Source organism: Amphiura filiformis, chromosome 9, assembly GCF_039555335.1.
Source record: "Amphiura filiformis chromosome 9, Afil_fr2py, whole genome shotgun sequence".
Lineage (NCBI taxonomy): Eukaryota > Metazoa > Echinodermata > Ophiuroidea > Amphilepidida > Amphiuridae > Amphiura > Amphiura filiformis.
In genome coordinates this window covers 52,490,584-52,612,479 of record NC_092636.1, presented here as the reverse complement: position 1 = coordinate 52,612,479, position 121,896 = coordinate 52,490,584, and the positions used below count along the sequence as shown (strand labels likewise).

Here is a 121,896-nt window from a genome sequence, read left to right as displayed (position 1 = left end):
TGCTCGACTGTCTTTATTGTTATAACTTACAATTAACACAAATGTATATATTGTTTGTTGTCTCAAAAATAAAGTTATTTTACAATAATTGAACAGTATCCATAAATTGAAGCTTAGGTAATGAAAAGGGCAAACCTGTTCTCTATGTGCGACCAATCCAGATTTTGTGTTTTGGTGATATAAACACCTCAAAAGAAATAAGTCCCCCTCTGAACATGTCGTCATAACATCGTAAGGTTTCATTTTGTACCAACAAAACTAACTTTGAAATAATTATATGACTGTTTACTAACTGCTGTGTGAAAATGAGAGATTTCCATGACTTCAGGGCTGAATGAGCCTAAATTGAAGGCAAAAACTGCCCTTTTCAAAAGTCACAAAGTAGGCCTATGCTTGTCACAAAAGTTGATTCATGGCTTGTTACTAATGGAAAACCCCATGTGTTTGAGTGCAGTTTAAAATCCTCACCAAGTGAACATTTACTGTAATGTGTATCGATTCTTGATCATTCAGCCATGCAAATCCCCTTGGTGCAGAGTTCAGCACAGTGAGTTGTAAGATGATCAGTTCCATTCCTTGTCCCAATACGCCTTGCAGTTAACAAGCATAGGCCTACTTTGTGACTTTTGGAAAGGGCACTTTTTGTCTTCAATTTAGGCTCATTCAGCCCTGAAGTCATGGAAATCTCTCATTTTCACACAGCACTTAGTAAACAGTCATATAATTATTTCAAAGTTAGTTTTGTTGGTACAAAACGAAACCCTACGATGTTATGACGACATGTTCAGAGGGGGACTTATTTCTTTTGAGGTGTTTATATCTTTTTTACTGTAATTAAGCATGTAAAATCAGCCATATCAGCAAAGAAGATTGCTTTTGGGCTAGGTTTTACAATAAAGTGTGCTACCTATGAGCTGCGTTTTATTCTTGGTATGTACCATTTTGATATAAAATTGGATCGATTGAGCCCATATTTATTGGTTGAGCTATGAGTTTTAAAAATATTGGATGAGGCGTGAGTCGAGTCCAATATTTTAAAACTCATAGCGAACCAATAAATATTGGTGTAAAGCATCCAATTTTATCATTATATTTTGGATCCAATATTTTCACACACTTGGATTCATCAAAACCTAATAATCAAAATAATTGGAGGGTATATGACCGGATTGGCAGGCATACCAGATTCTAAAGTTGCGCCTGATTTTGATTGAAAAACACAAGCGAAGTGAGTGTAAACAAATTGCCATCTAATTTTCTTTAATATGATTTTTTTTATGGTCATTGCCTGGACCTACTAGAAAATCTGCCCATAGAACAGGGTTGTTAGTTTTGACTTAGCAACAATTCATATATATATAAAAATATTATTACATAAACATCTTCACATTAAAGCAAAAATATAATCTTATTTGAATAAACAATATATAAAATTTTTCGCAAAATATAGTTTAATTTTCTTTATGCGAGGTGTTTCATTATAATTTGGTTCACCTCAAGTTCTGTAGTGACGTCAATTCTTTTTCGCAAGCATGCCGACAAACCGCCCTTGTACACATGTTCAACTTTACGTGCACGATTCGGTACTGCAGCGAGCTAAATACGTACGTACATCACTACCAAACTTGAGGTGAACCAAATTATACCTCTTGAGTCAGTGATACTTGAGATGGCTCCCTGGGAGATAGGTAGCTTCAGCCACTAAACATAAAAATTGTATGTGAAAGTAAATTTTACTTATTCAATGAAGATAAAAATTATCATCTACCTCCCCAGTCAGTACTTCTTGAGATGGTTTCCTGAGAGTTAAGTAGCTGCAGGAGTCATATCAAGAGTCCCATAAAACTTGGCATTTACCTTCCAAGTTGATGATTCTCTGGAAGTTAAGTAGTAGCCCCAGAATATCAAGAAGATTTTTCTGGTCCATTCATCACATTACCCAACCATTGATAGATTTGCCAAGTCATGTCAACATTAATGCAATTGCTAGTCAGGATTGATAAACTGAGATACATTTGGATAACATTTCTGGGATGATTCAACTCCAAGAGCAGATAGTACCTCTCCTGTAGATAGATGGTATAAAAAACATACAACAAAACTTCAGCTTTTCAATGAATAGTCTAGTAGTTTTGGTTAAGAGTGACCAAAATGTAATTTCACACCAAACTATCAACAATTGACACAGTTCAAAATAAACTAAATGAAAAAGCTAACACATTTGTAAAGCTATTTCAATAATCATTTGTATTGACACACTACTTCATCATTCTAGACACATGAGCGACTGATTTTCACTTACTCGGGTTGCACAACTTCAGCATTTTCAGTAGTCGACACCCTGTGACTAGTCGACTATTGATGACTATTTAATTTGGAGGTCAAAATTTGAGCAAAACTTTGGAAGTCACTTTCATGCCCAAACTGCTTTATATGACCCTCTAAATGACAAATTAATTTGATGGTTTTTACCCAACTCTAAATGCTCCATGGGAGAGTGAAAGTTTGAATTTAATCTTAAGTTAACACCCAAACAAGTCATCGCCGGGAATTGAGTAGGAATTCATACATCAGAAGCCAGTATTCTTAACACTGAGCCACGCCCTCCAACAACTACATACCTTCTCTGATAATGTCATGTTATCATGGTAACAGTGACCACTTGTATGTGAGAGTAATGGGATGGACAGTTGAAATATAGTTGGTCAGTTGACCTATAGTTGGTCAGTTGAACTATAGTTGGTCAGTTGACCTATAGTTGGTCAGTTGACCTATAGTTGGTCATTTGAACAGAGAACAAAATTGAGTCTTCATCATAATATGTTTAATAACCACATACCTTCTGTGATGACCCCTAGTATTTGAGAGGCTATGTTGCTGGGAGCAGCAGGTTGCCCAGGAAACAAGATGGGGGTTTGGGCATAGCTCATAATAGCAATCTGTATATGGTTTACATCAGCCAGGTTTAGTACCTCAAGATGTTCTCCACCTATAGCAAATAAACCAAAACAAAACAAAAACAAATTAGAGGAAAGACCAACATATTTTGTTGAAATGTTGTTGAGTAGAGTATGAGAATGAGTTAATTGGTTTTAGAAAAAAAATGCCTTTTGTGTCCGGCAAAGCATTTGTGCCACATTGAGGAGTCAGTGACACAAAGACGTAACTCCACTTCTCCATTCTGAGAAAAATGAGTTTAGAGATAATGATCCACATTGACTTAATGTAGTTCAGTCTATGTTTCACTAGCCATTGATTCCAATGGGGTGCTAAAAGGAGTTACTTCTATGTGCTTATTCGAAAGTGCTCATGTTTCTGAAAATTTTGATATCAAAATCTCATTTTTGCAAAAAAAATGGAGTTACGTCTTTGTGTCCCTGACCCCTCCACATGCCCATAGTCAAAGATCACATACACAATTGGTACTTTATTTGACTGAAGTCATTTTGAGAGATACTACTTAGTAACTATTATTTTACTCATAACATTCGACATATGCCATGCAAAATCCAAGATTGAGAACAATAAGCCTATAAACACCAAAATCACAATGTTACAAAAAAAAACATTACAAACATGCCAATCACTGGCAAAATAATTACAAAAACAAAGGAAGAAAACATGAAGGAACTGGCTGAAGGAGGTGGGATTTGACAGCCAACTGGAAGGCCTGAGGGGAAGGGGATTTGATCAAAGCTGCTGGTAAATAATTCCACAATAGGGCAAACAAAAGGGGTTTGATACATTACATCAAATATAGCAACTTGATTATTAAGGTCATCCCCCATCATGAAAGATGCATTTAAGCAAAATCAATTTGAGTGAATGAATTCATGACTGTAGAATCAACTCTTCCAAGCCATTGAACATATTGCAGTCTTACCTGTTATAGGTTGAGTGAGGATATGTTCAAACATCTGTATTCCCTTAAATTTATACACCATAACTCTATCCATTCGATCTAAGACAAGGAGGTAGTGTTGATCCGTGATGACAAATTGACCCAGAGATCTCGCTCCATAGGAGGGTATGTCTAGTCTCCATTGCAGACACGGTGATCCATCTGGGATATATCTATGGGATACAGAGATGTGAGAACAAAATTGTATTTCAAGGCAAATGGAAAAATATTTACAAAATCTGAACAAAACAACTCTCAGCCCTCATATGTTCACAGGGTCAATGCAAATAATATGGGGTTTCCATTAACCATACAGCAGAAGGTAGGCATGTTGCCCATGCGGGTGCGTTAGCAAACACAGAAATGGTGCAAATAGCATGAGAGTACACAAAAGAGATTTCTCGTGTAAGTGCTGATAAGTTGTGTGCTCTGTGTATGCTTAGATGATCGATGTCACCAGGTCCAAACAATGTACTGACGACTTAGGGTGCATCAAACGCCCCTCATGTCACAGAATTTGTTGTCGCTAGTCTTAAAATGTGCCAATGATCATAAAAGTAAGCTGTGCAAAATTTGAAGTGAATCTACAAATTGTCTAGTGGGGCCTCCAAGAGCCTAAAGTTATTGCATTGGATCTATGTATTAGAGTTCGTTGACTACTGTGTAATTTCAATTAGAAGCCACTGCGAAGTTTTAAAATATCCGCTACATGTAAACCGTTTGGTCTCACAAGCCGAAATTACACGAGCTGATAGTACGGGGGGCACTCACATACTGAAACAGTCTGTATGCATGCGTGACCAACAAAACAAGTAAAAAGGGGTGTTTTTAGGCAAGGCAAGTTACACATGTGATGCATTTAGGGTCTAAAAACACTGATTTTCAAGAATAAGTGTAGTTTTCTGAAACTGAACAACTTGTTTAGGGTTCCTTTTCACATTTTTGGTAAATTATGAGATCAAAAAGGGTACATTTGTTGCATTTTTACTAGCCAAAAACTCATTAGGGGGTAAATTCTATATTAGATTACCTTATTAAGGGGCTAAATTTGCTGGTAGGGTAAAACTCGTTTTGGGGGTGTTTAAAAAAAATATGGTCACGCATGTGTACACTATCATATTTGGTCTTCTTTCTTTCAAAATGGGAATGAGGTTGCTGATCAGACTATTATCCTTTAAAAAAACAAATGAATATTGCCTGTGTAAATTAATACAATGTATTTCCTGTCTAGTATTGAATAAAGTATAAGGTATAGACAAAGCCAATGCAAGTGATGGTCAGAATTCATTAGGCCATCACTGAGGTCCATCCCCACCAAATTGGTGTTACATGTACAACTGCCCAATTGGGTTGATAAAAGCCATATAAAATTGATCTTACATTGTACTGCATTGTAAACTTTCATCATTCTTTTGTCTACATGTAAAAAAATAACATGTAGGTGATAGAATGCAGTTTAAAATCCCTGCCAAGACTGCATTATTTCACATTTCAGGTGGGAAGGACCGGTCAATGTCTGCCATGTACTTGTCTACATGGAGATCATGCATTTGATGTTGTTATCCACAATCATAGCCAAATGCTCCATTCTGTTCAAGAAGCATACCAATCTATAATAATATATACACCAGTGTATTGAGTACAATACTATCTACTGTTGAGACTCTACTGGGTTGAATTCTTTGCTTGAAGTTCATCGATAAAAGCATGCAGGACTTCTATTATTGCTGATAATAGACTTTATAGAAATTACAGTTATTTGTGTTTTCTGTTAGAAAAACTGTTTTGACCAGGTTTTTAATAACAATGTACGCATGACTTACTCATAGACTTGTACAGGTACATCAAAATCCTGATTGAAGTAGTTGCCCTTGAACTCACTGGTGAATATCACATATGTACTCTTCTTAATCTCGATGACTAAAACATCTTTTGCTGCATATGTGGTGACTTGTGCAATTCTGGCAAAATTGCCAGATTCTGTTAATTTCCAGACGGTAGACTTTGTTGAGAATGAGTTCTTTTTAGAGTCTACCTGATTGGCCAAAACTAGATGGAGTACATTGTTGACAATGAAATGCTTCACCTGGAATTAATCATAAATTATAATGAACACTGTAAACAAGTGGGTTCTTCACATAGAGGATGGGTTTTTCAAATGGTGGATGAACATCTATTATAAATTTGGCAGTTTGGTGAATTGGTAATGCTAAAAACTTTGACGGTCTATATTATTTTGGGAAAAGGTGTTTGCGATGCAAAGAATAGGGTTGTCTGCATCCCAATAAAACATCAAATTTTGTTTTGGACCCATCCTGAGCCCCCAAGAGGTAGACCACTTTTAAACACATTTTTACATTTTTTGTGTTGTCCTGGTTATAGCCAGCAACCATGGACACCAACAGTTACAGATGTGTCTACAGTCTCACTGTGTGTGTATCCCAAATATAATGTAGGTCCACGTTTGCAGGTAATTATATACGCACCCCCCCCCCAACACACCCCCACACCCCCCACACACACCCACAGACATTGTACTGTATTGGAATGCTAGATGATCTGTCCACCCCACACAAAAACAATGCATGCTTACTTTCACACCACCAACTGATGGTACCGCCTTCCAAAAGGTAAATCCCACGGTAGAATTGCCACAGTAGATGTACACATTGAGTCGACTGTTGTAGGAGGCATCTATCACATTAGTTATAGCTATACACTGATCTCCTGTCTGTGGATTCACAAACACCTCCACATCACTTGGGTAAATGCATGGTAGATGTTGGAAGACATACCAATCTGAGGAGACACTGTCCTTCACAAGAATTGATGTAAGGGCACTGCCAGGGTAAACTTTAGGGAGGGAAGCTTTAAAAACAAAAATGAAAGTTACACATTAATCATTACATGGAATGGACAGGTTTATATGATATTTTATAATCAAATGCAATTTGTAGGTTTTTGCAGTTGATCAGGCCTATAGACCACTTGACCTCACTGTTTATCAACAAAGGCGAGGGACTCGTCTATCGATATGCTTGAACAAACCGCTACACTGTTCAATGGCTTTCTTGTACTATATGGCGGGCGATTTAAAATGCATGTGCCCTTGGCAAACTATGATGCGTACGCACACTGCAGGTCAAAGAACAATGGAAATTGCCATAATTTGCGCGCATACTGCCGGGCAATGATGTCACATGCCAAGTGGTCTATATTTTAATTGTTAATGTCATATGTATTTTGTTAATTATTTTGATATTTGTACGAGAGCCCATCTTAGAACAGCCTTATAAGCAGAAGCAGGTTACTCTGGGTAAATACAGTAAAGAAATATATCAAATGGAATTGAGACCTATATGTATGTTCTGCCATAGTGATTAACTTGTGGTGTCATCGGTTTGATTATACAAGTTCAAAAAGATTCAAGCCAGGTATACCAACTTGATGCGGGGAACAAGACAAAGACAAGATAAAAACTAATGCAGTATGTAAACCATGGTGGTGTACACTGACACTGCACTATAGTAAAAATTCAAAATTACTTGTCTACTATCCCTGTGGTTTTGGATTTTTTACTAGCGCAGTGTCAGTGTCACCACCATGGTTTACATACTGCATTAGTTTTTATCTTGTCTTTGTCAAGTTGGTATACCTGGCTCGAATCTTTCTAAATTTATATATGCTAGATATCCTCCTGTATCATCCTTTGATCTTTGGTGTGTTTTGTACCTTGTCTGTTGGAGACACCATAAATTACCCACTTTGTACACAAATTCAATTTTTATCACTCAGTATATGTATTGGGTAAATAAGTATCCAAAAATATGGAGAAGATGCAGCTGAGACCCATCACTATGTTCTACGATCCCCTTAAGCCCATGTCATGCAAACAAATGCAGCCAGTGATGGCTAGCGATTGTCACTAGAAAAGTTGCCTTGAAGTCCATTGGTTGCATTTGACACTAGGGCTTCCTAGCGACCTCTGAAGGAATACGTCGTAAAAAACGCTATGCTCAGGTTTGACTTGTCTGATACACGGTACAGCCATTTTATATAATAATAATAATAATAATTATTTAATCTTATATAGCGTTACAAACAAATCTCAATGCGCTTTACAAAGCATACATAAAAGCATAAACACATGGCAACAATATTTAAATATACAGCATTAAGATACTGAACTAACATTTTAAAATTAATAAAGAAATAAGTTGATGTATATTGCACAGTTACGTCAGAGGCGAGCAAAGGAGGACAGTAGCATGTGAAATATACAACAAAAAACATGCAATCCAAAGCCAAAAGAACACAAGGTGCATATTTCACACAAGGAGCAAAACAAAAAAGGCACACGCAGAAGCAGCAAAAATGAAAATGTGAAATAGGCACAAGTGCAAGAGGCAAGGAATTGGAAAACATACAATGCATATTGCACAGAAATGGAATGCTTTAAAGCACTAAGAACAAAACAACAAACGTGGAATATGCATAGTAGGCTTTGACAGAGGAAATTCATAAATTTAACCTATACAAAAACAACAAATCAACTGAATCATTAAAATTAATTACTTGCATGCAAAATTTACATAGTAAAAACTGGTTTTCATATCGCTTTACAAAAACAAACATAAGAGCATAAACACATGGCAGCAATATCTAATATACATAATTAAATATAAACCAGCTTTATAAAAATGACTGAGGTAAAAAGTTGATGTATATTGCACAGTTATAAAGATGTGTGAAAGTCCACATCAGCGGCCGAGCAAAATAAGGACATATTAACATGTGAAATATACAGCAATAAAAATACAAAAACAATTATTTAGGTCCATGCCGTGCAGTGTGTCGCATGTGATCTTTAATGGATCACAAAGTGAGCAAAAAACATAAACGACACACAATGCAGCACAGGATTGCACAAAATGATTCTAAGCGGAAATTACACTCTGGTTGTTGTTTTTTGTTTTTTTCTTTTGATTAATACAACAAAATGGCAAACAAAATAATTGACAACATTAATACACAATTTATACTGTTCATATACAAAGTCAATATATTTGTTGTGACAAATTCAAATGATAGAAGATCAGATAACAACAATAATAATGAGAGCCCTGGACTGAGGGGAGAGGTTCCAGAACTTCACCCTGCAGTCAATATTTCATGCATAAAAAAATATGAGCAAATATTTTCACCGCGAAGATGGTATGGCAACCTGCGAAATAACAAACAAAACTAGTAGAGTGACCGGCACAGCGAATACGCGATGTAAGATGTATAAGGAGCTCAGAAACTGAGGGGAGAGGTTCCAGAACATCACCCTGCAGTCAAATATTTATAGCATCAAAACATAACATTCACACATTAAAATAATATATTGCTCTACAAAAATATTCATCTCGATGAAACATGTATAAAAACAGCCATGAAAAGACTGAGGGGAGAGGTTCCAGAACATCACCCTGCAGTCAAATTAATGAAATTGCATAATATCATAAAACACACTATTAGATGATGAAACAATATATTGCACTGCGAAAAATTGCAATCATGCAGCAATGTGACCGGCACAGCGGTATCTTGAAGAAAATCGCGGCATCGTCATGGATAACAACAAAACACCATTGCTCAAGAGCAGGACCGAGGGAGAGGTTCCAGAACTTCACCCTGCAGTCAAATAAATGAAATAGCATAATATCACAAAACACACTAATAGATGATGAAACAATATATTACACATCGAAGAATACAAAATGCAATCATGCAGAAACGTGACCGGCACAGCGGTATCTTAAAGAAACACACATGAGCGATGATAATATGATAATATAGGACTTAGGGAGAGGTTCCAGAACATCACCCTATATGCAATTTCACAGAATTGCAATAGCATAATAAAAACATATTTCATAAATATAATGATGTAAGATGGCGTAGCAGATGAAAAACAGCACAATTCTAAACTGATTGATTGAAATGTTGGATGAAAAGATGCGTTTTCAGCTGCGATTTAAACATACTGGTAGAAGATGCTCACTTGAATGTGAATTGGAAGAGTATTCCACAAAGCAGCAGCTGCATAGGCAAGTGATCTTTTACCGTAGAATTTCGTAGCATAAGACGGTATACTCAAGCGAAACTCTGAGGATGATCTCAACGCTCTGGTTGGTACATACAGCTCAACAAGATCAGAAATATATTCAGGTGCCATACCATTCAGGGCTTTATATGCAAGAAGCAGGATCTTATAACTAGCTCTCTGTTTAATTGGCAACCAATGTAGCTGTTTTAGCGAAGGTGTTATATGATCACGTCGCGAAACGCGAAGAACAAGACGAGCTGCTGTGTTCTGTACCATCTGTACTTTGTGTATGTCACGATCTGGTAATCCAAACAAAAGGGAATTACAGGAATCAAGCCTTGATGTCACGAAGGCATGTACTAACTTAACGGTGGCATCCTCTGTCAGGTAGCTGCGTATTTGTCCGATCTTTCTTATACCGACTAAAGCTCCTTTGCACACGTTATTTACATGATCACTCATACAAAGATTGGGATCCATGATAACGCCGAGATTTCTTGAGCTGGTCGACGGATGAATCGTAGCATCGCCGATCTTGATGGACGGCTTCCAAGGTGATTTGTTAAACTTGGAAGAACAATAAATGAGCTCCGCCTTGCTATCATTCAAGACAAGCTTATTCCATCGGCACCATGCTCGAATATCAGCGATACAGGCCTCGATTTTCTTGATGGCTTGAACGCGATCTTTAGGCGGGAATGTCAGATATAACTGTGTATCATCAGCGTAGATTATAGTCTTGATGCCATGAGACTCGATGATATCCTGTAGTGGTGCACTGAAGATGGTGAAAGCCAGTGGGCCTGCTACAGATCCCTGTGGAACGCCGCATTCTAAGACAACAGGATCAGATGACACATTTTGTATGACGACAGACTGGGTTCTGCCGCTGAGGTATGATGCAAACCACTGCAGTGCTTTTTCTTTGACGCCGTAGCGAGTAGCAAGCCTGTCGAGCAGCTGATTGTGGTCAATGAGATCAAAAGCAGCGCTGAAGTCGAGCAATACTAGCAGAGCTTCCTCCTGTTTGTCAAGTGCAGCTAAGATGTCATTTTGCACTTTCACAATAGCTGTCTCCACACTGTGAAATGGTCTATATGCAGATTGTGCTGAAGCGTGAAGATGATTGTCGCTAAGATATGTTTGTAATTGTTGCACAGCGCATCGCTCGATTACCTTTCCCATAAATGCAAGGTTTGAAATCGGGCGGTAGTTAGAGAGGTTGTTGATGTCCAGATTTGATTTCTTCAACAGGGGTATAATACGAGCGTGCTTTAGCGATACAGGAAACATTCCAGATGTCAAAGACGTGTTGACTATCTCAGTTATCAGCGGTAATAGCTCATCAAGGCACGATTTGAAGGTGCTAACTGGAAGTGCATCTGATGGACAAGACGTAATAGAAGCAGATTTGATCGCTTTCAAAACCTCGTCCTCTGAGATACGAGTAAATTCACTAAAGGACGTTGCACACGTCTTGTTTGCCTGCACATGTGTTGAAGACTCGATGGTGTTCAATCTATTCTGCAGCTTCTTGATCTTGTCGCTGAAGAATGTGGCAAACAAATTGGCCACGTCTTTTGGATTCTCGTAATCTGGGAGTGTACGAGATGCCTTTAGCGATGTAAGTTTATCAATCACACGAAACAGATCGCGTTGGTTAGCATCCCCGATCTCATTACTGTGAAAATCAGTCTTAGACTTTGTCAAAAGTTGTTTGTATTCTGCACACTGCTCCTTATATAATTCTTTGTCAACAGTAAGACCACTTTTCAACCACTTACGCTCTTGACGCCTTTTTTTCTGTTTGGCTACTCTGAGAGATTCAGTGTACCAAGGTGCATGTGGACGCAACACAATCGTTCTTTCCTTTTCTGGAGCATGCTTGTTAAGGACACCAGACAGCTTGTCGTGATAATCAGTGACCATTGAATCAAGATCATCAACAGAGATAGAGTCCACAGAAGATTGAATATCTTTCCTGAAATCAGCGTCATTGATTTTGTGTAGAGAGCGAGATGTAATAAGCTTCCTACTTAGTCCAGGACGAGTGATATTAACAACGGACTTCACGGCAAAGTGGTCAGATGGTAAGCCTCTGTATAGTCACAGATCTAACAAGGTCGTCGTCATTTCTGGTGATCAAAAGGTCCAGAGTATGACCATCGATGTGGGTAGGTTCCTTTACATGTTGTTGAAGGTTACCAAGTTCAAGCATTTGAAGAAAACGTAATGCTTCGCGGTCATCCACGACATCAACGTGGAAATTGAAATCCCCGGCCAGCAAAAGGTGATCAGTAGCTGTTGCGCACAGGGACTCGAGGAGGTCGAAAACTCTTCAAAGAACAAAGATGATGTATTTTTGCTCTCAGAATCTGTTTGCGGTCGGTAAATTACCAGAAGTTGGAAACCGGTGGAGCCAGAAGAGATACGCATGTCCATATACTCAAATGATTTGAAGTCGTGGGTGTTATTAAAATTGACTTTCAAACCATCACGGACAATGACACCTACTCCGCCACCTCTATAATGCTTACGGTAGATGTGATGGAACTCGTAATTAGGCAGAGTATTTTTGATATCTGCAAGGGCACGGTTGTCTTTATCAGTGCCCGTCAACCAAGTCTCAGTAATTGCCAAAATATCAACTTGATTTGAAATAACGTAATCACACAATGATGCAGATTTATTTTTGGCTTTGACAGACCTAGCGCTCCATGTTGCGAATCTTATGCCAGGTGAATTATGGGTATTCTGCTCAATACATCGCGGAACATTTACAAGATTTCGAGTGTTAACGCCAGACACTGTTTTTGGTGCAGTGCATTTCGGGATTCTGTTAGTTATGGTAGTGGCTATCGATCTTTTCTTATGACGACCACTTCTGCATCCACGGGCAAGAAATTTCAATTGTGAAAGTTTCACTGATGCGTTCACTGATGCGTTCACATAGTGGTTGTTAGCGACACCTTTCCATGCGGAAAGAAATGAGCGCTGATTGAGCATATAGGAAAGGTCTCATAATTGCAGCAATTATATGTGACGTCTTCTAAACATGGGCAACCACTGTGTATACCTGCACATTCTACACAGTGAGTGATAGCAAGGAGACATTCCACAATTATAATCTACTTGAAATGGGAGAAAGTAAGACCTCAAACACTTTTAACCATATACAGCCTGAATATGATCATGAAATTTCTGCTTATAGGAATTTATAGTGATAGTGACCAACAAAGGTATAATCCTTTTTTGAAACCTCAAATCTAGAATAAGCATTGGACCACTTCCTCAGCTTGGAACAATTTGTTGATAAGGCATGTGACATTTGTTTGTTTGTTGTTTAAATGGCAGCTCCGTGTGGAGATACGCTTGGGTCCTGATGGGACCAGACTCAAACAAAAAGCTCAAGCCAGACTAAAAAGCCTATATAAGTGTTTCATTGTGGTGTAATTTTTTTAAACTGGACAGTATAGGTTATGGAAATATATATTGCTAAAGCCATGATTGGGTATTTATTATGTGTGCAGTTAAAATGTGTACCTTGTGGGTGTGCGTCTCTAGCGAGCTGCCACTTATTGGTAAAACAGGAATATCCGCTGTCATCAGTGAGACTGCTGACCACCATAAATAGTCTGCCATCGTCTATGAATGTATCAACTGCTGTGGCCATGATTGGCTCCAATGTCTACATATAAACAAAGGGAAAAAATCTGTGAGTGCACTTACCAACATGGTTAGGTTGGATGAAAAAACAATCCAAGAGTGCATGTGCAAAATAGTATGTGGTAATTTAAGTTTTCTTGATTGCCAAGTTGCTTCATGCAGATGCATTTATATAACTAATACTAGGTATGTCACAGTGGCTGCACAATAATTCTGCTACACTGTGCATGCAAGCATAACAGTGAATTGAAAAGGCGCGCTTCAAAGTTGACCAATTTTAGAAAACATCTATGTCAAAAAATGAATTTCTCAATATGCTTCATTTATCCAAATTGTTTGAATTTTTAATATATGGTGTGTGAAGACTTTCCGAGGCTACCATCGGGTCCGCAAAAATTAAATATTGTTTTGTTTAAGAGCTACTGCCTGTTTTTATGGATTTTTGAAGATCGCTCATAAATCAGTAAATATAGGCCTATTGAAGTAAAGGAACTACCACCATTTAGCTGAAATACTAATCTTTCTTAGCATGTAAATTAATTCCGTACGACAACAAATGAAACACTTCCCTAAAACCAGTTGAAGCAAAACATTAATCAATGTTTTTTTAGGGAGTAATTTTCCAAACCACAATAGCTCTAAGCCATTGTGTGTGTCCAAGGCCATACTATTTTTGTATACGCGGTACAGTAAAATTGCTGTTCACTTTACCGATTGTCCTCCTTGGTAATCCAGATGACAAAATGTTAATTTAAAGTCTCATTGCAACTGAATTTTAATTTTTACTTTTCGGACTTGGCTTTGAGTAATGGTGACACATACCATGTTTACCGTAAAAATGAAAATTATATTCTAGACACCGTCAAAATGTCAAACTTTTTATTTTTTTTGTATTGTTTTTAAATAATTCCGTTTTTTAAAGTTGCAAATCTTTTAAAAACTAGATTGTCTCAGCAGCAGGGGACATTAGGCTGTCATGTGCATCTAGGTGTAGAGGCTTATCCTCTTATTCCTACTTGAGCATTCTCAAGTACACTTAAAGTGTTTTGGTCTCCTGGTCAAGTCAGTTTTAATTTAGGGGTTGTTGTTATGTTGTTATAGCAACAAGCTCAGTTTTTCTGTCCAGTCAGCTGTCACTTTAGTGGTGTGCAGCCATTCAGGTCTCCCGTCTTATTTTTTAATTCCGTTGTTATGTCCATAGTTCTCCTAGTGATGCACTTGCAATTGTTCCTTCGATCTTGATGGACCAAAAAATCCCACCCACCCTCCCAAAAGCTGGAAGGGTGATTCAGTAACTAAATATGGTTAAAGATACTCCAATAAAATGGTATGTCCAAATATGCTGCTTTATGCTTAAAAATAGAGGCTTTGTATGGAATTTCTTGAAATCTTGAAGAATATCATTAGTAGATTGTCTCCACTTTCTACTGCGCTTTGTGAATGCTTTGTATGGAGTTTCTTCAAAACCTGAAGAATCTCGTCTGTAGATTGTCTTCACTTTCTACTGCGTTTTATGGTGTTTGAATGTGTTACGGAGTTTCTTCGAAACCTGAAGAATCTCGTCTGTAGATTGTCTCCACTTTCTACTGCGTTTTATGGTGTTTGAATGTGTTATGGAGTTTCTTCAAAACCTGAGGAATCTCGTCGGTAGATTGTCTCCACTTTCTACTGCGTTTTATGGTGTTTGGATGTGTTAAGGATTTTCTTCAAAACCTGAAGAATCTCGTCTGTAGATTGTCTCCACTTTCTACTACGCTTTATGGTGTTTGAATGTGTTACGGAGTTTCTTGAAACCTGAAGAATCTCGTCAGTAGATTGTCTCCACTTTCTACTGCGCTTAATGGTGCCTGGATGTGTTAAGGATTTTCTTCAAAACCTGAAGAATCTCGTCTGTAGATTGTCTCCACTTTCTACTGCGTTTTATGGTGTTTGAATGTGTTACGGAGTTTCTTCAAACCTGAAGAATCTCGCTGTAGATTGTCTCCACTTTCTACCGCGCTTAATGGTGCCTGGATGTGTTAAGGATTTTCTTCAAAACCTGAAGAATCTCGTCTGTAGATTGTCTCCACTTTCTACTGCGTTTTATGGTGTTTGAATGTGTTACGGAGTTTCTTCGAATCCTGAAGAATCTTGTCGGTAGATTGTCTCCACTTTCTACTGCGTTTTATGGTGTTTGAATGTGTTATGGAGTTTCTTCAAAACCTGAAGAATCTTGTCGGTAGATTGTCTCCACTTTCTACTGCGTTTTATGGTGCTTGGATGTGTTAAGGATTTTCTTCAAAACCTGAAGAATCTCGTCTGTAGATTGTCTCCACTTTCTACTGCGTTTTATGGTGTTTGAATGTGTTACGGAGTTTCTTCGAAACCTGAAGAATCTCGTCAGTAGATTGTCTCCACTTTCTACTGCGTTTAATGGTGCCTGGATGTGTTAAGGATTTTCTTCAAAACCTGAAGAATCTCGTCTGTAGATTGTCTCCACTTTCTACTGCGTTTTATGGTGTTTGAATGTGTTACCGAGTTTCTTCGAAACCTGAAGAATCTCGTCGGTAGATTGTCTCCACTTTCTACTGCGTTTTAAGGTGTTTGAATGTGTTACGGAGTTTCTTCAAACCTGAAGAATCTCGTCAGTAGATTGTCTCCACTTTCTACCGCGTTTAATGGTGCCTGGATGTGTTAAGGATTTTCTTCAAAACCTGAAGAATCTCGTCTGTAGATTGTCTCCACTTTCTACTGCGTTTTATGGTGTTTGAATGTGTTACGGAGTTTCTTCCAAACCTGAAGAATCTCGTCGGTAGATTGTCTCCACTTTCTACTGCGTTTTATGGTGTTTGAATGTGTTACGGAGTTTCTTCAAACCTGAAGAATCTCGTCAGTAGATTGTCTCCACTTTCTACTGCGTTTTATAGTGGGCTATTGGTTGCCTTCATGCTTTCCTCCCTTTCTGCTGCGTTTTTATACCAGGGTTATAAATGCTTTGTTGCTTATTTGGAGTATCTTTATTTATTTGGTTGTCAATACCAGTGGATTATATATCAGTAAATGGTTTAAGCATTGATGCCGTATCTTGCTGAATACAAAATGTTCGTTTGCTAGTGTTGGCATTGTTTATTCTTTTGGAGATTTCTAATTATTTAATTGCGGTTAAAAATGCTGTTTTCCAATCCAATCCTCTGTTTGATCCAAAGATGTATCTGTTTAAGATATGCTTAAGATTTGCTTAAGATGAAATTTGGTTAAATGTGATTCAGAAGTCAACTTTTGTTTGTCCAGCCTGTATGGTTGGCTTGTACACATTTTCCAATAATTTGTGTATTTATTGATTTATATGAAGATGATAAATAATTCCAAATGCTTGCTGCAATTAATCATCTCAATGTATATAATTTGTTTAATTGATATGAAATCTGTTATTATCTCAATATAGTCTTAATTTCTATGAGATTGTGAAATTATTATAAATAAGCTTATGTGTATTAAATGGTCCTCATGATCGTGGGGGCAATGCGGAGTCTATTCTTTGCGTTGTTGTGCTTTCCTGCTGTCTCGAGACAATTAACTGCAGTTCATTTATTCAACCTCATAACAGGATCATACTTTAAAAAATTATGATGAATGAACAGACGTTCATTAAATATTGAAAAAAACCTAAAATTACTCATGCCTAATTTGCATAATAATAGCATAAATACATAATTAGCTGTAATTACCTAATTTGCATAATTAATTACTTTTTTGTGTATTTTTTGTTATCAATTGAAAGAACGTTGTATACATATGTGTGCAAAAAAAAACCGCACCTTTATATCATGTACGGTTTTCTATTGGCATCAATTTTGCATATTAATTATCTGAACTTAGTCATTTTTTGAGATTTAATTTGTCTGCAGATTGGCGAAATTGCTAAAATAGTATATTTGGTTAATTTATTATGATTATTCAATAATAGATTTTTTAATTTTGTTTTCTGTAAAGAAGTCAGGAAAGATAGGCATTTAACATGTGATATTTAAATTAACGCTGCTATTTCAAGCAAGCGTCCAAATATACCTTCAAAATCTCGAAATGTGCCAATTTTGTCATTACAGCCATTTGTGGCAGGATTTCATTCCATCTACGAGCATCTTTAAATTGACACTACATCACAATGCATTGACCGATTTCAATTCTGTTTTTTGATTTTTGATGCTTTAATAAAGCTCAATAATGTAGGAACATTAAATAACGTGTTTCTGCTGCGATTATTTTTGAGGTGATATGCCTACTAATACAATGATTCTTTTGACTGGCCTAATTACTATTGATTATTTTTGCCTTTTTTAGTGTCAACTGCAAAAAGATTATTGCAAGTGTATAGCATTCAGTGACTGCCTTTACTTGCCAGATGTGGGTGCTACTTCTAAAATATATATAGTTAAGATATTTTTTAATTTTACTGGCGATTTATAATTATGAAATTAGTTCATTTAAAAAATATATTATGCATTATATAATATGTATACTATAAAACAAACATTGAATGTTTTATTTGTTCAATATGGAAAGAACTTTTCATCACAGTGTCCATCACTTCTTCCTTGTTGTTTAGTCAAGACTCCTCTGAATTAACTTGTTGTAGGAAGTTCATCACTCCTGCATAATTAATCAGTTTTTACCTTGCCAGAACTATATATGCCGGGTACCAATATTTGCACTACCGATTCAGAGGGATGGAAATAACCAGGGTAGTCAGGGGTTAATATCTCTAATCTGACAATAATTAACATGGCAAAATATAATACAATACTAAATACCCTTTTCCAAACTTACGGTTTCCAATTCATAATTCTGTGCAGTTTCATTCCATTTGTATATTCTGGAGTCTACACATCCATCTAATGATTCCTCGGTTTCCTTGGCTTCAATCAGGTAATTTGATCCATTATATTCAACACCATGCCACTGACCATGGCCAATGGTCACTACATCCTGGACATGTGCGATATGGTCCAGAAACACTTCCACATCTGTGAACGGGGCAAAGGAAGAAAGGTAATAATATTCATAAAAAAATAAATGTTGGTATTTATACAGCACCTTTCACATGTGCACATGTACCAAAGCGCTTTACATTTATTCCACTGTCGTTAGAATATGTCAGCTGCCATACAATGCCCAAGGCATGTTCATACCTTTGGGCGGCGCTCAATGGACAATTTTCATAACAGCTCCCCATTTCACCCCTGGGTTGCGAGAGACAAGTAAGGTAAAGCGCCTTGCTAAAGAGCACAACACGATGGCACCGCTGGGGTTCAAACTCGCAATCCACCTATGGCAAGGCAGAGCCTATACCGCTGCTCCACCGTGCCTCCTCATAGAAAGCACCCTGTGAGACACCTTGAATTTTCTCATCTAATTATGATGGGGTTTTCACCGAAATAAAGCTCTGAGAATAAAATTGAAAAGTGAAATTTGATTCTGATTGACATAAGACTTATTTATATATTCTGATTGACATCAGACTTATTTAGCTTGATCAAATCACAAATGGACTATTCCAGTTGAGATTCATACATCATGGTCCCAAGCCATGACCTTAACCTTCCACACAGGGGCTGCATGCATATTCCATAAAGGTAACCCCAAATAAAATGCACACTCCCTGTGTGGAAGATTAAGGTTATATCTTCCACAGGGGGTGTATGGATTTCAACTGGAATAGCCCAATATCATCATAATAACTTACTTTCCTGAACCTTCACCAGGTTACCAATAAGCTCATATCTTTGCTCAAAACTGGCGTTGAGTACGTCAAATTTTGGGTATGTGTAAATCTGCATGTAGAGCTCAGGTATGCATACTCCATTTAGTAGCCCAAAAGTGATCAAGTTACCAAAGATGGCTTTTTGTAACAAAGTGTAGGTCCCTGTTATGATTTGAGGTCTGGACATCAATAGCTGCAGGAAAAACATAAAATAATTGTGATCAAAGTTAGAATTGATGCCAAAAAATACAAAGTGATGCTGTTCCTTTTTTTATTTCTAAATGATAAATATTGTATTGTTACCAGTTTCCAATTAAAGAAAGAAAATATTGAATATCTGATTAAATGTTACCATCTTCTTATTCCATGTTAATAATGACTAAACAAGGCAAGAGTAATATGGGTCGTTGGTTGTAATAGACTGAGTGAAAAAAGCACAATACTAATATCATTCTGAGTACAAAGTGATATCAGCTAAATATCACTTTAGGCTTGTTTCAACCTGCTCCAGTGTCAAAGCTAGGATATTTTTATGGGGGAGGCAAGTTGGGCAGATGAGCAACTTATTTTGATGTCAATTGGTTAGTACAACGTTACCCCAACCAAGATTTGCCCCGGTCGTAAAATTATGTTATTACAATGTTAACCAACCAATTGACGTCAAAAAAACTTGCATATATCCTACAACCATTATACAACATTCCGACGTTGTATTGAAATCTTTTTTCAGATGTGTCCACTGGGGAAACAGCTCTACAATTGGATGGAGGGACAGGAGCCTAAATGACAAATTTTCATCAGGGGGATTCCCTTTTCTCCCCTCCCCCAAATTATGCCACTGACTCTTCAATGTTGGCACAGAACCTTTATACGTACCGTGTCAGTTAGTAGTGTCACCACATCTATGCCATTGATATATCCAACTAGGTCGAGATCTCGCTGACTAATTACATCACTTAAGAAAGTTTTATGGCCTGTCACTGTCTGGTTCTTAATGGTTGCTAAGATGCCTCCAAGATTTAGGGAAATATCATCAATTAGGCCATTAACACTAAATAATAAACAAAATGTTGAAATAAATTACTGAATGTCAAAAATGTATTCAATGTCAGACTGAAAAATTTCTTTTGCACAAAACCAGAATTTTACTCACGATTTACGATTTCGTCTATCATGGTTGATAGACATCTTCAGAATGATGATGGTTGATCCACACTTCCAGTTTGCCAGATCTCGACTGTAGATGATGTATTTTCATCAGACAGGAGGGGTTCGTATATGTGATTTGACATCTACAGTCGGGATCCAGCAAGAAGTGAGGATCAACCGTCATCATTGTGAAGATGTCTATCAACCATGATGGACAAAACCATCAATTGTGTGTAAAATTCTGGTTTGAGCAAAAGAAATTTATGCAGTCTTTTTACTTTAATGTATACTTTGATATATTCAATGTTGTTTCTTTTGATCAGTTTAACACATCAATTACCAATTTTAGGATTTAGATCCAGATGGACCAAAAAATCAACCAAAGATGACCTGAAAATTATCTTGTTTTATGCACTCAACTGTATTATACTTTAAACATGACAGTGCACCCTCCAGGCTGGGAGTTATCCTAATGACAAGCACAAAATGACTAAAACAAGGTGTTGTGTGGATTAATTTTGCTAATATTTCAACATAACTGTCAAATAATGAGAAAATATACCATCTGAAAGCATCAATCTCAAAAATGAAAATATTTTTGGCACCTAATTTTGTCCTTTTTAGTGATTTTAAGGAACTGAGCTTTTTCAGATCCCTTCAACAACATAGTCCCTCATCTAAATTTCATTCATCACCCAGCTCTAATTACCGTAACCACCCGGGTATAAGCCCACCTTCGGCTATAAGCCCACCCCCTATTTTTTAAAACATTCTGGTAACAAGGGTGCACTCAGGTATAAGCCCAGTACTAAATTTTGGCCAAGTTCTTAAATCAAATCAATGCTTTGCTCTCATATTTAAGAACAAATATTTAAAAAATATCAGTTGAAAATTAACATTCCACACTTATAATTTTAAGAAATTGACATAGATGATAGAAATTACTGGTACATTGGGCATATACAAATGGGGGATGATTGTTCTTATTTTTAAATTCAAGCATTAGCCTTTCCCGGTTATAAGCCCACCCCCATTTTTGAAGTGAAATTTGCCATCTAGGGGGTGGGCTTATACCCGAGTGGTTACGGTAGTAGGGTATAACTTTATGCCCCTGCACCAACACAAAATATATTAATACTCACATAAGATCTTGTTCCAAGTATATTTCTGTAATTGAAACTGAACTGTTTATAACCAAGTCATTTATGATAAATGCTGCATATTTCTTCCACTCTGAGAGATCCACACCATCAACAAGTATATCATCTCCCATGAGTATATTTTCATCCGCTACCATAAGACCTCCTATGAATCTCTTACTTCCCGTCACTGTACTGGCCTTATCTGTTCTCATCATGTTACCAGATATATCAATGTTATCCAAAAGACCATCGACCTGAACACCACCTGAAAGTAGAACAATGAGTAAATGAGTACACAAACGGTTAATATTTTTTACCCTCAGGCAATTTGTCTAAACATGGACCCCTGTACAGGATTTTTCTGTAAAAAATACCAAACCCAATAAAAAATTTATTGGGCAGCATATCCTACTGCACTTCAACATGGAAGTAACCCCCTCAATGAGCCAAAGCAGTCAGTCCATCATTACTTACCCTGAAGTGATATTTGAAGCAAACATTTTCATTCCATTCACAGTCTGACCAATTACACCACTCATAAGTGCTCCAGTCACAACAAAATCTTCTAGATTCATACCATTAATGAAGCCTACTCAGACAGGCAACAGAGGACAGAGTATACTTACCCTCAATGGTGAGATTTGTACCAAACGTCTTCACTCCATTTACAGTCTGACCAATTACACCACTCATAAGTGCTCCAGCAACAAAATCTTCCAGATCTATATCATTGATGAAGCCTGCATCATCTAGTGTTATGTCATCTCCATCTAAGGAACCACTGCTTGCAATTTGTACTGTACCTGTGAATGTTGCAAAAATATGCAAGTCAAAAGTTGATTAACAAGATAATGGGCTTACTATATAGTCCTATGGATAGCAAACTATGCAGGTGCATGAATATTTAATAATAATATTAAATAGATGATTGAAAATGCAATCTTACCTTCAAATGTCTTGGATGCATTGATAGTTTGATCTCTAGTTAGACTGAGATAGGTCTGATTAAGCTGAATCAGGTCTACACTATCTAGAGTTCCATTGTAGTAAACAACCTATAAATATAAGAAAAAAACAACGTTCAGAATGTTGATTTAAAGTTTGGTCTGGTAACACCTCCCCACCCCAACCCACCCCACCCCATCCCAAAGTTTTATAACATATACACCTTTTAATGTGTTGATTTTGACACTTGTTTACTAAGCTCTTATGCATGAATTTGATAGTATACAGTGGAAATCTGTTAACACAAATTTCCTGATAACACAAAATGCTTGTCAACTTCCAAGTATACATTTTGTACATATGAAGATTTGATAATATAAAATCCTGTTCATACAAACTAAAATCCAAGGCCCTGATAATTTTGTGTTAACAAGGTTTTACTGTATTCAATTCCAAATAAAATCTGGCAAAAAAAATAGCAAAAAATTCTGTTAAAACAAAATTGGCCCTATAAGCTACATATCTTGGGCTTAAAAAAACAGGTCTGTTTCCTTGTTTCCTGTATGCATTTTGTAATTTACCACTTTTCATTTTATTTGAGAAATCCAGAAAAAAGTCTTTAAAATATGTTTGAGTGGTACTATTTATAAATCTGTATGTATTGTGGGATTGGGACATTGAGTATTTGACTGTATTTCTGTGATAGCCATAAACTTACATCAAGGACATGGACATTTTCCATACTGAAATGTACCATGGCTCGTTGCTCTGAGATATCCTTAGTACGCATGACATTGACATCTGTGTTAGTTAGGTTGACTCCATCTACAAGACCATCAACATGGAGATCCTGTTGGAGAACCATTTCATCTGTAACAAATGTATAATTAGAGAAGAATTTACTATATCTGTGTTCATATTAAATGGCCAAAAAATATCTCCAATTACATCAACATACTACAATTAAAAGAATTTTTTTTAAATCATCCTTGACATAGGATTTGAACACAGGACTTGGTCTGTAATCTAGTACTCCTATCAACTAAATTATCAAAGACAATTATGGCACCAAAGTGTCCTGGTAAACATACTAAAAATTAGCCTGATTTGATCAGCATGTAGCAGCCTATATTATATGCACCTGTAGGCTGTAGGCTGGCTTAGTTGTCTAATAGCGTGTTTCTATTGGGACCATTTACCGGTAAAAAGACGGTAAAGGGATTAATTCTGCTCAATATAAACTGACCTTCCCGCTATTTACCGGTAAACAGAGGCGAGTTTTTACGGTAACATTTTCCTTCTTGAGGAAGGAAAATAGCGGGACGCTTACCGTGAACGTCAATAGAAACTCACTCCGTTCGATTGAATGCGCATACAGGGAAGAAAACGGAAGTTGAGTCGCGAAATTGACCTCTGCATCATCAATGAGCTAGCTTGTTATGTATTATACCATTCCGTTCGCAAAAATTCTGGGAACAATAATTACTCAATGACCAGGCTTTTGTCTCCTTTTGGAATTACCGGACTGATTATGTGCCCGCTTACCTACAAACGTCTTATGCCCAGTTATTGTTTGATTCATGTCCTGATACACAGTTGTATTTGCTAAATCACCAATGTCCACTCTACATACTGTTCCTGGATCTAGGTTTGTCATCAAGGTCACTGAGCGAGTAAAAGTTTTCATGCCGGTTATTACTTGATCCTGTGAAAGAAGCAATAGAGTGGGATGATGTGTGGCAAGCAATTTGTTCTTGTACGGAGCATCAAATAGACACAATAATTTCCCATATCATACCTTTGCTTCAACTGAAAACTCATATTTGCTGTAATTATATCAAAGCTGAAAATGGAAACATAAGAAAAATCAATTTGGCTCAGTTCGTTCTGTTTTCCAAATTTTGTCCTGGAGATTATTCCTTGTATTTTTTTCTTTTGCTGGCCTACTTTTGTGTTTTGCATTAGACCTAAAAAAATTGTTTGATTGGCGTGACATGAAAAAAAATTAGGGTAGGACGGTCGGCATTTTTTTTTTCCCAAAATTTTAAGCTGAAAATCACGAACTTTTCTTTTTTTTTTTAAATTTTAATCTTTTTATATTTTTTTAAATTCATTTTTTGCAAAAAAATAAGAAAAAAAGTCTAGGGTCGGGCCTATTTTTTGGGTCGGGCCTATTTTTAGGGTCGGTCGGGTTACACCAATCAAACAATTTTTTTAGGCCTTAGCTAAATATAGGTTGATATAACACTTACTGGTATGTTAGTATGAATTGCTTCTGCACCCACATCAATGTAGTCAACCAAACCATCAACATCAACATTGCCTTCAGAGGTCACATTGTCAAAATTAATCTCAACTGAAATATAAAAAAAAGTTGGCATTAATTTATCTAAATCTAGATTCCATGTTGCTTTATACATTTTTTTTTTAAATGCTAACTTTCATTTCAATGGATATTTATTCAAAGCCTTTTAATAACACTTAAAAGTCAGGTTATATAAAGTCATGTAAAATATTTTGGGCATACATTTTTGTAAAATAGTTTTTCAACATATAGAATGTTTTGCATCAAGTTTTCAAAAATGTTTTTATACCCATTATGTTAACCGACATTTAAACTTTTTCTGTAAAAAGTTTTGTGTTTGTTGGGTCAATGACGACAAATTTGATATGTGGGAGAGGGAGCGGTTCCGCATCATAGGAAGAATATTCAGGGAGTACTTTTGTTTCCAGCGGACATTTGTGAGTGGACGCGGCGAATCAGCCGTAAACTCGGCAAATTGTATTCTGAGGTAAAGTGTAAAATGTATGTGAAGGTCGTATTCATAGGTGTATCAATTCGTTATAAGTATCTTATCAAACACTGTTTAAATCAATCAATAATACTACTGCTGAAGAGGATAATAAGCTTCTACCTATTTCTATAGAATAGTTCTTGTCTTTGTTTGCTTTGGCTAAATCCTGTTCAAGTGGTAGATAACAAAGCATTGTATTTTGTCTAGGTATGTATAATCAACAATGAACAATGAGAGGATATTTCTGAACCTCGTTGACTTGGGGATGATTTGAAATGACCACCAATTATGACTGTTGGATATTTATTACCAGAAATGTAGAAAAAGAGACACATGTAGAACCGATAAAAATTACAATTTTGTCGAAGGAATAGAGTTCAACAAATCATAACCCCGCTTTTGGATATCGTTTGAAGTCAAATGATATACCATTTTAAAGCTTATGGTATATATTTTCTAAACACGAAATAAAACAAAATTGACCGGGGCCGACTTTACGGCTGATTCGCCGCGTCCAGTCACATTTTATAATCAAAAGGACATATTTTATCATTTAAAGTACAAGATCTTATTACTATTAGTTAACTATTGCATGACACAGCCCTATGTTTGAAATTTTGTATGAAAAACAAAACTCATTTTTGTAAAAAAAAGGTGTTTACATTAGGATTTACACAGTACCTACGGAGAGAGTGGTCATTGAGGGTGTATTTTTTCATTGTAGTGAAAAAGGTTTTTTCCTTAAAATTTGCACAATATATGCTTCAATCATTGGAGTATGTCATGCAACAGCTCAATAACAAGATGTCCTATGTACCTCAATGCTTAAACATAGGTGTTAGAAAGAGAAACTTGAGATAATTAACAATATGTGAATTCTGGGGCGTAGCAAGAACCTCGGGGACCCCATGGACAAGGAGCACTGTTGCCCCTTTTATCGTCCATTTTCAGTTTTGCTTGGGGCCCTCAACTCTTGAGTCCTTGGACTTAGTCCACCTGCTTGCTATACCCCTGTATGTGATATTGAGCAAGAGTTGAGGTTTTTCAACATGATAACTTTTGTTGTTTTGTATAAAACCTATACATATCAGCATTCCAATCAACTTGTTTTTCCCTACATTTCCCCTTTATTTAACATTTCAGTTCTTGAGCAGAAAACATAGCAATACAACTGTACATACCATCAACTACGCTATCAGTGATTAGCACCATATGAGCAACTTCATACTCAAACCGGTATCCAGCGATATTGCCATTTACAGTCAGATTGCCATTCATGTCAACATTAGAGAGGAAAGTGTAATTGCCTGTGATAGTTTGGTCCATATTTTGCTGCAGTGACCTGGTGTATAAAGAGTTGGTGTCCACGTTACATACAGTACCTATCAAAACACAAACACAGAACAATTGTATATTGCATGGTTATCAATGGTAAGGGGCTTTGCAATCATTATTTGTACCACTTCTCAAAATTGTCTGCCAAACAGTGGCTCCCCCTTTTGGAGTGCCAAAATGTCTTTAGCCCCCTTGATGATCAAAAAAATCTTGACCCCTTCCTTTACACATGAATTGCCTTATCATGTGGTGCAAGCACAGCAAGTAGGAAATGTTTGCATCCCTTTGCATACTTTGAACATTTTCCCATTTTTGTACTCCTATTAGACCATAATATCGAAAAGGTGCTCAAACTGTGCCAAAAATGTTTAGTCCCCCTAAGTCTTACCACAAAAATCTACCCCTATATTTGACACACTGGGGTACACATAATTGTTCTCCCACTCTAAGAATATTTTTGTGAGTGTTGAAACAGTGTCCTAAGCAGAGAGATGGCGGAGAATGCCACCTCCCACACTTTGGTCAGTCGGGGAAATTTTCAGTCGGCTGGACTGTCTGTTGAGGAGAAAGTATAGGAAAATGATCAGTTGGGTAAAATAGGAAACTGGTTTTTCATTTAGATCCATAAAAATAGTGACAGCAGTCCCGGATAGGTTATTTGAAGAGATGAGACTTTTTTTTTTCATTTTCAGCCTATTTTACAAGTTGACCTGAAATGACCATTGACATCAGTATGTGACCTTGGATAACAACAATACATGAAGGCACCCATAATGCAGCTGTAACCCAATGTTGATATTAAATTGTATCCATTCAGCCCATATTTATTGGTCGAGCTATGAGTTTTAAAATATTGGATGAGGCATGGTCAAGTCCAATATTTTAAAACTCATAGCGAGACCATGAAATACTGGGTGTAAAGCATCCAATTTTATTATTATTATATGTTTTGGATCCAATATTTCAAGTTCACACATTTGGGATTCATCAAAACATAATAATGGTTGCAATAGGATTTGAACTGTTTATATAAATGAAACCATATTTTAACCAAAAGCCTTAAATAATGGTTGACATACCCCCCCCCCCCCCCGACACACCCACCCGACATCCCCACTGATACATGACTCATGATGCCATAAGGTCTTTTCCTTTGGACAACCTAAAAACACCCAAAAATGTTGCTAAACTTCCTATATAAAAGCTACAAAAATAGGAGAATGGGACAATAAGGGCATAAACATTCTCATAAACTTCTCAAAATAGCCAACTTTTAAGGCTTGAAAAGCTAAACAGCATAAGCTTCAAGGGGCATCCAATCCCCAGCAGAAGAGAGGAGAGAGCCCCTGCACCCAGGGAGCTTTTGTATGTATAGGGCTAAGTCATGCCTGTGTCGCCCTGAACAAGCCTACATTGTGGATGGCCTCCTTTTTCAACTTTTCCAATCTGACCCCGGGGGTCTGACAAACTGAGGAATAATTACACTTCAAAATCATGTTATGATTTTCTCAATCAAATTTATTCCATATACAACTTTCTTTTTACTTCAACAATGGAATGTCAGATTACAAAGTCTGTGTAAGTCCTTTCCTTATATTACCATTTATTGCTATGATACATTTGATCTTTACATGACTAAGCTTGTGAAGAGTTCCTACATAGTACATACCATACCAAATTAGAGAATACAAACAATATGTGACACAATCTGGTCCATGGGGGCCAAAAGAGGTATTTGTGAAAATTGAGTTACTATAATTGTTACCTTATATAAACATTAGGCTATCAAATAGGCCTACTGAAAACACCAAAGGTCTAGCATACCTGGTTCTAAAGCTATGAAGTTTTGTGATGTCTATTTTTTTATGTATTTTGTTTTTTTACTCCATATTTTTACCTTTATCTCAGTTTCAAAATTGCCGCCTTTGGACCCCATGGACCAGATCGTGTCACATATGCATTTTTGCTTTTACTATATCCTCTACCACATGATAGATGAAAGAACCGTCCATTATTCTGATTATTGGATGTCAGTCCAACTGCAATCAAAAGACCTGCCAATTATCTGTCACATGGTATTGGAATAGTAAAAACAAAATTTTACATTGTTTATTTTCATTCTTAGTCAGACAATATTATTTTTAACGAAATACCAGTAATTCATTTGGCAAAAATTAAGTTACTGTCATGAAAACTGTCCTTACTGAAATTAATTGTTTACCATTTTGCGCATACTCTTATTTTGTTCATGTATTTATGTGAATTGAAGAGAAGACTTAAAGCTGCTTTAAAGCAATGCACTGCCGTCGATGCAGGAAAGTAAGAATAGGCCTTTAAAATTATTATCAAAATCACTATTATCTGATAAGTGTACTTTAGTCAAGGTTAAGTGAGCAGCCTGAGTGATTAACCAATAGTCAAGGTTAAGTGTGCAGCATGAAATGTTTGTGTGAATGAATCAAAAAGTTTGTGAATGCAGTTGATTCGTGAAATTTTCATGCATGCAAATATTTTTTTCATCCCATAGACCTTTCAGGGATGGGGTATGAATGTTTGGACAGTGTTTATTGTGGGACATTAGAGCACATCAGACATATCAAATTGCATTCTGAATACGAAGAATGTCCTTCTGATATCAAATGATTTTGATTTTTTGAAATTCGCAATGTAATACACATTTTATGGCAAATGATTAAAAATTGATATTTTTGATATTTAACAGTACTCGAAGTAAACTTCATAAATCTGATGATTTATACTTAAAGTATATGTAGGTGGGATGAAAAGCCAATGATCAATTGAAAATTTTGACCTTTCGTATTGAAGATGTGGATTTTTGTTCCCAAAACACAAAAAAAATTTAGGTCTTTTTTTAGGTCAAAATTTTCAATTGATCATCGGCTTTTCCTCCCAGCTACATACACTCTAAGAATTAAATATATCATTAGATTTATACAATTTACTTCAAGGACTGTTATATATCAAAAATGTGAAAAATATCAAATGTTAATAATTTGTCATAAAATTTGTATTATATCGTGATTTTCAAAAAATGAAAATTATTTGATATCAGAAAGACATTCTTCATATTCAGAATGCAATTCGACATGTCTGATGTGCTCTCATGTCCCACAAAAAATACAGTCAAAATGCTCAAAACGCTCATTCCAAATCCCTTAAGGAAATGTACCAATTTGTGAAAATTTCATGTGGCAGAAATGATTTCTCTCCAAAATGCAAAATTTGGAAAAATATCATATCATGCTTTACAGTACACAGAGCTGCAAATTGACTGTCCATGTAATTTTCCAATAGAGCATTAAAGTTTGGCCCAGTTGTCTGACTTTTACAATGAGGCATTCTCAGCCAGGTAAAAGGAATTTTTATAACCATTTAACACATGGCCTATAACCATAGACAACTCCATAAGCCATTTGTACACAATGAAAGGAAGTGAAGTGCATATCCAGAGCGAACAATACTGCAATATGGAATGTTAACATATCACTCATACATAAATTCTAAACTGTTCATTGCTTGATTGCCATTTATCATTTTTACCATCAGCCTCTCCATGTTTTTACCATCACAGTGTTAGATGTGTGCGCCAGGCCATGCGATGACTCTTTAATAGTTAAGGGCTGGACCCCAAAATGTGAAGTGTATCGTGGCAAAACATGGTGCTATATCAATGAAAAAATTTCCTACCTAATTAGTATTTTTTAAGTAACAGAATTTACGTAAGAGTGATATAAAACAAATATTAGCTGTCATAAATTCACTCGGTGAATTATGTACTTTAAATGCAACAATCCATCTTTCACCTTGTGAATATGACAATCCAGCATTGCAAAACGATATGGAGAAAACCCAGCATTATTATATTACAATAGATACAATAGAGTCCCTGATCATCACTGATTTCTGCCTTTGGCGAATAATAGCCTATTATTAGAATGTTTGAATCTCGCAGGCGTATAGGCATAGGTCTATACAACAGGAAATGAGAAGAAAATTGAAATTTAGCAAAACAAATGTTCTAGCCCCTGACACACGGCCATAACACGTTCCGAGAATTCTATAAATATACTCAGGTCAAGGAGTTTATGTAGATCGATGTTTAGAGCACGCAACTGTTATCAAATATTCAAAAAGTTAAAAAATCGAAAAATAAAAATAAAACTGATTATTTAATACTGAAAACAAAATACTCTTTAATTTCATATTCAAAATTTTCAAAAGTACTCAAATTGCTTTTTCAAAATCTGGAAAAAATGCAGGCCTAATAATTTATGTAATAATTGCTTAATCGCCCCGATCCGAATAGGAAAAAAGTTGACAGTATTCTCCAATTAAATATACAAACCCCCCCCCCAAAAAAGGAACATTTTTTGTATGAATTTGACCAGTTCTATATGATTCAATAACACAAGTTGGGAAAATGTAAAAAAGAAGAAGAAGAAAAAACAAATCATTTGAGAAGGCTTGGGTGGGGTTCGAACCTGGGATATACGCATTATATGAAAAAAATACGTTAATGCGCGCTAACCGATTGCGCCAAGCAGCCAAAGATAACTAATTGAGGTAAAACAACAAACTTAATGAAAAAGAAGTCGAACGTTTATAAAACTAATTGATATCTCTCATCTGTGTTTTATTTGCATGATTAACAACAGAAATCAAACTTTATCCATATTTAAGCAAACAAAATACAAAACAAGGCAATTCAAAATCCCACTTTTTTAAGGGGGGTGCGGAAACACATGCCGCCTTGATGCGTTCAGAAATACATTTGTTATTGAAACAATGCGCCAAGTTTATGCACGATATATCATGTCCGACTGCCTTAGAATATTTCAACTTTTATATATTTTCCTAAAATGATGTAATACAAATATTTGTGTGGAAATACACGAATATTATGCTCATATTTAAGCTTTTAAGAACTATAATGATGTTGCACTTCCGGTCCGTTGGAAGTGATTTGCCTCCATGTGATTTGAAACGACATCAGAGGGTGTCTGACTTGATTTAAATTAATTTGTCTGGTGTGATTTTCTATTTTTTAAAGCAAGTTTCTTGGGGGGGGGTGAATAACTTTAACTCAAGAGACAATTTTGTTAGTGTCTATTTTCTGTGATTCTTCAAAATTTATTAATCATCACAGCAACATACGGAGGGAATTTAACTTCAATAGGCCTATATCAACAAGGGAACAAAGGCCTATATCAAAATAATGACTATTGGACCCCTATCTACATGTGGGTCACTCATTAGAGATAAATAACACTTGGCTTTTTCCAAAATGATTTTCTAATGAGCGTGAAAGATTCCTGATGCATGGGGCTGCATAACTTTTTCTCTATTACAAAGCTAGCATCAAACCCCATCAAATGTGACCGTCCACCACAAACTGCTCATAAAGTCGGCAAATTGTATTCTGAGTTACGATGCAAGTTGGTGCGACATGTTTCTCATTTTGCTTGTGTCAGTCAAACACCTTTTAAACATTAATCCTGAGGTATCAAACTCAAGCTAAGGAAATGCTAAACACAACATTACTATAAATTTCAATGTTCTTAATCAGTTATGGTCAGATTTATGACCATTCAAACCTAAGTATGGACTTTAGTAGCATCTGTGTTGTTAGTAGACTTCATAACTAATTACTTAAGGAATTTGATAGCAATGTTTGCACAGTATTTTTGTGGGATCTGAGAGAATATCAGGCATACCAAATTGCATTCTGAATACGAGGAATGTCCTTCTGATATCAAATAATTTAGATTTTTTTTTTTTTTTAATTTGTGATATAATAAAATTTTACGGCAAATTATTAAAAATTGATAATTTTTATATTTTTGATATTTCACAGTCCTCAAGGTAAATTTTTTAAATCTAACACACACTTAAAGTACATATCATTAGACTTATCAAGTTTACTCCAAGGACTGTTACATGTCAAAAATATAAATTTTTAAGAATTTGTCATAAAATTTGTATTATATCACAAATTTCAAAAATTCAAAATTATTTGATTTCAGGACATTCCTTGTATTCAAAATGCAAATTTGAAGTGTCTGATGTGCTCTCATGTCCCACAAAAAATACTGTGCAAACATTGCTATCCAATCTCTTAAACCTATGATCTCAATACAAAATTAAGACATACCTTGAAAGATGTGCGAAGGAGTCAATTTACATCAGAGTCAACAAACCATCACTCAACCATGACAGGGGCCAACATAAGTTGCCAAGAATATACGATACAAATTTTGGGGTAAAGTGTCCAAAAGGATACTTGGGATGCCTGTTACCTTAAATTTGAAGTTATGTCTTATTTTGTGGGAAGATCATTAATAATTAAGTGTGGGCTCTGTGTTTGTGCAATGGGCTATTCCAGGAATTTTCCACACATCCCCCAAAGATGACAAAGTTAAATTTAAAACAAAATGTGGGATTTCCCATGATTGATTTTGCAAAATTATATGTGATATCCAGAGCCACCCATAACATAACAATGGGATTTCCCAGCCAAATATTTACAGTGTACATTTGGGAATTGGGATTTACATGCATTTACACCAAAAAGTGATCGGAATTCCCAATTTTTTACATTCCGATGAGCATCTGGACGGGAAATGGGATGTTTTTTCGACATTTCATGATAGGAATTCCCAAACAATATTGAGGGGGAAAGCTGTGGGAAATCCCAATGTCATCTTTGGGGATGTGTGGAAAATTTCTGGAATCGCCCAATGTTTAGAGTCAACACTGCAGTTCAAATCCCCATGCTTTCACTCATATTACTCACAGTGTTACTGTGTAGTAAAAATAGCAGCAATTTAAAGATTTAAACAAAATATTAAAGGGTTAAACTGAAACTCTTTAGAATAATAACTATGTTGACAATATAAATATGTAAACCAACAATTAAATATGTGATGAATATATCAGACATACACTGTTATTGTATGGATTTAAATGCATAAGATAATTTCCAGAAGGCAACTCTAATATATAACCACTGTGTATTTCTTTAGTAATTCTTGTAATGCTTATTACACCCTAGTAAATATTTTGATGACACACTCATCATTGTCGGCCACATACAACTCCATACCATCTTTTGACAGTGCAATACCTGCAGGGTTAATGACCTCTGTAGTAATACATCCCAGGTAATCACCCTCAGATGTGTATCTGTATACACCTGTAGGATCACCCTGCCAAGTGTTTAACACAAATATCTCACCTTGTCTACAGCACACATCACCAGGTCTCCATACTTTGACCTCTGCTGGAGGCTGGATGACTCTGATATTGGCACCAGAGTAATCCATGAGAACCACAGATGTACCTTGTTTTAATGTAGGGTCACAGTAGGAGGTGACTATCTCATCATTGGACGTGATTGCAAGACAGAATGGTGTGGATTCTGTGGCAAACTTTGATATGAGTGAGCCATCAGCATGATGGATGGATATGGTGTTTTCTATCTGCCCTACTATGATTCTACCCTTTGAATCTATAGCTACTGAATTGACCTTTGATGGCTTATTGTTTATATCTTTTACAGGGGTAGTGAAGAGCTGATTTCCCTGCATGTCATTACACTGAATAGAGGTTTTACCTCGTGGCTTGAATACACACCTATTGTCAAGTGAAATGGCTACATCTACTGCACCATTGGAATCATGCACAGTGCTCTTTACTTGACCTTGTTTGGTATATACTTTGATTCCTTTTTTCCCAGCAACACACTACAACATTGCCATTCTCATCAGTTACAATACCTTGAAGATTGTTTAATCCCTCTGTAACAAATGTTCTAATCAAATTCCACCTTTTGCTTGCACCCATACTCTGCAAAATTTGACCAATGGGTGGAACCTCCATTTTGGCAGGCTCAAACCTAAGGCAACTGAGCTTCATATCACTAGCTACTGGCTGTGACTGATTGAGAACGGCAAGTGTTGTAGACAAAGTTGGGTATTTATGTGTGATCAGGTATTCTGATGTGGAGCTCTGTACCTTGGATACCTGATCACATGCGGACTCTATCTGATCTAACTCTTGCTTAAGTGCCTTCAATTTACCATCAATAACTCTTTCTTTTTCCATTTCTAGACTGTTTAATTTGTCCTTTTTTTCTTTGAAAGCCTGCTTTACTTTCTGAATATAATCTGTCTCTAATCTGTCAAGCTCACCCCTTGCAAGTTTCTTAGATTGTTTCAAGTTCTTTTGTAATGCCTTGGTTTTATCTATAGCATCTTGGAATTTGACTTTGGTTTCATTGTATTTCTTTGCTTTATCTTGAAGTAGTGACCTTTGCTTCTCAACTGCTTCCTTCAAACTGATGCGATGATGCTCATGAGAACATGTCTTCAGCCCCACGCAGTCTGTACAGACCCCTCTCTCTTCTGTCTCACAGTAGTACCTTACCTGCTCACCATGTACCTTACAGAATCTACCTTCATCAGTCACTTCTCCAGACTGGTACTCTTCAATGGTGACGACTTTGTGGTCTTTGATGAGGGCATCATGATTTCTCAGGCATAGGTGACAAAAGGACTTTTTACAATCAATGCAGTGCTTATCGGCTTTCTTTTCACACAGATGGCAGTTGACAGTTTTTCCCTGGGAATAAAGATGTGAAAACAAGAGCTGAATTAGTCTTTGATTATTTGCTTGGTTATATATTTGCAATAATGATTTATTGAAAAGCAAAAAAAAAAAAAAGAGGAAATTTTGATTGACAATAGGCACCAATTCAGCTATATACTTGTAGGGAGCACGGTGGCCGTGCGGAACAGGCTACGACTCATAATCGGAAGGCTGCGGGTTTGAGACCCGGTGACGCCATCGTGTTTTGCCCTTGAGTAAGGCACTTTATCTCGATTACTCCTCTCCACCCAGGTGTGAAATGGGGAGCTGTTATGAATACTGTCCATTGAGCGCCGCCCAAAGGTACGTATGAGCAAGCCTTGGGCATTGCATGGCAGCTGACATATTCTAACGACGGCGGAATAAATGTAAAGCGCTTTGGTACATGTTCACATGTGAAAGGCGCTGAATAAATACCAACATCTATTTTATACTTCATTTCACCTTCAGTGCTTTTATGCGGTTGTGACACAAGCTTGTCCACAAACCACCTTGTATATGTGCTTATACTATGCAGGATTAGATTAACATGTGCGATTAAATATTGTGATCTACAAAATAGGCACCTAAATCACTATACCAAGCTCAACTTGAAAGAAAGTATAGGCCCTACAGCCTTTACTAAATCACTTTAAGCTTATGCAGGGTTTTGGTCAGAATTTTGGTTAAAATGTATGCCCGGGAATGTATGTGGATAGTCCTCAAAGATAGTTGTCCTCAAAATTTTTTTCAACTAAAAAATATTGTAGTTGGTATGTAGTAGCTTAGATTTGCGTGTTTGATACACAAAATTTTAATTATCCTTGACCTGTCTTGATTTGTTTTATAGAGTCTCCAAAATTGAGGGTTTTTTTTTAATCAAAACACTTGTTCGTGCTCTTTTTTCCCAAAAAAAAATTGCCCCTAAAAATTACATTGGGGATAATTGCTTTCTCCATGTTTGCATTATGCTACAAACTGATCAAAGAAATAGTGATGCCATTTATCAGAACCAAATACAGTACCTATTAAATTTTAGAAGGCCATTTTTATGGAACATTGTTTGCTCTAAAATGGCTGGAGGGGAATAACCATTTATTTTCAGTCATGGATCATACTGATAAATTTCGTAAGGGAGGGGGAGGGATTAAAAACTTACTGAATCCCTTGCGTTTTCGTATCGGAACAATAGACTTACAGAAACTGAAAAGATAAAAAGACCCTTAATATTTTTTAATAGGTAGCATGTGGGCTTACATGTTTGCCATTTTTTGCCTGACCAGGAGCCAGAATAAGTAATGTCATATCTTTAATTGTACTTTGCCAATAAGCATATGATCTAAACAATGACACTACAAATAATGGGCTTTTAAAAGAATTCAGAAATTGCCTCTATTTCAAAATAATACTGTTATATTTAATAACAGATGACATAAAACTGACAAAATTGCTATGTAACATTATGACTTTTGCCACATGAGGAACCAGAGTTTCAACTCAATTAGGATTTACACAGGCATCAATCAAATACAGTGTCAGATGCCTGTGCCTGTAATATTTTGAAAGAATTAGTCATCAAAAATTATTATAAATTGTGCCTGCTTAATTTAGTCGAGTAAGCTCAATCGATAAGGTGTTCGACTATGGTGCGAGAGATTGCAGGTTCGAACCCTGGTGGTGGCTTATTACGCTAATGTGGAAAACATGAGTTTGTTTGAAATTCCCCTGAACAAGGAACTTGCTGCTAATTGTCTCGTTGTAACCCATACAAAACTTGGGGAGCTGATCCTGGTTATGAAGGTCAATTGTGGAATGTCTAGGGTGTGCGCTCTTGAAGCTTTAATGCCTCCGAGTTGTTGTTAAATGATTTATGGAATGATATGCGGGTGTAGTGGTCAGCGACAACCTGTAAAGTGTGCTGAGGCATGTGGATCAATGTCTAGGCATTGTGCCTATGTGTAGCACACTATAAATCACTGCACTTTTTTTTTTTTTTAATGAAAGCATTGATCATTCCAATTACTGAATACAACTAATATGGTGTTTTAATTTACATTCTATTACCCCCACGACCCATTATTCAAAATCGCGCACCGTGATTTGTTGAAACGTATCACGTGAGAGCCCATTATTCTGCAATAATGGGTCCAGCGCCGTAACACATTCTACGCACAGCATCATTACGCAAGTTACGCGTGCAATATTTCAGCGATACGCACTTTCACTTACACGTACACGCTCCACCTTGAAGTAAACAACTTTAAATATTTGAGCCAAAAAATTATATTTTCTCTTTAAATCGCAATATAATATTTTCTGGTAATAGAATAGAAATCGACGGTCAAGCATTTTATTATATCCTGAGTGCAATAGTGACAAAAGGGTGTCAAATCTTACACGATAACGCATAAAAGTCAAATCACCATTATTATAAAGTCATAAAATCTAACTGGAAAATATTTAATAGAATATAAATAACACGGTTTCTTTGATTATAAATAACACGGTTTCTTTGATAGGAAGATCCACCACTTATGAGGTTACGATTTAACAGTCAAATTATTACGGGGTTTTGCACTCACAAGGACCTTTCTCCGTTCACCGAAAACAGCCACTCTAAAACACACTATACTTAACACTTCATTAAGAAATACTAAAGGAAGTCACATATCCTCGGCAGTAAAAACGTTTAAATGATGGGTTCGGCTGCGCCTCGCCCATTATTTACGTTTTTACTGCCTCGGACACATTATTTGGGTGTAAAGGATAATGCTGCACCCTTTATTTCTTAAATAGACTGATGTTATAAATACCTTCTTTTCCAAGTCAACAGTCTCCATCAAGTTCTTAATCAAAAAGTGAGCAGGAAATCCTCGTATTCCTTCCTTGGGTTTTGGGAAAGACTGCTGGCAGGTTGGGCAGACCACTTTGGATTTGTCTGGGCTGGATTTAAACCACTGATCCAAGCACTTGAAGCAAAAACTGTGAAGGCAAGGCAGGCCTATCGGATCTCTCAACTCGCCAAAACATATACAGCATGAAAAATTCTCCTCAATTTTCTGAATGAGAGCAGTAGCCATGTTGAGTTATAGTTTGATGGTAGAAAAAGGGCGTATTCTTTGTTACATTGCTATTGGCAGTGTGGCGGTATCATGTGATAACAGTATCTAGGGTAGACAGGGTGTGTTATAAGTTTGCTAAAATGTTTACTGTAAAATCAATATTCATGTACTATCATATCTTGAGTTTTAGTTTGATGGTAGAAAAGGGGCGTATATCTTTGTAACATTGAGACCAGTAGCCATGTTGGGTTATAGTACGATGATAGAAAAGGGGCGTATTCTTTGTTACATTGCTGTCGGCAGTGTAGCGGTATCATCTGATAAGGATATGACAGGGTGTGTAATAAGTTCACTAAAATGTTTACTATTAAATAAATATTCATGTACCATCATGTGGAAAAAATGTTAATCATTTGGCTGAATTGTAAAGTGGCACATGGTGAAGAATTAGTTAAGTGATAATACTGTACATATTCACCATGAACCGAGAACATCAGTATCCCCCTTGATTTTACACTAAAAACCGAGGACACAGAAATTTGAAAATTAATCTTCACACAATGGACTTTTTAAATTGTATGGTCTTATATGCATATTTAAGTCTGTCTCCCTCTATTTGAGCAGGGTCTAAAAACCAAGGATGTCCTCAGTTTTAAACAACAAGGACATCCTCTGTTTTTGTATGTTACTTAGGTTTTATTCATGAGTGTGTCCACAGTTTACGGTGAAAATCATACCCATGTGCACACATCTCATGCACAGTGCATACCGGCACACCACAAACAGACCAAAAAAATTATCACTATTGATAACACAGAATTTTTTATTTTATTTTCAAAGATAAATATTTATCATTATGAAAGGCAAATAATATGTGAGCAAAGGTTGTCATTTGTGCTAGCAAACAATGATATGAATAATATGATGACGGTCATGATAACACCTTTGTTGATGACTCACCTGGGAATAATTTAAATGAACAAATATTATGAAGTTGAATATTATGATGAAGCATTAGCATAAAAATTTAATTTGAATATACCAATTTTTCAAGTGTAACAAAGCTGGACCATGGAATGTCTGGACATAATGACCTTCAGCTACTGCTTATATATTTCCCCATTCCAAGTACCATTACCATAGTTATTCATGTTGGAAGGGTTAGTGCAAGGTCCCATCTGCAATTGCTGCCATGTGTCATATTTTTAGATTGTGTATATTATGGAATGCAGAAATTGTCAAATATCTATAGGGCAGCTATTATAGATATGAATGAATGAATAAATGAATCATCAATCAATCAATCAATCAATCAATCAATCAATCAATTAACCAATCAATCAATCAAGTAACCAATGATGAAAGAATAAATAAGTAAATGAAATTTAGAATAAAAATAGTTTGTTGCCAGAAAGCATTTAAATGTCAGGTTATATAAAGGATAAATAAATACTCAACACTTATAATGCGCCTTTACCAGAGGAAGCGGAAAAAACATTTTCATAATTCAAAAACAAATTTTGAAAACTTACTGTAAAATAATGTTATTTAAGTGCTGACAAAATATTTGGCAGCAAAAGTTTGCAACAATGTTTTTCAATAACATTTTGACAGCTTTTTAAAAATGTTTGTTGCAGTGAATTTTCACACAAAACATTTTCATGACCTTTATAAAACCCAACATTCAATGTTATAAAAACATTTTTACCAAAACCAACCCAAAATATTAAAACGTTTTAAAAACATTTATTATTTTTTCAATAGCTGGCTACTTTTAATGTAAAAAGTGCAACAAAAAACAACACTTTAACAGTGATAGCTAACACTTACCAGTAACCTCCATTTCTTGCAAATTAGTTTGGATATCAAATGTTTTATTTGCCGTGATGATATGGTCACCAGTCTTATACACCCCATCAGCTGCCATATGGGTAATATCAACTCCATCAACCAAACCATCTGTCGTTATATCATCTCCAAATGTTAACCCATTTTGGAAGGTCTTTGTACCAGTCAAAACCTGATTACCTGTGAAAGAGGTTCAATATAAAAGATTAGTATATAAATACATAACACAGCATCATAGATTTATACTATGCATTTACATCAATTCATTTCACTGAGGCCCAAGACGCACCTTATCACTTGGCATTATCCAGAGGTGCAGCTCTATACATGTACAGATGCAGTATTACGCCTACGCAGCTAAACATATCTCGGGTCTAAAAATGTACTGGGGTGATAAGTGTCATACCCGAAGGATGAACATGTTGGATTACAATTAAAAACAGTGGTACTGTTCACACAAATAAGAATTATGAACACAAGACAACAGTAATTTAAATCTTTAAATGATTATTTCATTTAAAATGTTCTTAGATTAGTATATCTTCTGTTGTTCTTTTATATTAACACAATTGCATTTACATTATAACATTTTAAACTACATACATACAACTTCTTTCAATAATCTGACTTAATTGATTAGATCCAATCATAAAATCAAACAATTTAAACAAAGTATTATTGTTCAAATAATCAAAAGTTAAAGTGGGTAAGAGGCGATTATTCCTTCTACTTACTCTCAACTCACAAGCAACCATATAATAGGTAAGGTGTAAGGAATCAATCAGCTCTTTTTACCCTAATTGTATTTTACAACAACTGATAAATGCTTAACTGAAAACAAATTGATTTTCTTCAGATAATTCAATAATTGCAACTTATCTGAATGGGTAACATTGACTGATTCACAAAGCAATTTATTTTTTTTTTAAATGATAGCCGAAAATATCAAATAATACAATGACCTATTTTTGAAGTAATTCACTCAAAATTAAAATTTAGTTGAAGTATTGTGATCAATACATCAAATCTTCAATCAATGTTGTGTAATTCAAAATCAAATATTTAATATCCACACATATAACAATTTAAAATAAATTAAAGGTATTTGACAATGATTAACCAAATACAAATGTTTCGTTTTGATGAGTAACTTTTTCGTGTATTTCACTCTTAAATATATAACATACACGAATAACAATAATTCACATAAAAAAAAAAAATTAATATCTTTGACAATGATGTACAAAATTCAACTGCTTCGTTTGATGAGTACCTGAGTTGAGTTGAATATTGGAGTTCTCAGTTCATTTCAGTTCAAGTCCATTATTTAGTAATAAAATTTAATACCGACATTTTTATACGTCATATTTAGTTGGAACCATTGATGTTAGCCGTCCTGGAATTGGTTGATGGTGTGCTGACCCCGAATCTCTACAGATTAGTTTTTCTTAGCTAGGGTGGCCAAACCGTCACTTTAAATGGTACAGCTGATTAATTCACAGGGATTTGGTTGGTAGCAGTAGCGATTTGGTTCATGGTTGGATGTATCGGTCGAGAATTCATCCGTCAGTTTTGGTGACTTCCAATTCAGTTGCAGATCGCATTTCAAACTCACACACCTGTGTGACTCCAACAGCTCTATCTTCACAACTCCATAGTGTGATGATAATAATTATGCCAACTTATATGGCAACTCTGCCTGGGTACAATAAAACAATTGCAAAGCCTATCTTTGGCTTGGATAGGTCTTATACTGGTATAAAACAAGAACAATCAATTTTGTTCTCACAAAATATACTGGTGATGCGATCAATTTTGCAACACACACACACACACACAATATTTTGTGTGTTCACTTGACCAAGTCTTGTCTGGAAGTGAGGACTCCCTCTTCACAATGTATGCTTGCCTACAATTAGTTTAACCTTATGCATATTTGATAGTGTTCTATTGTATTATAATAATACTATTATTACACTTGACATAAAATAACAATAGATGAACAGAATAAGACTGATCCATTTTAATAAACAGGTAAATCACAGGCCTATCAACTGGCAACTCTCAGCTGGTTGACCAAATCATGCACTAAGCTAAAGTTTTCCAAAATCACAAAAAAAAAATGAAAGTTTAATTTTGGTATCTGTACTGACAATAAGAAATAAATATAAGGTGCTTTCTCATACTTACTTTTGACTTGGGAGATGAAGCTATCAATCAGAACACTCACCTTTAATGTATTTATTAATATCTTCTTATTTCACATGACCTATCTAATTTTAAGGACAGGCTTTATTATGTGACAAGTATCGTCTGCCTTCGCGACTGCCTGCTTACCGTGATTACTTTTGATAGCAGAAGTAAATGAACCTGCAACAATCTATGGCAATTTGCCCATGGATGACACCAAAATGACCTTGACATTTTGTCTCCCTACTGTAGTCACTCCCACCAACTTTCATGAACCTGCAACAATCTATGGCAATTTATACCCGGATTACCCCAAAATGATCTTTACATTTCTTGTTTCTCTACGGTATTCCTTCAACTCAACCTTCATGAACTTACAACAATCTACGGCGATTTGACCCCGGGGACCCAAAAATGACCTTAACATTTTTTGCCTTGCTACGACGCTCCTTCCCACCAAATTTCATGAACCAGCAACAATCTATGTCGATTTGACCCCAAATGACCCCAAAGACCTTTGTTACGGTGGTCTTTCCCACCAAATTTCACGAACCTGCAACAATCTACAGCAATTTGACCCTGGATGACACCAAAATTACCTCAACCTTTTTTGTCTTGCTAACGTGGTCGTACCCAACAACTTTCATGAACCGGCAACAATCTATAGTGATTTGACCCCTTGATGACCACAAAATAATCTTGACATTTTTCATTCCCACCAAATTTCATGAACCTGTAACAATCTATGGCAATTTGACCCCGATGACCCCTGCCAATTATGATCAGCAGGGCATGTCAGACATTTAAAGAGTTTCAGTTTTGATTATTTTCATCCCAATTTTCAGATAATCTACTTTTTTATGTAAGTTATGAAAGTTTTGGCCAAAATGAAAAGGTGATGCGGGCGGGTTACGGGAAACTAGGGATCAACTTTCATTAGCCTTAAAAAGGAATCTTACCATGGTGATTGTCACAGCCAATGACTTCAAAACGTAGTGCTGTCCAACCCTCCCATTGTGTAGGACAAATACGCAAGATTCTGGTGATAATTAACTCGTGGAACCTGATGTCAACAACCGAATTACGATCACTGTTGGCAACAAATGTCTGCAATAGAAATTGGACATTTAGGCAAGATAAATAAACATTCAGTTCAATTAAATTGGTCTATACAGTCTGACAACTACCATATCCCACAAATATTTGGAAAATGTATCAATATACATTTGCAAGCATTTCAAAGTATAATCATGACATGTTTGAAGAAGCTACCATTTACAAAACCAAAGTTAAAAGAGTGGAGGTAGAACATATTGAATGACCCTCTTACATCATAGTTCCCTTTTACAAATTTGGTGGGGACAATTATCACCCTTGTCATGTTTCTCCAAAATCCTGGTATGATTTCAACAGATCAATTGAATTTGTTGATAACAATATTTAAATGAAAAACAGGGGTTTTTTTTTCTTTCTTCCTGTCATGTCCATAGGAATGGTATAATGGCAGTTTCTGAACTGGACAATGGATTGATTCGTAATTCTTAACATGTTAAATGCCATTACATAACACAAGCCAGCAGGGCATACACAGATCTACGAGCACGAATATGCACTTTGGCATTCACGTAAGTATAAAAATGAAAGTACATGAAGGCCATACCTTAGCTGTGGCACCATCCATAATGTATGTCAATGAATCGTTTATTTCACCATACTGTATCTGCAGCATCTCCACCCATTCAAAATAGTGACCTGCTGTCGCACTACCTTGTGTTTGTAACCCCGTTATGGCCACTTCATGTCGGAAATCAACTTGAATCCATGGATCAGTTGGGTTACCAACAGCTGCTACCCAGTTATTCATAGGATTGTGGAGTCTAGCTTTTTCAGGTTTAAAGCCAACAAAATAATCGGAGGCTGTTATTTGTTCATCTGCAATGTGTCCACTCTGCATCCCGAGCGGACCAACACAGTCCATATCTGTAATGATGGTTGAAAAGTATCAAGTTTAGACATTTTTGTATAAAAATAACAATGTCCTTTATATAGTGCCCAGACAGAATTACCACAGTGGTTTACAAAATTACAAACATCAAATCCCTAAGAAGTGGGTATTTAGGACAACTTTTAAATTAAGAGAAGTGGCATGACAAAATGTACAATAGCAAATTGTTCCAAAGTTGTGGTCCAGAAGCTTAAAACCCTGTATCAGATGAACACAAATGTGTGGCATGACAATGGAGAAATTTTTTGAGTCAAAGCTGGAATGGAGACTGCTGCATAATGGCATAAGTTTGGTGAGAAGTTGATGGCACAGCAGAGGGACATGATTTTGCAGCCTAATTGTTTTAAGAGTTGTGTGAAGATGATTGATTTCTTTGACAGGAGATACTGGTAAGAGAGCGATTTCATAGTCCAGACGGAAACTAAAGCAGGGATGGCATGCTGACAAGTTGATTAAGCAACTTTGCTTATATTCAAGCTATTCCAGTTGAAATCCATACACCCCCTATTCGTGCGTGCATCCCACATGGTGTGATGACGAAATCGCCCTAAGTGATATACAGCCATGGTTTCGCTGGCCAGCAAAGCCCAACACCCGTGGCAAAGTGTCGCTGAACCAGTGCTTGGCATGCGAGGGGTCTCTGGTTCGAATCCCACCCAGATCAAACAACTTCTTTCTTTGTTTTCTCTCTTTATTCCTTCCTTCTTTCACTTCCCGTCAGCGCCGTTCCGACCATTAGGCCAGGTAAGGCGGTCGCCTAGGGCGCCAAACGCAGAAGGGCGTAAAAAAGGCGAAAAAAACGGAATGCAGAAAGGGAAGAAAAAATGAGGCGGATAAAAATGGAGGGAAAAATAAAAAGGGGCGAAAAGAGAAACAGAAAACAGGGCGGAAAAGGGGGACCTGAGAAAAAGAAAAGAAACAGGACATTTTTCTGACCTTTCCCGTATCTGTTGCCAGTGGTGAACATAGCTTTTCTAAGCTAAAGCTGATTAAGACTTATTTGCGGTCAACGATGACCCAAGAAAGATTTTAAACCAATAATTCATACAATAACAGTGAAAAAAGTTGCTTCAATTGGCCCGTCAATTCGCGCAACTTTATGTTTACATGTAAAGCAATACCGGGTAATTTATACAATAAAGGTCAAAACCAAAACTTGTTAACGAATGGCTTCAATTGGGCCGTCATTTCCTAAATTTTCGGCTTTTTCAAACTAAAGTTTTACACGATAATAGTGCAAAAATAGTCCACCAAATGGCTTCAATTAGGTCTTCATCTTGCAAAAGTTTTTCACTTCTGAAACATCCCCTCATACACCCCCCTGCGCCATGCAAGCGCTGACGCGATGGCCGCTCACGACCATTTCTTACATTTTTTATATGCTTTAATTGGTAGGGCAGCAGGGAGAGGCTTTGCTTAGGGTGGCAAAATCCCTAGGAACAGCCCTGCTTCCCGTTGCCAAAAAGCCCTTAGGCAGTTAGGGTTAACTGAATTATGTTATTTTTGGTAGTTTTGATAGCATTCAAATAACATCTGTTCAATTGTGCTCTCTTCAGTTGACAACACTTGATTGAATAGGGCTTCCTTCAGTAACCATTCACAATAGCATTACCTAAATCAAAAGCACTAAACATCAGTGTTAATTTTCAATAGATAACACTGTAATGAGATCACTTGAACATTAGGCTACCGGCAGTAGGCCTAAACAGTACTTAAATTACATCTTTATAATAATTATATCTTTAGTAGACAGCACTTCAAGGGTTTTTTTAAACTTAGCCACACTTTGTGAGAATTTAAATCAATTTTGGCAAAACCAGGCAATAATCCTGGGAGAATAGACTGATTGACCAAGCATACAGTTGACAACCCAAGTAGATGACATCACTTTTCAGTCATGTCTCGCAAAATTTGGTAATCAAATTGATAAGCGTTCTGCTACATTATATAACCCATGTCCAAACCAAGATATTGGGCTATTCCAGTTGAAATCCATACACCCCCTATGGAAGACACAGGGAGCATAGATTTCATATAATGTTAATTCAATTTGACAATCACACTTCCTGTGTGGGAAGATTAATGTCATGTCTTCCATAAGGGGGTGTATGGATTTCAACTGGAATGTCCCATTGTTAGAAAGTTTGCACAATGTTTAAAACTCACTCACCTATTAGAGTATCATTGATAATATCAGACATTGTGAGTTCATTGATGTAATCTTGGATAAGTAAATTGCCATCAACAACCAATGTATCAACCACCAGGTCATTGTCAAAGGTCGTCTCTCCAAATATCTCTTGATTTCCAGTCATTTTCACAATATTGCTCACATTCACACCTGGAAATTTGATGACATTAGAAATTGTTTACATGAAAAAAATAGTATTCATGTAATTTGAAAACTTGGTCAAATTTAATTATTCTTTACCAAAAATGACTGTCAGGAAGGTTTTCTGTCAAAAGAATGAGGTAAAATGTGAGCCATCACATCAAAAGGGACCTCTTCACAGCACTGGGCATTTTGAGATACAGGCCATTGAAGTTAACATATGTATACTCAAAATCATGTCCGATGTTGATTTTTCAATTTCTACATAAACATAAACTTTGAAGTGGATATTTTAAGAAAATCAATATGAAATACCCAGAATATTAATCAAATTTGCACAAATGTAAGAATAAATTACCCATGTCAATTCATTTCTTATGTAAACCTTTATTTTAAAACCGTTTTTTCTCAAAAACATGATTTTCAAGTTTGGACATGTTTCTATTTGATTTTTTGATAATATTTCAAGAATGGCACATCCGATACCCATAAAAATTTTAAAGCTAAGATAATCAGCTTTCATCTTGTATGAATAACTCAATTTTTATTTTCCATTTTGATGTGATGGCTCACAAATGAAATAACAACCAAGATCTAATCACCTTAATCTCTCATGAAATTGGCTCAAGAGGAGTAAGATTTGAATCTAGGGAATTTATCAAAACATCAATGCCTCAATACTGCTAGATTCCTTGAGGGCTAGTTTAGAGACACAGGAGTTCTGACCCAATGCTTCTCAGAAGTGTTGGCCCTTTCAATAGGGTAATTGTAAATGACCCCATCAATCCCTCAATTAATGTTGAATCCTGCAATGTTGTTTATGTGCACCTAGTAGTACCAACATAAACTGGTGGGGAAGGGACAGGGTTGGGAGGTTAGCAAAGGGTTAAACTTGACACCAAAGAAAGTGGAATTTCAGTGCATTAAAAATAACAGAAATATGGCCATGTAAAATAGTGCATCTTTTCCGTCTCAAGATATGCTAATGAACATTATCTGCTCAAGGAGCTGGTTGCTGATAATGATTAATGTATAAATTGTTGAACATGAAACTCACCATCGACTAATCCATCCACATTCAAATTGGCTGATATGGTTACGTCGTTAAGAAAAGTGAAATTTCCTGGCAGTTGCCTAGGGGACACATCAGTTGTATTTATAGCATCACGATAGAAATCTTGTAAGGAAATGCCATTCACATGACCCGTGACATCAAAATAGTCCTCTGACACTACATCAGTGGTGAAAACTTTGTTGCCTTGAATATCTTCAGCTGGACCCTGGGATACTAGGTCAAACAGGGTCAGATCTCCAAACTTATGGTTACCATTGGTAACTACTGCTTGTTCAAACTATTCACACACAAGGAGAAAATGAACAATTAGTGAATACAAACAATATTCGCTGTCGAAGTGATAATGTAACAGGATTAATTACCAGAGCAATAGATTAATACAATTTTTGAATAGATCGCCTTGCACTACAACGTTCACGCGGTACCTATGCATTGAACCACAGATGTCAAAGAAATGCTAATCACTCACACCTGTACGATTAGTATCTTTGAAATTCAACTTTGTTGCTGGAAAACGCAGATGTCCTGTTGTTGCTGCCAAAGCATGACATTGTCTACCACAAAACATCAGGGGAACCTCATCTACAAACACCTTCAAGAAACTCTTAAAAACACACTTGTTTTGATCTTTGTTTGTTATTGCTTATGGGTTATGTTATTTTTGCAAACAAAATGTTGCTTTGGCGACTTAAGTTCTAAGAAACTTTTGCATGTATGTATAAGTATGTATTAGGATACAATGCCACATCGGACAACATGCCAGAAGCTATTAATAAAATAGGATGGCACAAGTAATTTGAGGTCATTTGGAGAAAGACTATTCCCTATATTGCATATTGCTCTGAGGTCACATTAGTATGCCTCCAGACTGTTTCTGTACATGCTTTGCAGACTGATTTTCAGTATGTGCTTGTTTGCTATTTGCATGTAATGGGCTATTCTTAAAATGATAAATGACAGTATATAAATGTGCTAATTTCTATTGGGTGCATATGAATTTACTCACTGTAACTGGTCCATCAAATACTAGTTCATTATCAGCTTGTAGAAGTCCATCACTTAATTTGATTGCTCTGATATCTAGCTCTGTGAGGTTAACATCCTGGATTAGAAAGTACACCACAATGTTATCCTGGAAGATGATAGAGGTACTAAAGACTTTCTTGCCTGTAAACGATAATTGGTTTTAAAAAAAACGATGGGTTAATGATATGCATATATTATATTGCCCTATCATTTGATCAGCCCGTAATTGGATTTAAAAAAAATTCTAGTTTTATTACCAAACCGCTCACCAGTTAATCCAACAATTAAAGGCCTATTCAGTGATTTTCTCATCCGGAGGATCGTACAAAATCATCAAAATTAAGATTTCAGACCTTTGTTAGTGTCATTGATGTGCTAATAGTGGTTAAACACAAGACATTTGACATGAATCTGTAATTTAGTTACTTATCATGGAAAACAGTGGCATGATCGATTACTTACATAGAGAAATTAACTACATGTATTTGAAAGGGGCTTCACTTTTGTCAATACTGCTGTTTTCCTTGCTTTTTGCCCAATTTTTCATTTCAAAAATACCCAATAACAATTTTAATGACTTATCCTTCAGGAAATTTATACACAATTGTTTACACTTTTGCTGAATCACTGTATAAACCTTTAATTCTTCAACCTACCTGATATAGTTTGGCTGCCTGTATCATACACAGTATCGGCAGCTAAGGCTGGTACATCAATTCCATCAATAAGACCTGTGACATCACTAACTCCATCCAACCAGATATCATCCATAAAGATGGAGTGACCAAATACAACTTGGTTGCCAGAAGTGAGGAGGATATCAAGACCTGCACCATCTATCAAACATGACAAAAGAAAACATTCATTGGGAGCACATACGCAAATTTGTTTTCTAAGAAAAAAGTCTTCAAGATCACTTTTTAAGACAAATTTGAAGAGTACTATAAATGGCTGTTTTTCATCACAATTGTTGTATACATTAAGTTTTAGTAAACATTTTTTATGAAATACTCTTCTTATGGCAGCCAACTTAATTCATCAAAATCTCAAAATACATTTGCCTCATCTGACTATAGCATTACATGCACTTTTGCCTGTGACTTGTAAAAAAACAAATTTTATATTGCAAGAGGAAAGATTTGTTTTTGGTGACCTCAGAATTAGTTTTAAATCATCACAAACCTTGGCAAGATATCCCATCGATTTCATCAGAGCACCAGATGGTTGTAAAAGTGGCATTGTTATTAAACTCCAATGTCCCATACAATGTCACTGTGTCATCCTCATTGATATGGACTACATCATCGGGTACATTCAAGCCATCAATTGATCCATCTACTTTTAAATCCCCTAATATAAAGAGGTCCTGACTGAAATTCAGCATTCCTGTGAAGAAATACAGAATCAAAATTTAGAGTGCTCCAGGAGCATATCCACATAGTGATGTATACTTCTTTTATGTACTTATAGAAAAGTAAACAATGTTCAAAAAATGACATAACATAATTATATTGATTTGAGTATGCTAACCATATAAAAGTGACACAGAAAGTGGTTCATTTTGACACTAGATATGGGATCTCACTAGGATTTTAACCCCAATATGCTTCTACACTCAAAGAATGACCTTTACGCATACTAGGATCTCATTATACATGTCAATCTTTGGATGTCCTTTTTGGTGATTTTGGTATATCGGTGGGTGGGATTTCAGTGGAGACCAATTGGGCAAAAGTGCCCTTAAAAGCACCCAATTTGGGGAAATTTAGGTGCATTATGGATGGATTGCAAAACAGCCAAAAGAAAAAAATTCTTAGAACTCCCCCTCTCCCTGAGTCATTATTTATCAACTGAATGTAATCCTTCAAAACCTACCTGTTATTTCCTGCTCCATTGATATTCTCACACTAGTTTCATTTAATGATACAATATCAACACCATCTATGAGATAATCATTACTGATCATGCCAGCGTCCATGGTAACAGGGCCAAGGAAAGTTTTATTCCCTGTAGTAAAGACAACATCAAAATCAAGTATTGTTTAAATATAAGTTAAATCTAAATAGGTAAGCAAGTAGGTATAAAAGCAGTTAGCCCAAGCTTAAGCATCACGGAACCCACTTGTTGAGGTGCACACTAGCTGCACACATGAAGCGCTTGTAAGCATAGTGCCTAATAGGCAATCAAAATACACATAACTGAATTTTGTCCATTTTAGAATAACAAGAGTTTTCATGATGGTAATTGAATTTTTACCTAAACAAAATCAGTCTTTATTAGTTATTAAAATAATAAAGACGAATTTCATAGTTCTAGTCCAATAAAACAGCACTTACTGTGGACGTTTCGGAATCTGTCAGATTCCTTTATCAACACTGATGTTGTTGTGACGACCTTCTGTGTACAACTCGTTGTTGCTTAGCAACTTGGTTGCCAGTTGGTTTCTTCAGGAGATCGTCAAATACGTGAGTTAGGTTGTATTGCCCCTCGCCTCTGTTCATGGTGGTGCCCTGTTGTCTGATTTTCACTGCCTCTTTGATCCATCGTTTGTATCTGTCTGCCTCTTTGCCTAAAATCTTAGCCTCCTCCCAGTCAATGATGTGGTCTTTCTCGAGAACATGATCTGTGATGGCCGATTTATTGGTAGCTGATTGAGATGCTTTTCTGTTTGCTCTCGTACGAACGTTAACACACGCCTTGTCTGCCTCTGCCCTATGTTCTTCCAGTCGCTTACCAAATTTCCTCCCCGTCTCACTGACATAAGTTTCATTACAATTCTTGCAAGGGATGGAATAAACAACCTCTGTGGTGTTGAGCGGGTCCCTTTTATCTTTAGGGTGCACGAGCATGTTTCTTAAGGTGCAATGGGGCTTCATGGCAGCAGAGATATTGTAACTCTTTAACGTTCTCGCGACACGTTCCGACACATTCTCTACGTAGGGGATAACGACAAGTCCTTTTGACTTGGTGGTTTCATCCTTCTTAATTGCCTTCTTCTTCTGCTTTGGTGTATCCATCTGTTGTTTGACTTTCTCAAAACTCCAAGAAGGATAGCCGCAGTTACAAAGTGCATTTTTGATAGTGATTTCCTCTTCTTCCTTGTCTTTATCTTCGGTTATGATCTTATTTTTTCTATCCAGGAGCGTACGAACAACACCCAATTTCTGGTGTAGCGAAATTTGACGATCTCCTGAAGAAACCAACTGGCAACCAAGTTGCTAAGCAACAACGAGTTGTACACAGAAGGTCGTCACAACAACATCAGTGTTGATAAAGGAATCTGACAGATTCCGAAACGTCCACAGTAAGTGCTGTTTTATTGGACTAGAACTATGAAATTCGTCTTTATTTTCAATAACAGTCCTGAAGAACATGTTCAGTAATATTAAAATAATATTAACTGACAAAGGATCATCAATCAGTACACTGTTTTCCCATGAAACCCAAGATAGAGTGTTCAAAACACAAGACCATTATTAGTTACCTGATTAGAACTGTCTGTGAGGTCTTTATCATCCATTGCATCTGCACTGTAGCTCAAAATTAATGCAGTAACAATGAGAGCATTCTGTTAATGATTTGGTGGGAATTGAACTGGGACCTCTTGCATCAGAGCCAGTATACTGAATACTCAATTATTTTCACATGACAAATTGATAAAGTACCTGTAATAGTTTGAACTCCAGTTGTTAGCACTACACTATCTGCTAGGTCAGATAAATCAATACCATCTACCAAGCCATCAATATTCACATCAGCCTCATAGTCAAGTTGAACACTAAATGTCAGATCCCCAGTAAAAGTTTGGTCTCCATATGATAACATGATGGTTTCAGGTGAAATATTGATGCTGTCTATAGTGCCTTCCACATCAAGGTTACCTAGCAAGATGGATACTTTAATTACCTCATTTGCATTATTGTTTGATGATAACTTAATAACTGAACTGCCTTTGTCAACTGTGGTATTAATCAATATTGAGTCCAACATGCAAATTCTTCAAGCACAGATGTACACAATCACCCCTACATGAAATGTACCTTCTGTGTTGTGTTCATTGTGCAATGCTATAATAAACATGACCAAAAAAAATGATTTTCAAACAGTTAAGTTTTCTGTTTACTTTGCTCTTCCAAAACAATACAGTAAGTGCTCTGTGTAAGCTTCAACCCCCCCCACACACACACACACATTAAGGAAATCGGCAGTCCAGGTTTTCTACATGCATGCACAAGCCGTAGACACATTCTGTTTCTTCCAACCCAAATATTACTTAATCTGAACATGGTGGCATCATGGAAAGAAGTTCACAACCAGGATAGAGACTCCAGGTTTCTGAACATGGTGCAATGTAATTCAACATGGCCAAATCTTATATATAATAACAAATTTAGGGTATCAAATAAAATCTTACTACCTGTGATATTAATGGAATCCTGCAAGATTTCTGGACAGTGATTGGATGATTACTGGGCAATGTGACAAGATGATTTTTATCAGTTTCTTCATCCTACTTCCCTAACACATACAAATTACCAAGCATGTTGACTTACATGTGGGTCAGTCCATGTCAAAACAGACTGAGTGTACACCCACCCTCTTGGATTATGCTCTCCTTTGGCTCAGGGTACCTTTCATGGACCCCTAGGTGAGGTCACAAGAAAAAAATTCAAATTCAATTTAGTTTCGAATGGCGGGCCATCTAAGTTTGGCGACCTTGACCAAAATTGGGAATTTAAGGTGTCCAAATGACAAAGCGCTCTCTTTGAGAGGCATTTTCTTCTTAATTAAATCAGTTGTGACCCTCTTTTGAATGTGGTCACTCACTGGCTGTGTCTGAAATGCCTAATGCCAAAAAAGATTGATTTCAGAATTTTGTTGGGATTTCAGAGGGGGTCAAAATCAGCACTTCATACTGTTCAATCAAATTATCTTTGATTTTGAAGGACCCATGATAATGCCACAGGCACTTATAGGTCCTAATTATGTTCAGAATGGATTAACCATGTGCCAATGTCTATGAGCAATTAAAAAAAAGAGACATTTCTAGACCCCCTACAGAATTTTAGGCCCCCCTAAAGTGGTTCAGCCACAAATGGCGCTTAAAATCGGCAAATTTTGACACCTAATAACTTTAGGTGTACACCAGATATGAATTTCTAGTCTTTTGCATCTGAAAGAATGTAGTCTAATGTTACTAGGAACATAAGATTTGTTTTGTATTTTTTGTGTTTTGATACTTTCAAAAAGGTCATTGACCTATGAACATTTTTCATCATAGCGCCCTCCTGAAAGGTCTGACACATAACAAACTATACATTTTTTTAATCCTCATGACCATACTAGTAATTTGATATATTACTTGACATAATTGGGAGCATTCTGAAAATTTGACCCCCATAACCTGTACTTTGCATGTGCATTGTTGCCAGGAAGTGCATTTTTGCCCCCCTTAAAAATCCATACAGAGGATTAGAAAGTAGTTTTTCTTATTACTTGACTCAAGAGCAACTTGAAATATCAGGATAAATAATACAAATGGCTATAAAGTGATCAAAAATATAAAAAATATCATACTAAAATTGGCATTTTGTACATGATCCTGTATGCATGGTATGTTAGGCAAAAATGACTATTTTTGAAAGCGTCAACTTAATACTAAAACACAAAAAATACAAAACAAATCTTATGTTCCTAGTAACATTAAACTACATTCTTTCAGATGCAAAAGACTAGAAATTCATATCTGGTGTACACCTAAAGTTATTAGGGGTCAAAATTAGCCGACTTTAAGTGCCATTTGTGGCTGAACCACTTTAGGGGTGGCCTAAAATTCTGTAGGGGTCTAGAAATTTCTCTTTTTTTTAATTGCTCATAGACATTGGCATATGGTTAATCCATTCTGAACATAATTAGGACCTATAAGTGCACTGTGACATTATCATGGGTCCTTCAAAATCAAAATAATTTGATTGAACAGTACGAAGTGCTGATTTTGACCCCCTCTGAAATCCCAACGAACTTCAGAAATCTATCTTTTTTGGCATTAGGTATTTCAGACACAGCCAGTGAGTGACCACATTCAAAAAGAGGATCACAACTGATTCAATTAAGAAGAAAGTGCCCCTCAAAGAGAGCACTTTGTCATTTGGACCCTTAAATTCACAATTTTGGTCGAGGTCGCCAAACTTTGATTGCCCGCCATTCATAAACGAAATGGAATTTGAATTTTTTCTTGTGACCTCACCTAGGGATCCATGAAAGGTACCCCTGAGCCAAAGGAGAGCAAAATCCAAGAGGGTGGGTGTACACTCAATCTGTTTCGACATGGACTGACCCATGTGATATCAATGGAATCCTGGAATGATTTCTGGGCAGTGATTGTATGATTTCTGAACAGTGTGACAGGATGACTTGTATCAATCCAATTATCCAACTCCCCTGACACATACATATTACAGAGAATGTTGACCTACCTTAATACCAATGAATTCCTGGAACAATTTCTGGGCACTGATTGTATGATTTCTGGACAGTGTGACAAGAGGACTTGTATCAATCCCATTATCCAACTCCCATGACACATACAAATTACTGAGCATGCTGACTTACCTGTGATATCAATGGATTCCTGGAAGGATTTCTGGGTAGTGAATGTGTGATTTCTGGACAGTGTGACAAGATGACTTGTATCAATCCCATTATCCAACTCCCCTGACACATACAAATTACTGAGAATGTTGACTTACCTGTGATATCAATGTATTCCTGGAAGGATTTCTGGGCAGTGATTGTATGATTTCTGGACAATGTGACAAGATGACTTGTATCAATCCCATAATCCAAGTCCCCTGACACATACAAATTACTGAGAATGTTGACTTGATCAGCAAATGTGATAGGTGCTGTAAATGTCTGGAAATTAACAAGAAACAGATTATGTTTTCTAACATTGGTGGTATTGACTCAAGCCCCCTATTTTTAATGTTTGCAATACCGGACAAAATAACCATTACTGTGATACTTAAATCATCATTACCCAGTATAATTTTTTGAGTGCCAGGGCAGGCTACCATTATCTCATCTGTTAGAGTCTACATGTAGCCCACCCAATAATAGTCCCACCCAACTCTATACACTCACACAAGTCATACCTACCTGGGTCCTGTCAGTCCTGGCCGTGTTATTATCCAAATCTTCCACACTGATATTACCACTAATAAAACCAGACTCTACCGTTAGTGATTCTACTGTCAAATCCCCTGTCACTGAAACAGATCGGAATTCTTTATCCCCTGATTAAATGTATGCAAAAGAAATCAAGAAAACATCACATATCATATATTTTCAAAATAGTTTCTCTCATGGAATTTATTGACGAACAAAATGAAATCGACAACACAAATATAACAATCTGATTAATATAAAACATTAGCAGACACCTCTGAAGCCAATATCATTCCAAGCAATTGTGTTGCAAGGAGCAAAATGCTTGTTGTGACTGCTTAATATGATATGAGAATTTGCACAGCTTTAAAGAATTTAGCAGTAAGCATACGGTGAGATAATAAGATCAAAGTTTCCTATTTAAGCTTGTTTGTCATTTGGTTGAGCAGTTGGGCAAAATATCTTGGACTATGAGAAATCCCTTGTCATCCTTTACATTATTTTGTGTCTCCCCACATACTGGTTCCCTGGTTACACTACTGTTTCAACAACTCTTCCTATACCTTTGTACAGGAGCCAAGCATTGTTAATCCATGATGAATCCAGAGTCTACTAAAATATACGCGAACGCAAGGTTACGTGTACGCGTTACGCATGAGTGAGTAAAAATCGTCATGCCTGGAACGTATGCGTAAACATGAACTCTCTATATGTTGGCGGTAGCAGTTGAATATTACCGCTTTGTTTCTTAGTTTTATTGCTGATATCAACAGAGAAATACCGCGATCTTCTTGTAAGGCTGAGTGGGAATGGACATTCCGAATGAAAGAATCATGTGAATTAGATATCTTTAGCTTGTTTCGTTGTTGAAAGGGATTCAATCATGTTTCACCGTTGTTCATCACTGATTAACAACTCACGTCCGGCGCATCTGCGTGTTAAACCACTCAGACAACGCGGACGCATCGTTGTTAATTGGTGACGAACAACGGTGAAACATGATTGAATCCCTAGTTAATAAATCCATGTACATTTAGTACAACACTTGTATTTACCTGTTATGTTCTGATCACCAAATAACTTCATAGTATGATTCCATTTGTCCTCAAGATCATTTAATTCCTTGGTATTGTTATCATAAAAAGACCTGATGTCAGCCAGCTGAGCCAACCCTGCTTCATCCAGTACTAGTCCCTTCCTAACATACACTGTACAAAAAAACAAAAACAAAGTATCTTGTGCATGAGACATGCAATGCAATCTATTAAAACCAATTTTTATATTTTCATCAAAATATGCAAGTTAAGTAATTGGAGTCATGTACTGGGTGAGAAAGAAAATCATGGTTTGTAGTAATTACACATTAATAAACAGCAATGTGTTCAACTACATAGGCAAAATATCTAATTCTCGATCATGAGAGCCAACTTACGTACACACAGTAGTAGTGTGTCAAGTGTATAACGCAAAGCCACATGCTTACGGCACAAGCACAACTTTTGAGAATTGATCAATCATGGCCTTTGGTCGCGCAATTGTGTTGTTCCACAAAAAGTATGCTGACGCAACAGCATGCAGAAGATATATCCTCTCATGATCAAGAATTAGATATTTTGCCTATAATATACATCAATATTAATAAGATCATAATAGGATTAGAAATTGTCAGTAGCATAGCAAGCTTTTCAAGACCAGGGGATACAAAATTGCAAATGTACCAACAAATGTAAGTTATTGGTGAGGCAATTCAAGTTGAGCTGGCTGTTCCTTTAATGGACTTACCTTTATCAACCACTATATCTTCAACAGTGACATTTGTTGCAAGTGTTATGTTCCCTGTTATGATCTGTGGTTCTTCTGAGTTGATATACACCAGGTTACTGGTCTCAATGGACTCACCTTTATCAACCACTATATCTTCAACAGTGACATTTGTTGCAAGTGTTATGTTCCCTGTTATAATCTGTGGTTCTTCTGAGTTGATATACACCAGGTTACTAGTCTCATTCCTCATTACTTGTTGCCGTGTATTCAAATGGACTCACCTTTATCAACCACTATATCTTCAACAGTGACATTTGTTGCAAGTGTTATGTTCCCTGTTATAATCTGTGGTTCTTCTGAGTTGATATACACCAGGTTACTGGTCTCATTCCTCATTACTTGTTGCCGTGTATTCAAATGGACTCACCTTTATCAACCATTCTTATTCAATGGGTGCGTCTTGTAAAGAATTCACGTAATTTGATTGGTTTTCAGGTGTATAATATCTCACAATAGTTGATAGTGATATTAGTCAGGGCGTAGCCGCACGCATACGCACGGCGGCACGCTTGTTGCTCCTCAATGATCGCGCGATAATGCGTTAGCGTAATACACGTCGCGAGAACTAAGAACGCGATTCGCGGCTTAGATGTTCGTGATGGTTTCGTTCATTTAAAACAACAGGGATGTCCTTACAAAAGTAACTTTATTTTTTTCTGAAAAAAGGCAGTTTTTCTCGCAAAAATTACATTAAAACTGAATAAGAATGAGAATAAATGATAGGATTTTGTCTTTTGCCTATCCAATATCGTGTCATAATGGATGGGCTGGCCAATATTTTATCCTCATTACTTGTTTCTGTGTATTCAAATGGACTCACCTTTATCAACCACTATATCTTCAACGGTGACATTTATTGCAAGTGTTATGTTCCCTGTTATGATCTGTGGTTCATCTGAGTTGATATACACCAGGTTACTAGTCTCATTCCTCATTACTTGTTGCCGTGTATTCAAATGGACTCACCTTTATCAACCACTATATCTTCAACAGTGACATTTGTTGCAAGTGTTATGTTCCCTGTTATAATCTGTGGTTCATCTGAGTTGATATACACCAGGTTACTAGTCTCATTCCTCATTACTTGTTGCTGTGTATTCAAATGGACTCACCTTTATCAACCACTATATCTTCAACGGTGACATTTGTTGCAAGTGTTATGTTCCCTGTTATGATCTGTGGTTCTTCTGAGTTGATATACACCAGGTTACTAGTCTCATTCCTCATTACTTGTTTCTGTGTATTCAAATGGACTCACCTTTATCAACCACTATATCTTCAACAGTGACATTTGTTGCAAGTGTTATGTTCCCTGTTATAATCTGTGGTTCTTCTGAGTTGATATACACCAGGTTACTGGTCTCATTCCTCATTACTTGTTTCCGTGTATTCAAATGGACTCACCTTTATCAACCACTATATCTTCAACAGTGACATTTATTGCAAGTGTTATGTTCCCTGTTATGATCTGTGGTTCTTCTGAGTTGATATACACCAGGTTACTAGTCTCATTCCTCATTACTTGTTTCTGTGTATTCAAATGGACTTACCTTTATCAACCACTATATCTTCAACGGTGACATTTGTTGCAAGTGTTATGTTCCCTGTTATAATCTGTGGTTCTTCTGAGTTGATGTACACCAGGTTACTAGTCTCATTCCTCATTACTTGTTGCCGTGTATTCAAATGGACTCACCTTTATCAACCACTATATCTTCAACAGTGACATTTGTTGTAAGTGTTATGTTCCCTGTTATAATCTGTGGTTCTTCTGAGTTGATATACACCAGGTTACTGGTCTCATTCCTCATTACTTGTTTCCGTGTATTCAAATGGACTCACCTTTATCAACCACTATATCTTCAACAGTGACATTTATTGCAAGTGTTATGTTCCCTGTTATGATCTGTGGTTCTTCTGAGTTGATATACACCAGGTTACTAGTCTCATTCCTCATTACTTGTTTCTGTGTATTCAAATGGACTTACCTTTATCAACCACTATATCTTCAACGGTGACATTTGTTGCAAGTGTTATGTTCCCTGTTATAATCTGTGGTTCTTCTGAGTTGATATACACCAGGTTACTGGTCTCATTCCTCATTACTTGTTGCTGTGTATTCAAATGGACTCACCTTTATCAACCACTATATCTTCAACAGTGACATTTGTTGCAAGTGTTATGTTCCCTGTTATGATCTGTGGTTCTTCTGAGTTGATGTACACCAGGTTACTAGTCTCATTCCTCATTACTTGTTTCTGTGTATTCAAATGGACTTACCTTTATCAACCACTATATCTTCAACGGTGACATTTGTTGCAAGTGTTATGTTCCCTGTTATAATCTGTGGTTCATCTGAGTTGATATACACCAGGTTACTGGTCTCATTCCTCATTACTTGTTTCTGTGTATTCAAATGGACTTACCTTTATCAACCACTATATCTTCAACAGTGACATTTGTTTTAAGTGTTATGTTCCCTGTTATGATCTGTGGTTCTTCTGAGTTGATATACACCAGGTTACTGGTCTCATTCCTCATTACTTGTTTCTGTGTATTCAAATGGACTTACCTTTATCAACCACTATATCTTCAACGGTGACATTTGTTGCAAGTGTTATGTTCCCTGTTATGATCTGTGGTTCTTCTGAGTTGATATACACCAGGTTACTGGTCTCATTCCTCATTACTTGTTTCTGTGTATTCAAATGGACTCACCTTTATCAACCACTATATCTTCAACAGTGACATTTGTTGCAAGTGTTATGTTCCCTGTTATGATCTGTGGTTCTTCTGAGTTGATATACACCAGGTTACTAGTCTCATTCCTCATTACTTGTTGCCGTGTATTCAAATGGACTCACCTTTATCAACCACTATATCTTCAACAGTGACATTTATTGCAAGTGTTATGTTCCCTGTTATGATCTGTGGTTCTTCTGAGTTGATATACACCAGGTTACTAGTCTCATTCCTCATTACTTGTTTCTGTGTATTCAAATGGACTCACCTTTATCAACCACTATATCTTCAACAGTGACATTTGTTGCAAGTGTTATGTTCCCTGTTATGATCTGTGGTTCATCTGAGTTGATATACACCAGGTTACTAGTCTCATTCCTCATTACTTGTTTCTGTGTATTCAAATGGACTCACCTTTATCAACCACTATATCTTCAACAGTGACATTTGTTGCAAGTGTTATGTTCCCTGTTATGATCTGTGGTTCATCTGAGTTGATATACACCAGGTTACTAGTCTCATTCCTCATTACTTGTTGCCGTGTATTCAAATGGACTCACCTTTATCAACCACTATATCTTCAACAGTGACATTTATTGCAAGTGTTATGTTCCCTGTTATGATCTGTGGTTCTTCTGAGTTGATATACACCAGGTTACTAGTCTCATTCCTCATTACTTGTTTCTGTGTATTCAAATGGACTTACCTTTATCAACCACTATATCTTCAACAGTGACATTTGTTGCAAGTGTTATGTTCCCTGTTATGATCTGTGGTTCTTCTGAGTTGATATACACCAGGTTACTGGTCTCAATGGACTCACCTTTATCAACCACTATATCTTCAACAGTGACATTTGTTGTAAGTGTTATGTTCCCTGTTATAATAACGATTCGGAATGTGCCCATCATGAAGAATCCGATTTATCCCTGCAGAGAAATGCTAGCGTCCAATGTTGACCTCGTGTTAAAGGTCACGGCTCGTAGAGGTCATCAATTTTGTTTTGATGGCTGGCCTGTAGCAACCTTTGTTTGGATCGCGTTTTTTCGGCCAATCAGAGCGGGCCATTTTGTTTGTTTCGTTGCTCAGGTCGAAAAAGGGGAATCACATCACTATCAGCCTTCATTGGGTTCGGTCAGAAGATTTTTAATACGTTCACGATTTAATTTTCGCGGGGTTTTTTCCCCGAGAAAAAGCAGCTATCTTTGATTGATATACATGCAGATTTCATCTTTTGATTTCATCATTTGATTTCATCGTTAATTTCCAAGTCGGCGTGATAAATAGACGAGTTATTCTAGACCTGAAAAATTGTGGTCGTGAATTTTATTATCAACAATTATTGGAAATTGATATTTCGGGGTTTTTCTCTGCGATTCATGTGAGTAGAAAGTAACTTTTCTTTCATCCGAACTACAACAGGATTAAAATCTTTGACTGATATATATGCAGATTTCTTCAATTGACTTCATCCCGACATTTCGGGGTCTTTCTGCGATTCGTGTGTGAGTAGGAAGTAACTTTCTTTCATCCGATCTACAACGGGACTAAAATATTCAAATATTTATTGTCAGCGGCCTGCGGAAAATTGGACTTTACAATTATAATATTTCGTCGTGATTTTGCTAGAACAGAGCAAGATGGGGAAACGTAGTAATAATAAAAAGAACCAGAAACAAACTCCAAAGTCAGTGCAAGTTGGTCGAAGCGTCAGACAATTTATCTGCGGATCGACAGACTAGAGCTCAATCAAGAGCGATTAATCAGTTGCTGAATGTCAATAATAACAGTGCGCTGAATGTCAATAATGGAGCTAGTACCAGTAGTGGCAGTGCAGAGGTCACACATGCACAGAGCAGTGTACGGCAAGTGAGCCAACTTGACCAAGGACAGCTTCAGGTACATGTACCACAACAAAGTGATCAGCGTGATCGTGTGATTCATGAGAGACAGGATAATGTTCAACAGTTACAACCGCCAGTGGCGCAAGCGGATGCACAAGAACAGTTACCAGTATTGCATCAACAACAACAACATGATGACGGAGTGCTTTGGGTACAACAAGACCATGTACAACCACAACGGGTACAAGTTTACGAGCAGCAAGGCCAAGGTCAACAGATACCGGTGATACAGCCCGCTAGACAACAACAGGGTGTAGCAGATCAATTGCTTACAGGTAATTTTCGGGGTACCCGTGTTGTAAATCAATTAAATGGGTCAATGATTGAGATTAGTCGTTGCAAATCCTATTGATTCGATCAATAGTTCTCATGCTCATCAAGGCCCTCGTGGAAGTGATGTCTGAAATGCTAATCAGGCAATGGCAGTAGCTTCTAATCCTAGCAATACGTTCGCCAATAATTTGGTTACTGCTAGTGCTAGTAATGGAAATGCAAATAATGTTGTTTATGATGCAAATGTCATTAGACCTATTGTAGCAAATAGTACTTTGGCTAGTAATATTTCAACTGGAGCTAGCATTGCTAATGGTATTTCAAATAGTAATAGTAGTAATAATATCATTCAAAATTTAAGTTCTAGCAATGTAGATATGAACATGACATTAAATGATCAGATGCAATACGGGTTCAACCCATTGGTGTCAGTTTGCAGTCCCTTAGGCACCGGCATTCCCCAATCAATGCGGTCAAAAATAATTAATGGGGAATATGTGAATTTGGCACTGCTTTTGGAAAAAGCGACCCCAACAGACAAGTTGAAGAAGATCACGCACTATCCTTGTCTATTAAGGATGGGGAAAATAGTTTGGAAGAATGATAAACCAAAGAAATTTATCACGTCAATTCATGGATGGACAAACGCCTTCCTCATTTTAGTGCTATTTATTTGGAGCCCATCCGAACCGTGTGCAAGAAATTCTGAAATATACACACTTAATTAGGACAGCTGCTTCTCGGTTTGGGGGGGGTGGGGGTGGCAAAGCTATGACCAGCAATTCAGAATGAGACAACAAGGTCAGCCTCAAAGGTCATGGGCGGCCATAGGCGCAGAGTTATGGGCAATCTATGTCGCTGTACCTGCAGGTAATACCTATGATAGCTTTCATTCTGGCTCTTATTCTGGGTCATACACCAGCCCCAGAGGCTTCAATAATCGTCCTTTTTAAGTGGGAGGGGGACATTTTCGAGGTATTACCCGACAACAATTTCAAGGCAGAAATTTATCCGGTACAAGTCCAACACAAAGTTCAGGTCAAAGGGGCGGGAGAGGAACAAATCGGGCAGTGTGTTTTGACTTCAATGGGCGAGGATGTTTTCGACAGTTCTGCTCATATCCCCACAAATGCTCGCAATGTGGAAACCAAGGCCATACGGCACTCAGTTGTAGAAAGGGGGGAAAACAAAGTGTTGAACACAAATAAAGTCAGTAACAGAGTTTCAAAATGTGTAGCAGGTGCTGCTAGTTGCATTTGTTGTAAATACCCATCCCCAATTAAAGTGGAAAATCTTATTCCGTTGCTAAGCGAATATCCAGATTCAGGGTCAGCAAAAATCCTTAAAGAAGGGTTTTTAGTTGGGTTTAAATTGCATTATGTAGGCAAACGGGTAGCAAGGGAAGCGCAAAACTTACCGTCAGTTAGACAGTTTCCAAGTAGGGCGGTTGAAAAATTAAATAAAGAAATTAGCGCTAGCCGAATTGCAGGCCCATTTGCTGTTAAACCCATTAAAGATTTGATAGTTTCACCGATTGGGCTAGTGCCCAAGTCAGAACCCGGAAGTTTTAGACTTATCCAGCATTTATCATTTCCAGAAGGTGGGTCTATTAACGATGGAATTGAACCTGAATTCTGTAAAGTGAAATACGCATCTTTCGATGATGCAGTCCGGTTAGTTGTTAGTGTAGGGAAAGGCGCTCCTCTTGGCGCAGATATCAAGTCAGCCTTCAGGCTTTTGCCAATACACCCAGATGATTTCCAATTATTAGGCATGAAGGTTTTAGGCAAATATTATGTAGATAAAGCTTTGCCAATGGGGCGTCGTGTTCACCGTCCCTCTTTGAAAGATTTTCAACCTTCATCGAATGGGTTGTAAAAAGGGCGGCCGGACAGACAGAGTAACGCACTACATGGACGATTTCTTTTTTACGGGGGTCAAGGTCAAAGGTCATAGGTCATGTAGTCGCCTCGTTAAGTGTTTTGAGGATATTTGTGAAAATCTGGGTGTGCCTTTGGCCCCAGAAAAATCTGTAGGCCCGGAAACAAGAATGACTTATTTGGGTCTAGAAATTAATTCAGTGAAGCAAGTCATTTCAATTCCTCAGGACAAATTAGAGAGTATCTTAGTTAAAGTCATAAAGACATTGAATTCATCAACAGTTTCCTTGAAAGATTTGCAATCCGTAATCGGATCACTTTCATTTGTGTGTAAGGCGGTAGCCCCGGAAGGGCCTTTTTAGCAGATTAATAGACCTTACTTGTGGGAAGAAAAAGTCTCAAAAAATTCTGTTATCTGAAGGAGCGAAAAAAGACCTACAAATGTGGATTCTATTTTAGAACACTTCAATGGAACCACTATAATCCCTGATCAGATGTGGTCAAGTGAAGACGCATTGCAGCTTTTCACAGATGCAAGCGCACAATTAGGATTTGGAGGATTTTTAAAGGCCAGTGGTTTCAAGGCAAGTGGCCTGTGCAAGTTCAGAATCATTCTATTGCTTGGTTTGAGTTCTTCCCGATTGTGGTAGCGATAGTTTTATGGGGTGACCAGTTAATAGGGAAGAGAATTTTGCTCAGGTGTAATAATCAATCAGTCGTTGCAATTATCAACAAACAAACTTCAAATGCTCGAAAATAATGAATCTAATGCGTTTTTCATTCTGCAGTGTCTTAAGTTGAATATTGCATTTTCAGCTAATCATATACCAGGTAGTGAAAATGAAATTGCTGATGCCCTTTCCGATTCCAGGTCGATCGGTTCGGAAATTGGCACCGAAGCAGAAACAGAAGGCAGAGTAGTGCCCCAATTTCTCTGGAAGATCTAGCTAACGAAAGCCAGAGATTGTTGAAAGCTTCATTGGCAGCAACAACGTGGTCATCATATAAGCGCAAGTGTAGAGATGTTTTTAAAATTTAGGGATCAGTATGGGTTGTGTCAAAATTGGCCAGCTCCCCAAAATCACATAGTCAAATTCATTGCATTTTTATCTTTAGAAGGAAAAGCTCCGTCATCAATTAATGCACAAATTTCGCCTTGGCTTTTGTCCACAAAATTAATGGTTGGCCAGACCCAACAAATAGCTTCATTATAAAAAAGTTGAAAGAGGGGTGTAGGAGATTGGATCCTCGGTGCGATTCAAGGCTTCCAATTACTCCAGTTTTACTGGAAGATTTGATCAGAAAGTTACCGTGCATTTGCAATTCGCAATATGAAGTTCTTTTGTTCAGGTCGGCATTTCTTGTAGCCTTCTTTGGGCTCTTAAGAATTGGGGAATTTACAGCCATAAAGAAAACTGGCGACACATCAAGAATTTTAGCTGCAGAGGATGTTTCTATTTCAAAGTCACAGGAAATTCTAGAATTAAGAATTAGAGTGTCAAAGACAGACCAAAGGGAGTGTCATCAAGAGTGAAAATTGAAAGTTCATCCTTAAGTCAAATGTGCCCAGTAAAAGCGGTGAAAGAATTTTTAAGGATAAGGCCTAACCGCCAAGGCCCCTTTTTATGCATTGGGCAGGTGATCCCTTGACGTCATATCAGTTTGTGAGTATACTAAAAAGGCCATTAAACTCGTAGGACTGTCACCTAGTCATTTTACTGCCCATAGCTTTAGAATTGGGGCAGCTACGGCAGCATCATTGGGCGGGGCTTCAGATGAACAGATAAAAGAAATGGGTAGATGGAAATCAGGAGCTTTTCAATCATATATTAGACCACAAGCCTTAGTGAATGCAACTAGGATCTTCCTTTGAAAATCAATAACAATTGCAAATTAAGTACTTCACCTGATCGTGATGAGAAAAATTTCTCAAGCTTTTGTTTTAATTTCATTTCAGGTATATACATGTATCACTTGTTTTGAACGAGAAAATCTCTCAATAGAAAGGAGCAGCATATGTCGTCAATCATCTAAGATTCAATTGAAATTATACATGTAGAGTAAATGTATTAAGGACCTAATTGTGAAACAAAAGTGTTTATTTCAGGTAATTCACTTGGATAATGGAAGAGAAGCTCTCTCAACAATTGGAAGCAGTAATAATGTATTTTAACTTTAAGGAGTAGGGGCGCTAGCCTCATTGCCAGTTCGAATTTACTAAAAAATTTTTGTTCTCTCCCATTACAGACCGACATGCATGTACTTGGATAGTCGGGGATAGCATTGTGAACAGGGCGGGGAGAACAAAAGCTCAGTTGCATGGTGGAGGCTTGTGTATTTGGCGTGGTAAACCTGGTGGAAAGTTTTTGATCTCAAAGACAGAATTTGTGTTCTTATTAACAAGCTAGCCTTTCCATCTACAATCATTATACACATAGGAACTAATGATATTTTTTTCGCTTCCATTGGGGAAATCAGGGCCATGATTGAAGAAAATTTGGTGGCCATTAGGGAGCTCCTTCCTTACACTAGGATTATATGGTCCGATATTTTGTTTCGTTTGGGATACTCAATGGAAAGATCGAAAGGGGCAGGGGTTCGTTGCACGAAAAACTTGAATAAATGGGCACACAAGATGTGCAAGGAGAAGTTAGGCGGCAATGCAAATATCATTCGTTACAACAACGTTCTCCACCCAGGTTTGAACATGGCCGACGAGCACGGGCCCATTTTCGAGTTTGACTGCACCCACCCCAACCCGAGGGGACTGTTGATCATGCGACAGCAGATGGCTAATGCCTTAGGTTATTTCAACAGTCACCCACAGAAGTTTGCATATCCACCAGGTTCAGATGAATGGGAATAATTAAAAGAATAATGTGGAAAAAAAAAAAAAAAAAAAAAAAAGGGGGCGGGTTAGCATGTTCCCGGCATGTTCATACCAAGAACATGTTGGGAGTGCTAATTTTGTCTTATATATTAAGTTATGTCAAAATAATTATATATGTACATGTAATATTATGTTATTTACAGTACGAAAATGAAAGAATAATATAATAATTAAAATATCCTTTCAATTTTAAACTATTTTTCTAGGAACTTCTCCTGCAAGCTCGGGAATCTCTCACGGGCTCCAGCCAATTGCATCAAATATTAAATCTTATAATTAATAATGCTGAAGGCTTCAGCTAATAAATTTTGCTTTGCTTCCAAAGTATCTCACTTTCAGCTATTTGAGGTAATTTCACAATCAGCTTTTTGCTTATGCTTATATAGTTTCCGCTTTCAGCGATTGGCGTAATTCACACCAGCTTGTTTACATTGGCTACAAAGTACTTCACTTCCAGCTTTTTGGGGTAATTCACAATCCAGCTTTTCTGCTTTTGCTTTTAAAGTTTCTTGCTTTCAGTATTTGGCGTAAATCACACCAGCTTTTGGGGTAATTCACAATCCAGCTTTTCTGCTTTTGCATAAATATTATGATTGCTTTGCTGAAGCCTTTAGTTTCCTATAATTGATAATACATTACATTTTATAAAAATCAATTGTGTATTTCATCATAGATGATCAAAATTATGATTATCTATGATTTCATTAATGCTTGCAAATAAATCTCGACCGTATCCAATGGCTGAGAGTGTGGCAAAAAATTGGTTGGTTGATGTGCTTCCTTGTGTTTCTCTGTCTTGGGGTAATAACGATTGGAATGTGCCCATCATGAAGAATCCGATTTATCCCTGCAGAGAAATGCTAGCGTCCAATGTTGACCTCGTGTTAAAGGTCACGGCTCGTAGAGGTCATCAATTTTGTTTTGATGGCTGGCCTGTAGCAACCTTTGTTTGGATCGCGTTTTTTCGGCCAATCAGAGCGGGCCATTTTGTTTGTTTCGTTGCTCAGGTCGCAAAAGGGGAATCACATCACTATCAGCCTTCATTGGGTTCGGTCAGAAGATTTTTAACCCACCCACCATCCCCAATAAATGGGTGCATGTTAGCGTGTTTGCTCAATACTCATCGTTGCACATGCATTGAAAATCTCATGTTCAGATGGTGGAGTGCTAATTTTGTCTTATATATTAAGTTATGTCAAAATAATTATATATGTACATGTAATATTATGTTATTTACAGTACGAAAATGAAAGAATAATATAATAATTAAAATATCCTTTCAATTTTAAACTATTTTTCTAGGAACTTCTCCTGCAAGCTCGAATCTCTCACGGGCTCCAGCCAATTGCATCAAATATTAAATCTTATAATTAATAATGCTGAAGGCTTCAGCTAATAAATTTTGCTTTGCTTCCAAAGTATCTCACTTTCAGCTATTTGAGGTAATTTCACAATCAGCTTTTTGCTTATGCTTATATAGTTTCCGCTTTCAGCGATTAGGCGTAATTCACACCAGCTTGTTTACATTGGCTACAAAGTACTTCACTTCCAGCTTTTTGGGGTAATTCACAATCCAGCTTTTCTGCTTTTGCTTTTAAAGTTTCTTGCTTTCAGTATTTGGCGTAAATCACACCAGCTTTTTGGGGTAATTCACAATCCAGCTTTTCTGCTTTTGCATAAATATTATGATTGCTTTGCTGAAGCCTTTAGTTTCCTATAATTGATAATACATTACATTTTATAAAAATCAATTGTGTATTTCATCATAGATGATCAAAATTATGATTATCTATGATTTCATTAATGCTTGCAAATAAATCTCGACCGTATCCAATGGCTGAGAGTGTGGCAAAAAATTGGTTGGTTGATGTGCTTCCTTGTGTTTCTCTGTCTTGGGGTAATCTGTGGTTCTTCTGAGTTGATATACACCAGGTTACTGGTCTCATTCCTCATTACTTGTTTCTGTGTATTCAAATGGACTTACCTTTATCAACCACTATATCTTCAACGGTGACATTTGTTGCAAGTGTTATGTTCCCTGTTATAATCTGTGGTTCTTCTGAGTTGATATACACCAGGTTACTGGTCTCATTCCTCATTACTTGTTTCTGTGTATTCAAATGGACTCACCTTTATCAACCACTATATCTTCAACAGTGACATTTGTTGCAAGTGTTATGTTCCCTGTTATGATCTGTGGTTCTTCTGAGTTGATATACACCAGGTTACTAGTCTCATTCCTCATTACTTGTTTCTGTGTATTCAAATGGACTCACCTTTATCAACCACTATATCTTCAACAGTGACATTTGTTGCAAGTGTTATGTTCCCTGTTATGATCTGTGGTTCTTCTGAGTTGATATACACCAGGTTACTGGTCTCATTCCTCATTACTTGTTTCTGTGTATTCAAATGGACTCACCTTTATCAACCACTATATCTTCAACAGTGACATTTGTTGCAAGTGTTATGTTCCCTGTTATAATCTGTGGTTCTTCTGAGTTGATATACACCAGGTTACTAGTCTCATTCCTCATTACTTGTTTCTGTGTATTCAAATGGACTCACCTTTATCAACCACTATATCTTCAACAGTGACATTTGTTGCAAGTGTTATGTTCCCTGTTATAATCTGTGGTTCTTCTGAGTTGATATACACCAGGTTACTAGTCTCATTCCTCATTACTTGTTTCTGTGTATTCAAATGGACTCACCTTTATCAACCACTATATCTTCAACAGTGACATTTGTTGCAAGTGTTATGTTCCCTGTTATGATCTGTGGTTCTTCTGAGTTGATATACACCAGGTTACTAGTCTCATTCCTCATTACTTGTTTCTGTGTATTCAAATGGACTCACCTTTATCAACCACTATATCTTCAACAGTGACATTTGTTGCAAGTGTTATGTTCCCTGTTATGATCTGTGGTTCTTCTGAGTTGATATACACCAGGTTACTGGTCTCATTCCTCATTACTTGTTTCTGTGTATTCAAATGGACTCACCTTTATCAACCACTATATCTTCAACAGTGACATTTGTTGCAAGTGTTATGTTCCCTGTTATAATCTGTGGTTCATCTGAGTTGATATACACCAGGTTACTGGTCTCATTCCTCATTACTTGTTTCTGTGTATTCAAATGGACTCACCTTTATCAACCACTATATCTTCAACAGTGACATTTGTTGCAAGTGTTATGTTCCCTGTTATAATCTGTGGTTCATCTGAGTTGATATACACCAGGTTACTGGTCTCATTCCTCATTACTTGTTTCTGTGTATTCAAATGGACTCACCTTTATCAACCACTATATCTTCAACAGTGACATTTGTTGCAAGTGTTATGTTCCCTGTTATGATCTGTGGTTCTTCTGAGTTGATATACACCAGGTTACTAGTCTCATTCCTCATTACTTGTTTCTGTGTATTCAAATGGACTCACCTTTATCAACCACTATATCTTCAACAGTGACATTTGTTGCAAGTGTTATGTTCCCTGTTATGATCTGTGGTTCTTCTGAGTTGATATACACCAGGTTACTAGTCTCATTCCTCATTACTTGTTTCTGTGTATTCAAATGGACTCACCTTTATCAACCACTATATCTTCAACAGTGACATTTGTTGCAAGTGTTATGTTCCCTGTTATGATCTGTGGTTCTTCTGAGTTGATATACACCAGGTTACTGGTCTCATTCCTCATTACTTGTTTCTGTGTATTCAAATGGACTTACCTTTATCAACCACTATATCTTCAACGGTGACATTTGTTGCAAGTGTTATGTTCCCTGTTATAATCTGTGGTTCTTCTGAGTTGATATACACCAGGTTACTGGTCTCATTCCTCATTACTTGTTTCTGTGTATTCAAATGGACTCACCTTTATCAACCACTATATCTTCAACAGCGACATTTGTTGCAAGTGTTATGTTCCCTGTTATGATCTGTGGTTCTTCTGAGTTGATATACACCAGGTTACTAGTCTCATTCCTCATTACTTGTTTCTGTGTATTCAAATGGACTCACCTTTATCAACCACTATATCTTCAACAGTGACATTTGTTGCAAGTGTTATGTTCCCTGTTATGATCTGTGGTTCATCTGAGTTGATATACACCAGGTTACTGGTCTCATTCCTCATTACTTGTTTCTGTGTATTCAAATGGACTCACCTTTATCAACCACTATATCTTCAACAGTGACATTTGTTGCAAGTGTTATGTTCCCTGTTATGATCTGTGGTTCTTCTGAGTTGATATACACCAGGTTACTAGTCTCATTCCTCATTACTTGTTTCTGTGTATTCAAATGGACTTACCTTTATCAACCACTATATCTTCAACAGTGACATTTGTTGCAAGTGTTATGTTCCCTGTTATGATCTGTGGTTCTTCTGAGTTGATATACACCAGGTTACTAGTCTCATTCCTTATTACTTCTTGGTCATGGGTCAAGTTTGCCAATCGCTCCATATTGGTGTTACACATTGCTGCTACCTCTTGATGCCTTTTTTCTAATGGGTTATGCTCTGTGAAGGTTAACTCAATTAGGTTGTTTCTGTATTGGTACAAACAAATCACATGTAATATATCGACAAATACATTATCAAAATTTAGTCCTTATGAATGGGCTTGTGTGATGACAGTTGCATTGTTTTTGATACATACTCTGTCACCCCCATAGACATATCACCTAGACTTATGAGTGCCTATCCTAACCATGGCAGTAGGTGAAGCCACGTATCCGATTTTGGTCTGGTGGTCGGAGTTACTAGAAATAACGTGTTCATGTCTGGAGAGAAAGACACGCTCGTTTGCATAATTGCTGCGCTATTATCACCCTCGTCAAATGCAAAATGTTGCGCAGACGTGAACATGTCTACTTGTTTGCGTCCTTGCCAAAATTTGTGCTATATGCAAAGATATGAAGCGGAGGCGAAAGAACATTGCGATTTCAATGTTGCTATGCAGTGTTGACTTCACTACGTGCACCAAAGTTGGTTGTCTTGGTTTTCATTTGTCTGGGGTCACCCCCTACACAGCGTCATCATCCCTATATCTTTGTGTCAAAAATTGCTGTGATAGTACAACGAATCCTCTCATTTTTCAAAAGTTACGCATGGCGATTTTGTTCGAGATAGGCCGAGCGACTCAGGCTAAGCATACCATTTACACGATATGAGATACCACAGAGCCTGCCGCAGAGTTTCTATTCTACGATTTGCGCATGATCAGTACCACATATGGTGTTGCTATTACAAGAAAATTTGATTTGTTTTCAGGTAAGACCCAGGTTTTGTTTCCAATACACTAACTCAAAATGCAATACACTAATTAGCGGGGACTGCTGTTTGCTGTGGATATATTTTACTGCATTTTATAAGTAACAATTTTGAAATCAAAAGCAAAAATTGTGATATATTCAACTGTTTGAGAAATGAATTATATAAAGGAACCTGTGTAAGATCCAGGTGCTGTATCTATAATACAATGTACATTATCGACACACTATACCACTTTCTTTATCTGCGTCAATAATAGAATATTGATTTCAATCAAATTAAATACATCTCTCAATTTTGAGTTTGTACTCCACCACTGAGCGATCTAGCGATCGATTTCTAGCCAATCAGATAGGACTCCTTTTCTTGCGTTTGGTGAAATACCAATCGCCCGTCGCTCACCAACGGAGTATTAAGTTTATATTTATAATACTTGGTGTCGACACTGTGCCCTACCCACCCTCATATTCCTACCTATCACTGGATCCTTCAGCGACACCAAGTAAATATTTATCATCCCACAGCATAGAGACAAATCCAAAGCTGGGGCCGCCCAGGGAATACTGGTGATCTGTTTGTTTAAACCACCATCCATCATATCCATAGAAATGCACTCCATATGCAGTGGCAAGCACCAACAACAGTAGATCATTATCCTCATCTGTGACTGCATGCCAACGCACTGCTCCGATTGTGTCAATGCATTGGAATGGTACAAATCTACCATCAAAGTACTTGTAAATCATTGATGTGTATTGTTCATCTACAAGTAAATGACATAAAACAAAACAGACTAAATATGACACATGTGAATGTTTACAAGTAGAATCTTTCATACTTCAACAAATAATAGGTCAGGGATGGCTTCAAAACTCAACCATCGGTCGAGCGCTGGTGCCCAGGCAGACCTGGTTTCACTTGTTAAAACAATAGAATGCAGTTGAACAGATAGTTCTGCCAGGGTGCCAGCCATCGACCAGCAGGTGAGTTTTTAAGTCCTCCCTAAATAAACTTCTCATCAGGGCTGCTGGATATTGTGACAATACTATTTTAAACCCTGATGTGGCAGTGATGTCAACGAGTTGATGCAGCTGTTTCGCGAGCGCATCTATGCAGTATCTTTACATGCGCGTGTGTGTACATCAGCGCTTTGGGGGAATGCTAGCAGTTTGAAACTACACCCAATGAAATGTGCACTGATGTCACTGCCACATCAGGGTGGAAAATGTTTTGATTTGGTTATATTTGTGACCAATATCTTTCTGATTATATTCTTATGGTGACCAAATTTTCCCAGTATGAATTAGGGCCTATTCTATATTCTACATTGCTTATTTGATGCAACACATATTGGTTATAGTTCTAATGAATGTTTGTTGATCAAATTGGTACTTGATGTCATGTATTTGGTGGCGATATTATTCAACATAAAATATTCAATGGCAAATATCTTGCAACATTCATTAGAAGATAAAAATGGTTTAAAATAAATATTTTCTGAAGTATTCAACATTGAATAAAAGTCTGAACAAGGCCTTGTATCTATTAAAAATACTATTTGACAAAGTTAAATTTATATCGTACATGTATTAGACATTGGTAAGGCTATATGGACATAAAATTTTTAAACTTACCATTGTTGGGATTGTTTACAACCGCTAAAAAATGCTCTCGATGACGACTCGTCCCAGAACCAAAGTACTCCCAATCCTTTGCTCCTTTGGTTTCTATAAACTGAAAATGTGTCAAATCATGTAGATGGTTGTTGTAGATGAGGATTTCTGAATTAATGTTGACATTACTGCTGATATCTGCATAGTTGGCAATAGCTAGATATTGACGATTGTGAAGTTCAAAGGCAAGGATATCTGTTACGCCGTGGGTGGGAAATGAGGCAAACTGATCAAAATGTCCACCTGTTAAAGTGAAGCAATTGCAGAACAGGAAAATAGTTTCATTACAATTGTTATTTGCATATTTTGTGATGGTTTGGATAATTACTATTTTGAGCTCTCAGGGTAAATAAATAACCCCAGAGTTGAAACTCAAATGTAATGGTGGTACTGGTATGTGTGGCAGTCAAGGGTCAAATCTGGGGACATGCTCCTCTTCTTAAGCTTATGTTCACAAAATACAGCTCTTAAGCTAAAATTTGAAGAAGAAAAAAGGAATTTCTTAGCTCCACATACTTGAATTTGGCCCTATTTTAGTTCACCAGACCAAAAAAATAATGTTGCAATTTCAGTTCAGAAGCTCCTATTTTGCCCCAAAACAGTCCACAGTTCCCAAGTTTTATCACTTTGTGCTGCACACCCCTACCAAAATTACAGTTGAGTGTCTCCCATGGATAAATATATAGGTAAATGTAGGTATTTATTGCCGTTTCAACAGCACCTTTAGAACAGTTATCAAAGTGCTTCACATTCATTCTACTGCCACTAAAGGATATACCACACCATGTGGCTGCCAACATAACAATAATGGCACCAATATGACTATCCTTTAATAGTTCGATCACCATTTTACACCTGGGTGGCATGGGACAAGCAAGATTAAGTGTATTTCCCAAGAACACAACATATTGGCCCTGATTCAAACCCACAACAATGTGAACATGAGTCGACCGGATACATGTATTGTACACAATTTGGAACTGGAACATTTTGTATGCAACACAGCAATTTGATACAAAACAAAAGAATTTAAAATCTGTACCTTGCAATCCTGTATATTGCTGATAGTTGATAGGCAAAGATGATGCATGCTGGGAATGAAATGGGCTCAAATTTGCCATTGTCGATGATGAATTTGATAGCTTTGAGCCCTTTTCATTCCCAGCATGCATGATGTTTGCCTAACAATTGCGATCAGCAATATACCAGGCCAGCGACACTCCGCTGCTAGTTTGAGGACAGTAGGCCTACACATAACCATATATGACAGTACACATACCATATATGGATGTGATTTTTAATAAATTAATACATTATCGTGCAAACCCGTGCTGGTCTTCTACACAACGAGTTGTGCCGGTCCTGACATACAGTCTGGTCCGAGACTAGGCAAAACTCTGTTCTGTCATTGGTTCTGCATCACGTCATGGATTATTAATCTTATTAAGAATCACATTTTTGCTGTCCTCAACTTCGGTGTACATGCATGCATGGTACATAGGCCGTTCATACAGAGTGTCTTTAGTTAAAAGATCTCTGAATATACCTTATGAATTCTATGGATAACATAAGAAATTAAAATTGGTGCAGTGTTTTAGCCAAATTGGAAGAAAACAAAAATAGATTCATTCAATAGAATATATATTAAAAATCAGTGCTGTGTATTGGTAACACAACATGCAGAATAAATAATTTTGTCTTTCTGGGAGCTACAGAGCAAGTCCAAGCAAATGTCACACTATTTCTACAAGTTATATGTTTAGCATTACCAACACATGAAAGCATTTCTGGGTACAAAAAGAGCCTTCAATTGCACTAATTAAACAAGAAATGACAATACAGTATTTTTGTGACAATTTTGGTAATTTATTGCATTTTACAATATATTTTCAGCCACTTCTACAAATTTTCTGGCAACTGCTATCCTACCAATTTCTATATAATGAAATATCAATAAACATACGTTAGAATCTGTCCTGTTACACACCAGTGAAACATAAAAATACAAAAACTTATCATTTTTACCTAGCCACAAGTAGGCAGCCGACATCTCCTGTAATAAGCCATCACTTCCCACTGTAGAATACGCCGCACCAATCACCAAACATGGATCACCTTCAATTTCTAAACTTGTAACCAGTCGAGCACCTGTAGTCCATAATCTCTGAACATGCTCAAATTGTTGCAAAGTTTGGTCAAATTTATAAATGACAGTACCAGGAACAAACTCAGAACCTGTTGGTGAAGAAAAAGGTGATATTTTGTTTTTATCAAACCTGATGAATTCAAGATTGCACAAGTAATCCGTAACTTAAGGAAAGTCATTATTTTTTTTTCCAACTATCAACTTGTTTCTGTTCTGCCACCTTTTCTCAAAGATTCTAGAAAGACAGGTGTTCAAAAGATGTATAAATTGCATTAATAAAAACATTATTTTAAAAAGATAAACAATTTGGCTTATTGGAACCTATATCATATAAATAGCAATAATTGTCTGTGTAAACAATTCGAATCTATCTACTTCTTCATCATCAAACAAGAGATGAAAATCCTTCTTCAAGACATGACCTTGAATCACAACCAACTGCAATCAAAACTGGATTCATGCAGCAGCCACATGCTAGACTAATTCCAATCAGCCGTCTACACTGTGCATGTACTGTGTTATGCTTCGTAGTGACGACTGATTATCTTACAGTCCATAAAGTGACGGACTTCTGAAAATATTAAATGCGACTTTGGTTGTGCGCCGTAGCGCGACTGACTAGCGGCGCCCGTGTACCGCGTCGCTGTGACAAGATCGCGCTCTGAAGTTCTAAAACCAACAAACTCGGTCAAAAGGTCAAATTGGACACAACTGCGCAGGCTCTATGCCACAGGAATCCTGTTGTAAAATCTGTCACTTTTTTTCCACATAGTTTTCTTAGTCGTCAATCCAGAAGGTTGACGAATGAGGGCAGCAGTCTTAGCCACATGCACTTCATGGAAACTCATCAAGACCAAGAAGAGATGTTCCACACAAGAGACTAGAAAACAAGCTAGAAATAACCTGCATATGAGATGATTCCTGTGCCCAGTACCCCTGTACTTAATGTTCAGACTTGTGCTTCATAGAGTCACCAAGTATGTCAAGACTTGATCCCTAACTTTTTACGAATCTTATTGATGACATCAATGTAACCTTCAAATATTTTGACTGCTGTAAAAGAGAAGAAGATAATCATAGTACCACAACCAGTGATGACAACATGCATATTTTACAACAAACCTTGTAATTTTATCCCATGGGTACTAATGTCTTTCTTACAGTACCCTTGATTGGTTAAGTACATGATATAATCATCTGAGTAACCAATCAAAATAGAGCTTTTAGATCTTTTGGCAAGTTTAAGATTAATCCCCTACGCTTGAGCCTTACTGACTATTCTTAACATATCTCTGCTGGCTCAATATATGATATATCATTCTTGGTAACCAATCAAATTAGAGCTAATGTAGATCTTGCAGCAATTTTAAGCTTCATCAACTTCAGCCCTACTGACTTCTTACCATATCTCTGATTGGCTCAATATATGATATAGCCTTCTTGGTAACCAAATCAAAACGGTTCTTTAAGGCAGATAATTTGGTCAGTACACACCTTCATTTTTGAGGAGCCTGATTGCACCAGAGCTCCTACAGCTAGCTCTCCATAACAACATTTCAGGAGTATGATTTACTGGGCTCCTCACTATTTGAATCCCTGTGTTTTAATACAGATATTAAAAGATTGAGCTCCTTGTTGAGCACCTTAGTAAACTCAGGAGAGTGATTAACAGAGCTCCTGCAATTTTCACAAATGAAGTCCTGCCAGTAGTGTCCATGGGATTAAACAGAGACTCACCTGAATTACTCTCAGTGGAGACTTCTCTTTTTCTACGTGCTCGATGATGACCATCACGTGCCTGCAACTCTGAACAATTAGCAAATTCAAATTGAGAAAGAAATCCACAATTCTGAGAGCAAGGGTAATTGACCTTTTGGTAAATCCCATAATTACTTGTAGCTAGACCCCAGATGTAGTCATTTGACATCGCACCAACTTGCAATGCGCAGTAGTGATATTCGCTAAACAATGTGGGCATCGGTGTGACATCAAATGACCAAATCTGAGGTCTAACCGCAAAGAATTATGGGATTCACCGAAAAAGCTCAATTGTGTCGGAGCAATGCTCACAGGCAAAAGTACTCATCTCTTATTTATGAAAGCATAAAAATATTTGAAATTTGTAGGAGTGGCTTAAAAGTGGAGGCAAATAGTCTATGCAATTCTGTTCTAGTGAATGAAAATATTTAAAAAAATTTCAATTAAAAATTCCATATTGGCAACCTTCTACAATTCTCGCTATTCGCAATAAGGGCGCCGCCAGCGGTTTGCGATGTAATCGTATTGTATCATGGGAAAAGGTCGACATCCAAGTCCGCGCAATACGAATATTACCATGCTATTACATAGGAACATGTGACAATATTTTTTAGTTTGTCAAAATAAAGGTGTTACACGCATGAATCGATACTCAATAATACTTAATAATGTGATTTGAAATGTGCACAATTAATTTTTCTCTATCGATTTGCGTGTAATACCGTTATATTGACAAACTAAAAATATTGTCACGTGTTCCTATGTAATAGCATGGTAATATTCGTATTATGCTGGACTTGATGTCGACCTTTCCCATGATACATCACGATTTTTCCCATGATACATCGCAAACCGCTGGCGGCGCCCTTATTGCGAATAGCGAGAATTAAAAACATGTTGCATAGTGAAAGGTTACGTTAATAATAACAAATTCACATTTATAATTTGCAAAATAAATAGCAATACTTACATATAAATTAACAAATATTACACATTACATGCATTGAAACATTGGTCAACAAAACTGGCTGATAACACAAAAAGTCTAATATTAAGTATCTGAAACCAACATTGATACATGTCAAATTTGATACTTATTCATAACCTCATTAATATACGCGATATGCGATACAATCATTTTTATTCATTTTAAATAAATAACAGTGGACCTCCGTGCCGTCAGCTTAAATTATTAGTAACCTCCGCACACGCCGTGTTGTGCGTCAAATAAATTGTGAGAGCGCCAGCCGCCATATTTGTATTGCGCGCTAGCATATTTGCACAGATTGTGATTCGTACTTCTTTTATTGGTCATCCTGTTTTAGCCTGATCGATTTTTGGAAAGGCAAAACGTAAAAATTGTTTATTTTTGAGGAAAATTGTGTGTTGTTTTGAAAAGTGAAGAGATGAAAGTGACGCTTATGAATGAGGTTAGTAACTTTAAGGAAATGTAAAAATATAGTTTAAAGCCCATGGAGTTAAAACAAAGACTCACCTGGCTTACTCTCTGCTACAGCTAAATACATGATGCCATCAATGTTAATTGGTACAATGTCATGAACATCTTCAGTTTCAAGGGTCTGTATAAGAGTCAGGTTGGATGATGCATCATTCTGAAAACAAGGGACGTGTGTATTCACATTAACCCCTTGAGAACCACCTGCTGATTGGCCAAAATGAATACTATGTCCAATTTTGAACCAATCAAGGAGGGTGTTAATAAGATCATCTGCAAATGCAAGTTTGACCATAAATAGTTTAAAGCCTAGTCATAATTGGCTATTGAAATGAGCATTTCAAGTTATCAACCAATCAGAAATGCTGTTAGATGACCAGTAGTGCAAACATCAAACATACCAGGGGAGCATCCAGGGAGCTACTACCTTGAGGGGCTGGCCTGAGTATGTTCTGATATGTGCAAAAATTAAGCTTCTTATTTTGCATGATTTTACAGAAAACCCAGAGGTGTGTGTGTGCACCCTCTGTAACAATCCTGGATACACCCCTGTGTAATTTACTTTGTGTGATAATTAGTAAATATCTACATATTTGAAATACAGATCAATAACGCACACATCTATCAGATTAAGTTGAAGATTGAAGATATGCTCCATCAGCTCAAATGGCCAAAACAACCAATGATCGACTGAAACAGAATCAGGCCTGAAGAAGATCAGTTTATGTCAGTTAGTCTTAACAAGGTGCCCTACTAGTCTTAAGGTTAGCTAATCCCAAGGTTCGCTAGTACAAAAGTTTGCTGGTACCCTAACCCTAGACCTTTTGTCACATACATACACAGGGATGAAAACAAGCACTGACAGAATTTCCTGAAACTGCTTTAACATTTCCTGAAAATGTGTATTTCCCTATACTTTGTACAGGGAAGATGCAAGCAACATTTTCCTGAAATCACATACATACATGCATACAGAAAAGTGATTACATAGTCTCCTACCTCTGCTGAGACAATAAAGGGGTCAATGTGGCCGAGCATCCCCATCACCCTGTTGAAAGTTCCTCCCTCCTCCCAAATAAATAAATACATAAAATAAACTGCTAGATAAGACCTACCCAAGCAAATATCTTGACTTCATTTTGTGTTTCATTTGTACTTCCATTCAATGCTGCAAAGTAGAGGCTACCATCCAAAACAAACGTCTCAACATCTGTTGATGCTGTAACATCAAGTTTTGTGATGGGAGTCACACTCAACAGGTTATATGCCTCTGTTAATAAAATGGGAAATTAACAAAATTATGGTTATATCAGGGTGGTGTGCATCCGTGTTTGCCAGCAAACGAGGACATGTACAAGATTTTTCACTCTAAGCTGCGGACTTACCTGCAACCGAGGAGAGTCCTTGGTCTTAAACTGCTCCAAGACTTCAAATGTATGCTAAATGTATTTGAACAATACTTGCTCAAAAATGCGGACCATATGTGTAAAAATAGTCGGCAGTTGATGGCTAAAATTCCATTTCTTATCATACACAAAAAAATCTGCCATTTCAGTCCACAGTTAGGTTATGAAGACACCATACACAATGTCCGTGCGCGGTTAGATAGTAATACACAATGTCTGTGATTAGCGGCAAACACATACAGGAGTGTGGAGGGAGGGGGTGTGTGTACACATGCATGGTCAATTATTGTCACAACACCCCAAGATAAGTTTCAAACTAGCTATCTATAGAACACTACTTCAGTAAAAAATACTTACCATAAATTGTGACTATAAAAGAAAAAGTGTTAGTATTTCCTGATGCATCTACAATGGTATAAGTGACAGTTGAATCTCCAAGCGGAAAATTGGATCCAGATGCGTAGTTGGAAGTTACTGTAAAAACTCCAGCGTTGTCAGTCACCGTCGGCTCCCTCCAAGTCACACGAGCAGTAGCTTGTTCAGAATCAGTGCAAGTTGATTGATCACCTGGTCTACTTAAGATACATGGAATCTCATCATCTGTGTGAAAAAGGAAAGAAGAAAAATAAGCATAAGTTTTAATTTGATGCTGTAATAGTACCATAATGGGAACAAAATACTTGACAAACTACTAATAAAGATATTCTTTTCGAATGAAATGACAAAAACAGGACAAATCTTTTCCAACTGATGGGATGGGAACAAAAGGATGTATCTGAGAGCATACTATCTATCATGTCATAATATGAGAAGGTAATATACAAATCTATACTGAAGTCTACACAAAAGGTATGGTAACGCAGCCATTATAAATATGCATATAGCTTCAGAACTATTAATTGTATTCACAATATTTTAACATAGAAAGAAGGATGGTTTATTTACAACAATTGATGAATAGGGTAAATAAACCATCCTGCTTTCTATGTTGAAATATTGTGAATATGATTAATACTTCTAAAGGTATAGATGTATTAATAACAGATGTGTTACTTTTTCTTTACATGGTTAGAGGGGAAATAGGGGAAAAAATTTTTCTTCAGGTACTGGCTACGGGCCTATAACCCTGAACCTGGAGGATGAGGGATGATAGGCCTGTAGCCTGTACCGAGGAGGACAGTATATAGTATTGTTTTATTACACTGTATTTTGGCTATGGGGATGAGGTTATCAAACTATTGCATGGTGAAATAGGTTGTGTCGTTTGTGATTGACCAATAGAGTGGCATCTCATGAATATTTATGAGGTGCAATAAAACAAAATTACTAGCATACTGCGTTATAATAGATATGACATGAAATATATTGGTAACTTATTTGTAAAACAGGATAAATGTGATGCAACCTCTCATGGAGGGAGCAAATGCAAGCAATACAAAAGGTATAAATAAAGTTACAAACCAGATGATTTGAAAAGCTAATTTTTTTCTTTTTCTTTCTCTACCTGACAGTTAACAGTTGTATACTGAGGAAAAGTGGTCTACCCTTTATCATCAGAAAAAGAAAAGTTTAAACTTGTTGAAATGTCTTAAAACTTAGTGGGGTGGGTCAACAAAATCCTTCACATGAATGCATGTGTATTGAGGGGTGAGATGGTGTGTGGGTGGGGGTATGTGTGTGCAGGTGTGTGCCCACTTGTATTTGTTTCACCCTGTATATTTTTTTTACCTGTCTGACTTACCTATTACAGTTACAGTGAAAAAATGCATAAACATACTGCCCTCATTATCGGTGGCAGTGTATGTAACAACAGTGTCACCAATGGGGAAGTCATCCCCTGATACATAGTCACTATTGAGGGCGCTTGATCCTGAATCATCTTTGAGAGTTGGTACTGTCCACTCTACCATGGCAGTGGGTTGTTGGTAAAGAGTATTTGTTACAATGTCCCCAGGTACTTCAGCATATACATCATCTTGAAGCTCTGAAATGAGACAAATTTAACATACTTTTTATCCACAATACATGTGTCATGGTTTGAAGCTTTTAACCCCACGAGAACTACATGCCGATTGGCTAAAAAGAAGTTTTCATTATCAATTGGCCGAATCAGCAACATTGTTAGAATAATTTCACCACGCTAAAAAATTGGGGTGAATTATTTGCAAAGCTCCATTCTGATTGGCGATTAAAGTGAAGATATCATGTAATTGACCAATCAGAGGCAATGTTAGATCGGCAGGTAATGCCCATGCGGTTAATGTTAGAATGGTCCACATTTTGTGACACTTTCTTTCTTAAGGTTACACGAAGAAACGTAGAAAAAACGTATAAAAGACGTATAAAGTTGTTCTCTAAAACAGAGTTTTCTCAGTAATCAAATATCGCAGCGAGTGAAATGTGGTGCATTGGATGTAGCTTAACATTTTTGTGTGTGTTATATACAAATTTTTAGAATAAGTTTGAAAATCCTTCGCTTGAAGCATTTTACGCACCATGTTCACAAGACAAAAAACACGTTCCATGACGTTTTTTTCAAATGTGCGCCCGTATAAATCCACGCCGAGTGATTGTTTTCTTCTTTTTCAGTATTGTACTACAAATCGATCAAAGAAATAATGTTGCCATGGGGAAGAACCAAATACAGTACCGATTAAATTTTAAAAGCCCGTTTTGGGGAAAATTTTGGAGAATTTGCTTGAGAAAAAGCTGGTTTGTGAAATTATCGATATCTTGATTACGGGACGTTAATTTAGACAATTGAATACCTACATTATTTCTCAACATTCTGCCAATTGCTATTCCATTTGATTTTCACTCCAAATTGAAGCTAGTTTTGCAAAAAACGAGGCTTTTCTCCATCGGGTTCGTCCAAAATTTCAGCGCCGACATGCGTGTTTATTCTAAGAGCCATTATGCGGACGCAATTGTAATCAAGTCATTGCGTCAAATTATAATTATATATCCTTCGAGGACAATCAATTGCGTAAGCTGATGTGTGGCCGAGCGGATAGAGCGTTGGACTTTGAATCTATTATGATTTATTTTTGTGGGTTTGAGTCCCCGTGTGGCTAAAATTTCGGGTTTTTTCCCTCTTTTCTCATTTTTACTTCTGTTCTTCCCTCTTTTCTTTCTCCTTTTCCTTTTTCGTTTCTTTTTTTTTTTTCTTTCTTTCTTTCTTTTTTATTCACTATTTCTTTATTCTTTCTTGCTCCTTTCTTTTATAGTTTTTGTATATTTGATTGATTCGCTGACTACAGTGATTGATTGTTTTTCACTTTATATAATTCAGAAATTTGTAGGCCTGCTAAGTCTGTCTTGTTGAATATTCCCAAATTCAATTTACAAATAATTGCTTCATGATGTTGTTGTTGATGTTATTTATTTATTTCATCAAAGATATCAAGGCTCTATAAATTTAATATCAACACATTTTCTAGACGGTGGCGTATCTTCATGGGGCGGGCATAGGGCCAGAGGAAGTCCCCCAATCGATTTTAAAATTGATAAAATCCTCATGAAAATTGCAGCGGCTTGTGCCCCCCGCCAAGCATCACGAGCTCCGGGCAAGATTCATGTCTTGACCGTGGATCGATATTCTATTATAATTATTAAAGTAGGCTTACCTCCCGCACGCTTGTTCATTTTCTGCATGGCTGTTTCTGTTATGAACTTACGCCCTCTGAAATCAAGCGCATGAAAAACCTTTCGCTAACCTTAAGACAGCCAACTCACAAATCAACAACATGTAATGCCAGATAGCAGGGAATGATTGATGATAAAGTCAGCATTAAGCCCGCCTTGATAACTTTAGTATCAAAATTTCATGGCCTGCAGTGATTTTCACCAGCTCTTGGAACAAGTCCTGCTTATTTCTGACATTCAGCAAATTACAAGGTATTATGTGTGAAATATTAACCACCAGCTCCACAATGCTAAATTTTGTAGAAAAATTAAGCCTCACCTTCTACAGTGACAATAAATGAGTGAGTTGCCACAGAGCTTCCATCAGAGTCTGTGACGACATACGTCACAACGGTTTCCCCGATCTGGAATTCATCACCAGGGCTATAGTCTGATGACACAGTTTGTGAGTTGTCTGGTACTACTAATGGTGATGCCCATGTCACTATTGCAAAATCTAACCCTGAGCCTTCACCAGTGTATGTACTGGCTGAGATGCTGACTACGGCATTGGTGAAGATTACATCTGTAACAAAGAGGGAAACAAAACAGACAATATTTTTTCTTTCTGTTTGTCTCAAAGCCCTTCCAAAGTTAAAACTCTAATGCGGAATGCAGGTTTTTTTTACTGAAATTTGTTTTATCAAAATGTGGGACATTTTTGACAAAAATTGCTGGGAAATATGCATAGTTTCACTGTGTTCAAGATGAACAATTGTACAAGATTTACGACTAATTTTGGGAAAAATGAAATTTACTCAATCCAGCTATAATAACGTGCAAAAAGCAGGCAACTTTATAAATGCATATATCCATGTGGGGGCTTTGAGATTAAGATGGCCTTATCAGTAAAGAAATGGTGAGGATCTATATACAATTTATAACAAACTTGCAAGATTTGCAAAACATAATATATGCCTATTATATCACACATTGCATCACATTTAGCCATGAACACCATGTGGTATCCACAGTGAAATTGGTACCTACCTCTATGTGCTTGCTATAACTATTTTTAAGCTATATTTAACTCCCCTTATTATAAAATGAATGAAACTTGTTTATAACTTCACATATTCTGTTGCGCGTACTGCTAGCGCACATATTCCGCACTAGTCTACGCATACAAAGCAATGCATACGCGCACCTCTACAAGCGTATTACGCATTATCAACACTCATCATGATGGCGTGACGTCATTTGCAGCCTGATAGACAGCACACGAAATCATGCGATTGTCCAATCAGATGTGTCTACCAACTAGACCACTCCCACTGACTAAGAATTCATAATAATAATACACTGGGCCTCACTTCAACTTCAACTTCAACTCTAATATTGACAGAACCCAGAAAGTCTGGGTATGACAGCCAAGCTTGACCGGGGGTTAAGCGTGGTTACTGAGCCTGTAGGTGTGCATTGAATGCTTGGTTACTTGGAGCTTGGATTATGTTTTCTCTGAGGATATTCCACTGGGTAGACATGTCCACATTCCTTATTATAGAGGGCGACATTCAATCCAAAAAGGGAAATACAAAAATTTGAAATTTGGACACCAGAAACTTGACGACGTAGTCTAAAATGTGCCGGTACTTTATCCTTGATACAGAAGTCAGCATGCAGTGAAAGTTAGATTTCATAAAATAAAATCGCCTTTGTGTAAAATGGATCGCCGTGGTGAAAAATGATGCATTACATGTTTTTTTTAAAAAACAGACATTTGCCCATAACTTCGCTAATTTTTGACCTACAGACATGGTTGACCCCTCATTTTTTAAGTTAAATAATCACCTTTTTAAACAAAATAATTTCCATGTGAAATATCCTACTTGAAAATTTTGTGAACATGCCTACACTGGGGTATTGTTCGTGGGAAGAATGAATACTTGTGAATAAAACTTCTGGAGTTGCAGCGGCGAGAAGGTCGTGTAACTGGCATTAGGTAACGGTCACTGGGGAAGTCCACCTCATCGTTGATGATCTTGTACAACAGGGTCAGATGTGCAGATCTTCTGAAGTCCTCCAGTGACTGCCACCCAAGGTCTTTCAAGAGAGGTGTTACCGTCCCCTTGGTATGTTCAGAGTTTGACTTGACAAAGCGCGCAGCACTTCTATGGATCCCAAATCATGGAGCCATGTACTCAACATAGGGTCTAACAAGGTAGGCTGTCTCCTTCAACTTCTCTGGAACTTCCCCTAGATCATCCTGAAGACGGATTCCCAAGTATGGATGTGGCTTCCAACGGCGAGTGTCTGGTTGTTCAGCTTGTAGTCATGGTGTACTCGACTTCTAGCATTGGAAACATGCATCACATAACACTTGCAATAAATTGCATCTGCCAGTTGTATAAGATGGTCTAGGGGTAGGTCAGCTTGGTGAGCTTCAGTATCGGTTGGTGAAGAAATGGTTCGATATACAGTGTCAGTGCCCGTCAGTGGCATCATCATTTGCAAATGACGTGCTGTTGATGTAATCACTTCTGGTAAGTCGTTGATGTAGAGAACTTAGAGGAGCGGCCCGAGGACTGTTCCCTGTGGAACTCCAATCAGCGTGATTGTTTATCTCTTCTGTGTGCACGCTCATATGTGCTTGGCGCACAGCTCGGACCGCGGAAGTAATAAAAAAATTAAATGTGTTGGTAAGCTCCCAATCAATATTTTTGCATGTTTGTACCACTGTACCTCGAAAATATTCAACATGCAGTCAACAGCAACGCCTACAACAGTTTCTGGTATGTTGCAAATACTATGTAACGGGCTAAACAACCCGAAAAGGCTTGCTGGTGTGTTATTAAATCAGAAAATCATGAAATAGTATTCTTTTTGAACTTCGTGATAATGTTGGTAAGTTCAGCCCGTAGTATAAACAAGTGTCTTTTAAAAAAAGGAAATCTCGTAGCGGAACTGGGGGCTTGAGCTATTTTTCGCAAAATTTCCAGACATTGTGGAAACCCCCCCTCGGGCACCCCATCAGAATGGGTCACTAAAATTTTTTGTTTGGTCAGCCCCCCCCCCCCTCCCCTTATGTTGAAAATCTTCCTAGCCAATGATTTCCATGACGGTTGTCAAAGTATTTGACCTCTTTGAAGGTTCCACAGTCATAGTCATGATTAGGGCCCTATTTCCATTCTGTTCAGTTCTTCAATGTGAAAACGGCCGAGCTATTTACAGAATAGGCCTACTAGTTATATCAAAACGAACATTTTGACACCACTTTTGGCAAAATCGGAGCACTTTGATGTTTTTTAACCCTCATAGAGCCAGAAACGTAACTTTTGACCTTTTCGACATTTTTTAATACAATTTGAGCAAGTTTTAAATTTTGACCCTGTGTAAAGTTCATGACCTTTTCCCGCCAAAAGCTACCCCCGTTCAATTGCTATAAGGCACTTTTGTGTAGCCCATGATGTCAATTACTTATGATAAACGTGCAGCTTTGTCCCAACTTTTAATTTACATTGTGCTCAATTTGATCCTATCCTACCTTTTCGACAATAAACATGCTATAAAATAGGCTTACCTGGGTCAACGGCAGACCGTGTTTGTCGAACTGATGTTTGATGCTCATCAATGTTATTTAGCTTGTAAATTCCCTTGGTACGTTCAAGAATTTCCTCAAAAATCTTCTCGGCAGATTTCTTAAACTCTTCGAGTAGAATCTCCTGATCTGTAAATTACTAAATAATTTGTACACTGTCAAAAACTGCATGGATAAAATTTGCCCAGGTATACACGTCATCACTGCATAGATAAAGTAGCCTGCCCTAATTCGGCCGATCAGCAGGGCCGGATTTACGCCAGATGGGCCTGGGCCCAGGCCCCCCCATTTATCAGGGCCCCAAATTTTGGGGCCCCCAAAATTGTCCTGTGCAGTGTGCATGTTCCATTTTAAGACTATTTTAGCCGAAAAACGCCATGTTTTGGGCCAAAATAGAGTACAAAAATTGCAAATATTTACCCGCTTCGCGCGCACTGGCCTGTTATATAGCAAAATTCAGCTTCAATTTAGGCTAAAATTGAAATTTTTCACGCGCGCAAATGTTCTAGTAAAATCAACAACATGGCCCCTTGAGTGCACATGCCTTCCTCGCGGTGCGTTTGGGGCCTTCAAATTCATTTTGGCCTGGCCCAGGGCCCCCGAAAAGGTAAATCCGACCCTGCCGATCAGGCGCCCCTCTAAACGATGAAAGTCACCATTTTTACATGACCAAATTAGTCAACTTTGTGCAAATTTTCGTGCGCTCCGCTCCGCTCAATTTGTTCAGGGATCTATATCCGGAGATAGAGAGTCTAGTCATTATACATTGTAGGAGCACAAACCCTAGCTATACGCCCCTGCCACTAAAACGAAGTGTCAATTCGACCCACGCTCCCGGGGGGGGGGGGGTACTCAAGTTTGGTTTTGGTAGGGACGTGCCGCTGAGATTTTGGAAGTAGACCCATAAATATACCAATTTTTCAAGAAATTTGGACCCATTGATATACCAAAAGTCAAAATTTTCGGCCGAATTTACCCAAAATTGTCTTAGTTTTTACTAATTTTCCCAAAATTTTGGCTAGATTAAGGAAAAATTGGGCTGTTTTCCGAAAAAATTGAGACAATTTTGAAAAAAGGACCCATTCATATACCAAAATAGGCTTTGAAAAAGGGGTCATTGATATACCAGAAGGCTGAAAATGCTACCCATGTTTGCGGCACGTCCCCGTATGGTCATTTGTACTGAGTACCCCCCCCCCCCGGGCCCACGCTCATAGTGCCGCGCACATTAACTACATTCACAATTACATGTACTCAGGCGTGAAAAAGGTGATTGTTTCAAATTTGGTGTCATTGTAAAGGGGACTAAAGTAGCTATCGATTGATATGCAACACAATTTGAACATGTCAAAAATAATCTGAGATATAGATGCTTTAAAAAACTTTCCAAACTTTTGTGGAGTTTATGTAATCGATCTTCTTGGCCGGCTCGACCAACAATACTTAGTGATCCCTTAATGCGTGCGAATGATCGTTGCATAAAAACACACAGAAACTCAAAAAAGAAAACAAAATAACAACAAAAAAACAAGGCAATTTTGGGGGGGTGTTGGGTTTTTTTATCAATGACAATAATATAAATAGGCGAAGTGGTTACCTAATCTTTGTGTCCCATCACCGCGGTAACCCAAACTTTGAGAGAATTGTGCCTGCCAATCGAGAAGATCTGATAAATACAATGAATTCGATGTAGTCCCGTTAATGAAAATGAAAACGAAAATGAAGAACATGAGCTGAAATAAAAAGAAAGAAAAAGGCTAGTAAAAAGTGAATTATAGTAGGTATATCACCTCAAAAATAATCGCAGCAGAAACACGTTATTTAATGTTCCTACATTATTGAGCTTTATTAAAGCATCAAAAATCAAAAAACAGAATTGAAATCGGTCAATGCATTGTGATGTAGTGTCAATTTAAAGATGCTCGTAGATGGAATGAAATCCTGCCACAAATGGCTGTAATGACGAAATCGGCACATTTCGAGATTTTGAAGGTTTATTTGGACGCTTGCTTGAAAAAGCAGCGTTAATTTAAATATCACATGTTAAATGCCTATCTTTCCTGACTTCGTTATAGAAAACAAAATTTAAAAAATCTATCATTGAATAATTATAATAAATTAACCAAATATACTATTTTAGCAATTTCGGCCAATCTGCAGACAAATTAACTCTAAAAAAATGACTAAGTTCAGCTAATTAATATGCAAAATTGATGCCAATAGAAAACCGTACATGATATAAAGGTGCGGGTTTTTTTGCACACATATGTATACAAAGTTCTTTCAATTGATAACAAAAAATACACAAAAAGTAATTAATTATGCAAATTAGGTAATTACAGTTAATTATGTATTTATGATATTATTATGCAAATTAGGCATGAGTAATTTTGGGTTTTTTTCAATATTTAATGAACGTCTGTTCATTCATCATAAATTTTTAAGAATGATCCTTTATGAGGTTGAATAAATGAACTGCGGTTAATTATTTAAAAACAATACAAAAAAAAAAAAAAGTTTGACATTTTGACGGTGTCTGGAATATAATTTTCATTTTTACTGTAAACATGGTATGTGTTACCATTACTCAAAGCCAAGTCCGAAAAGCAAAAATAAAAATTCAGTTGCAATGAGACCTTAACATTTTGTCATCACGATTAACATGGGAGGACAATCGGTAAATGGAACAGCTATTTTACTGTACCGCGTGTACAAAAGTAGTATGGCCTTGGACACACACAATGGCTTAGAGCTATTGTGGTTTGGAAAATTACTCCCTAAAAATATCATTGATTAATGTTTTGCTTCAACAAGTTTTAGGGAAGTGCTTCATTCGTTGTCGACGGAAATAATTTACATGCTAAGAAAGATTAGTATTTCAGCTAAATGGTGGTAGGTCCCTTTACTTCAATAGGTCTATATTTACTGATTTATGAGCGAACTTCAAAAATCCATAAAAACAGGCAGTAGTTCTTAAACAAAACAATTTTTAATTTTGGGGACCAGATGGTAGCCTCGGAAGGCTTCACACACCATATATTAAAAATTCAAACAATTTGGATAAATGAAGCATATGAAGAAATTCATTTATCGACATGGATGTTTTCTAAAATTGGCCAAATTTGAAGCGCGCCCTGTTCAATTCACTGTTATGCTTGCATGCACAGTGTAGCAGAATTATTGTGCAGCCACTGTGACATACCTAATTATAGGCTTTATTTTATTATGAACGTCACATTCCATCATAGTAGGCCTATACAGATCTAGGCATAAGGTTAATCTTAGAATATGTTTATAACTACTTTAGACCCACACCACTCCACGCCAGTCACATTTCCCCAATATGAAATTTTTCCACATTAGACCTCAAATTTGTTTTCAGGAAATAAAAGATTAGATTAGGTATATGTTGTGACCATATCACTAGAAGGATTTTGCGTTGACAGCGCATGTCAAAAGCATCCAGTCTAGCCCCATCCCTCTCTGTGAGTGTCTAGCACTCAGCAGCATAGAGGAGTGTGGAACGTACACAAGCATTGTAGAACTTTAACTTGGTCTCCAGGTTCATTGATGTTACGATCTTTCCACACTTTGTACAGCTCTCTGAAGGCCCATGTGGCTCTGCAAATTCTGTTGTTCAGCTCTTTGGTTTTAGACCCGTCAGCACTGCAGTAAGCACCAAGATACCTGAAGTGGTCGACTACGTTAATGAGACCTTCATTGCCTAGAGGGACAGCTGGTTTTGTAATACTGGATCGGCCGATGGACATGATCTCGGTCTTCTTATTGCTCATCTGGAGTCCTACTTTGCTGACAGTAACACGGATGGCTTCAGTTGCCTCCGCCACCTTGACATCAGTCTCTTCAAAGAGAGCTATATATCAACAGCATAATCCAGGTCGGCCAATTTTTCTTTCCTCTGGATATCTTGAACTCCTCCTTGGCAGCAGTTCTCCTCCTCTATTGTTTTCATCAACTGCCCTCTTCATAATGACATCAATGGCTCAATGACCAAGCCAAAGAGTAATGGAGACCAGATGTCATCCTGTCGGACTCCAGTGATGATCTTGAACCAGCTAGAAAGGGAGCATTCTGCTTGTACTGCGCAGGTTGTGTCCCGATATGAATTCCTAATGATGTTGATTTAATATATCTTGGAAGGGATTCCATAGACGCGGAGGATTTCCCAAACGGAGGGCCTGTGCACCAAGTCGAAAGCGGCCTTGAAGTCAATGAAATTGATGATGCATGGTAGCTGTTGGTCCAATCACTTCTCAATTATCTGGTTTAGGCTGAAGATTTGGTCTTGACAAGAACGGCCTTTTCTGAAGCCTGCCTGATTGTCTCTCATTCTCAGGTCGAATTCATCCTTAACTCTCTGGAGTAGAATGGTGGAGAAGACATCCCCGGCGATGACAAGCAGGGTGATGCCTCGCTTGTTGCTGCAGTAGGTAAGGTTGCCTTTGGCAAGGGTAGTATTATGCATTTTCCCCACTCTGCTGGTGTAACCTCATTCTTCCAAACATGCTGGCATATACGAAGCAACCATTCTCTGATGGCATCTCCGACATCCATTAGGATTTCGGGAGTGATGTTGTCTACGCCCGGAGCTTTCTTGCGTTTTAGAAGACCAAGGGCTTTATCAACCTCCTCCCTAACTGGTAGCTCCATATTGATGGTTAGTTCTTCTGCATGGGTGAAGACAGAGAAATCTGTGGTTTCTTCAGGAACTTTAGCATTGAGCAGACCTTCAAAGTATTCAGACCATCTCTGAAGTCGTGCAGCTTCATCCTTGATTATGCTACCGTACCTACCACTGACATCTCTTATCTGTGATGCTTTCATGGACGATTTTCTAATTAAAATTATTTTTGGTATACCTTTCTTATGTTGTTACAGCAGACTCAAGGTCATCAGCAATCTTACTTTACCAGGCTTTCTTGTCATTCCTTAGGCTTGTTCTTGTTTGCCTCACGATAGTCACTGCCAAGAGATGGCTTGGCCCTCTTTCTCCTTGATATCAATTCCCTAGATTCAGAGGATATCCACTCTTCCTGCTTCCCTTTGCGGTATCCGAGATGTTCTCTTGCAGCTGCGTTTACAGTATCCGTGAAATTGGACCTATTAAAATTGGTAATTGGGTGACAACATAATTTCTAACAATTCAAATGGACCCTTTTGGGTGAGAGGCAAAACAGTCAGACAACATGGACCTCGAACATTGTATTTCTGGTTGTAAGTAAGCACAATCAGTGGTATAAGTTGCTGCTCAAATTAAAAAAAATTAAGGGCATTGGGTGACAGATCTAATGGAAAAATTTGGATGACAGAGCATGTGTTTGAAAAAAAAATATATTGCAATAATTTTACAAAATGAAAATCATAGATTTTGCTGTAGAAACCTATGGCGGGTCTCACCCCGGTCATAATTTGATGGTCTGTCCTTCACCCGGGTGAGCTGCTGTAGTCAGTAGCGTAGCCAGCGGGGGGGCAGGGGGGCAGAGTGCCCCCCCCCCCCTGACAAAAAAAATGAAAGAAAAAGTGCCCTCTGACAAAAAAAATGAAAGAGAAAATCAGGAGGGCAAAGGAAAAGACAAAGGGCAAGGAGCCCCTTTTTTAGCAAAATTCAGGGCCAAAATAGTGTAAAATACAAAATTTTTCCGCGCTACGCGCGCACATTGTAACAATAAAGCCCTTTTTAGCCGGATAATGGGCGAAAATAGTGTAAAATACCATTTTTTTCGCGCAACGCGCACATCATCCCAATAAGGCCCTTTTCGGGAAGCTCGAAGACATACAGTCTCTATGTATTGTATGATGCAACTGCAATTTTTTTCGTCTGTGCCCCCAAAATTTTATTTTGCCCCCCCTGACCAAGAAAGCTGGCTACGCCCCTGGCTGTAGTATCACTATGAGCGCAAAGAATGGATCTACGATTAGCTTCAGTCGTTTGGCGTAAAATGGTGAAGACCAAAATTTGGCAGTTAACCTTTATGCCTATAAGTTACTCAATAACTGTACATCGGCGATAGTATACAAATATTGAATGTTTATGAGTTCAATGGTAAGAATGTTTTCATGAGGTGAAGTATGGACTGTTACTTTCATTTTCAACGAGGCTTTGCCGAGTTGAATGGAACAGTTCATATTTCACCGAATGGAAATATTCTTTACATTGAACGAATAAAAACATTCACTATTTGTTTTATATAACTCATAAATTGCTTCCACTTAATTTTATAAGTCACCAGGAAAACAAAATAACTTAAAAGATATCTAAATGCATATTTATTTTAGAAGTAACACCCGCACCTATAATTTGCGAGTCGAGGTGGAAAATCGCGTTATACGCTCTCGCGTCTGTCAGCGTTGGTATGATAGCTCCGCGTCCGTGCAATGGAAACATGACTATTGCACGGACGCGGAGTGCAATGGTCCTTTTCCAGCTGGCCGCTTAGACTACCCTGTAGTCCACTTGCCCATTGTGCATACTCTGGATATTGTATTTAAGCTTAAAACTCTGATTTAATTAATGTGTGCACAATTGATAGATTTTCACATCTGATCTTTTCAGTCACCCTACTCCCTCTCTTTGTTAGCTTCCCAAGTAGACTACTGACTTTGCCTTGCGGTTAAGATTTTTAACACGGGACTCTATGGAGAGTTAGGCCAATTTCTGGCCTAACTAAAATTGGCCATGATGTAATGCATCTTTAAATGGATCTGCCTTGTGATTGGTCGCCCATATCTCGCTATAGTTTAAACCTTCTGGGCCCGCGCCATTACCATTAACTACACCGTACACAACTGTCTGTGGTATTTGCGGCGCTTTTGTGTTGACGCGAAAGTTAATCTCTCATCAAACATCTAGCGCGTACTTGTGGTTAATGGACTGATAAACAAGTATGCTTGACAGTGTGTTTTTAGAGAGCAAAGTCCAGGGGTAAAGTTCTGCTTACAATTCAAAGTCCATAGTCGAATTTTCGGGGTTCGCTATCAATAAACTGGTAGATTCCAAAATCAGAATTCTTCTATTAAAGTGAGCCATTATAATTATGCAAGATAATGTTGCATTCAATTACTTTTATTGTCACTAATCATCTGATGTTTTTAACTCTTTATGCCCATTCTACTATTGAATACTTTAATTTTAATAAGCATCAGTATAATTTTGAGTTCAACGAAATGGGTTCATCATGACTAATAATAACATATTTTTAATAAAATTCGACTATGGCATAGTCTACTGGCCGCTAAAAATAGCAGAAATTATCAATAGTAGTTGTGTGGTAGTTGGCCAATCAAATAACAAGAAACTTTATATGAGTTATATAATTTGAGCTATACCCTTTGCTCGAGATGTCTAGCCACGAATTTGCTCACCTGTGAGCTTCACATTCGAGCTAGAGTTCACGAGTAATATACCCTAGGATTGAATAATAAGAGGAATATATTGGTATGGATTTCACTCAGAATCGAACAATTTTAAAATTTGAACCCTGCATATCAAAGCGGTCATTTTTGTTATGCAAATTTTTCCTTTTTTTGAGATACAACAAAAACATTGATGTAAATTAACTCTCATCAAATTCAATAACATCAGTTTGAAAAAGGCTTAGCGACCGCAAACCGCAAACGTAAGTGAACATTTTTATTGTGAGAACAGTCACAAACTGGCCTCAAAAAGAAACTTATAATTTTTCACAATGTCATATCTTAAAATCCTCTCCATAAAAATGAACAAAAATTGCATACAAGATTACTTCAATAGGCTACTCTACTCTAAATACTGGTCAATAACCAAACAGTTGTCCAACTGACACAACAGCAAAATGCACTGACATGGAACACCTTCCTGGACCACATTCACAGCCCAATAGATTTCCTTTGCTGGGTTCCAATTATTCGCCTGTACATGAACAAAAATTACACACAGGATTACTTCAATACCCTACTCTAAACACATGTCAGTAACCAAGCAGTTGTCCAACTGACACAACAGTAAAATGCACAGACACGGAACAGCTTCCGAGACCACATTCACTGGTAATTGGAACCCAGCAAAAGAAATCCGTTGGGCTGTGAATGTGGTCCAGGAAGGTGTTCCATGTCAGTGCATTTTGCTGTTGTGTCAGTTGGACAACTGCTTGGTTACTGACATGTGTTTAGAGTAGAGTATTGAAGTAATCCTGTGTGTAATTTTGTGAAAATTATAAGTTTCTTTTTGAATCCAGTTTAAATTCATCAATTAAATTAGCTCGTCTAGTTATGAATACGAATCTTATTTTTCGATTATTATAAGCCGAACAAACTTTAGTTCGTCCTGCAAGCAAGACTTGAGCTTCTTAAATTATTATTCTCACTCGAGATACTCTATCTGAAGTTATAAGTTTACACTTAAAATCTGACATTTTCTTTCTCCTCACTGTTACTGGAACTGCAATATGATGATGTTAGACTGCGGAATTCAGTTTTCATTGATAGTCTGAATGGAAAGAAAAGCTCTAGTACGACCATAGAGCTTATGTCAGTGACAGCACATATTAAACATAATTATTCATTAATTTAAACTCACCTTCATTGTGCGAAACATAAGAGTGAAGAAAAGGAAAGAAAAGAAATAAATGTCAAACAACGCTGATCGTCACTACATCATGGGTGCCATCATGTAACCATGTTAATGGGCAGTGGATTCTTGCCAGAGGATGAAACTAAATTCACTGTTTTTCTATTACCAACGAAAACCTATGACAAATTCCGCTGGTTTGCGAACGAGAAATTGAAGCAAGCTGTTGCAAATTTTAGTCCAAGTATTAGATTGTACAAAATAACGTACATGTAGTTTATTGTCGATTGTCGACTTAAGGTTAGGAAGGTTAGGCCCCGGGGTTAGGCTTAGCATCTATTTTTTACTGTTGCGATTTGGTAGTTCACAGCATCTTGCGAATGGTAGTGTACTTGCATTGATCATTTCCGATAGCGAATGTGTAGAAGAATTCAAATATAGATATACTTTTGTAGGTCCTGTGGTTCTTGAGTTGTTGTAAAGAGGGCTGAAACAACAACACTTTGATGAAACGTACATAACTCATTAACAACAATAAATCAAGCAAGTTTTTAAAGTATAAAAATTATGATTAGTAGAATGAACTGTTGCAAAACATCAAAGTGTTATTTTTCAATAAAATATTGATTTAGAAATGAAAATCGAATTTTTTAGCTGCCTTGAAAAACAAAGGAAGGCTGGAAGGCTAGCATAACAGAGAACAACTTGGCAAAGCATGACACAGATGGCAAGGCAGAGTGATCCACCCGTGCCGACGCCTTAGGTCAAAGGTCAAGGTCAAGAAAAACAATATGCCATCTACCCTTTAGCAGTTTACTCCTAAAAGAAGGTAAATAATCATTATGCATTACTCACTTTGCATTTAAAACATCACATAATAATAAGTATAGCGTCACTATTATAGAACAGTCTACACAAAACACAGCAATTTATTCATAGTAACAATGGGTCATTTTAGTAAGAATTCGAACCACCACGGTCATCACAGCACAAAGTCATCGGGTTGCTAAAACGGGTGCAAACCAAGCGTTAACCAGTAACTAAGGTATGACATACACTACGACGGCGAATAAGTCAGATGCTAATTTGTAATGTTACTTCCAGTTTTGTTATTCCTTGATATTGCCGAGAGTGTTGTGCAGTAGAGCATGATGTTCTTTTCAATATTAAACGGCACCAGGTGGATGTCAGTTCATAAGAGCAATGTCGGGGATTATAGATCACAATTTTTCAATCGATGGGGAGAGATGAGGTCCCACCAGGTCCGACCGAGTCTCCTACACAGGTTACGCTCCCTGTGGAGGGGCGGAACCAAACTGGCTGATGTGGAGACTAAGCCAGTTTGCGTCGGTCTGATACTCGTCTATCCTCGTCTTTGACCATGCGCAGATCTGGCTGGTCAGGAAGATATTTAATATCCCGAATTTATAATATGCCTACCAGTTCCACCGTATAACCGATTTGCTAGAGAATATTTGTTACCATGTTTAATAAATTCGTATTAATCGTATAATAAAATGTGGCCAAATGTATATTTGTGTACATAGTGTGTGGATCCACTCTTCTACGGACTTGGCTAAGCATGTCGGGAAGGATATGGCGGTATGCTGACCTGGGTCAATATGTTCTGGGCAGATGAGGTCCCACCAATTGCCTACGACCTTGTGTGCGATCATGTGTGACAGGCAATTCCCGATAATAATAGAGGTTCCCTGACGGCACTACTAGCTAATCGCCCACACCACTCCACGCCATACATAAATTCTCCCAGTCACATTTCCCCAATATGAAATTTAAAAAAAAGTAAAATTAAGTTTGGCAGAGGCGGGGTTCGAACTTACGGCGCACCGCTTTGTATACTCTATGAGCCTATATAGCGCCTTAGACCGCTCGGCCACTTGTCTTGTTGGTATCCATTTGAAACTTATTTGAACATATAATCGCAATTTCAACATACGCCTACCACGTGACAAGCAAAGGCAGAAAATGTACCATATTTTGGAATTTTATTTGCCTAAAAACATTAATATGTATTTAATAATAGCGCCCAATTGTTGTTAACTGCGTGTTCTACATACAGAAATCTGACAATGATGGGCCGCTACACGGACAATACATATATCGATTTTGACTCGCCGGACACGTGCGCTCGTACATCGTATATACATAATACATGTGTGTCAAGATAATACTATAGTAGAACCTACCATTTTCTTGTATACACGTTCGATGTTTTTATCATTTTTATAAAAATTCCACATTAGACCTCAATTTTTTTTCAGGAAATAAAAGATTAGATTACCATAAAAACGAAACAGTAATCTTTGGCGGGGTCTAATGTAATTTTTACATAGATTGTAAACGTTTTTTCTATCTTTATTCTTGCGCAATTTATAAAAATATCATCTCCAATGTGAAGGCATATATCAGGCATCTGGCGTTTGAAGTGAGGTGATGATATAACCAAGAATTCCGTTTTGTCGTTGTTTAATTTCAAGAAATTAAATGTCATCCATGTTCTGATTTCTTTGATACAAGATGTTATTGATGACAAAGCGGTTTCAATTGATGATGGGTTAGATGGCTCAAAACTACAGAAAATCTGTATATCGTCCGCGTACATGTGGTATGAAAGCGAGTGGTTTTGATGATCCTGCCTATTGGAATTGTATACACTGTGAAACCTCGGGGCCCAAAATTGAGCCCTGAGGTAGTCCATAGTCCATGGTCTTTGCCATTGAGTAGACACCATCAATCACAACAGTTGTTGTTCTACCAGTAAAATAGGACCTCAACCAGTCAAGAGCAATCCCAGTCACCCCGATCTCATGCGACATTCTACTCAGCAGAAGGTTGTGGTTCACCGTATCGAAAGCCGCACTGAGATCGAGTAAGACAAGGAAAACTCCTTTCTGGTTGTACACATGTCCCATAATCTCATCCTTCACTTTCAACAGTGCCGTTTCGGTGCTATGGCCACGCATATAGGCAGATTGCAGTTCTTCACCAAGATGATGTTTCAACATGTGGTTGTTGATGTTGTTGACAACATGTTTCTCTATCAACTTTGAGAGGAAAGGTATGTTTGCAACCGGTCGGTAGCTTTTCAGTTCACTCTGGTTCAAAGACTGCTTTTTGATAAGGGGGTTAATGACGGCATGTTTCAGTGAGCTGGGAAATACACCTGAGGAAATGGATGTATTTATGATGCAAGTTATTACAGGCAAAAATACAGACATGTTTTCTTTCAGTAACCAGGTAGGAATAGGATCTAACAAGCAACTTTTTGTTGCACTACCTTGTACAAGATCTCTAACATCATCTTCTGTAACATGATCATAAAAAGAGAGTTCACATATATTAGAAACATCATTTTGGCGTATATAAAATTGAAATAAAATTCTCTGCTTCTTAAACGACATCAAATGTGCCACAATTGGGTATCACGAATCGTTATATATGATGTGCAGTAAATATTCATATATTCTTTTATACATAGTGTGACGGGACCGAGCGGCTAGGTACTTAGCAAGTGGTTTTATAGGTGGGTTTGCCGGAGCTAGAATCCGGCTACGCACTGGAGGAGACTGTGATGGACCTCAAAGAAACTACAGTGATATCTTGTGTTACTTCAACAATGTATTACTGATTTATTCGTGGCACTTGTCTTATCTGTATAACATACTACAGGCTTCCAAAATATACTTTCTCCACAAAGTAATACCATCTCACATATTGATCAACATCAGCTTTTAATCTGGCCAACAGGCTGTCTCACGCGTCACAATAACCGGGCAGCAGGTAACAGTAACCACAAGTTGCCGTACCACCAATAACACGCTACACAACGGCAAAAGTCTGATTGGTAAACCCGGGCCAAATTACGTGCTAAGATACACCACGCCAGAATCTAGAACGATCATCACCGGAGTCAAATAAGAAAAATGTGTTAATATAATTATATAACATGTAAGGCCTACAAAAATCTAAGTTATTTAGTACAAAATGAAAATTTGGGCATAGCGGCCCCGAGAAGCGCCATGCTAATCTCGACGACACTTGCGTACGACATGCAAGCATGTAGTGGCAAGGTATCATCACAAAGTTTGACAAATATGATATAAAACACAACTACCCATTGGCATACGAAAAATTGGGCAGCATGGCCCCACGCGGCGCATGCCAATAGGTATAATACATGCAAATGACATACTGGTATGCATTGGCACATATTAATATTTTGAAAAATACATAAGTTTTTGAACGCAATTGAAAATTTGCACATAGAGGCCCCTCTCTAGGTGCAGACCAGATTTTCAACAATACATAAAAGATGACATACGTATGTATCTTTACGATACATGACGTATATATCTCTATGCATCATCACTCTTAAAATTACGACATGGTAAACAATATAGATTTCAACAGACTATGTGTTATAAACAATAGCACTATACAAACCATTAGGCCCTACTATACCATTAGGCCTTGTCACTACCTCCATCACTCAGTATTTGTGCTCCACCAATCAAACTTGTGCTCCACCAATCAAACTTGTGCTCCACCAATCAAACCTGTGCTCCACCAATCAAACTTGTGCTCCACCAATCAAAACTCCAAGCCCTCCATCACCCAAACTCGGATTGATTAACTCCTCCATCACCCAAACTCGGACCAGTCAAACTCCTCCATCACCCAACTCGGACTAGTCAAACTCCTCCATCACCCAACTCGGACTAGTCAAACTCCTCCATCACCCAACTCGGACTAGTCAAACTCCTCCATCACCCAACTCGGACTGGCCCAACTCTCCTCCAAATACCCGCAGTACCAGGGCACCAGCCCACGTTGCACCAGGACACCAGTCCACGTAGAACCAGGACACCAGTCCACGTAGAACCAGGACACCAGTCCACGTAGAACCAGGACACCAGTCCACGTAGAACCAGGACACCAGTCCACGTAGAACCAGGACACCAGTCCACGTAGAACCAGGACACCAGTCCTACCCGACGTGTTCCTCCTCTCTACTACCCTTAACTCGCCAAATACTACTCTCCGCAGTAATAGGCCCCCAGACCTCCTCTCTACTACCCTTAACTCGCCAAATATTACTCCCCGATGATATGTCCTGGGCTGCGCCACGCTACTGCATGGGCCCCTTGGACCTTCTCCTCCCTTATGGATCCGTGCTAGTACCTTTTGATCCATTGCCTCTCTCCTTCCTTTCAGGTTCCTCAGCTGACTCAGTTGATATACCACTCAGAAATAACCCCGGGCGCCTCCGCAGCCTCGGCGTTATTTCCTACGGGGTGTCCTCACCCTTAGTCGATGCACTACCGCTCAGAAATAACCCCGGCGCCTCCGCAGCCTCGGCGTTATTTCCTACGGGGTGTTATTTCCTCACCCAGTGCACTACTCAGTAGATCCACACTCTCACATAGGCCTGTCTGAAGCACTGAAAAGCAAACATACACGTGCACGGAACCATAATATAACACAATGTCTGTTGAAATCACATATAAAAATTACAAAAATATACCATATCATCTTACCAATAACTTCCCGTGAGCACTTAACATCCACATATTATAAAAATAAAAATACATGAATATTTAAATATACTTCACACAATTTATAGGCCAAAATAAGATCATAGGCCCTGTACATGACATGTTTCATAATAAAGACCTAATTAATTTAAAATAGTATCTGGGAGTGACTTGCGTGAGTTCCACATAAATAATCTGATCCAAATGTTAAAGCCTCCATGATTTGACAAAATGTAAAACAATTGCTTTTAGCTGAGGCTACAATGTTTGCATATTAATAATAATCATGAATAATGTCAAAAGTCAGACAATATAAATAAACACATAATAAATTGTGAAAAGTGAGAAAGAGAGTGAGAGTATTATTTTCCAAACGAAAATAATACGACGCGAAAATATAATAATCCCTATTAATATTATACGCAACTAGCCATCTCAAATAATTAATCAAATCTAAGATCCAAAATATTATTCGGGGAAAACCCGAGTAACGCAATTAGCGCATGTACATGTATATGTGCTACCTAGTAATGCGCTGTGCGGTACGTATACCTTTGACCTCGATGACGTGGCTATGCACAATCCTGTCACGTACGCCAAGCCATGTCAGCAATAATGGAAAACAAATAAATTTAATTACAAAATAATATAAGATAGACGAACTAAATCAGCCATTTCTCTCTTTCCGCTTTACCTAGAAAACCCTGTTATATACCAACATGAGCAGCAAAGAATACTATATTGTTTAAAACATATGATTTTGAAATACGAACACGATAAAGCATGATTTTGGGGGTGAATTTGTGACCAAAACCGATAAGAAATGTGCAGAGATGCTATGCTTTCCGTATACACGCACACATGGAAAATAAAACAACGAAGCATCACTCGAATTGCTCACAGAAAATCGCTTAAAATACATCCTAAAATTAATTTCATGACTCCCAAATCACCTCTACGTGTTCTATACATAATAATCTAAGTTGAGTTGGAATGATTTAACTCCCAGAACCATTTATAATAATAAAAATAATAAAAGAATAACGAAAGAACAAGAGAAATATAATTACCTAGAACGATCATCACCGGAGTGGGGAAATTTCCACTCCAGCGAGACCGCATGGTAAGCAGCCAATCAGCGAGGCGTATTACCAGTTAATTGATTGATTGATAATGACGTAATGCAAACGAAAATTCGCCTTTAAAAAGGCGCACTACGTGATTTGGATAGCAAAATTAAAGGATACTACTTTATAATATTTAATATTTCGAATCCCGTCACACAGCCCCCTCCCAACATTATTGACGCTCCGTCAAAATGTGATCTTTGAAACACTAACGGGGTTCGAAATTGTCTTACACTACACATATTATATACACATTTTACTCTACAACATTTTTAAATATATCGCGTCCTATGGTCCTCCCGACTCAGTCATGGCAATGGTAGTCAGCTTAATCATCTGGCATGCCTGAAGCCAACAAGTTCCTGGCAATGGTAGTCAGCTTGATCATCTGACATGCCCGAGGCCAAAATATCCTTTGTCCAACATGGAGTCGGTCTTCTGATGCCAGCAGATCCCTAGTCTTCTTCAGCTCCTAGCTGTGACCATTCTTCTAGACTCTGTCGATACTCTCCTTCCTCCTTCTCTTTTCTTTCTTGGTCCATGATTTGCCGCTCGAGCTCTTCTAGTCTCTGTATCTCTTCCTCTGCCTCCTCGATCTTCCTGTCCAATTGTCGCTTCTCATGTTCCTTCCTTTCTACCCGCTCTTGCTGTTTCTTTAACTTCCTTTCCGCTCTGTCTAATTTCCGCTCCAGCATACCCAACTCGTTTTCCTGCGCACTGACCCTCCGTTCTCTTTCCATTAACTCCATCTCCCACTGCCAACGTTCATGTCTCCTCATTTCCATCCAGTGCTGATAGTATCCTTCCGCCTGACTCATTCTCCTCTCCCTTTCTCTTAATTCTCTCTCCCATACTTGGTACTCACGGCGGAAATCTTCTCGCCATCGTTCCTTTTCCTTCTCCCATTCTTCATCCACTCTTGCTCTATTAGAAGCCATGTCGATTTCTGTAATATAAGAAAATACAAGGGATTAATACTTTACAATAATCTCTCCTGGTTTACTCTTAGGCTAACGGTACCTAATGGGTCTCTGTCTGACTCGGCTTGGATTCCGACGTCCCACCCACAGCTGGGGTCCATATGTGTCTTTCACATTAGGTGTTCCTTTAGGTTCTCCTGTATCCCGGACCTGTTCCACCATACGTCCACTCCCTGGGACTCTATTGCCTTTTCCCCATCGTGGAATGTGTCGCACTGCTACCTCTGGATTGAACTGGACTCTCTTCTTCTCTTCCGCCCTCATTGGACGTTTCCTCAAGATACTTGGTCTCTCCGTGTCCGGTTTCGTACTTGAGTTCTTCTCCTCAGTTCCTTGACTCTCTGCAGGTTTGTCCCCATTTGCTACAGGGTCATCTGGTTTAGGTGCTTCCACTAATCCTTCCACCTCTGGCAACACATCAGTCTCCAACTCAGACTGCTTCTCTGCCGGGACTGGAGCTTCAAACACCCATGGTTCTAGCTCTGGTCCTTCATATGGTTTGAGGCGGTCCGCATGCACAACCTTTGGTTTACTTCTGGCCGTCTTTTGTATGCGGAAGGTGACATCCGATAGTGCTGTCACCACTAGGTAGGGCCCTTCCCATGGCAGTGTGAGTTTCTTTGACAAGCCAGGTCTCCTCTTGACATCAAACAGCCACACAAACTGACCCTCCTTATAGATAGGATCTCGTGTTCGGCGGTCATAGTTCCGCTTCTGACGTCTACTACTCGCTTCAAGAGCATGCCTAGCCCTTTCGTGTACACCTCTCATTCTCTCTCTCAACTCTTCTGCATAGTCAGTTGCACATTCTCCTTCTCCAGGCACGGCACCAAACACTAGGTCAACTGGGGCAGATACTTCACGTCCTAACATCATCATATTAGGGCTTTCACCGGTAGATGCTTGTACACTTGATCTATATGCAAAGCCCACATAGGGTAGACACTTGTCCCACTCCTTCTGGTCTTGTAGTGGCAACAACATCAGCGACACTGCATTGGTTATCGTACGATTGTACCTCTCCACTAACCCATCAGACTTCGGGTTATAAGGGGTAGTTCTTGTTTTGGTGATGCCCAGTATCTTGCACATCTCACTGAAAACTTCTGACTCGAAGTTCCTCCCTTGGTCTGAGTGCAGTTCTAGTGGAACTCCAAACCGGCACACAAATTCATGCACTAATTTGTTTGCTACTGTCTCAGCACGCTGATCAGGTATGGCGTATGCCTCCATCCATTTAGTCCAGTAGTCTCCTACCACAAGGACATATGAATTTCCTTGGTGAGTCTCTGTAAGGGGCCCTAGGACATCGATTGCTACTCGCTCTAGGGGGGCTCCAACACGGGTTTGCTGCAAAGGGGCTCGACGTTTGCACGGAGGGTTCTTCTTACGGGCACAATCTACGCACTGCCGCACATAAACTCTGATATCAGCGCTCATACCAACCCAGTAGTACCGTTCTCGCAGCCTTGGCAAGGTTTTCTCTCTACCCAAATGGCCTGCAGTCTTCGATGCATGCAGTGCATCAAGTGCCTTCCTCCTTAGCGACTTCGGAAGCACTAGTAGCCATTTGAATTCTTTGCCATCGTCACTTTCCCATCGCTTCAGAAGGACGCCCTCTTTCACCGTCAACATGTCCCACTGGCCCCAGTATGTCTTTAGTGCAGCCGACTGATGTGCAACGTCTTCCCATTTGGGTCGTTCACCCCCAGATTCCTTCAACACTATAATGGGTGACATGGTCCCATCAGCCATCTGAGCTTCTCGGATAGAAGTCAGCGAAACTTCAGGCATGGTATTGATACGCCTAAGCCATACTTCAGTGTCACTGTTCTCTGCTGCTTCTGTCACTGGTGTGTCCAGCATAACACCAACTCCTTCAACCTCAAGAGTGTGCTCTCCACCGCTACTATACTCGTTTTCAGTGCTGACTTGGGCAATTTCAGCCCCCTCACTACTTTCCAGCTCGAGTTCTGGCTCTGTCTGGGTCCCAATTTCACTCGTGGCCATAGGAATCTCATTTGTTTCTATTAACTCAGCCTCCTCAACTTCTGCCTCCTGTCTTTGGCTTTCTTCTGCCTCCTTGGCCATCTGCCCTTCCCATCGACCACACTGTTTACATGGGCGCCTGGACAAGCCATCTGCATTCTGATGACGCCTACCAGGGCGATACTCAAGGCAGAGATCAAAGCTTTGCACTACTTCTAACCACCGGGCGAGTTGGCCTTCCGGATTCTTGAAGTTCGACAGCCACCTTAAGTAGCTGTGATCTGTCCTCACCTTCACTTGGCCCCCTCCCAAGTAATGTCTGTACTTCTTCAAGAACTCCACAATTGCTAGCAGCTCTCGCCTCGTCACACAGTAATTTCTCTCAGCTCTCTTCAGTGACTTGCTACCATATGCAATCACCTTCTCCTCTCCTTCTTGCTCTTGTGACAGTACACACCCGATTGCAAAATTACTTGCATCTGTGTCCAGGATGTACTGTCCTGCTGATTTAGGGTAAGCAAGAACTGGTGCCGTTATCAATGCTTCCTTCAATGTGCCAAAGGCTTTCTCACAATCTTCATTCCACTGGAACTTTGCACTTTTCTCCGTCAACTTGTGCAATGGTGCAGCCGTATCAGCAAAATCACGTATGAATCGCCGATAGTATGACGCCAGTCCCAGGAAGCTACGAACTTGTGTCTGTGTAACCGGAGTCGGCCAGTCCTTCACGGCTTCTATCTTGTCCGGGTCCGTGTGTATCCCTTTCTCGGACACAATATGCCCCAAATACCGGACCTCTTTCTGCAGTAGGGAACATTTGCTTGGCTTGACCTTCAGCCCGGCACTCCCAAATCTGTCAAACACTGAGGACAGCCTTGTCAGGGACTCCTCAATTGTACGGCCAAATACAATGACGTCATCTAGGTAGACCAGCAACGCTTCCCAACGCAGACCCGCCAGCACATTGTCCATCAACCTCTCGAATGTAGCAGGTGCGTTGCACAGCCCAAAGGGAAGTACATTCCAGGAATACAGGCCACTTGTTGTCCTGAATGCAGACTTGTCACGGGCATCTTCGTCCAGCTCTACTTGCCAGTAGCCTGACGCAAGGTCCAAAGTAGAAAAGAACTTCGCCTCTCCTAGCGCATCGAGCGAGTCGTCAATCCGCGGCAGCGGATAAGCGCTTTTGACGGAAGCTTCGTTCAATTTCCTATAATCTAAACACAGCCTCTTTGACCCGTCCTTCTTCTTCACAAGAACCACTGGACTTGCCCATGGACTATCAGAAGGTTGTATCAGACCCTTGTCCAATAACTCAGCCACCTGTCTCTCAACTTCTGTCCTCTGCTCAGGTGAAGAACGTCTCAATGGCTGTCTAATAGGCTGGGCACCCTGTGTGTCAATGCTATGCTGGACCAGCTTGGTACGCCCTATGTCATACTCGCCCCTCGAGAATATGTCCTGATACTTGACAAGCAACTCGAAGATCTGTCTCTTCCCCTCAGGCTCTAAGTCAGTGGCACATCGTTCATACAATTCTTTCAGGTGCTCTGGAAGTTCCACTTCCGCTCCCACTTCTTCACATCTGCGTACCGACTGTTCGCATTCAACTTCCACATCTTCTTCCTCAATCTGGAGCAAACGGGCAACTACCTTTCCCGCCTTGAGCACCTTTTCTTCTGAGCCCAAATTCATAATTCTCACAGGTATGGTCCCCAAGCTAGCGTCTACTACGGCTCGGGCTACCATCAAGTCATCATCTTCTATCCCCTGATCTATGGGTTCCACCAAACACATCATGCTACCTCTCCTGTTACCAGCCAAGCATGCAGGGACCACCATTTCATGTTCTGCAGGTATACGAATCTCTGATGACGTAATCAGCTTTGAATACAATGGTTTGTCATCTTTTGTGCGACAATCCACTCTCTCGCCGCGAATTATCAGCTGCAGACTATCAAAATCTATCTTAGCTCCGCACTTCCTCAGGAAATTCGTTCCCAACAAGTTATCGCTGACTTGTGCAACGTAGACTGGCACACTCTCAACATGACTACCAACTTGCACTTCCATGTAGGCTGATCCCATTATCTGTACTCTGGACCCATCAGCCTGTCTCAAGTATACCTTCTCTTCTTTCAATGGTGGTCGTCTCGCCTGCGGGATCTGACGGTACTGCTCTGGTGTTAATGTTACTTTGGAGGCCCCTGAATCAACACAAAGCATTACTCTCTCTCCCTGTATGACAGTTGAAACCCATAGATCCTTTATTTCCCCGGGCTCATTCTCCCCTATCCCCAAGGCGAATTCTCCTATGTCCGTGAGAAGTTCGGTCTCCCAGGTGTCTGACTCTGGTTGTTCCCCTGTCTCGCAAATTGGTTCGGTCTCCAGCCTTGGTCCCTCCTCATAGGTGGCCTCCCCCAGGACCATTGGTTTGGCCTCATTTCGTTTCCCTGCCATCTTGCAGGACAATTCCGGTACATGTGTCCTTCCTGATGACACTCAAAACATGCCAACGGGCGTTCACATTGCCACCAAAGATGATCACGGCCTCCACAATTGCGACACTCACTCCACTGGTCTACCCTTCCACCAGCTTGCTGGGGACAGGACCTCTGCATATGCCCTGGTTCTCCACATTTGAAGCATCTCCGTGGGGAGTCTTGACGAGCTGGAGGACGCGGACTCACTCTACCATTTGGCGGTGGTTGCTGTGACTTTGCTGCAGGGGATGGCCGAGGACCCTTATTAACTGGACCTTGGCTCACGCCACTCATCGTCTTCTCCATTCCTTCCACCTTCTCTAGCAAGACCCTCACCATCTCATCTTGGCTCTGGTATCCAAGACTATCACTTCTCTCTCCCCTACCAGAGGCAACTTCGGGTCTGGCTTGCTTAACTGACCTCAAGTCACGCTCCATCTCACTCACACGTGCAATCAACTCACTCACTTCAGAATCTCTGGGTGAGTAGTCTCTCTCTTCACTCGCTATTCTACTATAGCCAACCTGTTTTCCACGACCTCTGGTCTGTTCTGTCTTGCAGAATGACTCTACATTCTCAGCAAGCCCTATAGCATCCACCAGAGTTTTAGGGGTCGACCGGAAGAGTTCCTTGCGCAGCTCCGTATCAGCTATCGCCCTCTTGAAATGTTCTCTAGCTATGTAATCTTTCTCCGCTTTCTCAGACTTCGGGTGTGCCAACTCCACAAGTCTTTTTATTTGCTTCCCCAGTTCACGGAGGCTCTCTCCTTGCTTTTGCTCACGCCGAGACAGAGACAGGAAGTAATTCTCGGGCCACTCACGTGGACCGAACTCTCGCTTAAGCACCTTCACTACTTTGGCATAACGAGCCTCACGTGGATTAATATCATTCACATTCAGCGTGGCCAGTGCCTCATCTTGGCAACAAGAAAACATCTGGAAGGCTGCTTCCCTATCTGACCAGCCATTGTAGTCTCTACACGCATCGAACTGGGCGGCAAAGTCCTTAAATGAGCCTTTCCCATTGAACTTCGGGGGCTTCATACTTCCTCGTTTCTTAACTGTGTCGTCTGCACTGGTGGACTCATCCGTGGATGTCAATGCAGGTTTATTTTTCTTCCTTCTCCGCGACTTCTTCCCTTTGAAGGTTTCTTTTTATTTGACTTTACTCCCGAGGAAGCTTTAGTCTCATCGTCACTAGACCCCTTGGACTCTCTCAGAAGCTTTACCGCTGACGTGCTCTTCTTAGCCTTTTTGCTGACTTTATTACGCTTGCCTTCACTTTCTGACAACGTGTCAGAGTCACTCCCGCTGCTATCGCTACTCTCAGTTTCACTCTCTACTTCTATCGCTTTCTTCTTCTTTGACACCGATGCTCTCTTGGAAGATGATTTAGGCCTAAAGTCAGACTCGGATTCACTTTCGCTGCTAGTCTCAGTCTCGCTAGCCAATTGTGACTTCTTCGAACATATTTGCACCTTATTCTTCTGCTTCTTGGACTGTCTATCTACCGCTTGACCTGACTTAGTCTCTCGGCCATACAGAGTGTCCTTTTCATTTGTCTTTCCCGAAAGGGATCCAAACTTGGCCTCAAATTGGCTTTTCCCCTTCAGCCTCTTATCACGCCTTAAGGCGGGCGGTTGGCTTTGCTCTGCAGTGTCACTGTCTTTGTGCCCTCGGCGCAATCCTTTTCTTCTATTCCGGTGACCCTGTTTCTTAGACTGCCGTCTCACTTCTTCTCCTGAATTGGAATCATCGGTCTGACAGCCTACTTCCACTCCGTCTCTGGATGGCCATGCCATATTCACAGGCCCGTACTTTTGCTCACGCTCCCTGTCTTGCAGTGCTCGCAACTCTACCCCTCGCAATTCGGCTTCACGCGTAGCACTTTCAACTTCGCTCGCCTTCTGCGGCATTTCCAATTGGAATGCCTGACTTTTGGTGTTCTTTCCCCATTCTTGCATGTCTTTCCACTGCCGCTCTTCATGCAGTGTTTCGCGTTTTCTCGCCATCTCTCGTTCCACCCTCTCACACTCTTCCTGCTCTCTACGACTATCTTGGAACTGGTTTATTCTCTCCTGCCTCTCTCGTGCTTCCCGTTTCATCACCCGTATTTTTTGATCCATCATCTGTAACTCATGTTTCCCTTCCTCTTCCTCCTTTTGCATTTCCTGTTTCCTCTTTTGCCTCTCCTGTCTCTTAACTTGGGCTTCAGCCTCCAATTTCTGCATTTTACGTTCTGCCCGGGCATTTTCCTCCAGTTGTTCTCTTTCCCGTTCCCTGCGTGCCATCTCCAGGTTTTGGGCATCCCGAGCTGCTTCCTCAAAAGCCCTTCTTGCATCCTCTATACTTCTTTCTTTCACCTTCACCCCCCATTCCCTATCCGCAAGTTCTTTCTCGTGTTCGCGCCTGACCCTATCCAGCTCCGTCATTTTTCGACTGGTGACGTTGATGTTCCTCCATCAACTCTTGTTCCAAATCTCTACTACTCACATCAAGCCTGTTCCTCGCTGCTCTCATCAGGGCATCTTGCTCTCGAGAGTCAACATCCTCACTTGCCTCCAACCTTGAAGCCATCTTCTCAGATCCTCTAGATCTAAGGTTGTACCGTCTCCCTCTGCGCTCCTGTCTAGCACCATCACCTTCAATCTCACTACCAGGTGCTTCTTCCTCAGACACATTTCGAGTCTTTCTTCTACCTCTCTTTGCAACCGTTCTACTTCTCTCTTCTGAGTCTGTCTCCCTTCCTCAGAAGTACTATCCCTTCGTTTCCGAGTTATATTCTTAGGACGTGCATCCTCTCGTCCTCTATCATCAGGTTCATCCCACATATCTGAGTCACTAACAGCGCCTAAACTACCTCCGGACTCACTCTCAATATCACTTTCATTACTGCCTGCCTCCTCCAATTGCTCTGGTTCAACCTTGCCCTCTGTTGACTTTAACTCTGATGCATTACTATCACCGGGCCGAGTTCCTTCCCACTTTTCCTTCCATCCAGGGCTACCTCCATCTTTTCCTACTTCACTTCCCGACATTGCTCAATACTCTCACTGTTCCTCTATTGTTACTTCAACTTGCTCTTTCACCTCTCTTTGAATCTACTGTCTTCCAAGACTTCGGGTTTACTATTTGCTCAACTTTCTCGACTTGTTACTCTCCGTTTACACCACCGCAGTTTCCGGGTCCATCTAACCCACAACTCCTCCTAATCTCAAACAAATCCCACCGCTGCCACCACTTGTGACGGGACCGAGCGGCTAGGTACTTAGCAAGTGGTTTTATAGGTGGGTTTGCCGGAGCTAGAATCCGGCTACGCACTGGAGGAGACTGTGATGGACCTCAAAGAAACTACAGTGATATCTTGTGTTACTTCAACAATGTATTACTGATTTATTCGTGGCACTTGTCTTATCTGTATAACATACTACAGGCTTCCAAAATATACTTTCTCCACAAAGTAATACCATCTCACATATTGATCAACATCAGCTTTTAATCTGGCCAACAGGCTGTCTCACGCGTCACAATAACCGGGCAGCAGGTAACAGTAACCACAAGTTGCCGTACCACCAATAACACGCTACACAACGGCAAAAGTCTGATTGGTAAACCCGGGCCAAATTACGTGCTAAGATACACCACGCCAGAATCTAGAACGATCATCACCGGAGTCAAATAAGAAAAATGTGTTAATATAATTATATAACATGTAAGGCCTACAAAAATCTCTAAGTTATTTAGTACAAAATGAAAATTTGGGCATAGCGGCCCATGAAGCGCCATGCTAATCTCGACGACACTTGCGTACGACATGCAAGCATGTAGTGGCAAGTATCATCACAAAGTTTGACAAATATGATATAAAACACAACTACCCATTGGCATACGAAAAATTGGGCAGCATGGCCCCACGCGGCGCATGCCAATAGGTATAATACATGCAAATGACATACTGGTATGCATTGGCACATATTAATATTTTGAAAAATACATAAGTTTTTGAACGCAATTGAAAATTTGCACATAGAGGCCCCTCTCTAGGTGCAGACCAGATTTTCAACAATACATAAAAGATGACATACGTATGTATCTTTACGATACATGACGTATATATCTCTATGCATCATCACTCTTAAAATTACGACATGGTAAACAATATAGATTTCAACAGACTATGTGTTATAAACAATAGCACTATACAAACCATTAGGCCCTACTATACCATTAGGCCTTGTCACTACCTCCATCACTCAGTATTTGTGCTCCACCAATCAAACTTGTGCTCCACCAATCAAACTTGTGCTCCACCAATCAAACCTGTGCTCCACCAATCAAACTTGTGCTCCAAATCAAAACTCCAAGCCCTCCATCACCCAAACTCGGATTGATTAACTCCTCCATCACCCAAACTCGGACCAGTCAAACTCCTCCATCACCCAACTCGGACTAGTCAAACTCCTCCATCACCCAACTCGGACTAGTCAAACTCCTCCATCACCCAACTCGGACTAGTCAAACTCCTCCATCACCCAACTCGGACTGGCCCAACTCTCCTCCAAATACCCGCAGTACCAGGGCACCAGCCCACGTTGCACCAGGACACCAGTCCACGTAGAACCAGGACACCAGTCCACGTAGAACCAGGACACCAGTCCACGTAGAACCAGGACACCAGTCCACGTAGAACCAGGACACCAGTCCACGTAGAACCAGGACACCAGTCCACGTAGAACCAGGACACCAGTCCTACCCGACGTGTTCCTCCTCTCTACTACCCTTAACTCGCCAAATACTACTCTCCGCAGTAATAGGCCCCCAGACCTCCTCTCTACTACCCTTAACTCGCCAAATATTACTCCCCGATGATATGTCCTGGGCTGCGCCACGCTACTGCATGGGCCCCTTGGACCTTCTCCTCCCTTATGGATCCGTGCTAGTACCTTTTGATCCATTGCCTCTCTCCTTCCTTTCAGGTTCCTCAGCTGACTCAGTTGATATACCACTCAGAAATAACCCCGGGCGCCTCCGCAGCCTCGGCGTTATTTCCTACGGGGTGTCCTCACCCTTAGTCGATGCACTACCGCTCAGAAATAACCCCGGGCGCCTCCGCAGCCTCGGCGTTATTTCCTACGGGGTGTTATTTCCTCACCCAGTGCACTACTCAGTAGATCCACACTCTCACATAGGCCTGTCTGAAGCACTGAAAAGCAAACATACACGTGCACGGAACCATAATATAACACAATGTCTGTTGAAATCACATATAAAAATGACAAAAATATACCATATCATCTTACCAATAACTTCCCGTGAGCACTTAACATCCACATATTATAAAAATAAAAATACATGAATATTTAAATATACTTCACACAATTTATAGGCCAAAATAAGATCATAGGCCCTGTACATGACATGTTTCATAATAAAGACCTAATTAATTTAAAATAGTATCTGGGAGTGACTTGCGTGAGTTCCACATAAATAATCTGATCCAAATGTTAAAGCCTCCATGATTTGACAAAATGTAAAACAATTGCTTTTAGCTGAGGCTACAATGTTTGCATATTAATAATAATCATGAATAATGTCAAAAGTCAGACAATATAAATAAACACATAATAAATTGTGAAAAGTGAGAAAGAGAGTGAGAGTATTATTTTCCAAACGAAAATAATACGACGCGAAAATATAATAATCCCTATTAATATTATACGCAACTAGCCATCTCAAATAATTAATCAAATCTAAGATCCAAAATATTATTCGGGGAAAACCCGAGTAACGCAATTAGCGCATGTACATGTATATGTGCTACCTAGTAATGCGCTGTGCGGTACGTATACCTTTGACCTCGATGACGTGGCTATGCACAATCCTGTCACGTACGCCAAGCCATGTCAGCAATAATGGAAAACAAATAAATTTAATTACAAAATAATATAAGATAGACGAACTAAATCAGCCATTTCTCTCTTTCCGCTTTACCTAGAAAACCCTGTTATATACCAACATGAGCAGCAAAGAATACTATATTGTTTAAAACATATGATTTTGAAATACGAACACGATAAAGCATGATTTTGGGGGTGAATTTGTGACCAAAACCGATAAGAAATGTGCAGAGATGCTATGCTTTCCGTATACACGCACACATGGAAAATAAAACAACGAAGCATCACTCGAATTGCTCACAGAAAATCGCTTAAAATACATCCTAAAATTAATTTCATGACTCCCAAATCACCTCTACGTGTTCTATACATAATAATCTAAGTTGAGTTGGAATGATTTAACTCCCAGAACCATTTATAATAATAAAAATAATAAAAGAATAACGAAAGAACAAGAGAAATATAATTACCTAGAACGATCATCACCGGAGTGGGGAAATTTCCACTCCAGCGAGACCGCATGGTAAGCAGCCAATCAGCGAGGCGTATTACCAGTTAATTGATTGATTGATAATGACGTAATGCAAACGAAAATTCGCCTTTAAAAAGGCGCACTACGTGATTTGGATAGCAAAATTAAAGGATACTACTTTATAATATTTAATATTTCGAATCCCGTCACAATAGGATGCTTCAATTTTGACACACAAAATATTTCATTGAAAACCCTCTCACTCGGCTATTAAAAAAAAGGTAACCACGCTTCCCTAGAATGTGCAATAAATTAGCATTAAAGGTTTTCTTATTTTAGCAGCATTCCAGAAACACTTGTCGTTTGGCGAAAAGAGGAGTACTAATCGCCTTTCAACCAGTGCATATATCAAATGACCTTTGGCTTTCAAATCCACGCACCCGGCACACATACTTTCGTTGTGATTTTTAAACATCCCGGGTGCGTTGGAATGTTTTCTTTATGGTATAAGTCAACGCACTGAAGGTCTATTGTTCTATTGTGTCCGATTTGAGTGCTGACATATTGGAAAATGTTGCCAATCAATATTCATGAGAGTGTACATTCAACGTCCAATTTTCGAAATTGGGTGACTTGTGCTTGGTAGGTGTGAAGTACATCTGACTGGGCGTTTTAATTACGTAACGCATAATAGCATTGACATCATCGAATGGCTGCCTGTAGTGCTGTTAGTGTTAGGCCTATGTGTGTGTGTGTGGGTGGGGGGGGCTGCGTTTAGTTTCTATAATAATTATTATTAGGCCTACATTTATTTATCATCCCTTTCTTTTCCTTTCTCTGTACTTATTCTTTCCTGGCTAAAGTATCACCCCTCTCCTTTTCTCCCTTCTCTTCTCCATCCCATGTTACTTAGCACCTAAAGTCAGTGGGTGACAACGAACTGTATACGTCGGCGGCTAATAATGATTTTATGTTACTGCTTCGACCAAACCCTTAAAGACAGCTCTGGCTCAAGGCTACATCAACTTTCAAGTTTTGCTGAAAGTACGTTGAAATCCCTCTTTGATTGCAATCTTATTGAACCGGGCACGTTTGAACTTTCCAAAAGGTGATGTAAGATTTTAAAACGCACATAATACATGACCAGTAGTTTAAATCCTACCTCTATAAACAACGCGAAAATAACACCAAACAATATTTCTTTCAAAAAGCTGAAAAGAGCAAAGAGACAAGGTGTGCCGAACACAATAATGTAATGCGTACGTGCCGCAGTTGCCATTTAGATATAATGGCGCAATAAGCAATTTAGAATCAAAAGATGTATAAATGCTATAGAACTGAAACGGACATATGATGAAAATAGTAATAAAAAAAGTACACACAATTGAATTGATAGAAACAATAATCAAGTTCAACAGACGTACATAGTCCAGTACATTTTCCGGTAGTGCAAAGAAAAACGTTTAAATAATAAAGTATAACGTGCTAGCTGCGCTGGATTAAAGCCATATTATAACATTTGCTGAGGAGAACGCCCTCAAAAAAATTTTAAATTCTGGTTTTTACACGATTATAATGTACTTTAGTCACTAAAGATACTCTGCAAAAATCAAGACTGTAGGTGCTGTAGTTTTGTCAAAATTCGAGATTTTGAATAAAACGATGGAACCGGCGTTTTATTATTACGATGGAAATATTAGTCGAACACGTATGCACAGTACGTACACGGCGTGCGGGATACACATACACACACACCCCGAGGATCGTACCGTATTACAACCGCGGGAGTAACATGCATGGGCGCTAGTAGTAAATTCCAATTTTCTATGCTTTACCTCACTTGTTCGGCTCAAAATTAAAGGGGACATATCTGACAGTAAAAGCTAACATTTTATGGAAAATAAATACTAATCTATTTTTACAGAAATGTTATAATATGGCTTTAAGTGATACTCAAAACTTTAGGTTGGTTTTCAGAAGTATCTGTAAAACGCATCTAATAAAATGACATTATGTATTCCAGAACAGATATCCTATAGCAGGAATTTACATTTTGCATAAGAAATAAAAATTCGGATTCCTAAATGAAGTAAATGAGCCGTAGATGTCCTAAATTGTATTCTGAGTTACAGTATAAAATGTGCATGAAGGTCGTATTCATAGGTACCTCAAGTTGGTGTTACATGTATCTCATTTTGATAGCGCGAGTCAAATACCTTTTAAACCAATCAATAATTCTATTGTTGAAGAGGATAATAAGCTTCTACCTATGTCTATACCTACTGAATTCTTAAATAGCTCTAGTATTTGTTTGCTTTGGCTAAATCCTGTTCAACTGGTGGGTTACAAAGCATTGCATTTTGTCTAGGTATGCAACATTCCTGAACCTCGTTGACTTGGGGATGATTTGAAATGACTGCCAATTATGACATGACTGTTTTATATTTATTACCAACAATGTGGGGAAAGAGACACATATTTACTTACTGCTTACAGCTCCCTTAACCGGCTTGGTCGTCGGGCACCACTGATGACATCTTAACAATCTGTCTCCATCTGTTCCTGTCTTCCACTGCCCTCTGTGAGGTGTCAAAGTTCAGGCCAGTCCATTCTTTTATGTTGTCTTCCCATCTCTTTTCTGTCTTCCTCTTTTCTAGCACCATTCATTGTACCCTGTAGTGTTGTCTTTGCTAACCCGGAGGAGCGAGAGATGTGGCCGTACCAACGTAGTTTACGTTGCCTGACTGTTGTTAGTAGGTCGTCATAGGGACCGATAGGGTCCGTACCTCCTCGTTGGTCACATGGTATATGAGATGTTGAGGATCTTACAGAAACACCTCAACTCCAGTGCTTGTACTCTCCTTTCCAGGTCTGCTGTCAGTGTCCACGATTCGCAAGCATACAGGAAGATGGATATGGCGAGGGTGCGCATTGGTTTGATTTTTGATCCCAGAGAGATGGTGTTTGCCATGGCACTGGTTGTTTGTGCGATCCTGGAGATCACTTCAGGTTTTGAGCCTTCATATGATATCATCGCACCAAGATATTTGAAGTTGGTTACTGTGCCTAACCTTTGCTCACTTAGTTCCACGGCTTCACTAATTCCTGATGGATTGTTAGTCATCAACTTGGTCTTTTCTGCGCTTATTTCCATTCCATACCTCTGTGAAGTTTGATGGAGATTATTAATCAGGGACCTAAGTTCTAGCTCACTGCCAGCTAACCCATCTATATCATCAGTGAAGCGAAGATTGGACACTGCTCTGCCTCCAATGCTGACTGTTCCCTCATGGTTCCCAAGTGCATCAGCCATGATTCTTTCCAGAAATAAGTTGAAAAGCGTTGGTGATAGCAGGCATCCTTGTCTAACCCCCACTGTTGTTCGAAACCAATCGCCAATGCTTCCATTTGCCAACACTGCACTCATGGCATTGCTGTACTGCTGTTCGATGGTACGCACTAGTGTTGGGTTGATGTTATAGGTTCTGATAGTGCAGTGACGTAACTTTGGGTCAGGGTAAGTAGATCGGGTGCCCCTGACCAAGGGTGTGCATGGTGCAGAGCAAGTTTAGGGACAGACCTACCGATTTTCTACAGTCCATGGAATAACTTACGAATAATGTTACAGATCAAATTTATTTCATGTTTAAGGGATCTAGAATGAGCGTTTATTGCGTTTCGACAGTATTTTGTGAGGGACATGAGAGCACCTCAGACCTATCGAATTGCATTCTGAATACGAAGCATGTCTTTCTGATATCAAATAATTTTCATTTTTTGAAAATCACAATGTAATACAAATTTTATGACAAATTATAAAAATTTCATATTTTTCAAATTTTTGATATATAACAGTCCTCGAAGTAAATTATATAAATCTAATGATATATTCTTAAAGTGTATGTAGCTGGGAGGAAAAGCCGACGGTCAATTGAAAATTTTGACCTTTCATATTGAAGATATGGATTTTTTTCCAAAAGACCTAATTTTTTTTGGTGTTTTGGGAAAAAAAAATCCATATCTCCAATACGAAAGGTCAAAATTTTCAATTGATCGTCGGCTTTTCATCCCACCTACATACACTTTAAGTATAAATCATCAGATTTGTAAAGTTTACTTCGAGTACTGTTAAATATCAAAATATCAATTTTAATGATTTGCCATAAAATGTGTATTAAATTGCGAATTTCAAAAAATCAAAATTATTTGATATCAGAAGGATATTCTTCGTATTCAGAATGCAATTCGATATGTCTGATGTGCTCTAATGTCCCAAAATAAATACTGTCCAAACGTTCATACCCCAGCCCTTAACCAACTTCATATTAATTTTTTTAAATTCATCTTCTCCAATGTCTTTACATTTTACATCTCCTGCTCCACCTGGATTATATCGTTTACAATTCCACTCTCTTCTCCTATCGCAGAACCCGATATGTTCAATTTATCTATGCCCGTGCAACGGGGCATAGATATTGTATTTGTTGTGTTTAGTCTTCGGCTTCTCCTTCTCCTTATCTATGCCCGTGATAACGGGGCATAGATATTCTGCTTATTATCTATGCCCGTGCTAACGGGGCATAGATATTCTGCTTATGCTCTTTATTCTTCTCCTCCTCTTTCTTCTTCTTCTTCTTCTTCTTCTCCTTCTCAAGACGCTTCCTTTGCACTCCTCTAGCTCAAGAACTAACGTAGTATCGGGGCCCAGACTTGGTATAATGATGGCCCATGACCCCTAGATACATCCTAGGGTACCCCCGACCCCAAAGGTCAAAGGTCATGGGCTACAGGGGGCAATATGTGTAAAATTTGAAACATCTCTAGCTCAAGAACTATAGCGCCCTCAGGGTTCATACTTAGTATATTTATGACCCATGACCCTAAAAGTATTATATGTTAGCAGTGACCCCAGAGGTCAAAGGTCATAGGCTACAGGGAGCAATATGTGTATATTTAGGAATGTCACCATCTCTACGTAAGAGGTATATAGGATGTCAACCTTGAAGGTATATAGGATGTTAGCCTTGTGCTCATCGCGCTATTGCCAAGGATACTTAAATCAGGATGTGACAATAGCTTATTAGCATGTGTCCAATTGATTCTTATGTATATAGGTATTGTTATAAAGCTATTCCAGATGGAGTATGTAAATTCAATGGAACAGCCATTAAAGGGACACTCCGTTTTAGGATTAAAGGGGTATTCAGATTTTTTATTTTTTTTTTTATTTTTTATTTTTTTATTTTTTTTTGCATGGAATATGTTTATTGATTTATTTAAGGAGGAGCGCGCTCAAGCGTTTACACAGCAAATGCAATTAAAGGTGCATTCCTTGATTTTCAAGTTAATATTTTAATATTTTAGTAAGTATACTGATAGCCCTTTTAGAATCAAAAATATTACAGAGTGTCAGGGTGGATTAAAGGTGTCATGGTAAGTTAAGGGCCGAGGGGTGATGGAACAGCCATTAAAGGGACAATCCGTTTTGGAATTAAAGGGGTATTCAGATTTTTTTGATTTTTTTTTTTTTTTGATTTTTTTGGAACATGTTTGTTGCATTATTTAAGGAGGAGCGCCCTCAAGCGTTTACACAGCAAATGCAATTAAAGGGGTATTATTTGATTTTTAATTAATTAATTTAATTTTTTGTTGTTGGTATACTGATAGCCCTTTTAGAATACGGGGTGTCATGATGGATTAAGAGTGTTAGGGTGGGAAACACGGGCATAGATATTCGTGTTTGGTCAAACACAACTGTGCCATCTAGTGCTCTTTATTCTTCTCCTCCTCTTTATCTATGCCCGTGTAACGGGGCATAGATATTTATCTATGCCCGTGTTAACGGGGCATAGATATTCTGCTTATGCTCTTTATTCTTCTCCTCCTCTTTCTTCTTCTTCTCCTTCTCAAGATCAGTCCTTTGCACTCCTCTAGCTCAAGAACTAAAGTAGCCTCGGGGCCCATACTTGGTATAATGATGGCCCATGACCCCTAGAAACATCCTTTGGTACCCCCGACCCCAGAGGTCAAAGGTCATGGGCTACAGGGGGCAATATGTGTAAAATTTGAAACATCTCTAGCTCAAGAACTATAGCGCCCTCAGGGTTCATACTTAGTATAATTATGACCCATGACCCCTAAAAAGTATTATATGTTAGCAGTGACCCCAGAGGTCAAAGGTCATAGGCTACAGGGAGCAATATGTGTATATTTAGGAATGTCACCATCTCTACGTAAGAGGTATATAGGATGTCA

The 121,896-nt window shown here is 38.3% G+C and overlaps 1 protein-coding gene and 1 long non-coding RNA gene across 2 annotated transcripts; one reads left to right on the top strand and one right to left on the bottom strand.

The window, feature by feature from the left end:
* Window positions 1-1,748: 1,748 nt before the first annotated feature.
* On the bottom strand, window positions 1,749-87,847 carry LOC140160144 (uncharacterized). The gene is made up of 45 exons (XM_072183422.1): window positions 87,717-87,847; window positions 85,315-85,560; window positions 83,092-83,334; window positions 81,708-81,950; window positions 81,060-81,214; window positions 79,984-80,101; window positions 78,468-78,536; window positions 76,610-76,819; window positions 74,546-74,827; window positions 73,386-73,674; window positions 71,949-72,187; window positions 61,388-61,558; window positions 60,220-60,294; window positions 57,898-58,089; window positions 57,171-57,323; window positions 56,107-56,243; window positions 55,698-55,863; window positions 52,614-52,829; window positions 51,440-52,138; window positions 50,824-50,955; window positions 50,131-50,334; window positions 49,605-49,784; window positions 48,929-49,089; window positions 47,905-48,199; window positions 46,686-46,856; window positions 44,171-44,490; window positions 43,470-43,617; window positions 40,303-40,500; window positions 26,611-26,811; window positions 24,887-24,990; window positions 24,180-24,339; window positions 23,353-23,504; window positions 22,636-22,744; window positions 22,316-22,492; window positions 21,690-21,954; window positions 20,275-20,449; window positions 19,381-19,591; window positions 18,449-18,661; window positions 18,311-18,399; window positions 13,536-13,680; window positions 6,495-6,769; window positions 5,725-5,987; window positions 3,884-4,074; window positions 2,840-2,989; window positions 1,749-2,066 (listed from the first exon to the last, which is right to left on the bottom strand). The coding sequence occupies exons 3-45, from the start codon at window positions 83,258-83,260 to the stop codon at window positions 1,987-1,989; spliced, it is 8,352 nt and encodes a 2,783-aa protein (XP_072039523.1). The 5' UTR covers window positions 83,261-83,334; window positions 85,315-85,560; window positions 87,717-87,847; the 3' UTR covers window positions 1,749-1,986.
* Window positions 87,848-98,316: 10,469 nt separating this feature from the next.
* LOC140160359 (uncharacterized) lies at window positions 98,317-98,670 on the top strand. Its single transcript, XR_011859968.1, has 2 exons — window positions 98,317-98,390; window positions 98,424-98,670. It is a non-coding gene; the product is annotated as an uncharacterized lncRNA (long non-coding RNA).
* The last annotated feature ends 23,226 nt before the right edge of the window (window positions 98,671-121,896 follow it).

Excerpts from the sequence above, each read along its gene's own strand:
- LOC140160144 (XM_072183422.1), bottom strand. The coding sequence starts at position 83,260 with ATGGTAGAGTGGACAGTACCAACTCTCAAAGATGATTCAGGATCAAGC. Across the intron at positions 52,139-52,613 it reads TGGAGTTCAAACTATTACAG|GAGATCGTCAAATTTCGCTA; the intron begins GTACTTTATCAA and ends TGGTTTCTTCAG. Across the intron at positions 50,335-50,823 it reads AATGGAGCAGGAAATAACAG|GAATGCTGAATTTCAGTCAG; the intron begins GTAGGTTTTGAA and ends ATTTCTTCACAG.